This window comes from Diaphorina citri, unplaced genomic scaffold, assembly GCF_000475195.1.
Source record: "Diaphorina citri unplaced genomic scaffold, Diaci psyllid genome assembly version 1.1 scaffold781, whole genome shotgun sequence".
NCBI lineage: Eukaryota > Metazoa > Arthropoda > Insecta > Hemiptera > Psyllidae > Diaphorina > Diaphorina citri.
Window position 1 is genome coordinate 1 of NW_007378214.1, and position 127488 is coordinate 127488.

Sequence of the window (127488 nt, forward strand, 5' to 3'; positions counted from 1 at the left end):
GCCTAGCGCTTACAAGGCAGACGCACTACCAACTAAGCTAACTAGGCTGGCTCAGCAGGTTCAAAAAGTATATTATTGATATAGCAGATTTACTTGCTAATCTTGCTAGAAAGAAAAGATGTAAACACATTATTCACCAAACAGCAAATTCATCAATACCAGTGATAGTATTAAGTAGGGAAAGCAAAGAAAAGAATGCTAAACTTGATAGTTAAGGGATACGTTTTCAGTAGGTGGATAAGAAACATGTAGATATGCAATTATTTACATACCTTAAGAAAGTAGCTCATCCCTAAAGGGAATTTAGCTAATAAGTAGGAAGTAGAAAAAAATTCGTGTCTATGAAGAAAGTTGAAATACGCTAAATGTTTGTAACTTCGAAATCAGAATTGAGTCGTCTTTGACTTTAAACATGAATTGCTTTTGTTTCGATTATTGCCCAACCTGGCTGGTGGCATTTTAAACTCGAAAAGTATTTTGCAGCATGCACAACAAGTACAATGAGACACGGATAAATTATAATGAACTTTTTGCTTTCATGCAAATGTGACAAAGCAGCTCGTGATGACTTCTGCAATACATCATGATGTAATGGTAGCATGCAATGTTGCCATTCTAATATACACGACTGCTTCATTTGATAAGTTGCCAGTTCTTCGCAATATTTAGGAAAAACAATCGTTGGGGAGTTGGGGTACATTAAATTAAGGATCACATATGAGAACTTTTGAAAATTAATCCCTTGGACTTGGACTACAAGCTTTCAAAATTAATCTTCAGATTGGTTACCTCAACTCATTCGCTGAAGTTCATGGAGTTGGACTAAAACTCTTCCAAGAACAATGCTACACCACATGGTCAGATAATGATAATGATAGACCTCGCTGTTATTACTCGTATATTGTTCAGTATCTTCCTGGATCTAAAATACGATGGTGATAGTTATAGGTATCCGTGTACATATATTATTATTTTACTTATCTTCATTCAAATTCCTAAAATTCCTAACGGAATTAAAGAGTTGAAGCGAGCAGAAACCAGTATATACATAGTGGTAATGGTGAATATTGTTTGTGTGTACCTGTGACAAAATTATCTAGGTGCTGAGTAAGGTTTTGGTATGTCAATACAATGACCTTATCATCAACAATATTCTCATTTGCCAATACATACTTCATGAAATTATTCAAATCTCGTGATAGCATTTTGCATTATTGACCGAATGCATTCTTAATCAATGGCTTTCATCGCCAAAAATCCGAGTTTTAGAGATAGATACATAGACAGGGCATTGAGACTGGATTTTCCCCGCTTAATCAATGGCTTTCATCGCCAAAAATCCGAGTTTTAGAGATAGATACATAGACAGGGCATTGAGACTGGATTTTCCCCGTTGTCTATAGATCCTCAACTGCAAGTGAAGATGAAGCTCTCTTGATAGGAACAATAGTAATAAGATCAACTAAAAACGATCAAATAATTCGTTACAATTATATCTACACCTCTCTCACTGTTCAAATAACGGTGTTTGTTCTTTCTGTCCTATGGTTCATACCTACAATGTTAAATCCTTCAAGAGAATTGAAATCCAACACGAAAGACTCTAACTCGTAGCATAAAACCAAGACCAATCTGTCATTCAAAACCTTAAAACCCAACAAGAAGAACATTTTCAACTGGAACGATAATGACGTACTTCAAACATCTTCCTTCCATTTCATAATCGATGCATGAAGAAGAAAAAAAAATATCATTATAATAACTCACAAATCTTGTTCTTGAATTTCTTTCTACACAACCTGATGAGAACACTAGAGTTGAGATTATTTTTAGATGTTGCCAAATTTACTTCCTGACCAAGTACATACCTGTAGGTACATTCAACAAGAAGTACATTTTTAATTGCAATCAAAGCACTACTTAACAAAGAATTACTTGAACCAAACAAAAAACTCAATGTCAGATTTGAAATTCAGAATCTCATTGAGCTGGAGTCTTACTGCAGACAGAGAAATAATCTGTCTCAAAATTATCAGCAGACAAGCATCCTGGGTTAAAGGATTTCTTTCTCAAATCCCAAGTTAGGGTGGATTTATGATTAATCTGGTAAGATAAAAATAAGGAATGAAAGATTGACAAAAAATATGACAGGTGATAGGAAATAGGAGGCAGGTGTTGGGAACATTGTATACCACAGATTTGTAGAAAATTGCTGGGGGCACCAGAGGTACATCTGGTGTTGTTAATTGAGTATTGATTTCGAGGTATTTTCTGAACCCTTACATTTTGGCTGAGGGCTTGTAACAAAAGAGGCGGAAAGTCACGGTGAAATGAGCTACAACTATGCACAAAATGAGTCAGAACTTTCGTAACTTTGATACGTAGATAGGTGGTATCTATCCAAATCTAACAAGAATAAGATAAGATCAAATGAAGCCCTTCATAAAGAGAATTCAAGAGGAAGTAAATCCCGACAAAGTCTTTCTTCTACAAGTTTCAAATGTTCAAGTCCTGTGTGGGTCCTAGAGTTTATTCTTTGTGTATCACATTCATAATCTAAAATTCTAAATGATAAATTAATCCTTCTAATTTAAGTACAAGACTTCTTTCCAAACTCAACCATGCATTATAGTTTGTAATAATCCGATGAAATTAATAGATTATGATCATCTCTCCAACGCAACGCTGTTGTTCTTATCTTCAACACAAGAATACATTATGTACTTTATATTTTTAGAGGTTACATTAGGTACCCTCGACTTCTACCAATTGAAATATTTAATAACTGTCATCAAAACATTATGTGTAATAAAAATAATAATGGAGTGTTATAACTCCTATGAAGTATTGTAAGCATAAGCATAAACACAGTAGATAGGTACATAGTAGGCCTACTTCTACTACTTTAGGAGGGTATTACAATCTTCCCAAAATCAATATATTTGAGCTTAACATGAGGTATTTTGAGAGACAAGAAAATAATATGTCCCCAATAAGAAAATCTATGAAGTAGAAACATTAATGAAGATATTTCTTGAAACATCCTACGCAAATCTCTCAAATGAACTTAATTAAGAGCTTTTATATTATATGAGTCTTCTTCATTCGTATTCATGTCGTATTTACTTTGAAGTTTCTTCCAGGAAAGAGATTATCCTAGGTCCCCTCGGTCGATATACAAGACTTCATACTCCAGAATATATTTCTTCAAAGTTTCACAGGAAAAAATAGCTATTTCCTCAAGATTCTGCTTCTGCTTGTTTTGCAAAGAGAAGTCCAAAATGCTGGTGTCATGAAGTTTCCTCGTTGCATTGCCAGACCAAGTTTGTACTCCAAGAAACTTTTTGAAATGGTGCTTCTACATAATAAATTAATGTAATTAGGTATGTAATACACCAATAAGCAACAACCAGAATGATGTTCCCAACGTAAAGATTTCAATATGATGCTCATCTCGATTTGCCTATCTCTTGCTCCTGGTTGTTTTGACTTGAATTTAGTGAAGCGAGTAGCACAGAGACTGATAGGCTGCAGTTCAGTGTTCCAGCCCATGTGAGCGTATCCTTAGGGTGGAGCAGACTTGCAGTATCCGCGTATTGATTAGTTGAGTATGGAATGGATTAGATGCCTACCTCGTATGTTAGACAAGTAGGATATCACGGGAGATAAATTATTACACATTTGTCAGTTGTCTCTTTGATTAGGATGTTCAGTATAGTATCGATATCAGGATCGGTGTTCCCCGTAGAGTTAGTATAAATTTTATTCTCCGGAGGAGTTGAGAGGAGAAAAGAGGCATACCTACATATTTCTGAAGTAGGAGGCTTCATCAGTTCAATCAATTATTAAACAATGTACCTTCACCACCAGACTGAGTCTGACAATTCTGACAAAACTTTCAAATAACGCAAGGGTCGGAAAAGTTTCCAACATAAAATTGCCCTATAACTTTAACCGAGTTTGATGAAAACGTGCAAAGTGTATGAATAACCATTCTCCCTTTTCTGTTCTTTTTTTTAAGACTGCTCGTTAATCCATGTCTGCCTTCTTTGGAAGGCCATCATTTTCGGCTGAAATATTGCAGGGAAAGTTCCCGCGTTAGCTGGTGACTGTGTGACCATGATGTGTTGACTGGAAACCACCGAAAGATCGGACAACATGTGACGTGACTATAATCCAACTGACCGAACCTGAAGCTGACCACACGACCACAGTCAAGGTTTTTGCTGATAATGCCTAGGTTACCCATAATAGCGATCATGTGGTTGAGCACAAGGATCACTCAGAGACTAAGTACAAAATGAACTTCGATTAAAATATTGTCTTTACATGTGGATGATATGGATTAGTGGATTTCTATGTATTGGTGGGTGCCCAGTAGATATCTAGATAATAATCTAGCTACCTATTTAAAATAACAGACTCAATTCTTGCCCAAGCTTTGCTGAACTTGACAAATCTTTTGAACATTTCTGGAAAATATTCCCATGAAAACAAAGACATTGGTACGTTTTTAAGGTAGGTATGTATGTTGAGTACTTATGTAGGAATCGGTAAAATTATTTTATTATGAACAACTTCATCAAGTAAACCGTTCTCGTCCAATTAGCACATATCTCTGTGAAATAGAAAATGTTAGTTACCTCGAAATATCTCCCTCTCGCTCTATTTCTCCTGGCAAAACTGTCGGTTAATACACCTAATTCCAGTAAATAAAGTAACAACACATGACAAATAAAATTCATTTTAAATACATGTAGCTCGTTACTGACAACTGACTTCTGACTTCTTTTCACGATAGAAGGTGGAATTCTCGACTGACGAAGGTTTTTCTCCTACCGTTCATGACATCAGAGATCGAGAGCTCGTTAAAGGATTCTTCCATCTTCCCAGGATAAAGCACGAACCCTTAATATGTAAACATGCTTATCATCCAGGTGCCAAGGTTAATGAAGAAAAATACTTAATTGAAGATTGGCGTGCAGATATTATGCACAATTATGCACATCCTCTTCGTAATATTCTTCCTCATTATTCAGATTTAAGAATAGAACATGAATTACCTCGTGGTGTTAAGGTCTTGACCTATTTTCCTACGTTATTTCACACAACGTGTAGAAATGACCAATCCATATTAACCATAGGTACTCCTCCAGATGAATCATAGAACAAGATTAAATTGTTACACAATGCCACATACAATGCCTTGTACTGCTTGATTTCTTTGTCCCCGACTAGGAGTTTGCTGAGAAAATTCAATGTCCTTTGCGCCCATGTTGCAGCGTAGAAACTCGAACAGTAATTGGGTTCAAGAGGACTTTATTGCCGAAGGTACATCAAAAGAACAATATTTGCTCTATTAGCTAGGGCAATAATAGCAAGGTACTCCAACACTTAGAAACAAAGAAAAATAATTGACATAGCTTTAGATCTTGCGAATGACCCTGGTACAGAGAATTTTCTCTCTTGTAGTGCAGCTGATCACAAAGTTATTATTAATAGTTGTGGTCGCAGAACATTGTGCATACATTAGAGGTTATTACAGCGAGAGAGACAGACTTAACTGTGCTGACCTATAGCCTAAAACTAAACAAAGTATAACAATAAACTCAGCTGTTGCATATGATATGCACTCGTTACTGGCTGCAGTACTGCAGCTCTACCTATGCACTTTACTTAGCAAACCTTGTGCTAATGTCAGGGACGATTTCATAATGGGTCCACAATGATAGTAATTGTGCCAATAGCAGGAACAAATGTATAACGAGCAAGGAGAAGCATTTTATTCAGATGACTCAAGCAAGAGAGGGCGCTCGCACACGGGTTTCTTCATGGCGTGGTTAGTGCTTTACACAAGTAAGTATAATACCGTAATAATACGCACTGACCAATTAATCACTCGATTACTTCCAAATGACCAGGTCGACCAATCACTGACACCTTCCTAGTAAGTTAGAAAGCGTCTCTACATCTTGTACAACTAATTTTCCATTTCCTTCTCTCGTTTTCTTTCTCCTTTCTGAGCAATGATCATTCTTCTTCATCATTGTCATCTCCGCCTCTCTGGTGGAAAACATTTTCTTTCATTGGTGGCACTTTTTCCTAGTTTCCTTCTTTCGTTTTGTTCAACACATATTAATCCTCTCGTTCCAGATGGCCAACGCTTTTAACAAGATTAATCAATCATTTGTGAGGAACTCCCCTATACCCGTACGCACAGAAGTAGTCTATTTGCAACAATAGAACCGGTAACTCCTAACAATGTTTTAGTAACCAAGCTATTGCAAAAGCCTCGTTTTCCATTGGTCAATTCTTCGGAAAACACTCATCTTTCGATTCCACCTTGATGTATCAACCTTTACAAATCACCATGCCTTCACCGGAAATAAACAATCTATAATGTTAAATATTATATGAGGGCATATTGAAGCGCCTGACTGTGATCCAATGGTCTATGCCCTATGGGATAGTAACGTGGACGTCAAAGAAAGAGAGGAAGGAGTATGGCACGAAAGAGGAACACAGAAGGATGGATTTTTTTTTCGAATAAGGCGTTTTAACTCTGGAATCCCAGGTCGTTCACGCCGGTGGATTTTCTTTTCCCAAAAGGAAATAGGATGATAGTTCTTAACGATGTCCTGCGTAATAATGGATGATCTCGGCGTGGAAATTATCGAGAGTATAACGTATTGTATGAGTTTGAAACCGAAATATCTCCAAAGTGAAAGTTCCGACGGAAAACTAAGAAAACACCAAAATAAACTACCTTAGAGTAATCGCTGCTGCTTCCCACAGAAACAAGATAAGGTAGCTTTGACAAAATCGGGACTTGGGTCGGATGATATTTGAGTATTTTCAGTACATTTTCTATTAAAGTAAATAACAAAGCGGTGTGCTGGCTTATGTACGATATTGTTTAACAGTAAATTGTTTTAGCAATGAAATTACTGATGCATCCTAGATCATTCATTGAATTGTACGCAATGAGTTCTGAGCATTGATTATCTCTGTTCAGACCGTACCGTACTGTATTATTTTGTACGGGCGACTTCCAGTTTGACATTAAAAACCTAGAAGTAAAAGTTTACATCCAGAACTAAAAGTTTACATCCAGAACTTTCTAAGGGCTCGGTCAGAGAGTCAGACCCTCATACCAACAAACAATTACCAAAATTTTACAATATTTGCAGAAATTAAGATTTCTTGAATATCCAGCAGACCAATAACTGCAGGAAATCCAACAAAAGCTATTAACTGGTGGCATACTTCACTGGAGTATTACTCCAGCGCCAACTTGCCTCTCTTTCTTTCTCTCTTTTTCTCTCTCTCTCCCTCTTTGCCTGATTTCCTCAAGAATTGGTTTTACTTCTTAAAAAAAGTATTACCCTTGACGATGATACAGACTGGTAATTGGTTCGAATTTCCCCCGCCTAAAACAGTTAAGGACCACTGCTCGTAAAGAAAACTTTGCTAATGTCTCCATGCAAGAAACAAGTTGAGCACAATATTAGCATATTATTAGAATAAAGTGCACATATAACCGAAGTAAATAAGAAACATGGAGTCCATTAAGGTTACATTGTACTTGATAGGTAGGTACAGGGCCTGATCCAAATGTGGGATTGGCAAGACCTCAGGATAAATCCAACACTTTGACGACTTGCAACATTGAATACCATTGGAACTCGGCTTGTATAGCAACGCTCTATTGGCTGGATCCAGATAAAGATAAGGTTTAGATTATCTGGCGAGGTTGAGTGCTCCAAGTTTGGCCATTTCACCCACCGAAGCCTTAGGCTTGTTACTCCCCCCTAAGACTTGTAGAGTAGATCCTTCCGCCTTCCAAATCTTAGCAATATAATTACTAAAACGGCCAATATTTCGTCCAAACGACTCAAGTTCAACCATCTCAGGTTTTCTCATTTTCCAATGAAGAACCTCCATATTCAGACTAATGTAGATATTGTTAACCGAGAAAGTACTTCTATTGGTAATCATGTTTGTTCTTCATTCAGTTGACATTTAAAACTCCCAAGACGATGTGGAAACGTGACTTGGGAGTCATGGATATTTATGTAATCACCGAGTGCAAGTTCCTCTTGTAATATGTTAATGTGTGAGTGGCCCACAAGGGTTGATTCTGTGACTCACTGTGCTCCTTTGCTTAACCCATTCCTTGTTTGAAGACTATGTCAGGGATTAGGACAGCGAATTATCATGAGATTGGGATTAATCCACCATTTTCTTACACACAATAGTTGGATGAAACTAAGATCGAAGTCAATTTCAGGATGATCCACAGTGGTAAATTCTCATTTTTCTCGACTTTGAGATGATCACACCCAAAGTAAACGGCCCTTTTCAGAAGAAAATTCATGACTATGGCTATGCCAATATTCAATACATAATATGAATTAGAGTTCATCACTGCGCCCGGGTCATTAAACACGAATTGTAAAAAAGCTAACCTATGTAGCTGCATTAATTGTTATACTGACAGTGTTATTCAAATACGTCAAGGTGAGAGTCGAAAAATCCGGTCTGAGTTATGCTAAGTGTTAATATTAGTAAGGCACAATGCTAAATACTCAACATATCAAGCTGTTTTCAACTTGTCATAAGCTAAACTAATAACGAAATGGCTTGAGAGTTCGAAGTAAGACATTATGTACCTATTTAGATTTTAGAGCATTAGTTTGACCCTTTACTAAAGTCATTTAGAATAATTACAATGGACCTCCTCCACAAAGTTATTGAGTCTTCTGTACATTGTATCACACTAATCTTGGGACTTAGTAGTACATATTAAGTAGCTAAGACTAAGGTAAAACTGAAAATCTCTCCGTATTTTGCTGTGATAAAATGAAGCAGCATTGTCAACGTCCTCCGTGAAGGGAAAAGTAACTAAAGGTATATTTCAAAAAGAATAAAAAAATAAATAAAAAAATAAATAAAAAAAAAAAATACATAAGCACAATTTTTTATACTTGTGTGACCCAGATGGAAGAAAACAATTGCTACGAACGTTGTCATTCATAAACTTCTAGTCGCTACTGAAACACGTCAACTCAACCGTTTTACTATCTTCTTGATAGTTTGCCAACTCGTTTGTTAAACTACAAGGCGAGAGGGCTTACGTTACGTTTTACAGAGTTTATAGTTTTAATTTCGCTACTCAAATAGGTCTCTCCAGTTCTGATTTAGAACTGCAGTGACTTCGACGATATTGCAGCAATACAGCATACTCGTCGGTACTGATCCAGATGATCACGTACCATGTACCATGCAAAACGTTTCGGAATCGCCTGTAAATCTTTACTTAAAGCAAATATCGTAACCACTGGAAGATGAATAAAAGGCCAATGCTTCCTGATATATGTACGTACATGAGAAACCTTTGAGTGAATGTAGGTAAAGTCTGAATTTGATTATTCTAAACTCTAAAAAGACGGAAAAATCTCATGAAACTGTGAAACATCAGCAAATATCATGTTGATACACCTTACACTTACACAAATGGTGGAGAGCATACTAAAACGTTCTCAATAAGAACAAAAGGCTTACAACACATAATGAGGTTTCAGAGGAGTATAAAACATAATTGGGGCCTTTGAACCTTCAATAATGTAGCATGAATAGAAGTGTGCTGCGCTTTTTTTCTTTTCCCGATCATTCAACTTTAACGATCAACAGTTGATACAGTTCATTCAGTGGAAAAAGAAAGGAACGTACGTCCTTGAAAATTTCAGCTTTGTACAGGCAAACTTCATTCAACTTTATAACTTTTCTTTTAAAAGGTTTGACAGAGGGAACTGTAACTGCTATGGTCTTATCGTCCCGAAATCGAAGAGAGAAGCAAGACAGGATAGGAGAAAGCCAGCCGTTCCGAGGACGAACATTATATCATCAGGATAAAATCCGCCCCGGGTGAGAATCAAACCCGCGGCCTAGCGCTTACAAGGCAGACGCACTACCAACTAAGCTAACTAGGCTGGCCTTTATAACTTTAGTTTTCTTCTTTTGGGTAATTTTTACTGAGGGGCAATATGAATTTCAGTTACTGTTTTACCTCAACTACTGTATTTGCAGGCACTGTAACATCTGGCATCTGTTATTTAGGACCAAACTTTAACTGTATTGTAGCACGAACTCAAAGAAAGCAACACACCTCAACATTTCGGCCCCACTGTTCTACACAGTGTTATGCTGTATCTAATCATTCTAATCACAATCCATATTCTTTGCATTGTATAGTTCATCCGACCTCCTTAAACCAATGTCCAGTGCTATTACTTATCCTAAGCCATGATTGTTATCACGTAGATCCTCATTATTTTTTGTTTACAATAAAGTTCTATGTGGAATGAAATGCTGTGAGGCTAAAGAGAAGAAGAGAGGAGAAGACCAGGAAACCGGTCTAGGTAGCCGAGCAACACCGAGATCGTATCCCAGGGCTGGTTCAAAGGTCAGCTCAGTGCCTAGCGTACTTACCTTCATACCAAACGTAAACGTGATCAAGTAACCTACATTTGGCGCGGCATGATTTGGATACTGATGCTGGGTCAATTCCTCTTGTGCCTTTGCTTTTCAATACTGGAGAGTGGATTTGATTATTCTGCAATTCTGCATGCATAAAACTCGTCATGTTTGTCTGAATTCAAGTCTACCAACTATAAAAGTGTGTTAATAGATTGTTTGGTTTTATAAAAGTCGCACCTTATGGGCATCACAAGGCAATATCCAGGTATTTATGTAAGTGTTACGTATGTGCAAATTCATAATATTTGCGAAGTAAGCAATAGTAGAAATGTCGTTAGAACGTTAGAGGTGAGGCATAGAACGGTCTGTGTATAAGAGCATGCCAAATTATTGTTTATCTGTTACATTTGTGTTTTATGTAACCTGATACAAGATACACTTTGGCCAATAGTGGGTATTGCATTTCTTGCGTCTTGAAAAGTTGTGAGCTTCGCTAAACATCGCAATAATGTAATTTGTTACCTCTACCTATGGTTTCAAGTTTAGGACGCCAGTATTGCATTCTTAAGAAACAAGGCCTATCTTATCAGAGAAAGTTCATCTAACCCAGCTCATCATTGCATATTATCATGATCATTGGTTACTAGATTACAGATTAAAGCAGAACATCAGCTTTATCCTTATTTGTGTAGTGCGGATTTCAAAACTGATAAGGGTGCACAGAACATTCTAGTCATAACGTAAGCTGGATACATAAATTGCATGGTACACAATTCAGATCGTGTAACACATAAATTAATTAAATATCTGTAAAGGAATAGTTGACAAGTTGAGTCTTTAACCAAATCGTCTCCCACACAAATATGGAACGAAGTCATGTCTTGCGCCCAGTTTGACATAGTTTATGTCCGTCTAATGACTAGTGTTCAACATGATGTATGATATCACTATATCTATACTTTTCCTTAATTTATTCAATTGGATGATTTTTTTTCTAAATGCCAAAATAATTTGTATGAATTTAATGTCAAAATTTGCCGCCCATGTGTCGCCCACTGTTTCGAGAAATTGAATTTGGACCGTTCCATGTCCTTGGCCTCAGAACTAACCAGTTATACCCACCCCTATAATAGATAAAGTTTACTCTGGTTATGCCCCAGGTTATGATAGAGTACGTACAAATACACTCCCTATTTATCAGGTTAGGCACACGTGTATTTGGAAACTGCCAGATCAAGGCATAATCATGAAGAACGACAGAAAAGTGCCTGATCATCTTTCAACTTCATTTCTTTTTGTAAGGTTGTGGGATTCCCTCTTACATTTCCCCCAAACTCCCTCATTTCCTCATCCCTTTATACTTTTCTCGCTTTATAAACAAGACATATTCACTGACCCGAAATAAATTTCTCATCCCAAAAAGTCAATCTGATTAATCTAGTATGTCCTAAGGATATGATTTGTGTCCGAGCCTGACTTGGTGCTCTGTTGTGGTTCGAGTCCTAGTACTCAACGTGTTGTGGAATATACTCATGAAGATTACAATTACCATTACCAGTGTACTCCTCTTACTTCACTCCTTCACTTTACAGAGGGTTTCAAACCTGCGCCATCCAGCAGTCTGCATGTGTCAGAGAAATGGCGCAAAACATGTTGCCAAAAATGCAAAATTTCCAACAGTAACAAAATACTGACACCGAAATTGGTAAAGCCTTTTTAGAGGTATTTGATTTGATGTTGACTGGTAAACTATTCAATGAATATGGGTTCATTAGAAATACCAGATTGAATAGGTGAACACCCTGTACAGTCAGAGTGTGTTGTGCTTTTATTTCATTAACGTACTGTTTTACTGTTATTAACTTTATTTATTTTCAAATGGTTCATCTCACCATCTTCTCCTTGGATTCCTCTCCATATTCTTCTATTTTGTTCTTTATATGATACGTGTACCGAGTTTTATGATCTTCAATCTGCATGCACGTTGCCATTTCATTTGGAATACAGTCAGACTCATCATAATAATTGAATTTGAATTTATTTATTTTAAAGTGCATACAATACAGGTAATTGACAAAGTATAATGGCAACACCCTATTACATTATAGACACTAGAAGAATAACAAAATAAGTAAAAATAATAATAAATATAAATGATATATGATACGTGTACCGAGTTTTATGATCTTCAATCTGCATGCACGTTGCCATTTCATTTGGAATACAGTCAGACTCATCATAATAAAATTATACATATCAGACAGTCCGTGAGTTAGGACTTGTAGGAGTCCTTGGAGGCTAAATTTAGCCCATGTACTCTATTTTTTGTAGAATTTGTACTGATTCTACATAGGATTATCAGGCCGCGGCCGTTTTCAAAGTGCCATAATACGATACTCCGATCATCCCAATTTGGAGGAAACATAAATATATCCGATTTCGTCCAAGACATCACAAAAACGCCTAAATCCAACTAGAGAATATCTACATAGATGAAAATGACGATTGAGTAACTTTGTGATGCAATAGGATAAAAGCACATAGATCTCATGGAAACCGTCATAAATAACAGACTCGTAAGTCCTATAAACAAAATGTACCATAAATAATATCATAGAAAGTATCAAACGAATAATGATGTAATATTTACCCAAAAGTTTGATAAAGGAAGCAAAATTTATGTAGTGACATTGTCATGTGGGACCAGAGTGCCATAATACGGAATGTAAATATATCATAGACTTCATAGAGCTCCGAATAGAGGAGCTCTGTCTCTACGTTCGTCTATCGAAAATGGGATATTGTTTATTTAACCCTGTGTTTCGTTCTAGAGATTGTTGGAGAAAAGTATGTGTGCATTAATATTAAAGAATTTTATGTAGACGAATTTTTCGAACGTTCTCTCATAAGGGTTGGACAGAAAAACAGAATGTATGCTGCAGATTCTAAATATTTCATACAATGTGCAACAGGAAATCTCTTTCTTTGAAAATTGTTGTACTATTTTCATAGTAATAGTGGCAATAGAAAGGTAAGTGTCCAACTTTGGCTTAAATTAGTCATTTCTAGGTCTTTATGGCTATTTTTTCCATAGTCTCTTTACCACTTTTACAAGTTTTACAGCATCCACTATGGTCAGAAACGACATTCAAGGAAGGGTTAACGATTTTTTTTTTCTTCGAAAACTTATTTATTTATTTATTTATTTATTTTAAAACTCGGAATGTGTTTTGTTACAATAAGCAAACAAGATCTTAATGTATTTTCTTAGTGCATTGCGTCGCGCCGTGTAGTGTTAGCATAGGTGGTACCCATACAGGATTAATCCCAAGTCATAAGCTATGAACTTCATAACCAAATAGGCATTGGTACACAGATAGGCTCGTTACTCACTGAATTGTCAGTAGTATCTCTACAGGAGCTATCAAAACTTACTTACTCCATGAACCAGTCTTCTCCAGAGTTCTCGGTTCTGGGCTAATTCGATTCAGTTCTCTGCCGTTCTTCTTGGCTTTCTGATGTTGAACTATTTGTTAATTACATCAATCCATCTTTTTCGGGGTCTTCCAAGTCTTCGGGGTTCATTGTAAGTGAGCTATCACAACTTAGTTTTTAATATTAACCCAGTATTCTACGGTCCGAATTTAAAGAACCCAGAAATACAGCCATTGGGTCTGAAACTGAAATGAACACAAGTTTCCATTATAAGTACCCTGTAAGTTTTCTGAGCCACATATGTACTTCGTGTGTTTGGTTTCGGTGTATCTTTGAAATCAAGAATAACACCCAGGCCCAGGGCACACGTGGCTTCCTCAGACAGGGTTCATGGCTTCAGTTCTTCAGGCTTGATAGGTATTTTCAATATTTACTATACGAGGACCGTCGTGAGCGAGTTATAATGACAGTAAGGTACGAATGCTTTATCTTAATTAAAATACCTAGTTATGCTGTCAATTAATAATACAAGTATTTATTGACAGCATTCTTCTTATATTTTTTCTTCTTCCAAGTCTTATATGGATTTGAACAATTCCTGAGGTCACGTCATCACAATCCGGGCGGAACTTAATCCTTTATTATCCTTTAGTTTATTGTAAAGCTTATATCTACATTGTGTTGATACAATAACACTTGTAAGAACACTCACGTATTATTTCACTCATTTCTCTATAAACATGTTTTGTGGAATTATTACTTTTACATTGTTTACATTTCTCTTTCATCCCATATTTAGAAATCGTTGATATTGTTTATGTTGATTTGTTGATCGATGACTTCTGGGGATAGTATTAGGAAGCAAGTGTTTGTCTAGTATTATTCAATGGTTAGAAGAGGTAGAGAACATTCAGGTACCAAGTAGCAACTCAATGTACCGAGTCCGTGATAATGAGCATTAAAATCAATTTCTATTAACCTCTTCAAGTACTTGAGACGAGAACCATCATGATTCTCCCATCTCCTTGCAGCTATAGTTTGTGATTGATTTATAACATCACTGAAAGGTTCAATTAAATACAACCAAGATTCGTTGTTCTACCTATTTGCCGGAGATGCTGATATGGCTCGAACTTTAAAAGTGATGGTATAATAGAGCTGATGGTATACGAGTAATACAGCACAAATGACGGAATAGCATAAACTTACTCATAACGAAGTTTTTAAACGACGGAAACTAATGCAGAAACTTTAGTATTACCTATTTATTACTTGGCATTACTGTTTCATCTGACTAGTTCCAACACCTCTTACGTACAGAATATTACAAGCAGTATTGTATGTCTAAAGAGAACTGCCACGCCGTAAAAAGTTTCCAAGGTTATCTTTCCTCCAAGGGAAACTCCTCGATTTCTTCGCAAAATTTTACAAAATCGAATTTCTTTAAAGTGATTACCATGAGATTAACTTCTGCTAACTTTGAAACTAATTTCGTTCCACGTGCGTGATGGCAGATTTTCACTCGTTCCTTTTCTGAACTTTTTTTAGAAATCAAAGTAGAAGGTTAGCTTTTTTTAAACTTTCTAAAAGAGTAATGTTTTAGATTTTTTCTAAACTTTATTGAAGGGATAGGTATTCGAGATTTTTTTTTTTTTACTTTCTAGATATACATAAATCATGTGGTTTCAGGTGCCTTCGTTTTCTTTAGTTTCAGAACTATTGAAGTAACCATCTGCTGTTTAACATCCAGTAGTCTAATCGAAGGCAAAAAAGACTGTAAAAAACTGGGCACAAGCTTCCTAATGAAACAATCAACGCCGCAATGAAAGTAAAACCTGTATCATGAGTACCTACTCCCAGCATGGCAAACTGAAAACTAAAAGAGGTGACTCTATTCTCTATGTTGGTGAGTCATGCATGATGGTAACTGAGTAACGAGATCCAATGAAACGAGGCTTCAACACATTGCACGTTTCTATTGAAAAACATGCAATCATGTTTGATAATGTATAAGACAATGTGCTTTTAGAATGAATAGATACACCAGAGTGAAAAGAACTTCAAGCACAAGATGTGCTTTTGGAAGACTAACAATCTACTGGCACAACGTCAGGACTCAGGATCATCAAGGACATTGACAAAGGACTGGAAGGAGAAGTTCTACACCTTATTATCATGAAATCATCTTGGTCTACATATATAATCAAGTAAGCTGCTGCTGATAGAGATAATGAGAGTAAAATTTCAACTCCACTCAGAGCCAAAGAAAATTTGTTGTTATATTGTGTAAAATAGGACAAAAAATTTGGACCGATTGCAATACTTTCATTACTAGTATAGCTCCGCTATACTGTAGTAATAGAAAGTAATAAAATTGTAGGGATAGCACACAAACTTTCAAATGCTGTGGTATTAAGAAGTAAACTTCCGAACTAGGGCACACAATTTTCCGAGTCAATAAAATTTTATTTGGTTCTTTTCTCTCCGTGTTGGATTACGTTAATGCCAAAAATATCGATGAACACAAAGTTCGTTTTATAAATTTATTAAAAAACTTTTATTAGGATGCAATTAATATTCTGACAATAATCAAGGCAATCCTTGTATTTTGATGTGAAAAAATACCGACTTCTAGTAACCTATCAAGAAAAAAGCTCCATAGATCCAATAATCTGGTATCTAACTTTTTTTACCAGAATCTTTAAAATTAATGAAGTCATTGGGAACCGCACGAACAAGAGATCTATGCACTTCATCAAGTCGCTAATCCGATTTCATTCTCAAGTTGTCTCGTCTCCTACTTGAAAATTTGTATGCATCTTTTCCTTCATCTCTCGAGGCTCAAATACCGCGTTAGATTAATATTCCAAACTGTCCGAAGTCAAATGATGGACTCAGCCAGAGATTTGAATCTTGACATCTCTGAGTATGTTTGATATGTTTTACATGAACTGAATAATAGTCTCCATTCTGATTCTGACGGTCATGACGGGTCCCTAGTATGATCACGACCAAGAGATCAGATCAACCAATTCGAAAAGATCAAATTTGATCAAAGTGAAGCCGAGAGTTTTAATTGCCGTAAGCGAGGGTTTTTATTGGTCTCTATCATACTCAAGGAGCCAAGGACTCTCCTAAGGTTCAAACATGTGGATAACATCAAAATACCTGCCATGATGTCAATGTAGTCAAGACAGGAGACTAGAGATTGGACTATACTTTGATAAGTTTATCAAAAAGAATGAGCACATTCGGAAAAAGACATAAAAGAAGCCCGTCTAAAAGGCATCAGTACTTAATTATATTCAATTCAGTCATTTGATTGAACCTTTCAGTTTGATACTGACTTCCTCAGCTTCTAATTACAAACTAATACCCTCATCATGGCCATTTAACTCATCAGCTCAACTTCCGATTTCAGATTCCCCAGATTACCTTCCACTCTAGGAATTCTCGAATCTGTTAACATGTTTACCTCTCACTTTCATTAACGTGATTTCAAGCTCAGCTTATTGTTATTAGATAATTAGAAACCCCAGCTAGTTAAACATTGATAATACACATGTGTATTACAATGATTTATGTTCATATTTACCTGAATGATTTACATCTTAAATATGAGCACTACGCGTAGCATAATTCCTGTACGTACCTGAAACAAGAATAAACCAAGAATCATCATTAGTTTCCAATTATGATTATGTACTTGCGTAGTAAATTAAACAATATTTTTCCAATACAACCTTTAACTTTTCCAGGAGCAATTTTCAGTGTATTAAGCCTTCAGCTTACCAGATCTTTAGTAGCACTCGTGCTAAAGGAAGACCTTGCTCATATATGATTGTATCCAGCTATCCAGTAATAATGCCACCTGATCAGCGATTGTTACTTACTAGCTAGCTGCCAGCTTCAATTAAATAATTTATGATGAAACTTTGGTTGGAAACCTGAGCACCTAAGCTGCGAACGGTACCGAGCCAGGTAAGTACTAAAGTACCAAGGGGGGGGGGGGGGTGTTATGTAGTGAAGAAATTCACTTTATTCACTCAAGGTGAGAGTGTAGTGTTTGAGTTGCCTCGCGCTGTTGACCATGCGGTAACTACGCCGCGTTGCGAACATAATACTGAGAACGGAAACGACGTTATCATTGCAACATTTATTTCAATGTCTTCAGTTTTACTGAAGTCATTATTAATAGTCATAATTAATCTGAAAAGTCATATTTTTATTAATAAGGAATACCTCCAATTTTGCTGGAAAAAAATATCGTCTGACCCAGAGAAAGTTGCTGTTCAAATCTTGGCCCTCCACAGATGGTCAGTAGAAATGGTAGAGCTCCTATTTTGAGTCTATTCTCGAAAGGCATGTTGTTTTAGTTACAAGTTGAAATTGAATAAAATGTGGGGAATTGTACTTCGCGCTACAAGTGAATGGAGGTGGAATCGTAACAAAAACTACCTATATTTATTGAGCTGGTACATGTGGTGCATAACTACAACACAATACCAGCTATATCTTTCAGGAATTGACTCCTGGTTTTGGTGCCCCTCTTTCAAATGGAATCAGTCTGATAGCTTAACCTGATTTGACCCTGGCTAATCGAGAGGAAACACCCGCGTCCCATGTTCCCTGCTAAATTATGTCCAGGGCGACCGGGGGAAACCTCTTTGACAAAACCAAACACCTCTTGGTTAACCTGAGACCTCTGAACATAACCAAAGAGGTCTTTAGTCAGTCAAAAAATTCGTAAACCTCTTTAGTTTGTCAAAAAATTCAAGTCTATTCTATTTAAATTTGGAGGAAACAGGAAAGGTTGACCTTATGGGTCTACCATCTGTTATTTCCTTTACTGATTGAGAGTTCATTGCTAGTACACTTTTCAAAATTCTTTGAACTGTGGAGCAGTGTGAACTGTGATCCCAAAAGTATGATTGAACTTCCAGGCTCTCTTGTCATGATTAAACTTCCAGGCTATCTTAATCTAGGCAAGCATATGACCACTATCAAGACAGGTCATTTCCCTGACAGTCGAGCAAGGGACTCCTAGGATAAGTATAAACAAACAAACAAATGAAAACAAACTGTTGTCAGAGCATGTGACTCTCCGATATATCAGAATATATAATACCCATGTACAATTTATGTATGTACTATGTAAACTACATTAGATTACTGCATCTGATTATGATTAGATTACCGATAGGCAGACCATTTTTTGTCGTTTGGTGGAATGGGTCCCCGGTTTAAACTCTTGTGACACGAAATTGCAAACCCCTAATTTAAAGCATTTACAGTACGTTTGCTGCTCAAAAGCTAAAATAAAGGAGAGTAAAAACGGAGATAAAGAGCTGAAAATGACCCTAAAGAGTAATTATAGAAAGCATAAAAAGTTCAACTTACGATTTCATTAATAGAATCTGACAATTTAATACCCTCTTGCTGGTAGCAAACTTTCTGCTTTTCTCGAAGAACAAGCGAAGGGGAAAATCCCTGACCTAAATTTGTGCAAAAAATAGCATTAAATATAATGAATACTTAGGTGCAGCGTGTAGACTATAGCAATACAGCGTGCAAAATGAGGGCAAAGGCTACAGAGCTGATGCTTGCTTTCCCATGGTATTCACATCTAATTGTTAGCTTTGGTAAATGAAGTCGCCCGCAGGATATGAACCCCCACCATTCTAAATACTCGCATGGTAGATCAGAAGTGGAATAAGGTGGGAGACGGTTATCCTATAGATGGAAATTGGATCATCGGTGTTTAGATGCGGGACATGAAACCTTTATAAGTCTATACGTACAACATCACATATCTACGAGTATGTATGAAGATTTACATGAGACAGATCAAGTTCTGAGAGGGGGCAATTAACCATCAGGCGAATCATCTCACCAGCATCTGTGCACATACGGGGCAACAACTTTTCCCATGAAAGAGCAGCATCGGTGGTTACAAGACCATTAAGATTTATATCAAAACCCGCTGTGAAGGTTGTCTTGAAAAATTTCCTGAAATTCTCATGTTAAAATGACTATATTATGAAATTTTACAAAAAATAACCATGTATATAATATACATAATGGTGTGTCACATGGGATATGACTTATGCCTACCGTAAGTATGTCCCTACACCATAATTAGGTACTTGTAGGAATTTTTCACAGAACTGATAAATTTGCATACAGTTTGGGTAAAATTGGTGAAGTCAAAAATTAGTTTTAAAAGGCGGCAGATTTTTTGGATTTTGGAGCTACAGTACATATAAAAAAAAAGTAATCGGATTTCTCCACAAATCATCATCAGCAGAGTACATTACATACCTTGTTGTTATACACAGCATTCAGCAAGTTTGATACATTGTATACTTTGAACCTAGTAGTGTTAGCGCCTTCCTAGTTATATTTTGAAACCCAAATGATAATGGGAACCCATGTAATCACCACATATGCCCGGAAATAAAACTTCCTTTGTTTTATTTGGACGCGGCTCGACATGAGGACACGCGTGACCTGACAATATGTGATAATAAACGCCAACCCAAAGCATCACAGCTTCAAATCCATATCAATTTACAGATTTTAACTATTTTTACACAATGTACAGTATTCAAATTAATCGTTCAAATGGGTACCTATCTGCCTATAACCTTGAGATGAATTTTATTTCAATTAAAATTCATTGTCCAATATCCAACACATGACCTAGATAGAGCCTATTAGATACTCAGGGTGTAAAAAAGAGATAAATAAATTTAATTGTTTTTGTGCTTTCAATATTGTTAATTTTATTAAATTTGTCTGGTGCCTATTCTGTTTCACTGATATTATTTTCAGTCAATTGAAACACGCGTGTCTGGTTTATTGAATTAAGCTTTCTCAAATATGTTAGGTATTTTGAATAGTTTGCACTAAAAAAGGGATTAAAATACATGCGCACAATTGTACATACCTAGGTGTATTAATATTAACAGCTCTTGTGAGATGTCAAGTCTTGTAGGTAGAGAACATTCAGGTATAGGAATTGAACATTAACTGATGTAGGTAAGTTCCCACTACCGAAAAATATTAGTAGAACGGTAAGTTCAAAGTGAATACATAAATATGGTAATAGTTATGTACCTACGTACACGTACATACCTGATCTTTCAACTTTTCCTACAAGTCATACCTACATGGATTCAAACAAGAGTGTCCAAAATCCAAATGAACAACATAAATTATTAAAACACATCGAAGGATTTTTTAGGGTCTAGAACTCTTATATTTAACAGATGTCAAGATAGTCGTGTAGCCTCATTTGTTATTGAAATTAAAACACATGACAGCATATTATATTTACAAGAGTTGAGTCACCCCAGGACTATCAATCTGACGGTCAAATTGGTGTTATGGTGACCAATAAGAACAAACCGAGGGCCTTGGTTTAATTTCAACAAGAACTCAGTGAACTAAAAATCCGGGGACCACAAGATTGGAAAACAAGCCAGGTGAGAACCGAGGCAAAACAAAGAGTACAAGTTAACTCTACAGGGTGTGAGAAACATCTGGATACATTATCAAGTGAAGTAAAATAAGCTGAAGATAACCAAGTATAATTCAGGCCCTGACAGGATGTGAGAGAAGTCTGGGCGCATCAATTTCATAACTTTGATGTCGATCAAAGGTCGCTAGGGACATAGGGTAGGTAGTTAGGTACGAGTATTCAATATTTGGAGGAGTTTCCAATTTCAAATTAGCACATACCTACGGTCATACCTAGTATATGTAACTACTGAGTGGAGGAGAAAACAATTTAGAGTTGCACCTGATCTTGATTGTTTCTCGTTCTGGTTTACAGAAAATTATTATGAATCACTCATCAAAATATTTTCGTATTTGACCAAAAGGTAAGTTTGTAGGTACGTACATCCCATCCTCGCGTGTTTGATCTAGTGCCTATAGCACCTGCATCTTCTGCCTCGTAAGCTAATAACTGTCTAACCACATTGACTATAGTTGTTATCTGTGCTCTAAAATCACAAGAACAGTGTCCAATATCTATTCTATAGCATCTATTATTACACTCAGACAGACACCTCTACCTACATGAAATGTGTGTATTCTTCGAGATGGAAATATAATTCGGCATGACCTGCGAGCTGCTAGAAATAAATGAAGCTTGGAATGAAATTCTGCAGAACGTAACTAAACGCAGGAGTAATAACATTTCAATCAAGTGTGACAGTTCAATCATATCTTCTTCCCAGGACATTGAACTGCCAGAAGTTACAAGTGTTCCAACACCAACATTGGCCTAGCTCCTTAGCACCATCATATCTGCACTGTTGTCTTGGAACAGCAATTCCATTTACAGATCAGACAATTTCTACTCTGGTTTTGAATAGGTACTATGTATACATGTATAGTAATACGCTAACCTGCACCGCGCTGAGAAAATTTTGTAGTTGAGAATTGGAGACTGGATGTTCAAATTCAAAGCCTCAAAAGAAAGAGTTGAATCAATGGGAGTAATATGCCAGACTAGGCCGGAAATGCTGGAAATGGAATCCCTAACAGATATTCTACCAATAGATACCGACTTCCGATACCGATCTGGGCATAAACATCGAGGGCTTCGACATAGTCCCTATATTTACATTTCGGCGTTTCTACAAGTCATTTGCAATACAAGACTCCTCTGGTTTTCTAATTCTGGCGGTGAGATAAGACCGCAGAATCTAAGTTCTGAGTCGGTGGGTCTACCGGTCTACGTCAGGAGAATTTATTCTCCGATGGGTCTTACTATATTTGGTCTGCACAACGCCCACCTCTCTCCCTGTCTCTCTCTCTCTTCTGGCTCGGGTACATACAACTGTGTGATGTCCAATCAAACACACAATGGTGTCGGAAGAACACGCCACGACAAAGGGCCGGGTTCGACTTTTGAGCTGAACAGTGCCGGTAAGGGTGGGGTAGTATTGGGAAGGTAACTTGCAGGGAGATTAATTTTCTCTAAACAATGCATTATTTATCCAATCTTTGTCCATTTATTGGTGTCTTTGTAGATTAAATTATGTACTTCATTATCATTAGGAACAAAACATGATCAAATGCATGAGGAGTCTCTTCATCCATTAGCTTATTCGGTTATAAATTGATACCATGTTCGCGGTACCTGGTTATTTTTCTTGGCTTTTCACAGAACCGTCCTTCCACGGCTCCGCTACTCTCAAGCTACAAGTTGAAACAAGAAGATTGGATCAGAACTGCACAGAGCACAGGCAGTTAAGCAGCCCCGCACAGTTTCATTATGCAATGGTCAGTGGCCTGAGACTTCACTAAGGTGACTCATCTCTTGCGGAGCCCCGGACAAGTTTTTTGCAATAGAGAAGCCTGTGTGGACTTGTTTGTGGTATAATTCATTACTGATCTTGTTCATACAAAGCCTGTGAATTCTTGTTCATACAAAGCCTGTGGATTGAACAGCCCGCAACTAAAGAAATGCAACGGACGGCATTTATCGTAGGTCAAAGATGAAAAATTTTGCTTGATTCCTAAAACACGTAGAAGGCAGTAATCCACATGGAGTTAAACTGATCTGTAAATAATAATTGTAATAACATTAATAAAATTATTAAATCACACATTATTTTTAAAAAATTCGGACTGCTGCAAATACATATGTACATACCTACAATAACTAGGTAAGATTAAGAATTTAGGACAAATCCGGAAATTGGAGAAGTCTGGTAAATCGCACAACTTAAATCTGAACGGAAATTTAATTTGGTCCATTAAAAGAATTTAACTCGCCATTTGAGATTAACGAGGAAGGAAAAAAAAGTACTCAAGTCGTTACATGAATGAAAAAAAAAGGTAGATTAACTTTTTTTTCGTCAATTAAGGGAGAAAAAAATCATTGGGGTCAATTAGAAGGGTTTCCTCAGTTTAATTTTTAGCATAATGTCGTTAAAAACATTGTGGTCATGTTTGAGATACGAGAGTAGACTAACGAGACATTAGGTATATTGTGAACATTAAACATTCAGTTTTATACCCAACATGTATGAAGTTGGATGAGTTCTCATGATTCCTTTGAAGATGTATAAAGATAGAAGCAGTCGGGTCCCCATCAATAATTCTGCCTCCCATAAGTCCCATATCTCTTTATCTACTTTGAAATCTCCTATACCTTATTTTAAATGTTAATTTTATGTGTTTTCAAATACCGATATACTTTTTCTTGGGTAAATATTTAAATGTTAAACGCGGAGAGGAGAGTTAGGTTCAAAATGGTCTTTATTCGGTATTTTCATATCGGTATTAGATTTCGTTTTGAGATAAGATTTTATTCATTAACGTGAGGTTCTACATCAGGAAGATTTTCATTTAAAGACTATTTCTCTTGAAATTCTAGCAGCAGACGACACGTTTGTTAGTTTAAAAGTACGTGTATATTCTTACCTATTAAGAATCAACAAAGCAAGTGAAGTTGAGTGTATTGTGTATTTGTGTTGGTTTATTGTATTATTTACTAACTTGCTAATGTATTATTAATCAAATTATATCAGTACTTCATTATCATCATTAAGGAGCAGGGGCGTATTTAGCTTGGAATTTTAGAGGGGTCTACCGTTTTAGATCTCCTGGTTACTGCAAGACATAAACCTAGAGAACAGACCCAATTCGCCCAAGGCCGAATACCTACAATAGAAGAAGATGGTGTCTGAAGCTGAGGATCCTTGTGAAGTGTAAAAGCTGTGAAAAAGTAATGTAATTGCAGGCAATTATACGTTATACGTTCAGAAATGTTGACTCTAAAGTAGGTATGAACAAATTTAGACAAACAGAAGGATAAAATGGGACTGTATACAATCAAACCTAATTGTAACTTTTCAACTTGATATGCCGACCAAGCGGACAGTTTGTGTGGCGTTACACTCCTCCCCTTTCCCTCAGAACAGACCTGGACCTGAGGAACAACAGGTTTTGTTATGATCAGTTTCGCTCTCAACAAGACTTGCTTGGTTATGTTCGTATTATCTTCATCACTCGGGTAATTAATTACATTATGTACGGAGAAGTCTCCCATTTTCAAGAGAAGAATGTCTGTTCTGTCCGCAGGGTGGAGTGAGTTCGGAAAATTTTCTCTCTTCTTCATACCGACGCCGAGGCATGACATGATACACCCTGTATTATAAGGAGACTGAGAATTTATGGACACTCGATTTTTCTCCGAACTAGCTCACAATTTCCATAAGCTTCAGACAGATCACCGGCCGACTCCGTTCTTTTTAGAAGAACCTCGATAAAACGGCCCAGTTTGACTGGGCTCTTTTCAAACCCAATAATGAGATTAATTTTACCTCCCTGTAAGGAGAAAATGTAAAGATAGAATGTTTTCATGGCGCGGTTTGAGGGAAGGGGCAATTTTGATAAACCTTTGAAAAAAAAATTATAAAGGTTAATATTTACAAAATCTTTTCTAAATTACCACAAAAAACATACACTGTCAAATGATTCAAACTTTGTCACTTGCGAACTGAAAATAAATTAAGCTCCATAAGCAATTGGTATCACAATACTGATAGTATATTAATAAATAAAAAGTCAAGAGTTTTTTATTTATTAATAGTATGGAAAGTTTTACCAAGTGTTATTTTGGTCTTATTATACTGATAGTGTAGTTACAGCTTCATATGTAGTAATGGCCCCCAAAACAATCTACCAGATATTTTAAAACTCATCTCACTCAACACGAATCTTAGCTCAGGGGCATACGGTTTAATAGCTTTGGTGACAAAAAATAATTACAGTACAAAATAAATAAAACAACATATGAACATACATTTTGTGTTCCTAAAAAACAACAAGCCATTTGTGATATCGTTCGAACGAGAAGTGATAAAAGTGTCCTAAACAGCTAAACACCAGGTGTATTCCCCTCGTAAACTTAGAACAGAATAGGTACCCAACTTCAACTGTAGGGTCTGTAGGGCACACTTGTCCAATATGGGGAATTTAGTAAATTTCATTCCACACTAAGACTTGTCTTCTTAGCTTTGTTTGGAGTTTTAGAGGGGACTACGTCCGGAAGGCATTTGAACTTATCCGAAAAAGTTGACCTTCCTTTTTGCTTCTTTAGAGCAGTTTTTTTATTTCAGTTTTCAAGCAACTGTGTCCTAATTATTCCTTGGAATGATAACAATATAAAATCCTATTATTTTTAAAAGAGGGATAGAAGTCAGTCTCTCGGTCCCATGTTAGGCAGCTTCCCTCTAGCTAGAAACATATTTATTTTAGTCACATGAATGTCTATCTGTTTAAAACTAATAGAGGTTTGTCATGATACGAAACAGTTTCAATATAGTTGAAGCACTAAAACTCACGGCTTCCAAAGTTATCATATTAATAGATAGGTTAAAGTGGTGCTGAAGACCCGAACGATATAAAAGTTCACGCAAGTCGATGATCTTTACCTATCTAGAATCGAAATATACTTAAACTTGGGAGTACTTAAGTAATCTGCTGAATAAACACTATACTTCAAGTTTTCTGATTTCAGCTAGTTAGCCGTTAGACGACTAGAATAGCTTTGCAGGGACGACAATCGACATTCCAATAATAGACAGGATACCCATAAGAAATCAATATACTTGGGTACTGTGTAATGTACACAATGAAACACTTACTATTTAACATGTTTCATTGTGTTATATTCAACTTCGAGGCTCGAGCTTTATGAATCTCTTTGTATGATAGAAAGAAATTTTAGAAAGTGTAGGCGACAACACTACTCAAGGCACTTTATCATAAAGAGCACTGATTAATATGTTCCACAATAATCCACACAATATGACAGAAAACAAAACCCTTGTCCAGAAAGTGTTTGAAATGTTTAGATAATTATTTTCCCAACTAGGTAGTGTCTAATTAAAATTTGAAGTATTCACGTAGGAAGGGACTAAAGATAGTACGGTATTTCCATTACACAACAGAGAGATCAATTTGAGTAGGTATAGGACAATGTCAAGAGCCAAGTATAAAGTCATGCTAGGACGGATTTAATATTCTGCAAAACAACAAATGTACCTACTCCAATTAAGTCTGATCACGATAGTACTTCATCAGAAGTGTCAACTTAGCATTACACTATACCCATACGTATGTACCTTCCTAATATTTTCTCAATAATACATGCAACTATACACATATTTTGCATCCGGTATGGGTATAGCATAGATGTACTTAAGGTGATAAGGTTTCAGTGCATGTTGTTGTGGACTATGTGATCTTTTGACTCCGGGCACCAATGAAGTACTTTTGTTTCCAAGAACTCAGGAAGTCACCATGTATGCGTTTGAAAATTCAAATGGAACGACGAACTTGGAGGTGTCTGTACAGTGCCAGAGGCTATAAACACGTCTGATACAGTTGAAGACGGTCCTTAATAATCTGGAACAAGACTGTAAACTGTCACATTGGATGCCTTTCTAATGTGACAGGCATGTTTTCGTTAAGTCTTAAGTATCACCGTGTTCTCGATCATTTCGCAATACGTAGGTATTTCAGGTTTAATTTTGTACTTTATTGTATTCCAAGTTCTGAAAACACTGCGTTGAGCAAACAACAAGTCCGACTAAATAACTGTACCTATTGGTGTATTGTACCTCAGAGCAGATTGGACATTGCAGACTTTAACAATGCGCATATGTTACGGACAAATGTCACTTAGGCCGGTTAAATGTCTTCTTGGATTGACTGTTAGAATGTACAAGGAAACACAGTTTCTCTTTTTGCTAAGGTTCTGGATTCAGCAATGTGTTAAAGTTGCATTATTAAATAATAATAATAATAACGGAATAAAAAGCTGACAGTTTCTCCTTCAGTTAATAAATCTGTGAAGAACATCAAAGTGGCAATATTTCTAAACGGAATAAAAAGCTGACAGTTTCTCCTTCAGTTAATAAATCTGTGAAGAACATCAAAGTGGCAATATTTCTAAACAACCCTATTTCCAAGACTTTTCGTTGATTTTCTTTGCATTGAAAGAAGCCATGTGTAAGCGTTCGCCAGATAAATGAATCCGGCGCTTATCCGTCACATAGATTGTACGGTCTGGTGGTGTGTTGCTTGAAATTTACACGATATAAATATTTAAAATAATCGTGTAGGTCAAGAGACGATGTATAAAATAGAATTGCCTTGGGCAATCTCTGGGCAGATACCAAGTTGCAAACAATAAATTGCAATTCTATGAACACCTATATGAATACAGGGTAATGCCCTTCCCATCATCACCATCATAGGCAATAACACTACAGCCTATCCTGTAGACTCAGACTCCATTCTGTCGTCTCTTAATGTGTAATCTTTTTATTTTTCATGCTATGTAGTCTACTTTCCCTTCAAAGTTTACCATTTGGAAACAAACATTTCTTCTATGAAGGAGACTTTACATTTTATTTGAACAGTAGCTTTTACTTGAACTAGGACTACTTTGGCAATAATATAATCTATGGATTTGTTCTAGTTTTATCTTGACATAAATGTTTCACGTGCTGAAAACGTGAGTAATGGCGGTAATAACAATCCATCTTGAGATTAAATGTAAAAAATACACAGCTTAGCGTCAGCAAAAGCTTGGTTTTAAAGCACTTTGTTTATGATGCAATTTATTTCAGATCCGGTACCCACAAGGACCAAGTATATTACTCCATAGTTTTTCAATCGTTGCTGACTGTTGCTTACTGAACGTCAAACTTTCGTCAATTGAAGCTGTAGAAAAGAGGTAAAGTTGAAAATCTCAAATTCAAAGTTTCTTGAAAGTTGGGAGGAACAAAGACAACATTACAAAATATTGTGTCCGCAAACCTCACATTTCATATTGTGACCACAAAGGTACCCCAATCGTCTCAGCCTATAGGTACACTTTTGGTCATATCTAGTTTCTAATATTATTATGATAATTTTTTGTAGGCCTCATATCTCGTGCCCATAATTTACTGCATAGTTTACGTGTGTCCATTGTTTGTGGACACTTGGGACATGGTATCACATGGTCCAAACATTCTGTATATTATAAGGCCGGACATGAGTGTCGTCTGATGCAATGCCCATTACTCCTGGCTTATCTACATTCTTCCTAGTCCACACATTTGAGACTACATATTATTTCTCTAAACATTGATAACAAAATGGCTTCAAAGGTCACAATAGTATGGGACACATGGGTTACCCACGACAACATTCGTTCGTTTCCCTTGGGAATAAAATTTCAAGAGTTTCACATTTTGAAAAGAGGGACCAAACTCCTACCAATAATCAAATCTATATGGGTGGTAAACTTTGAAGGTACTAACAAGGGTAGTTTTTTTCATGGTCCTTCCAACGAATGAAAGTTAGCTAAGTTGAACTACGAAGCTACCAGCCGTTTTTTTAACAGCTGACTTTGGCTTGGAATTACATACGTATCCTCAAGTGAGCTCACTTGTCCTCGCAATACAAACCACCCAAAATACGTATCCTGTACACTTACCTGGAATCAGAAGAAATAAATTTATCATTAGCAACATTATCAAATATCTATTTATAAGTAAAAAGGAAATTGAACTCATGCGGAATGCCTAGCATTTGAACACCGGGGGACTGTGACCATTTTATGTCCAGTACTTACATGGAAAATTACTTATGACATAATCTAATTTGAAAATCTTCCTGATGACTAGAGACAAGGGTCAAGAAGTTCCATATTGATTTAGAGTGAGTTATACCTCTTTGCTTTTCAAGCCATTTTGAGGTTAGTTAAGACACACCACAGAACTCTGACTCACTGATCAATATACCTTTGTCAACAAATCAAACAATTTACATGACTATTATTAACATTAAGGAGGGTGCTAGTCAGCTGGTGGTGGTTAACACAAGTATTCCAAACCAAAGTGAAAAACGGTGGAACACAATAAATTGGGTATTTTATTACGAACAGTTCGATAATATTTCACAAGAATATGACGGGAAGAGAGGGGTAACAGACAAGAAAGCTTGGGGTAGCTGTAACCCCAGCAGGAGCACTTTCACAACCAAGGAAAAACTTACAAAATGACATATGATTATGATTATATGCCCTTTGACCCTCACATTACAAGGAACTCTTCTTCCTCCTTTAAAAATAAATAAATAAAATAATAATAGATGAATAAAAAAAGTAGAAGTTTCATAATACCTATAAATTCTAGAATACATATGTAGGTACGTATTTTCACAACGACTAATTCAATAACAGGTTTTCTTTTGGTCCCAAGAAGTGAAAAGCTCGGAAACAAATCTATCACGCAAGAGATTCTCTTTCCGAACAACAAATCGTGCGTATCCCCAAAAAACCCGAAAGTTAACTTAGCACGCACATAAACCATAATAAAAATCAAACACAAACGACATCATGGAAAGCTTAGCAGTCATAGAGGACACAATGTGACTCAAGGCAATTTACAGAAAGCCATCCGATCAGGAGTTCCTAGGAAGTAAAGTTCAGTGTCGTGGTGAAAGAAAGCAAGAGGGAGCCCCGAGGATACCATTTTCCTCCTCATATCCGAGTCAATATGTGTGATTTACAAAATCATTCGGATTCGACTCTCCTAGGAGGATACCATTTTCCTCCTCATATCCGAGTCAATATGTGTGATTTACAAAATCATTCGGATTCGACTCTCCTAGAAGAGTCCTATTCATAGTTTACACAAACTCAAGTACCTATCTACCTAAAATTTCCAACAAATTTTTAAACAATGGAAAAATTTCCACTTGAAGCACAAAAACATATCCCTCCTCTTCCTCTATTCCCAGTCTTTAAGAGATTTAACCCAAACCCACAAAATTTTCAACAACGAAAAAAGTTACACAACAACTTTGACTGAAAAATATGAAAATCTCCAGAGATTTTTGCAGATGGGATTGAGGGGAGAACGACATGGAAGTTAAGACAAAGTACTTCAAGTCACTTGTTGAGGATACACTGGTGGGGGAATATGAATATATTTCTCCCCTCATTAAAACAGATACTATATTGCAAGGGTGAATGTTGAAAAGCGTCAATTTATAAGAATGGCTTTCATATTTTGGCCTGGAAACCCATGCTAGGACCAATTTAACCATATATTCAACATCTTCAATATTCACTAGTCATCACTAGTTTCATATCTCCCCTATTTTCATTTCATTTCTTCACTGTGCAGTGGTATAAAATAGTCGGAATCTAGTTCAAGATAATGTACCATGCTTGAAGTGAATGAACACTGCTTACAAATCCATTCCGTTGGATAAGGGACGTACCTACATTCTCTCCACTCGTTTGGGTCTATGTACGAGAATAAGGTTCTCTTCAAATTCACTCTGTTTTCTTTTCCTCCCTTGATATTACTCGAGTTTTTCTCCACTCGTTTGGGTCTATGTACGAGAATAAGGTTCTCTTCAAATTCACTCTGTTTTCTTTTCCTCCCTTGATATTACTCGAGTTTATACTTTTAGCATGTTCTCTTCAATCTGAGAAGTAGGTCCTACTTGTGGACGTTTTAAAAACTCACGCCTCGTGTTAAAAAGTCAAGATCAAATAGGACCTTAACAACCGATGACCCTACTTATTTATATCAATAAAATCAACCGTGTAGGGGCTAGATTTTTTCACAAAACCCCTTATACCCACCCCTACGTTGGTGCCTGTAATCAAAACTGGACAATCACAATTTGTAGTTACAGTTCTGCAAGAAGAAATACAATCAAAATCAAACATCTGATCATAGATTTTTCTCATTCGTATTGTCCAATTAAACCAACCAGGTGTAACTTTAGAGTCCAACTAAACTGCTCGAGACACCAGGTGTCAATCTTATTGTGACCCACTGAACTCAAATCAGTTGGCGGAATTCTTATCCTTTTGATTTCCTTGGAAGAGCTCTTCACCCCAGAATGATATTTAGAGCCATTTTCAGAATGCAGAACCCAAAGAAACGAGGTTATATTACTATTGTCACAATCACAATACAGTTCTCAGGAGTTTTCTTTCCAGATAGTTCCTTTGCTTTTTTCCAGTTCCAGATAATTCATTTGCATCGTTCGAATTCTAGGCTCTTATTTTCCTTCTGTTTCTGGGAAAGCTGTAGTGTTGTACGTTGTACCTACTCGCTGGGATTTCCAGACAGTTTTTTGCTCAGAAATGAAGGACTTTTTCGCAGAAGCAGTTTTCCCCTAGAAAAATATGAATTATGAAGAATTGAATATAAAGGATTAGCAGTAGACTGAATAAGAGATCAGGGAAGTGCGGAAATGCGGGAGTGCCCTGCGCAAGTGTGGGGGAAATACTTATACGGTGGTGATAATTGCTTAGGTAGGCAGAACCGTCTCGCTCTACAGGGTGAGAAAAAAATCTCGGAACAGCTGAATAATAATTTATTTACGTCAACACAAACTGTGAAGAAGCTCTCTTTTCTTCAGTTTGTGTAAAATTTTAGGCAGTAGAATCCCGAAATCCACAAGGAGTCAATAGTCCCTTCAACATTGAGTGCGGCATTCTCGGGGACAGGCAGGTACCAATAGAACTTTTGTACCTTTCTGTTTATAGGCATTACCAGGGATATAATATGTAGAACTCCCAAAACAAGATGAAGTCAATGAATATTCATTTCACCGCAGAGTTAGACATTCCCGGGAATGATCATTTACTTAACAGAACTTTTCTCCCTCTCTGCACATTAAAGTCGGAAAGGGGAAGGGGTAAATAATGATGTAATGCAGACGTCTGAATTCCCTATCCCCTTCAGAATTAGTGCAAAATGTTGTGACAAGGATAAATTCAGTGTTGAGACTGTGAGGAAGGTTGGTTCTTTCATGAACTCTTTTCCACCCGCATCCCAGGACCACCCAAAGTTTTCGCTAAATTAAAATTGTTATCCAGTTGGTCGCATGCATAAAATTGACATTCAACCAATTTAAGGTGTGAAATACAAGACCTTCCATTATCAAAGATCAATATGGTAAAAAGTAAACGAAGTCTCAGAGTACATAATTTTGTTCCAATAACTTTGTAGACAATAACACTTTTTTTCGACCATTGTGACAAGAATGATCTTTATAAGATTCTAGCTAGTTGGCGACCCTGGACAAAATGTAAACCTCCTGCCAAACATTTATAAGATGGTATTATAACAGTCAAACAAGAAAAGTCATCTCTTCCTCTTCATTGATTATTCCACTTCAGAAAGTAAGGGACCGTTTGAAATGTCGAAGAATAAGAATAGAGATAGGTACAGGAGAGACACAAGATACCTACAGAGAGAGAGGAGGGAATATAGCGAGAGGAAGGAGAGAGGAAGGGAAAAGAAGGGACAGAGAAAGAGAAGGGAGAGAAAAGGAAAGAGAGAAGAAAGGGAAAGAGATGAGAGAGAATGAGTGGGAGGGAGAGAAATTCTCTCTTAAAAGAAGAGCCCTCAAGAGGTTTTTCCAGACATCACAATATCGAAATTCATCAAGTATCAAGCTTAAATCTCTGAGAAAGTTTTCAATTTGTCAAGTAGGTGGGTGGGTACCTACCTACATGTAAAACGTTATGAATGGGAAGATGAATTTGGATAAGATGTTGTCTTCTTCTCACTTCTCAGTTTCTCATCATGATTCATGAACTAGTGATGGGACTCGAGTGAGATTTTTCAACTCGATTATTTTCCAACTCGAGTTGTAACTCGAGTGGAAATTAATCGAGTTGAATATTTATTCCTGGAAATTACACCGTGCCGATTTCTCACTCGAGAGTCGAGTAGGCGAGCGAGTCGCTGATATTCGGGTTTTCGTTCGGAAACTCTCGGCATACGGGTATACCACTATACCCCTCCCCCTCTTCAGTTCTCTTTCTTGCATCATCATCATCTAGTAAGAGGCAAGAGGGGAGAGGGGGGTAGTGAATCATTCAACTCGCTCAAACGAATAGTTTTTCTGACGAATAGATTTGTACTCGAATAGAAACTGCATGCTGCAATAATATGTGGCGAGTGCGCGAGTGAACTCGGGTCAGAAAACCCAATGAATAGTTTTTCCACTCGAGTGGAACAAAATAATAATCGAGTGCACTCGAGTGAAGTCAAACTCGAGTCCACTCGAGTAAAATCATTCACTCGGCCCATCACTATCATGAACCACTCTAAGTACTTCTACTTATTATATTATTTTGTAATAACGTGTTTTAAAATGTTTCATTTAGGTTTTAGGTACTTTCAATAAGTAGGTACTTTAAAACTTAACTCATTTAGGTATTAGGTAGGTGCCTACAATTTAGGTAAGTACCTACTTAGTTAAGTACATAGGTATTTCTATATATAAAAAAAAGATAATATAATAAATACGAACTAGCATGATACCTAGAAGACCAATTCAATACACAACTACATAGGTACTTTTACAAATTTGCATTAAACACACCACCCACGCCCTGAAATGGACAAATTTCATTGGGACTGAACCAAAGCATGATGGCACCAAGTAGGTAATTTGACTTGGTTTGAAAAGAACATTGCAATTAACAAGAAATCACAACCAAATAGACAATGATGATGTTACTATGCATTGGAGGTTGGATTTCATTTGTGATTCTGTAAAGCATTATTTTATTTGTAAATCTAGAACGTCACTAGAGAACAAAAATCAAAGGGCCTACATGTCCTAAGGGCAATCTATAATCAATTTTGGTGTGATTGAAACATTTCTAAAGTCGCCCCCTAATCAACAATCAACAAAAACTCCAGGGGTGGCATTTTGGTTACAATAGAGGAACATTTCGGTTTCAGGTTTCTATAAAGTTAATGTGTACTTCCCAGTCATCAAGTCTGTTCAATCCAGTTTTTAGTTGAGTTTTTTGTACATGAGCTGCTGGCATTGTTTTATTTTGGGTTTTTGTTTCTTCTAGAAACCCTTTTCTTTGTCTTCTAGTGTGTCTTTGTCTTTTGGTTGGGAGTTTTCAAACATACTCATGTATTGTCTCGTTTACTTATCTAACTACCTCTGTTTATCTGGTTTGTCACACCACTAAGAACAAGCTGTTACAATTTTAGAAAGTACAGACATTTTGAAATATTTGATGATGGTCCAGTCTGGGGAACCTATGGTCTCTAGTCTCTAGGGTTGAATGGTAGAGAATGCCCTGAACAGTAACTTTGACCTTTGTTTGTAAGCAGTTCCATTGACCAAGTACCTAGGTACCTATTAGAGAAAGAAACTTTGAAATTTGGTTGTAGCATTTTTTTTTTTTTTTTTTTTTTTTTTTTTGGACTCTCCTAGAAGAGTCCTAGAAAATTATAGCTACCTACGATGACGTCACGACCCCACGAGATTACCCATCTCCTGTAAAAGTTCTGGTACATAATTTGGACTGTCTAGTCCAGAATTGCAATACCTACTTTTCTTCTTGTTGAAAGTACCTACTAGTAAGTAATATACCTACTTCTAGGTCTATACAAATAAGAAAATGGTAAAAGTGACTCGAATAACTAGATCCGTACACTCATATGAATTGATCAGCTGTCATAACATTTATAATAGTTCCCGTTACACAAAGTACTTAATAGCATACTGGACAGACTTGGTCAATGAGACTCAGGAATTGAATTTTTGTTACCAGTTACTTACTTATGCTTGGATAAGTACCTACCTAGTGCTTTATTTAGACTGCCAGCCTAAGTAGTTCGATTGCTTCAACAGCTAGAAATAGTGCACCTTTTTATTGAATTTCATCTATTAAACTACGGTTTTCCTTGCAATTGGATAGGACCATGGTTTGGAGATCAGGATAAAGCCAGAAAATGGAGAACAAATCGGGACCTACTGACCTCCCACGATATATTTCATTATACACTAAGTTTGACTATTTTAATTCACACTGATTTATTACATATTTATTGAACAACACTAATCACAAATGTGTAGACGCAGCTTTCTGGCCAGCCTTACTCAGAGATAAGGTACCTATTACAAGAATTACAACTAACAAAGGTTATAGTCGGTGGCCTAACGTCAAAAAAGCTGCATTTCGTCAGGAAAGCACCAAATTTGGCATGGACCTTTATTTGGACCATATAACGAGGATACCATTTTCCTCCTCATATCCGAGTCAATATGTGTGATTTACAAAATCATTCGGATTCGACTCTCCTAGTATAGTTCATAAAAATAAATTACCGGAAACGAGATATTGTAAGAAAACCTCTTTTTTAGCCGCCATTTTGGAAAAATCACTTAAATTAGGTCCATGCGAGTGTTAATGTGATTGTGTGACACAAGACAAAAGTAGTTTAAGCCAACTTCTAGGGCTCTCCCAAAGTTGCAGAGTTCAGATACCATCATCAGACTTTTAGAGCTCAAAAGCTAGTTGTCCAAAGAATTAGATATTAGATAAATACATGAATATTCATAAATAGCTCTTCATTTAGGTTGAGAATTAATCATTAATTTGATTATTTTTATTTTGATGGTCTGGTACTACTCACTTCTTGGTCGACTTTTGGGGCTCTCCAAGTCTTCAAGTTAGCATGATCTCTTCAACTCTTTAAAGGTATCATACCTGCCAAGCTGCTAAAGAGAAAAGTTGGCATGAACTACTTAATTCTAGTTGGCACATTGCTAGAAGGTATATCAATATGTGACTGTAGAAATTTAGACTGCTAGTTGTGCTAGTGGTTTTTTGAGAAATTGGGAATCATAAGTAAGGTAGCCAAGAAATTAAATAAAAATAAATAGAATACATCCAAGCACCCATGATAAGTGGGTATACATAAGTAATGTCACTTCAGCAAATAAATCTTTCAAAATAAACACCAATGAAACACCACCTTTCCCAAGAAACACCAGCAAAACACCTCTTCTGCATTCCACTCTGAAAACACCATACTTTCCCAGAGGAAATTCAGCAATGAGATGCAGAAAATTGTAATATTGTAAACAAAATACAGTTTTCTTACCATAGAATTCTAATCATGAAACCAGTGCAAGGAAGGTAATGTTATAAAGAGCCTCCTGTGTCCAGCCTTTGAAAAAAACACTCACACACAAACAAGAAAATTGCTACACCAATTTCCAGGCCTAATCATATCAAAAACACATGATTGTATAAACACTTAAAAAATAATTATTTTAAAAACACATTGATAAGTGAATGTAAAACATTATACAGTTCGCGTAACACCACTCTACAGCACGAGGATTATAACCGGACTAAAACTAAAGTAAAGAAAAAGAAATAACAGAATAGGTACAGAGCGACTGCATAAAGATTTAGATAGGAAAAAGTAGGTAGGTACTTTGCACTTTGAAATAAAACATGAACCCAAACATTGGAATAAAAGAGCCGAGCCTATACGATCATTAACGATGTTAGACGATGTTTGTTCCTAATGGGCATTATTCGTAGTCGTGGTGTCCGCACTGTTCCTTTAGGTACCTCACCTACCTACCATGTGTATGTCCTTATTGGTCGACGGCCGTCGGTCGATGGCCATCGACTATGTGTGGACACACTTTTATAACCCCAAAAGCGAAGAGAGAGAAGACAGGATAGGAGAAAGCCAACCGTTCCGAGAACGAACCTTAGCTGATGGGATAAAATCCGCCCGGGACAGGAATCGAACCCGCGACCTAGCGTTTACAAGGCAGACGCGCTTCACTCCAAGCTCACTAGGCTGGCTACCAAGAAATTAAAATGCAATCCAACGTTTTTCTATGGATTTTTAGTGGATTTGTGGGTGGAAACAAAAACCCTGGCCCGTTTGCCGGCCACTCACGCCGAGACCGTCTTTCAGACTGCGGTCTATCAGACCATCTGACAGACCACGGCCTATCAGACCATCGGAATGTGAGTGGCCCATGTAGGATTGTAGGTGCTACTGTCCTTCTTCGTAATTGGATATTGAGAACGACCAGTTTAGTTGTGTTTGCAAATATATCTGATTTCAATTTAGTAATGGAACAACTACTGTCCTTCTTCGTAATTGGATATTGAGAACGACCAGTTTAGTTGTGTTTGCAAATATATCTGATTTCAATTTAGTAATGGAACATTCGTATACCTCTCTTATAAAACATATCTTTAGAAATAGTTGATGTGAGTGTACATAAAAATATTATTTATTTATAGAGGTAGGTATTTCTAGGTGCTTTTAGAGAGGTATGCAACGTTAGGTACTTTAGAATCTTTAGATAAGTGCCAAGTGTAGGTAATCTTAGAAGGTAAGAAGGTAACTTGGTATTTTATGGCAGAAAATTGACAAATACCCTAGGTAGGTGTAGGTCAGAGGACAAAATTAGAGGGTTAAAAATTGCTATAACGTGACTGCTGTATAACTGTTGAAGTTTTTTGGTGGCGCGGGTCTTACCCTCCGTTCGGCGGTAAGCTACCCGTCTCCTCACATTAAAACCTGAGTAGGGCCGGGAAAAGCCAGCAGCACGCTATTACCCAAATGGTCAGCTATCTGGATACTAACCACGCGCAACGTTGCTTAACTTGATTGAACCATTGGAACCTGATGTATTTAACGTCCTTTCGCCGCAGGCTAATCCTACCCTTTCCTCGACTACCGTGATTCGTGATTAAACATCCATAACATATGAACATCTATGTAAATGTTCCGCCCGTTTACTATTAGTTATGCAATGTGCCGTGCATTAAAATTCTATCTGAGGATTCTGAGGTGAGAAAGTTCTGTTCAAATAAAAAGTTTCGCCAGTGAGTCTGTCTGATTCGATGTATTGAGTTTGAGATTAATAAAATGCCTACACTTTGCTTCAAGTTTCTCACAATACACACAGATGGAGGAATCTGGGCGAGATGATGGCACGTGCTTGCTTTTAATTTGTTATGAAGCTTCCTCGTGTCAAGTGCACATTTTCCATGTAAACCGCTTCTTTATTAATCCTGCTGGAACTGAAAATTCTCTTTACCCACTGAAAATTCCCTTTACTCCACAATGGCAGTCTACTCTACACAGATGTTTTGTAAATTTTACATGACAAAACGATTCCCTATGGCACGGGGAATTACAAAATCCACAACTTTGAGTCATGTGGCCTCATTTGGCATTACAAAATCCACATCCCTGGGTCATAACCTCATTTTAGGTTACTCTCGGGAAAGCACCACTGAGCTTTTCCAAAACGCGAAGCGCGACGCCACATAAAAGTTTCCCTTACTCCAAATAACTTCCAACTCCGGCGGAAATTGTTTCAAAGTTTTCCCAGTTTTCTCAACAACTCTATTAAAAAATGTTATTGCTGTGTTGGCAGATCTTTTGTGCTCCTGAGTTTTGAGCAGACATTGAAGAAAATAATGGGGAAAAAATGTAGAAATCATTCCAGCTCACAATTTGTGTTCCTTGAACATTTTTAGTTTCTCCTCTTCCTCTTCTTCTTTGAAAAGACGTAAGGTCTCTCATCTACATAAGCAAGGAAAACTCGGATCATTATTTATTTAGTTAACAAAGGGAAAACCTCCATTACATTATTACTTATGTATTCCGTTTCATAAAAAGCTCAATCAATACTTTTGGCGAAAATATCCCACCCTCCTTGTTCTTGAAAGTCGCAAAAAATAAAACGGTAGGGTACGTATTTTGCTCAAAGTTTGAATCCACTAAATTGACAACAAATAATGTTAATTTCAGCGCAAGATGTCATTGTTGGAAATACTTATACACGACGAAAAACAATAAAAAAGTGACAGATATATCTACCTATGCAAAAAAAGTAGTGTACGCCATGTTATTAGGTATCTACCGCATTTCATTTCATTAGTTCAATGTTAAGAACACATTTACATTTCCCACCAAGAAGTGAAAGTTTGTACCTACATCTAGGTACATAGGTACCCTGTAATAATTTGGAAAAGTTTCTCCCTCCCTAATATCTTGTCGTTATAATATAATTAGATTTCAAAAAGTCAAAGTGTTTCGCAATGCTTGCACACCTACATAGCTGAGAGAGAAGTTCGGGACACACATAAACGCACCGATCATAGTCCGCGACACGGGACACGGACGACTCGACTGTCGGTGACGGTGGTATGTTAAGACGGTCTCTTCTTGATCCCTTGTGTGCCGCGTCCATTTTAGTTTAGTACTATTGCACTACTACCGTGGTAGGAGAACGTTTCCAGCCCGACACCATTTCTAGCCACGGCCGTGCAGAACAGGGAATGGGTAAGTTTTGTGTCCCTCTCCATGTAATGTATGTCCCGAACCCATGTGATGCAGTACTCGTAAGAGCAGGAAATCTACGAAAATAGGTTTAAGTTCAGAGGACTTTTTATTATTAGGCGTGAATACTTATGGGACCTAATTTATATTAGGTCTTCGTCTCTCATGTGGCAATTAGGTCTGTCATTGTCAAGATATGTGAAAAGACCACTATGTGAAACTGCTAGTGTAATGCTCCTTCACTAGCGCGCTTGCATAGTGGCGCTACCTAACGGACGAAACAACTGCGTAAAGTCTGACGTCACACATATTTGAACTTTCATTAGAACGGAAAAGAACTTGGCCTGGCGCACTGCCGTGCGCCTAGATAAGAATTGAATTTTAGACCTTTTACAGTTATTTTTTCGGAGTTTTGACCTCAGATTTGGATTTTTCCCAACTCTACATATATCACATTTATTTATAATTTTTACCCATTTGCAACTGCTCCATTCTACATGCCTACAGAGAAAATATTATTCCCTCTCTACTTATACTCTGTACGTACAAAAGACCTAATACCCAAGGACCATATCACAGAGGGAATTTTTCCCCTCATTTTCTTCCCTTTAACGGATTCTATGAGCTGTTTTTCTCTCCGATTTGTGATACGAACTACTCGTAGACGTCTCTTTTCCCTCCTTTCTCTTTTCAACAACTGAAAAAACAAACATCAAGACGGCCGTCGATCGACGAGGTGAATCTATGTTGTCGAGGCAGTGTGGACGGTTTCAGTCGACATCGATCGACGGCGTCGACTTTGTGTGGACACAGTTTAATACCGAAGGAATATGTCACAGAGGGCATTTTCACCTCATGTTCTCCCCTTTAAAGGATTCTATGAGCTGAGACATTCCTTCCAATTAGTGATACGACCTAGATGTCTCTTTTTAACTGACAAAAAAAAAAACCATCAAGACGGCCGTCGGTCGATGAGGTGAATCTATGTTGTCGAGGTAGTGTGGACGGTCTCAGTCGACATCGATCGACGGCCGTCGACTATGTGTGGACACAGCTTTACACTCATAATCTCATAAAACAAAGAAAAATTTCACATTAAAAATACACAACATGTCTAACCTTCTGTAACACCTGCATGACATCTCTCAAGCTCTCTCCAATGAGGATTTTTAGCGCCAAAAAGTTTCGTTGCACATAACTGTGCAGTTAGGGCAGTGGGGCACAGTTACAAATGGTTGGTCCCGAAATTAAGGTCTTGAAAAATTGGAAACGAATATTTTGTTCACAGGGGTTTACAAAACGGTATCGAAAATTTGGCAATAAAAAAGGAATTATTTTTATTTATGAGAACAAAACAGCGCGCCTACTTTTTTTTCCTGGAAACTCAAAAACTCTTTCGTCCCGAAATGTAAAAAAAAAAAGGAAAAAAATATCTCAATTAAGCCAGGAAAAAAAATAATAATATTAATAAAATAAAAAAATAATAACGAAAATACCTCAGTATCTTTCACTGGCTGAGGAGAGTAAAACAGAAATTATTCATTCAAAATTAAAATGTAAAACTGTAAACAAATGTTCAAAAAAAAAAAAAATAAAACAGGACTAAACTTGGCCTGGCGCACTGCCGTGCGCCTAGATAAGAATTGAATTTTAGACCTTTTACTATATCGTTTACGAAACTGTTAGTTTAAACTTTTTCATTTTGTAGACCTTGTTGAAACACACCTTGTTATGTTAACAAGGCCGCATACAACATAGAGAGTTTAACGAAATGAAAATAAATTTCCCTCCCCACCATCATTAGTTTAATTAAAGGCACTCTTGCCTCGTGTAAGTCTTGCCTTGAAATAGGTAATAAAAGCTACAATAGATCAGTTGCGCTTACTTGGGTGATGTTTCAAAGTCATAGAGCAGGAAAAATGAGGACCAAGGGAATTTTTATTTTTCTTTTACGACTTCTAGATCCCGAGATAAATCGATTTAAAAAAATGCCGGTAAATCGTGAGGTTTGACGTCACGGCATACGCTCCCGTAGGAGACGACGTCACATCAAATGTCCCGAGCAAAGCTCCCTCGCAGGCAACGCATTAATGTGTTTGTGCGCATACGTTTCTGCGCAGTTCTGGTAATGGAACAACTTCCTCTAAGCTGACAGTCTAAATAAAGCACTACTTTTACGTATGATGACAAAGCTTCCCCTACCGAGGACAAGCACTCGCCGCTTTACTATAAACATCTAGCAGGTAATATTTAGATCCCTGAAGTTGATGGTGGCAGTAGGTATAGGCAAATCATGCAAGATGCGTGCTTGGCACAGACGACAGTTTCTGTCTACTGTCCCCTCCAGCGAATCTTAAATGAAATTACCCAAAACTTTAAATAGTCATAATTTAAAAGGGGCTTAAATGAGAGGGGCCTTAGGAGAGGATAGGGCAAGACAGGTTCACAATTTGGAAAGGGGTAGGTAGTGGGGTGGTTGTTGTTCTCACAATAAAAATAATGACATGCTCAAACTGTACTGACTGGGAGGGGAGTTCAAATGTTCCTATAACAAATAACTAGGTAATTACATTTTAATTAAATAAGATTAATAAAATTTGCCCTTAAGTTGTGAAAGAGAAAGAGAGAGGAAGGCAGGGAGAGAGTAAAAGGAGAGGCAGGGAGAAAGAAAAAGAGAAACAAAAGACAAAAGAAATAGATTTAGCTCACAAAGAGGAAGAAAAACAAACACAGAGAGAACTAGATTATAAAGTAATGGAGGAACAAAGAAAAAGAGAACAGACAAAAAGAAAGGAAAAGAGGGAGAGAGAGAGAGAGAAAGAAAGGAAGAGATAGAAAACGAGATAAATGAGAGAGAGAGAGAGAGAGAGAGAGAGAGAGAGAGAGAGAGAGAGAGAGAGAGAGAGAACAAAGGAGAAGGGATAGTGGCGCGTGATTCGTATTGATTGTGGTGTGGGGGAGTGAGAGGAAGGGATAAGGGAACGAGAGGTTAAGAGAGAGAAAGAAAAACTTATCCCTCCTCTTCCCTCCCAGAGTGCACTTGGGTGTTTGTTCTCCCATTTTTGAGGGCAAAATATTTGGGTCACCCTCCCAACCTTCATCCTCTCAACCCAGATCTGTAAGCTCCATTTTCCCCCCAAAAAAATATAAGTTTTTTTTTTTTTAAAAAAAAACCCCTTTTTTTTTTTTTTTTTTTTTTTTTTTTTTTTTTTTTTTTTTTTTGCAAAATTTAATCACGTATATTTTGTAGGTACCTGCACAAGTACTTGTATTTTCTGCTCTGTTTTAAATTCAAGAGAAATAAAACATAAATAAGATGCAAAATGTCACAAATTTAACAGGGTTTCAAGTATTTCTGTTCTGACTTTTTAAGACACTCTTAAGCTTGAGGTTTATTGTAAACTTCATAGCTTAATCTAGGATTGAACTCAATCCGAAGTTAATCCGCGTGTAAGATTTGGTTTTAAATTATTGCTATTTAAGAGTTGGTAAGTGCACATAGACTTGGAGTGAAATTTGCAAGAAAAAAAAAATAATAATGATAATCGAATTTCTATTGCAAATTTGCTTCTAGAATCTGGAATTTTTCTCTCTCGCTCATCTATTAACGGGCAAACTATGAAAAGGACATTCTATCACAGAGACACGAAGCCTCATAACTAGGTAACTGTAGCTAATTTATTGCTACTGATACACCTGTGATTAACAATTTTCATAGCTACAATACAAACACCTGACTGATGTATCATTATGAGAATGCAATGTCCTCATTTAACACACGGGAGAATTTTAACAAAATCAATCAAAGCGATGAAAACTGCAAAAAAAGCTTCATAAGGCATAAGAAGAGCTCATTAGAAGGTTTTCTCATTTCAGTTATTTCCCATGAGATATTATGTTACTTGGATAGATCAAAGGTGACGAAAGCTCTCAGACATACTTGACTTTGTGCAGTGGTGTGTGTAGTTTGCTTCGCTTTGCTGTCCGTGAGACAGACTGACGCAGGCATGATACCTTGTCTCACAGTGTGGGGAGGATTGGGGTTTAAAACACTTTGGACGCCCAGAAATAATATCTGGGCTCCTACCAAATCGAACCAATAAGCCCAAGATTATAAGTTTGCGACTTCAAGAAAGGGGAGGGGGTGTCCCTCTAAAATTATACTACAACTCAATGATCTACTGTTCTAGATTGGAAATACAAATTGCAAGGCAGACTAATTAGGGGTCCGTAGAAGAAGGCCAGCCGTTCTCAGAACGAACCCTATCCGTTCAGGATAAAATTCATCCCGGGAGGGAATCGAATCCGAAACTGCAACCTTTATAGATCGATTGTGACAAAATCTTACCGTTAAGTGTCGCTCCCTCACAGCCTTGGGCCTTCTCAGCAGCTTGTGATATCCACTCAGCGAGGACACCTCCAGAAGGGAATACAAAGACGCTATGTCTTGCTCCGTCATGGAGCGAGCTCGTCCACAACATAGCAACCGTTCCTCCTTCACTGCGACCGGCGTACTATACGAGCCTCCCGAGGACATGCTAAAACACAGAGAAAAAGGAAATGCTATAAGGCAGGGCTGCCCAACTGGTCGATGATCGCGATTTGATTCAAATCGATCGCGACCAGCATATCCAGCAATGTTTGAACCTGGCAATATCATCTTCACATTTGATTACTGCAAACTGGTGGACCAAATTAAGAGTCAAGTCTCTCATTAGGTAAGTTGATCGCAAGACTATAGAAAATTTAAGTCGATCTTCCTCTAGAAAGGTTGGGCACCCCTGATATAAACTATTCCAATAGGACTTTTGAAACATAATAACAGAGAGAAAGGAGATCCTCTGCTATGAGGAAAAGGAGGTTCCTAAAAAATGTCATAACAGAGAGAAGAGAGCCAGACAATTGGTCGGCGTCCCCATTTTTGGTCACTGGAACGCGAAATGGGGACATAGCCCGCCTCCGCCCTGTCTCCCTGCCCCCAAGATAAATGGAGTTTTAGCTCTTTTCTTTCCCCCCTTCCTAACCGACTCTCTGGAATAGCTATTTTATACTTGACTGTAATTTATATCCAGCTTTTTCTTTGTTCCCTTTATGTGAGAGACTCGTGTTTTTAAAGCTTTTTTGTACAACTTTTTTTATGCTTGTTGGTTGATGCTGTTATCCTTATCTAATGCAATATTGACTTGGTGCAGGTGCAGACAATGTTACGAATATGAATTATTATACGGTCTCATTCATCAAGACAGACAACAGACTAACCATATAACAAGTCCCATAACAGGATGAGGATAACTCCGGTTGCATCTATAGTTCCAGCATAAACTCTTTCCGTCCTTTGTCGATAGATGATGGGTACATATCAACATTTTTTTATTTTTTTTTATTCTATTTCCATCACTCGGGAGTTGACACCTTTTCAAATTTCATCAAATCTACACACTGGAAATATTTTCAGCTAAATTGTAAAACAACATTATCAAAAGTAACGAGCGGTTCTCAGGACTTTACCCGAGCTGAGGCTCGTTCAAACTTTCCAGAGAGATTCGATAAATTATGTACCAACATCAAAAGTTTCGCCGGGGGCCGGTTTCAAGAAATATACGGTTTGGCCGCTATCGGATGCCATAATCGTAGATCTCTTAGTAGCGCTGTCAAATTTTGAATTGGCGGGGCACTCCTTGATTTCGGCCCAAGGCGGTCAAAATTTGCGGAGATTCATCGTTTATGTAGATCAAATGTGTCCCTGCGCCGAGTTCTCAGTAGGTACGGTGTTATAATTATTATTATTTTTAAAGCTGAAATCGATGCATCTTTTATATCACAACTCAATCATCTTGATCGAAGAGGAAACACTTTATCGGTGCATGACGTCATATGGTGTGACTATATTCTCTTATCTAGTCTCTTGCCTTTTTTACATAATAGATAACCACATCACCCCATATCTCTTATTAGAAGCACCTGTCTTGTCTAATAGCCTTGAGAGGCGATGACATGATTGATAAGCATCGAAATCAAATAGAAGTAGATGTAAATTCAATCTCAGTCCATTAGGCCGGGGCCACAAAGTAACTTTAAAGTCGGTTTAAGGAATTGGTTGATTTCTTAGAAATTCCAAAAATTTCAGCCTTGCTTAAACCGAGTTTAAACTCACTTTGTGACACCCGGCCTTAGAGATGTGTAAAGACTCAGTGAGTAATGAAAAAGAACAGATTCTAAAACATGTAACTCACTCTTTGACTCCCCATAGGTAAGGCTGACTTACTGAGTAGTTCACTGTAAGGAGCCGTTTTTTTTTTTTTATCACTCACTTACTCACTCTGATCAGTTCTTTTTTATCACTCACTGACCCACTCTGTCTCTGTACACATCTTTAATATCACTCACTTACTCACTCTGATCAGTTCTTTTTTATCACTCACTGACCCACTCTGTCTCTGTACACATCTTTAATAAAGACCTACTTAAGGGCTCAGCTTGTTAAAAATGAATTTCTTAAATGGAGATAAAATTTCATGGCTCGAACGGGATCGAACCCACACTCATCTGTTAACGAGATCAGTGCCTACCGAGGCAAGTAGTATTGAATGAAACAAGCTCCTTTTTGATTTTTTCACTGTCGTGGCTTCTGAACTAGTACCAGAAGACATGTGATGGACAAAAGTCCTGGGTTCAATCCCGGCCGAATTTGATCATTTACCTGTGTGCATGTCTAGTCGTAAGGTCACTTCACACGGGGAACACTAGTTTGACGATTTACACAATCTCTCACTTCTACTCTATTTGTAGGTCTTCTCAATTGTTGAGATACATGCATTACCTTACAGTGGGACGAGTACAGATGAAATCTCTGTAAAAACAGGGGAAACAATAAGATCCTTTGTTTAGAAATATATTTTCGTAACAAAAATAAGTTATAAATAATGGTGGACAATGCATAGTACATACGTAAGTGGTTTAAGGTCTCATGTACCGACTGTTACATAGTGTGCGATTAGAATTACATTCAGGATATAGGGTGAATACAACGCATGGTAAGTACAGACAACCAAAGGAAAAGTGATGATAATCCTACAAATTAATAATCTCAGACTGCGAAATGTATGAAAAAAAAAATCATGTTCTTACGAATCATTCTGTAAGAATTACATTGAATGGTGATTTCTTCTCCTCTTAAAAACAGACCTCATTTTCGTCTTGTTCTCAGGTCAAATACTGATTTATTGGTTTCCCTCCCCTTTAAATTAGCCCAAGATTTAAATAATTTGGGTGTTTTTGACCAAAAAAAAGTTTTCAAGTAGCAGCGGTCACAGGTTTAACCTATATCCGAGCCAAAAAGTCCCGACTTATTTCTAATACAAGGAACTTTTTTTCGTCACTCCGGGATATATCTGGATTTTGGTATCCAACGAAACTAGCGCGGTCTTGTGGTCCAAAGTTCGTCAGTTCGATCCCTGGGGAGGTTTGTTTTTAAGACTCCAATATCTGGTGACGGGGAAGAGAAGTAACTAATATCTGTAATGGTCAGGTTTGTACGGGCCCTCTATAGGGAGACCCAGATATTTGGCCTGATCCTCGGTAAGCTTGGTTAGCTTGACGCCCAGATGTTCCAAATGTAGAGCGGCCACCTCCTCATCCAACTGAAACACATCATGTGACAGACATGGAGTTAATGGTAGCTTTTTACTTTCTATTAGTAGCAGATATTCTATTAGTAGTAGTAGCAGATATGCAGTTAGTGATAGCTTTTTTTAGAGGTTTGATAGGGGGAACTGTAACTGCCAAGGTCTTATCGTCCCAAAAGAGAAGGGACTCTTCAGTTCTATTTGGACAGGATATACAATAAGGTACATTCATTCTATTCTATGCATAATGCCTCTTTCAATCGTTAGTCAAGAAGTAAAAGAACTACCCTGGCAAAAAATAAATAACTAGGTAAATAAATACATAATAATGTATAATACCTGAGTTCTTCGTTTGCAAAGCCCAACAGCAGATGGACATAGGAAAGAAAGGCAGATGATTTTTCTAGGACAATTTAGAATGAAGTTATATTGGCTCAGGAGGAAGAAGAATGATACGAAATAAAGAACTTCGTGGTCCCCTCCTTGTTGGCCGAAACGAAAAAAAGGTCTCTAATAATAATAAAAAACTCGCCTTTGGAGACCAACACTCACCTTCTTGGGTAGCATATAGACTCCGACTGGGTACTGCGAGTGTTTCGTCCATAGTTCAATCTGAGCCAGGACCTGGTTGGTGAATGAGTTGGACATGACGAATGAAGGGTGACCCATGGCACAGCCCAAATTAACTAGTCTGCCTTCAGCCAGGAGGATGATGTGGTTACCATTGGGGAGTGTGTATCTGTCCACCTGAAATTACATATTGTTGAATGAACAGTGAGTTGGAAGTTTTGAATAGAAGATTTTTCATTTAGATTGTCTGGTGATAAGTTGATAACTCTCAAAGGATTACATAGGTAGGTAGGTATACATTTCACTGTGATGGGTTAAAAGGTAATGCGGCCCAGGCTCCTTTTGTGCGGCCCGCGAGCTCATTTTGATTCTCAAGGAAAAAATCAAGAAAAAAGAAACATTTAAAAAATGTGAAGAAAAAAAAATAAAAATGTGTTAGAAGGATTTTCATTATTATTTTTCTGTAAGGTTGTAGATCAAAATTTTCAAAAAATTTGCCTGTGGTGCTCGTCTTGTGATAAGTTGATAATAGGTAGGTATACATTTCACTGTGATGGGTTAAAAGGTAATGCGGCCCAGGCTCCTTTTGTGCGGCCCGCGAGCTCATTTTGATTCTCAAGGAAAAAATCAAGAAAAAACAAACATTTAAAAAATGTGAAGAAAAAAAAATAAAATAAAAATGTGTTAGAAGGATTTTCATTATTATTTTTCTGTAAGGTTGTAGATCAAAATTTTCAAAAAATTTGCCTGTGGCGCTCTACTTTATTTTGCTAATTTTAGTGTTCAGTAGTAATGTACAGGAAAAATGTGTAATAGGATCTAAGAATTGTGTATGTAATCAAAAAATACTTAATGACAAGCTTCAGGTACATACTGTGTTGAAAATTTTTGCATGCGGCACAGTAGATTTGAAATTTTGAAGTTTGCTCAGGCTACGTTTCTGAAAGGTTGAACACAATTTTGAAAATTTGCCTATTACGGCATCGGCACTATACATAATTTATTTTCTGATTTTTGTGTGCTAAAAAACAAAACAAAACAAAACAGACGAGCTTCGGACATATCTACTCTTAAAAAAAAAAAAAAAAAAAAAAAAAATGCCCTGCGGCGCTCTTTAACTACTTTTTATTCTTAACGGGCGGCCAAAAAATTAAGGTCCAAATGTGGCCCGCGGCCACCTTGAGTTTGTGCACCCCTGATATAGAAGGTTAGATAACAGACATCTTAACCCTGTACTTGACTATGTGAGGAGTATCACTCCTCTCATCTGCCTCTGTTTATCTCAAGTGTTACTCATTCTAATAGACATGTTGCAAGTAAAATGTTTAGTGACAATAGATTCAAGTATGATGTACCTATTATATCTTGACAAGTTTTTTCATTCCAAAAATACACCCTTAGGGCCACTTTATTTTGAGAAGAGTTCAAACTATTGCGATCCCATCAAGATAATTACCTATTATATATTGACAAGTTTTTTCATTCCAAAAATACACCCTTAGGGCCACTTTATTTTGAGAAGAGTTCAAACTATTGCGATCCCATCAAGATAATGTCACTTTTGTTACGCCTTTTCTCTGAATTTTCGAGAAACACTTCATTTTAGTGGTATGTACATGTTGTGATCGATATAGAAAATATTCAAATATTCCAAATTGCTTTGAACTGTAGTCCAACCTTGGACTAATAAGAAACCAAGTGGTTTCCCTAAATTTGAATGAACTGATAATATCCATTGGATGTTGAAGCGCCAAAATTCCATCAGGGAACACCAAGGTCTGTTCAATGCACCAAACGTACTCCTCATCTGTCTCTCCCTTCCATGCGTACACTGCAACTCCTCTTGCAGCAATAGCAGCTGCAGCATGGTCCTGAGTACTGAAGATGTTACAACTTGACCATTGAACCTCAGCGCCCAACTCCAGTAGAGTTTCAATGAGAACGGCTGTCTGCACTGTCATATGCAGACATCCTGCTATTCTAGCTCCCTTCAATATCTTCTGAGCTCCATACTTTCTGCGGAGAGCCATGAGACCTGGCATTTCGTTTTCGGCCATGATGATGGTCTTGCGTCCCCATTCTGCTAGCTTGATGTCAGCTGAAACAGAAAGAGTATTTTCAGTTTAACCATCTGTTAGTGACTTTTTCACCAAGTATGTATTAGGAAATACAAAATTCCCATTCATTCTTTCAGATGAATAGATGAACAACTGTAATATTAAAATGCAACTCAAATTTAGAGCTGGCTATAAAACAACTTAAACAAGATATTTTTGATGAGTGACAAGTAAGTATAAATAATTTCATGGTTTAATTCTAGTTATCCCAAGACACAATCAACAAAATTTAACACACTACCTCACCTAATAATGATTCAAAGCAAGTTAAACCAATTACTAAAGTCCCTCAAATGTCCACACTACCAAGACCCAAGAAGATCACCTTATTTTCCACACCTATGTGAATCATGTGCTCGCTTAGCTCGGATACATCTCGAGAGTATTTTGCAAGATTGGATATTTTGTAACAATGATAATGAGTTGTGTGCAGCCTCTCCTCATACACATGAAGTCCCTATGCCAAATCCAAGACAATTTCTCCAGCAAATACAAAATGATTACTATGGGGAGTTTCTAGTTCATACCGTGAGCACAACCGCGGATACCGCAAGCACAACCGCGAGTAAAAGCGCGAATACCGCGAGCAAAACCGCAAATATCGCGAGCTCAACCGCGGATACCGCGAATAACGCGAGCCAATCGCGGATACAGCGAACAAGTTGTACAACTTAAAAGAAGATCATGATGTAACTTCTATCTAAATACGTAACCACAGAGGAATCTTCAAATTTATGGTCAAAATGTAGGAGAAACCTCCCCTTAAACCCCTACATTTCCCCTAAATCCTACTATTACTTTTGGCAGTAGGGGTCAAGGGGAGGTTTCTTCATACCTAGATTTTTAACAGAGCTCATTCTCTCTTCTGATTTCAGACTGGAAGGTTCTCTGTTCCTGATCTTCTCTCTGTGATATTTCCTCAACATGGTTTTTTGGAAAACAAAAGTTCCCATTCGAGTATTTGATGTTACCAAGGAGTCTTTCCTATGTAACTTTTCAGGAGAAATCGATTGGGATACATATCAGGTCTCTAGGAATGACGGTTAACAAATTATGCGCTTGTAACGAGTCAAAGTCAAAAAACTCATCTCTTATCTACTTGAGATTAGAATGTTGTGTTGTTCTTCAATTAACAAGTCCCGACACTGTAAAGTGTAAATTTTCTTATCTCCATGAACAGGTTAGCATTTTAGATTACATTATTGTGTTGTTCTTCAATTAACAAGTCCCGACACTGTAAAGTGTAAATTTTCTTATCTCCATGAACAGGTTAGCATTTTAGATTACATTATCTGTGGATTCTATGACCTCCGATTATCTTTCAGGGTGAGAGGTACACTTTTGTAGTCTTGAAGTTAAGATCAGCCCAAGTTTTCTAATATTACGTTTATGCGTGATCAAATTATTAACAGAAGGTACATGAGGATAAAATTTTCTGATTTAGATTCGATTCAAACCCACGCTAAACAGACGAGGCGGAGCACCCTAATCAATTAGCTAGAGAGGCAGGATGTTTTAGAATTTCGAGAAAGCATTGAGAGATCTAGAGAGAACTAAACTTCGTTCACCAGAACTAGCTTGAGGAAACAATATAAATGCTGGAGGTGTGTTAACGTAGTAGAATGCATTGTCATAGCAGCTAGGGCTATGTAGGGGGTCCCTGATGTGTACTGATAACTTCGATTACCCCACAGGTCCTTTAATGCTTTGCACTATGACTAATAAATGGAACCAACTCCTACTATCTTCTGAACTTTTGCATGTTCTCTTGCATACATTGTTCTGAGAGATTTAATTTTTGGTTTTTAGATCCTCCTGGGATAATACAGGCACATTCAAGTTTCTCCAATTTAAATTATGAGCGTTTAGTTCAGCATCTCTATTACAATAGATTTATTCTTTTTGGAAATTCCAAAGGCACTCATGTACCTATTTGATATTGATCCCAAACTCTGTTCTCTTGCATACATTGTTCTGAGAGATTTAATTTTTGGTTAGATCCTCCAGGGATAATACAGGCACATTCAAGTTTCTCAAATTTAAATTATGAGCGTCTAGTTCAGCATCTCTATTACAATAGATTTATTCTTTTTGGAAATTCCAAAGGCACTCATGTACCTATTTGATATTGATCCCAAACTCTAGTGTAATTTTAGTTGACCACTTATTCATTATCAAATATATTTGTTTTTGTCTAAAAATTAAAAATATCTTTGTTAATTTATTAAAATATTGATTTCCTACATTTTCAAATGATCCACGAACCTGAATAGTTGAAAGAGAAATAGTCGTGTTCAACAAAATATTAGAGGTGGTTTAATATTTGTTGAACAACTAAAAAGTTGAACAGTTTTGTTGAAAGGAAGGTTCACACATCATTTTTCATACCACTTTCAACTTTATGTTGAACAACTCTGAGTTTGCACGAAGCATAGGTTTTCAAAACTTTCCTTAAAGATTAGCATATCAGATTACATAAGCCAATCAGTTTTATCTAAATTTAGCAATCCCAAGTGTGGCTTTGGGTACCTACTAATGGTTTATGTCGGAACACACAACACTTAATATGCTTTACGGAAAATATTTGAACTTACCAACTTTGTAGGGGACCTTGTTTACGGCTTGAGCTGTAATGTTTGGCATTGTGGTGAAGGAAAATTATAGTGCACAAGTACCAGATTAGCATATCAGATTACATAAGCCAATCAGTTTTATCTAAATTTAGCAATCCCAAGTGTGGCTTTGGGTACCTACCTACTAATGGTTTATGTCGGAACACACAACACTTAATATGCTTTAAGGAAAATATTTGAACTTACCAACTTTGTAGGGGACCTTGTTTACGGCTTGAGCTGTAATGTTTGGCATTGTGGTGAAGGAAAATTATAAATCACTAGACAAATGAACTAGAAAAATCACTAGACAAATGAACTAGTAAAGTCGGTGCTTCGTGGATGGTGTTGACTAATGAATATTTGAATAATGAATTGCAAGTTGCAAGCAAAGCCTCGGTGGTCAGGTGTTTCGTACGTGAGGTAGGACTTACCTGGGGCTTTACATTGACTTTCTCCACAGCGTTCTTGTCCAGCCAGCTCACTTGAATTTCACAATCGAAATGTCCAATGTTGCACACAATCGCGTCATCTCTCATCTGCAGGAAATGCTCTCCGCGAATGATATCCTTGCAGCCGGTGGTCGTCACGAAGATACCGCCTTCTTTGGCTGCCTCCTCCATGGTGGTGACCTGAGAGATACAGAGTATGGATTAGGTACATTCAAAGCACCAGAAAAAATTGAGAAAGAAACAATCAATAAAATTTATTGACGGGCTGCTCAAAGTTTAGGTTGCCAAAACAACACAGCATACTTCTCAGACAAAAATATATTGATATTATTTAGGTACCTACAGGTGGTTGATTTTGTGGAAAGCTATAGAGATGGCAATGGATTATAGTGTTTACTAGTTTGCGCATAATCTGATTTTATGATTCGATTCTAAAGCTTAGCACAAAGTTGTTTCTCACCTCATACCCTTCCATTGAAGCTTGCAGTGCATTGATTGGATCAATCTCGGTGACAATGACACGACTACCGAATAATCTCAAGGACTGGGCGCAACCTTTGCCCACGTCTCCATATCCTGCCACCACGGCTACTTTACCGGCTAACATGATGTCTGTAGCACGTAGAAAAATCACTAGACAAATGAGCTAGTAAAGTCGGTGCTTCGTGGATGGTGTTGACTAATGAATATTTGAATAATGAATTGCAAGTTGCAAGCAAAGCCTCGGTGGTCAGTCACTAGTCACTACTCTTACTCTGGAAGCTCAGAAATGAAACTGGGAAGAATGAAAATGAAAGGCCGTCGGAGCGTGGGATAATCCGTCCGTGGAAAGCTGGGAAAGCATGCAGTTCGCAGTTCGCCGCAGAAATAAAAAAAATTAAAAATAAAAATAATGAAAAATAAAAATCAAACGGAGAAGGGAGAAGAGAGGGACCAAAATCAAAATCAAACTCTGCGCACGACACTGCGCATCAAAATGAACATAGCAAAATCTGAAATAGGTTTCAGCAACTTTTAAAAAACGTTTCGTTTTTTTGTTTTTTTTTTGTGCACGATGAGAAGTTAGCAATCGATTCGAAACCTCAGCTTTTAAAAAATAAGTTCATGGTCTGACTGAACCAAAAGTCAAGAGGTAGGTAACTCTAACTTTCAATTTTGGACTTAAATACTTAAAACAGTGAGGAATTAATGAAATCGTAAGTTATTTTATCTCTTGACAGTTCGTTTTATAGTATACTCCTTCCCTGTAACCTGAAATCAGTTTGTCTTCACTTGAGCATTCCAACTTGAGTGTGACAGGCACGAATGTATGGCCTCAGCTTCAAGCTCCAGTGCCAGAAATCTATTTGGTGAATCAAAATCACGCCTAGCAGAGCGGGTTAAAGTGAATATCGAGAATATTGCTTCAGTGGCTCGAGAAATCAACAGAAGCTCCAAATCGAACGAAGTAAGTTCATCAACGTCTTGCAAGGGTATCTTGTAATATTGAACTCTCACCATATGATGATGGCACATGGTTAACATTCATTCAAATTGCTTTGAACTATAGTCCAACCTTGGACTAATAAGAAACCAAGTGGTTTCCCTAAATTTGAATGAACTGATAATATCCATTGGATGTTGAAGCGCCAAAAGTAATATACCTATGTACTGTGTGTCTACCAAAATGAAAACAATCCCTGCCTTTCCCGGTTTTCCAGTATTTCCCCCCCCAAAATTTAATCTACTTTTATTAGAATCGAGAATACCGCGAGCACAACGGTATGAAGAACAAACAACATTCCTATCTCAAGTAGATAAGAGATGAGTTTTTTGACTTTGACTCGTTACAAGCGCATAATTTGTTAACCGTCATTCCTAGAGACCTGATATGAATCTCAAGTAGATAAGAGATGAGTTTTTTGACTTTGACTCGTTACAAGCGCATAATTTGTTAACCGTCATTCCTAGAGACCTGATATGTATCCCAATCGATTTCTCGTGAAAAGTTACATAGGAAAGACTCCTTGGTAACATCAAATACTCGAATGGGAACTTTTGTTTTCCAAAAAACCATGTTGAGGAAATATCACAGAGAGAAGATCAGGAACAGAGAACCTTCCAGTCTGAAATCAGAAGAGAGAATGAGCTCTGTCAAAAATCTAGGTATGAAGAAACCTCCCCTTGACCCCCTACTGCCAAAAGTAATAGTAGGATTTAGGGGAAATGTAGGGGTTTAAGGGGAGGTTTCTCCTACATTTTGAGGTAAGTACAGACAACCAAAGGAAAAGTGATGATAATCCTACAAATTAATAATCTCAGACTGCGAAATGTATGAAAAAAAAAATCATGTTCTTACGAATCATTCTGTAAGAATTACATTGAATGGTGATTTCTTCTCCTCTTAAAAACAGACCTCATTTTCGTCTTGTTCTCAGGTCAAATACTGATTTATTGGTTTCCCTCCCCTTTAAATTAGCCCAAGATTTAAATAATTTGGGTGTTTTTGACCAAAAAAAAGTTTTCAAGTAGCAGCGGTCACAGGTTTAACCTATATCCGAGCCAAAAAGTCCCGACTTATTTCTAATACAAGGAACTTTTTTTCGTCACTCCGGGATATATCTGGATTTTGGTATCCAACGAAACTAGCGCGGTCTTGTGGTCCAAAGTTCGTCAGTTCGATCCCTGGGGAGGTTTGTTTTTAAGACTCCAATATCTGGTGACGGGGAAGAGAAGTAACTAATATCTGTAATGGTCAGGTTTGTACGGGCCCTCTATAGGGAGACCCAGATATTTGGCCTGATCCTCGGTAAGCTTGGTTAGCTTGACGCCCAGATGTTCCAAATGTAGAGCGGCCACCTCCTCATCCAACTGAAACACATCATGTGACAGACATGGAGTTAATGGTAGCTTTTTACTTTCTATTAGTAGCAGATATTCTATTAGTAGTAGTAGCAGATATGCAGTTAGTGATAGCTTTTTTTAGAGGTTTGATAGGGGGAACTGTAACTGCCAAGGTCTTATCGTCCCGAAAGAGAAGGGACTCTTCAGTCCTATTTGGACAGGATATACAATAAGGTACATTCATTCTATTCTATGCATAATGCCTCTTTCAATCGTTAGTCAAGAAGTAAAAGAACTACCCTGGCAAAAAATAAATAACTAGGTAAATAAATACATAATAATGTATAATACCTGAGTTCTTCGTTTGCAAAGCCCAACAGCAGATGGACATAGGAAAGAAAGGCAGATGATTTTTCTAGGACAATTTAGAATGAAGTTATATTGGCTCAGGAGAAGAATGATACGAAGTAAAGAACTTCGTGGTCCCCTCCTTGTTGGACGAAACGAAAAAAAGGTCTCTAATAATAATAATAAAAAAAAAACTCGCCTTTCGAGACCAACACTCACCTTCTTGGGTAGCATATAGACTCCGACTGGGTACTGCGAGTGTTTCGTCCATAGTTCAATCTGAGCCAGGACCACATTATCTGTGGATTCTATGACCTCCGATTATCTTTCAGGGTGAGAGGTACACTTTTGTAGTCTTGAAGTTAAGATCAGCCCAAGTTTTCTAATATTACGTTTATGCGTGATCAAATTATTAACAGAAGGTACATGAGGATAAAATTTTCTGATTTAGATTCGATTCAAACCCACGCTAAACAGACGAGGCGGAGCACCCTAATCAATTAGCTAGAGAGGCAGGATGTTTTAGAATTTCGAGAAAGCATTGAGAGATCTAGAGAGAACTAAACTTCGTTCACCAGAACTAGCTTGAGGAAACAATATAAATGCTGGAGGTGTGTTAACGTAGTAGAATGCATTGTCATAGCAGCTAGGGCTATGTAGGGGGTCCCTGATGTGTACTGATAACTTCGATTACCCCACAGGTCCTTTAATGCTTTGCACTATGACTAATAAATGGAACCAACTGTCACTACGATGCATTAATGACCTGTTTTCCTTTATTGAGTCATTAATATGAGGAAGGCTGTGTACTCTGGTTTGAGTAAATATGTACCAACATAATATTACTTGGAAAAAAAAAAAAAAAACACACACACATCATATCCATATCACGCACTCCACGTCATACTAGTACATACTTTAATCAACTTCACATATCCAGATGTCCACTAAGAAAAAGGGCCCCAGATATCCACTAAGAAAAAGACCCCTAGAGATAACTTTGGACCCAGTAGGGCCCCATAAACATTAGCAAAATACCCTCATGTGTTGAATATATTTCATCAAAATAGGACTAACCATTCGAGAGTTTACAAGAAGAAAAAAGTACCTATATTAAATACACTTTGTTAATATACGAATAGAGAAGAACAGGATACCTAGGAGAAAGCCAGCCGTTCTGAGAACGAACCTTGTCTAAAAGTTCACTCCGGGTAGAAATTGATCACGCTCAACAGGGCTTAACTTCCTTGTTTCGTACGAGAGGTAGGACTTACCTGGGGCTTTACATTGACTTTCTCCACAGCGTTCTTGTCCAGCCAGCTCACTTGAATTTCACAATCGAAATGTCTTTAATGAAAATGAAAGGCCGTCGGAGCGTGGGATAATCCGTCCGTGGAAAGCTGGGAAAGCATGCAGTTCGCAGTTCGCCGCCGCCGCAGAAATAAAAATTTAAAAATAAAAATAATGAAAAATAAAAATCAAACGGAGAAGGGAGAAGAGAGGGACCAAAATCATAAATCAAACTCTGCGGCTGCGCACAACACTGCGCATTAAAATGAACATAGCAAAATCTGAAATAGGTTTCAGCAACTTTTAAAAAACGTTTCGTTTTTTTGTTTTTTCTCTGTGCACGATGAGAAGTTAGCAATCGATTCGAAACCTCAGTGATTTTTTTTTAACAAGCTAAAAAAGCTTTTAAAAAATAAGTTCATGCGTTCATGGACTTCATGGTCTGAACCAAAAGTCAAGAGGTAGGTAACTCTAAAGGTGGCGTTCCGATCCTAGCTGCCGGGCAGCGCGACCCGGCAGCGCTGCCAGCCGGTGGTCGTCACGAAGATACCGCCTTCTTTGGCTGCCTCCTCCATGGTGGTGACCTGAGAGATACAGAGTATGGATTAGGTACATTCAAAGCACCAGAAAAAATTGAGAAAGAAACAATCAATAAAATTTATTGACGGACTGCTCAAAGTTTAGGTTGCCAAAACGACACAGCATACTTCTCAGACAAAAATATATTGATATTATTTAGGTACCTACAGGTGGTTGATTTTATGGAAAGCTATAGAGATGGCAATGGATTATAGTGTTTACTAGTTTGCACATAATCTGATTTTATGATTCGATTCTAAAGCTTAGCACAAAGTTGTTTCTCACCTCATACCCTTCCATGGAAGCTTGCAGTGCATTGATTGGATCAATCTCGGTGACAATGACACGACTACCGAACAATCTCAAGGACTGGGCGCAACCTTTGCCCACGTCTCCATATCCTGCCACCACGGCTACTTTACCGGCTAACATGATGTCTGTAGCACGCTTCAATCCATCAACCAGAGACTCGCGACATCCGTACAAGTTGTCAAACTTGCTCTGTGAATGGAAATATGTAATACGTGTTCATGAATATTACAGTAGGCATGATATAATGAGGGAAAAATCATGCAAATAGGTAGGTAATACATGTTCATGAATATTACAGTAGACATGATATAATGGGGAAAAATCAATAAGAAAGAGAGTAAGTAATACGAGTATAGCAGGAAACATTGATCAATAGCAAAAGTGGACGCTTATTTTCTTTATGAGGCAATTAGCACATTCTTAGTAAGAACATTTTCTTACTCATAATTATTTAAGAGAGAGAATAGTAAGTACTTCATAAAAAAATAGTATCTATAAAATTGATACTTCTGTTTAAGAGGCAAGGAAGAAGAAGATATTTGATCAACTTGGACTACAATATGGCCACAAAAGCAAGAGCTGGTCTTACCTTCTATTACATTGATATTAGATTGAAACTGGGGGTAATTACTGGGGGGTTTTCTAACAGAATGTTCGATGATTGCAACCACAATTATCTTACCTTGGTAACAGAATCATTCACATTGATGGCAGGTACTCCCAGCTTGTTCTCTTTGAACATTTTGTACAGATTGTGCACTCCAGTTGTGGTCTCCTCTGAGATACCGCGGATTTCGGACAGGAACTGAGGATACTTCTCGTGAACCAGATTGGTGAGGTCACCACCATCATCCAGAATCATGTTCAGTGGCTGTGAAATGTAGAATAATACATTGGAGATTGGTATAAAGAAGCAAGGTAACAGAGGAATAGCAAAATATTGACATAAAGAAGCAAGGTCAGAGGTATTTTAAGTTATACACAACTGTCAAGAGGGCTTTTCATCTGGTCAAAATTCGAGCATTTCCTCATTTTAAAGATTGTGGGTTTGAGGCCCTATTGCCCTAATGATATAGACTCTTCAGAGAGAAAAGTTCTTTACTTTAGTTTGGCATGTCTGGAAGAAAATATGAACATGAGCTTTACCTTTCCATCAGGATATAGACTCTTCAGAGAGAAAAGTTCTTTACTTTAGTTTGGCATGTCTGGAAGAAAATATGAACATGAGCTTTACCTTTCCATCAGGCAATACGAGTATAGCAGGAAACATTGATCAATAGCAAAAGTGGACGCTTATTTTCTTTATGAGGCAATTAGTAAAACATTCTTAGTAAGAACATTTTCTTACTCATACTCATAATTATTTACTTAAGAGAGAGAATAGTAAGTACTTCATAAAAAAATAGTATCTATAAAATTGATACTTCTGTTTAAGAGGCAAGGAAGAAGAAGATATTTGATCAACTTGGACTACAATATGGCCACAAAAGCAAGAGCTGGTCTTACCTTCTATTACATTGATATTAGATTGAAACTGGGGGTAATTACTGGGGGGTTTTCTAACAGAATGTTCGATGATTGCAACCACAATTATCTTACCTTGGTAACAGAATCATTCACATTGATGGCAGGTACTCCCAGCTTGTTCTCTTTGAACATTTTGTACAGATTGTGCACTCCAGTTGTGGTCTCCTCTGAGATACCGCGGATTTCGGACAGGAACTGAGGATACTTCTCGTGAACCAGATTGGTGAGGTCACCACCATCATCCAGAATCATGTTCAGTGGCTGTGAAATGTAGAATAATACATTGGAGATTGGCATAAAGAAGCAAGGTAACAGAGGAATAGCAAAATATTGACATAAAGAAGCAAGGTCAGAGGTATTTTAAGTTATACACAACTGTCAAGAGGGCTTTTCATCTGGTCAAAATTCGAGCATTTCCTCATTTTAAAGATTGTGGGTTTGAGGCCCTATTGCCCTAATGATATAGACTCTTCAGAGAGAAAAGTTCTTTACTTTAGTTTGGCATGTCTGGAAGAAAATATGAACATGAGCTTTACCTTTCCATCAGGGAACACCAAGGTCTGTTCAATGCACCAAACGTACTCCTCATCTGTCTCTCCCTTCCATGCGTACACTGCAACTCCTCTTGCAGCAATAGCAGCTGCAGCATGGTCCTGAGTACTGAAGATGTTACAACTTGACCATTGAACCTCAGCGCCCAACTCCAGTAGAGTTTCAATGAGAACGGCTGTCTGCACTGTCATATGCAGACATCCTGCTATTCTAGCTCCCTTCAATATCTTCTGAGCTCCATACTTTCTGCGGAGAGCCATGAGACCTGGCATTTCGTTTTCGGCCATGATGATGGTCTTGCGTCCCCATTCTGCTAGCTTGATGTCAGCTGAAACAGAAAGAGTATTTTCAGTTTAACCATCTGTTAGTGACTTTTTCACCAAGTATGTATTAGGAAATACAAAATTCCCATTCATTCTTTCAGATGAATAGATGAACAACTGTAATATTAAAATGCAACTCAAATTTAGAGCTGGCTATAAAACAACTTAAACAAGATATTTTTGATGAGTGACAAGTAAGTATAAATAATTTCATGGTTTAATTCTAGTTATCCCAAGACACAATCAACAAAATTTGCCAAGTATGTATTAGGAAATACAAAATTCCCATTTATTCTTTCAGATGAATAGATGAACAACTGTAATATTAAAATGCAATTCAAATTTAGAGCTGGCTATAAAACAAGATATTTTTGATGAGTGACAAGTAAGTATAAATAATTTCATGGTTTAATTCTAGTTATCCCAAGACACAATCAACAAAATTTAACACACTACCTCACCTAATAATGATTCAAAGCAAGTTAAACCAATTACTAAAGTCCCTTAAATGTCCACACTACCAAGACCCAAGAAGATCACCTTATTTTCCACACCTATGTGAATCATGTGCTCGCTTAGCTCGGATACATCTCGAGAGTATTTTGCAAGATTGGATATTTTGTAACAATGATAATGAGTTGTGTGCAGCCTCTCCTCATACACATGAAGTCCCTATGCCAAATCCAAGACAATTTCTCCAGCAAATACAAAATGATTACTATGGGGAGTTTCTAGTTCAAGTCAAGAGTGATAAAATCTATATCATTGCAAAGTTTTCAAACTATCAAAATGATTTCATAAATCAAGTGCAGATACAAAACAAAGGTAACAAGACCAAAGGAATTTATTTCTCTCACAACAAATATCCTGATTCTGGTGTTCGAATGGACAATCTGGATATAATCAGAAGGAATTATCTTGGGAATGATGCAATAGTGATTGGAGAAATTTACTTCAAGTTTGACATTAATGAAGTCAATGTACATTTAGATATAGTTAATGATTCTCATATCAGGGTTATACCAAACAAAGAAAACAATGATAGCTTTACTTTCATATATAAAACCTTCTAACAAAAGAATTAGTTTTATTTACAAATTAATTGAACAGATCCAATATCAGTTTCACCTAGAGAGGTAATAAATGCAGGTGTCCCTGTTGCTTCATATGACCTACCTAGACACAATTTCACTATGTTATGTTGAAAGCAGGAAGAATTTTAATATGTAAGTAGTTCACTTGTTCAGTCTACAGTATTTTTTTTTTTTTAGAATTATGTTTTAGAATACCGGGTTGGGGAAGGCAAAGTTGGTAAACTTGCATTGTTTTTCAGTTACCACTCCCATTCCAAACTGTAGAAACAATATCCTGTCTCACCTAGTGCAAGCTCATCTCAACCCAGTACATAACCACAACCTCAGTGTAAACCTGTTTAAGTATTTACTAACTCCTGCTAATTTCATTTCACTGAACTACTGAACGTTTTTTAAAAAGAAAAATGAAGGCTAATAATTAATGGCTAATAATTAATGTAGGTTCTTTTTTTACCATTGCCAAATAAACCACAGCAATGTTTTTTTTTTTTTTTTTTTTTTTCCCCTTTTATTTAGGGTCCACTTAGCCTCACAAGGAAAATCCATCCATCTCAAAAACTCCCATCCTGCTTGATGAGCAAAAGAGACAAACCCATTTTTTTTTTTTTTTTACAAAATCCCTTTTGAGATGGATGATGATACCAGTAACCAGTTGAGTGTTAAGTTGAGGCGGTTCTCACGTTCAACTTTTTAGTTGTTCAACTGTTGTTGTTCAACTTTAAAGTTGAATCTGTTTTTAGTTCTCATGTTTCAACCAAATTGAACAATTTTTCATCCAGTTTTAATGGTAATTTGAAGTGGTAATCTACTATCTTCTGAACTTTTGCATGTTCTCTTGCATACATTGTTCTGGGAGAGATTTAAATTTTGGTTAGATCCTCCAGGATAATACAGGCACATTCAAGGTTTCTCAAATTTAAATATGAGCGTCTAGTTCAGCATCTCTATTACAATAGATTTATTTTTTTGGAAATTCCAAAGGCACTCATGTACCTATTTGATATTGATCCCAAACTCTAGTCGTAATTTTAGTTGACCACTTATTCATTATCAAATATATTTGTTTTTGTCTAAAAATTAAAATATCTTGTTAATTTTATTAAATATTGATTTCCTACATTTTCAAAATGATCTACCCGAACCTGAATAGTTGAAAGAGAAATAGTCCGTGTTCAACAAATATTAGAGGTGGTTTAATATTGTTGAACAATAAAAGTTGAACAGTTTTGTTGAAAGGAGGCACACATCATGTTTTCATACCATTTCAACTTTATGTTGACCACTCTGAGTTTCACAAGCATAGGTTTCAAAACTTTCCTTAAGTTAGCTATCAATTACCATAAGCATCCATTTTTATCACAATTACAATCTCCAAGTGTCGCTTTTGGGTACCTACTAATGGATGTCAACGTCAGCTACAACACTTAATATGCTTTACGGAAAATATTTCTGAACGTACAACCTTGTAGGGAGCAACGCGGTGAGCTGTAATGTTTGGCATTGGTGTGAAGGAAAATTATAAATCACTAGACAAAATGAAGTAGAAACATCACTAGACAAATGAGACTAGTAAGTCGGTGCTTCGTGATGGTGTGACTAATGAGATATCTTGATACATGAATGGCAAAGTTGCAAGCAAGCCTCGGTTGGTCATGTCACTAGTCACTACTCTTACTCCTGGAAGCTCAGAAATCGAACTGGGAAGAATCGAATTTTATGCAAAAGAAAGGGCCGTCGGAGCGTCGGGATACATCCCTCCGTGAAAGCTGGGAAAGCATGAAGTGTCGCAGTTACGCCGCCGACCGAGAATATAAAAATTTAACAAATAAACTAAAGACAAATAAAAATCCACAAACGGAAGAAAGGGAGAAGAGGGAGGACCAAAACATAAAATCAAACTCTGAGGCTGGCGCCACAACACTAGACCGTCACCGCATTAAAAGGAACATAGCCAAAATCTGAAATAGTTTCAGCCAACCTTTTAAAAAACGTTTTCGTTTTTGTTTTTCTCTGATGCGACGAATGAGAATTAGCAATCGCCAGAACTTCAAAAAACCTCACGTTTATTTGCTTATTCTCTTGTTGTACATGACAAGTTAGCAATCGATTCGAAACCGGGAGCTGATTTCTTTTAACAGCTAAAAAAGCTTCTATAAAATAAGTTCATGCTTCATGGACCTTCAAGGTCTCTGAACCGAAAAAGTCAAGAGGTAGGTAAACTCTAAAGGTGGCGTTCCGATCCTAGCTGCCGGGCAGCGCGGACCCGGCAGCGCTGCCGAGCTGCCTGGTCGCGCCATAAAGGTGGACGTTCCGATCCTAGCTGCCGGGTCGCGCGACTTCCATTACAAACTTCCAGTCGAACAAATTATTACAAAAAAGTAGTATTTTAAATTACATGAAAACTCACGGGCAGCGCGACCACACTGCTCTCAGAGCGACTGGGCAGCGCTGCCCAGCAGCGGGCTGCCGGGCAGCGCGACCCGGCAGCTTGGTTCGGAAAAGTACTTCATAAAGAATACATAGGAAGCAGTAGTAGGCAGCGGCCGCACAGCTCGGCAGCGCGTGCCGGGTCGCGCTGCCCGGCAGCTAGGATCGGAACGCCCACCTCTTAACTTTAATTTTGGACTTAAATACTTAAAACAGTGAGGAATTAATGAAATCGTAAGTTATTTTATCTCTTGACAGTTCGTTTTTATAGTATATCCTTCCCTGTAACCCTGAAACAGTTTGTCTTCACTTAGAGCATTCCAACTTGAGTGTGACAGGCACGAATGTATGGCCTCAGCTTCAAGCTCCAGTGCCAGAAATCTATTTTGGTGAATCAAAACTCACGCCTAGCAGAGCGGGTTAAAGTGAATATCGAGAGAATATTGCTTCAGTGGCTCGAGAAATCAACAGAAGCTCCAAATCGAACGAAGTAAGTTTCATCAACGTCTTGCAAGGGTATCTTGTAAATATTGAACTCTCACCATATGATGATGGCACATGGTTAAACATTCATCTTTGTTGTCCCAATCCAATGTTACTGTGTTATGCAGGTACCTATAGATTATGCTAGTAATAGCCTAAATCAGCACCCGTCATAAATCAGCATATGCCTGTGATGGCCAAAATCATTTTTAATTATTAGTCATACAACACCTTTGAAATGGGTTATGTTAGAAAAAGAGAGGAACTTAAGACTAGCCAATTTTTTTTTTCTCCTTTTTTTTTTTTTTTTTTTCAAACGGGTTATTAAAGTACTGAAATATGGCTATACTTACTTGCACTTTATACCTATTTATGCAAACTACCTTTACATTAACACAAGCAATGTTGCACAATAGCAGGCAATATTTTCCCAGCCATATAGGCAGATAAATATTGTTTATTTACAAGAAATTATGATTATTTAAATATTTTTTTATGAAATTTTCTTTTTCTAAGAAATTATTGTGTGCTGGAATGTTTTCATCACAATGATTTGTCATTTATTTATTATCTTTTAATAATAGAATTAATTACAACAATCTGTCATTTATTTGTTTTCATTTCAGATAATCTCACAGTCCATCAAAACTTTTGTTAACCAAGAACATATTATTGATAATACACAAACAGTAAGTTGGTATCATTTCTTTTATTATCTTATTCAGAGGTATTTTTAAATTAATCATGGAGATGAAAGTATTGAAAGACACCAAGATCTTGCCAGACCCTTATTATGAGTACTTGGACGAGCTGAGAGATTCTTCACTTCCTATTGTATTTGATAATGGTGCTTGGTGCTGTCGAGTAGGTTGGGCTTCATGTGAAAAACCCAACCTCATTTTCAAAAACCTCATAGCTAAACCAAGAAAAGAGAGAGGAAAGAAGGATGGGGAGACACAGGTGGGCAATGACATCAGTAACATAGAGGCTGTCAGATTTCAACTCAAGACACAGTTTGATAAAAATGTTGTCACTCACTATGATATTCAAGAGCAGATATTTGACTATGCATTTTCTCACTTGAGCATTAACACTGAGGGTAATGTAAATCATCCTATAGTACTAACAGAACCATTCCTTAATCCAAACTACTCAAGATCCCTCATGTCTGAATTGCTATTTGAATGTTATCAAGTGCCCAGTGTATGTTATGGTATTGATTCATTATTTAGTTATCAGTACAATGGATGGGAAGGACAGAGTGGTGTTATTATTTCATGTGGATATCAAGTGTATGTTATGGTATTGATTCATTATTTAGTTATCAGTATAATGGATGGGAAGGACAGAGTGGTGTTATTATTTCATGTGGATATCAATGTACCCATGTTATCCCAGTTATCAATGGTTGTATTGATGCCTCCAAAGCAAAGAGAATTGATCTAGGTGGATTCAGTGTGATCCATCATTTACACAAACTTCTACAGCTCAAGTATCCATCTCACATCAACTCCATTACACCTTCAAGGTCTGAAGAATTACTGTGGGACTATGGTTTTGTTGCTACAGATTATAGAGAACATTTGAGAAAGTGGCTAGATGCTGAGTTCTATGACAGTAATGTTGTCAAAGTACAGCTGCCTTATGCTGTACCAGTACCTAACCTTACAACAGAACAACAAAAAGACAGAAGAAAAGAACTTGCCAAAAAATTGGTAGAAATGAATGCAAAGAAACGTGAAGAACGATTAGTAGATGATGAGAGGCATTTGAATGAATTACTAGAACTCAGAGAAATAGTAGAACTCACACCTAGTGACCATTCCCATGCTAGGGAAGCATTCAAATCCATGGGCATCAATAATATTCAAGATCTGAACAAAAGTATAAATCAACTACAACAGAAAATTGAGAAAACAAAAGCCAAGATTATTGCTTACAATAATGGAGAAGATCTCACTGAAGAACCAAAAGCGAAACTATCTAAGGAGATAGCTGTACCAGAAAGTGAAGCTGAGTTCAAAGCTTGGCTTATTGAAACTAAAAAGAAAAGAGCTTACATTATTGACAAGAAGAATGCTCGTAAGCAACGGAGACAAGACTTGGCAAAACGCCGCACGGCTGCTGCTCAGGAGAGAATGAGACTTATCAGTGAACTAGCTAGGAAAGAGAAGAGAGACGATGACTTTGGTATGAGAGACGAGGATTGGGATGTGTACAAAGTTATCAACAAAGATGCTGGAGATACAGACAGTGAGGAGGAACAAGAGAGACTGATAGAACTAGAGGAAATCCTCAGACAACATGACCCAGAGTTTACCTCTCTCAATCAAGAACAAGAGCTGAGTCCCAAGGAAGCAAATCAGTTACACATAGGTGTGGAACGAATGTGTGGTCCAGAGTGTTTGTTTCAACCTTCCATGCTGGGATCCATACAAGCAGGCATATCTGAAACTCTCAACTTTGTACTCAATAGCTATCCTCAACATATTGCCCAGTCTCTAGCCAACAACATCTTCGTCACTGGTAGCCTGTGTCAGTTGCCAGGCTTTGTGGAAAGATTAAACAAAGACCTATTAGAGAACCGACCTTTTCAGTCCCATTTTTCTGTCTCCTTAGCTGAGAACCCTGAACTAGATGCATGGTCAGGTGCAAGACAGTTCTCTCTATCAGAGAACTTCCATGACTTTGCTGTCACCCAGAGTGATTATCAAGAGAAAGGTGGAGAGTTCTTCCGTGTACATCCCTGTTCCAATAAGTTTGAACCTTATCCTTTGGTCATATCCCTAGATGAGCCCATAATAACCAATGCAGAAGGGGATGGAGAAGACACTGTCATTTTGATGTAAAGGATTGGTTCCTATTGCTATGCTGTAAATAAAATTTTAAAGATCTCTTCGCTTTCCTGTAGGATTTAAGAATAAGATGTGGTCTTGATGCTAGTGATCGTTCCTTGGAATTATTTGTTTTTCCCTAGACCATTTAATTTTTCCATTTAAATTGAAAAGAATACCTGTGTATGTCATGTTTTTAGTATTACCCACCTAGTTTCATAAGAATTTTGTTGTAAAATTACATAAGTTTACGTAGATTAGGTTTCTTATTGTATGTCATGTTTTTAGTATTACCCACCTAGTTTCATAAGAATTTTGTTGTAAAATTACATAAGTTTACGTAGATTAGGTTTCTTATTTTATTTCTTGTAATTTTATTCTTTGTAATTTATTCACCCCAAATAGGGGTCCCTCATTACAAAAGATTTTTAAGAGGCAGTGAGGATCAACACTTGGCCACAAAAACGATACAGCCATCATATTACCTGACTTGATTCAAACCGAGATTTTTTTTCGGTTTCTTATTTTATTTCTTGTAATTTTATTCTTTGTAATTTATTCACCCCAAATTGGGGTCCCTCATTACAAAAGATGTTTAAGAGGCAGTGAGGATCAACACTTGGCCACAAAAACGATACAGCCATCATATTACCTGACTTGATTCAAACCGAGATTTTTTTTCCTTTTAATTTCAGAACATCAAAAAGTTGGACCTAATCAAAACTCAACTTGGTCGGCAACAAGATTTTATTGTGCAGAACAGTCACCTGCTTGAGGGATTGAAGGAACAAGTTCAAGCAATGCAAAGATAATTGACCAAGTGACTCACTAGTATGTCTTACCAACTGTATAGAAACACGACTCTCGGCAATACTCTACAGGAAAGTCTTGATGAACTCATTCAGTATGGAACCATCACTCCTACACTGGCTATGAAAGTTCTGCTACAGTTTGATAAATCTATCAATGGTGCCCTCCCTAGTAAAGTGAAGTCCAGATTGACATTCAAGTCGGGTAAATTGAATACGTATCGTTTTTGTGACAACGTGTGGACATTTGTGTTAACAGACGTCGAGTTCCGTGAAGTAGCGGAGATAGCGAGGGTGAATAAACTCAAGATTGTGGCCTGTGATGGTAAGAGTTCTGACGATAGAAAATAGTGCTGCTGCTAGTGTAGACATTCATATTTCTTATATCATTTGTAGCTTTTTATTTATTGTAACCAAAATGTCGGATACAAACCAAGAAATCCCAAAAAGTGACGAGGCTAACAAAGAGCTTAGTAAGACCTTTGACGTGCTGGTGCAGAATGCGTATAAGAGCATTGTGAAATGTACCAAAACAGCTCAGAGCTTTCCCTCAACCCATGAGAACTCGTTGCTTATTGCTTCCCCTAATTACATCAGTGGGGTAGCTGGCACGAGTGACAAAGTAATGACACTAGTGGATTCTCTCCTCAAGACACAAAATATTTCCAAATCCATGTCTAAACTTTATCTGGAGGGACAGAAAGATATACTCACTGAAGCGAATGATAAGTTACTTGAGAGTATAAACACAAGGATAGATGTGATGGCAGGAACCAAGACCCCAAGCGTACTCCCCTCCCAACCTAAAATAGTCAAGGAGAGTTGGAATAAAAACGCCAAAGCATCCAATGTGTGGCAAGAAGTTCATGATAACAAGAAGAAGTCAGCAAACTGGTTTATGTTGAACAAAGGAGCTGTCGAGATTGAACGACCTCAGCTGCAGTTCAAGGTCAAAGTAGATAATAGTTATGAGCAGCTGTTTGAACCCAAACTTAAAGAAAAACCAAATGCACTGAAACCCTTGGCCATTCTTCTGGAGAAATATGATGCTATAGAGAGTTTCTGTCATCCATATGAGTATGAACTGGACTTGTATGTTCCCAAGGAAGATTTTCTAAAATGTGAAGAGCCAAAACAAGCATTACCTCTGAGTGATACGCCACTGATGATGATAACAGAACCAGAGCAAGTGACACAACTAGTGTCGGAGCTGAAGCAACAACAGGAGATAGCCATAGATCTGGAATATCATAACTACCGCTCGTACCAGGGTTATACATGCCTCATGCAGATCTCTACCCGAGATAAAGATTATATTGTAGACACATTGAAACTAAGAGAGGACTTGGAAGTTCTCAATGAAGTACTCACAGATAAGAATATTGTGAAAGTATTCCATGGAGCAGATAGTGACATCAAGTGGTTACAGAAAGATTTCGGTCTGTATGTAGTTGGTATGTTTGATACACATCAAGCATGTAAGTTTCTACCAATGCCTCGTCAGTCACTAGCCTACCTCCTCAAACATTACTGCGATGTTGACAGTGATAAAACCTTTCAGTTATTTGACTGGAGACATCGACCATTACCAGAACCTGCCATCCAGTATGCACGTACAGATACACATTATCTCCTGTATGTGTATGATTGTATGAAGCTAGATCTAAGTGCTGCAGCCCATGGTAAACAGAACTTGGTATTGTCAACATTCACCAACAGTAGAAACATCTGCAAACTCAAGTATGAGAAGCCAGTGTTTAATGAAGAAGGATATATGAACATCTTCCGTAGTCATGCCCTTCTTAATAATCAACAGAAATATGCACTGAGAGAACTTTACAAGTGGAGGGATAGGATAGCACGTGACAAAGATGAAAGTACAGGCTATGTGTTACCTAATCATATGTTACTACAAATGGCTCAGTCTATACCGCGGGATATACAGGGGATATTTGCCTGCTGTAATCCTGTGCCTCAAACAGTGAAAGAGCATGTATTAGATATCCATGCTATTATATTGAAGGCAAGATTACAATCTCTGACTAAACCAGTGGAGAAGTTACAGCCTAGCTTGGACGGGATGAAGAAGAAGCAGCAGCAGCAAGTATCTCCCCCTCATGACTCCAATAATCAACAGAAATATGCACTGAGAGAACTTTACAAGTGGAGGGATAGGATAGCACGTGATAAAGATGAAAGTACAGGCTATGTGTTACCTAATCATATGTTACTACAGATGGCTCAGTCTATACCGCGGGATATACAGGGGATATTTGCCTGCTGTAATCCTGTGCCTCAAACAGTGAAGGAGCATGTATTAGATATCCATGCTATTATATTGAAGGCAAGATTACAACCTCTGACTAAACCAGTGGAGAAGTTACAGCCTAGCTTGGACGGGATGAAGAAGAAGAAGCAGCAGCAGCAAGTATCTCCCCCTCATGACTCCATGGACTGTCTCAACTACAAAGGTTTGCCCCCTGTGTTCCCAAACAATATAATTTGTGCTCCTAGCAACACTCACTTGTCTTCCTATGACCCACAGGATAAGAAAATAGCCCAGATCGGATTATTTTTCGAAGATAAAATGAAAATTGGCTCCAACAAGTATCAGAAAATTAAACTGAAAACATCGCGATTCGAAACTCCTTATCAGAGATTTTTGAAATCCAAAGAATATGCCAAAGCAATCCAAGAAAAAGTGGATAAGGAAAATGCTGAGCAGAAGAAGATAGATGCCCTCACCCCGCAAGTGAAAACAGAACCGGAAGAAAATGTCAAGATAACACAAGAGCCAGTTGTTCTCAAACAAATCAAATCCGAGGAGAAAGTAGAAATGGAGAAAGAAAAACGAAAGAAAATATTACGAGAAAGAAACAAGAGCCAGTTGTTCTCAAACAAATCAAATCCGAGGAGAAAGTAGAAATGGAGAAAGAAAAACGAAAGAAAATATTACGAGAAAGAGAAGAAGAAAAGGAAGAGCAACCAGCGACGAAGAAAATCAAAGTAGAGAAACCTGAAGAGTCTAACGAGAAAACCAAGCAACATAAAATAAAAAGTGAACCAAAAGAAAATGACAGCTCCAAAGGTAAGAGTGGTGGGACAATATCTACGGTGGACTTTTCCAAGGTGTGAAGAAAATTAAAGTAGAGAAACCTGAAGAGTCTAACGAGAAAACCAAGCGACATAAAATAAAAAGTGAACCAAAAGAAAATGACAGCTCCAAAGGTAAGAGTGGTGGGACAATATCTACGGTGGACTTTTCCAAGGTGAACTACAATAAATACATGGCGAAACCTGGTAAAAGTAATCAAAAGAAGAAAGGAAAAGGAGGAAAGCAGAATAAAAAGAAGAAAAATAGGTAAAAATTAGGTAAATCCGGATCATATTCAACTTAATAGAGGAATATAATCGTTATCAACACAATACAAAAAAACATGATGTAAATTCATAGTAAACGTAAGCCGTTTCTATTTCTTTGGCTATCCCAAAATATCTTGCAACTTTTTATTTGGGAACTTCCGATTCTTGTGAAGGGAAAATATTTCCAAGTCGTCAACATTGAATCTGCCCACAACCTACCTCAGTTTTGTGGTGGTGGAGGTAAATCCGGATCATATTCAACTTAATAGAGGAATATAATCGTTATCAACACAATACAAAAAACATGATGTAAATTCATAGTAAACGTAAGCAGTTTCTATTTCTTTGGCTATCCCAAAATATCTTGCAACTTTTTAGCTGGGAACTTCCGATTCTTGTGAAGGGAAAATATTTCCAAGTCGTCAACATTGAATCTGCCCACAACCTACCTCAGTTTTGTGGTGGTGAAGACCCTTGTCTAGGCGAAAGAACTTTGATCCAACGAATCTTTCCAAATGCTAAATGTAATGTGTAAATATTGAGGATTAGAAAGTAATCTCATAATACTGATTAGGCAGTAGTACATGTTTGCCATGTTGGTGTATCCGCAGGCTGGAATATAACTTGTTTTCCCAAGTTCGGTCTATTACCATTACCACTCTATTGATTTACTTCACTTTTCAGTGATCAGTCAATGAGTCAAATCCTAACTCTCTATACCGATAAGGAGTTGAAGAGTGAGTTATGTACATGCTTTAGGATCCGACTCATTGACAGTGAAGTTCAGTGAAAGATTAAAATCTACAGCAAATAATTTTTTTTACATGGTTTTACTCATTTTTACTTCCCTTATTTGTTAAAACCTTTAACAAAGATTTCAAGGCGACTTTTTTTTTAAACCAAGTCAAAATATATGTACATATTCCAAGACGAATAGGTAGTATTTATTTAAATAAATAATTATTTCTAAAGCGTACTACTGCTTATTGAACTTGTAAGAGTATGTTTTTTTTTTTTTTTTTTTTTTAGAAAATAGCCCTAGCTTTCGTATAAAGAGCATTTCTCTTTAGAAATAATCCAGTACAGATTACTTAATAAAATTGAAAAATGTTTAGTAATGATTTTTAGACTATAGGCCACAGTCTAGTCTAAGACTCGTGAGTAGACGAGAATTTAATTACCTTTTGCCAAAAATAAATGATGAAAAATATATAGGTACCTAAGTAAATGGAGCTATAGAAACATATTACTTACGTTGCTTATGACTGAAGCCATGGCAATTAAGGACTCAACAGTGTTTAAGATGAAGAAGAGTTCTTTAGTGGTCATCAGATGAGAAAATAGTGATGCTCAAACTCAACATTATGGTTTAGACCTTATGGTTATTTTGTGATAACCATTAATAATTTGTAAGGTGACCAATTGACCACAAAGTAGGCACTTTGAATATTAAGATCTACGATCAATGAGGATTACGGGTCAATAATATCTTGTCTTCACTCAATATCTCAATAATACTCGTATGTACTTGGGAGCGTTTAGTGTGTGAAATATTGTAATAAAATTGTAGTGATGTGTTCACAGATGGTCGAACCTACGAAACAACGATTTTAAACGGTTTCAAAAGAGTTATTCAAAGCCCTTCTCTGGCTCAGGACAAAGCACAAAGATAAATATTTCACTTCAATTCGGAAATCCCATTTAAAAATCACTTTCGGTGCACTTGTGCTCTTTAGATACGGACCAGTGGACTACAGGGCATATGGGTCACACACTATTGAAACAGTCAACCTTCTAATATTTCCCGACACAAAATTCGAAACACTTGTTATCAATGCCATTGTAGGAATAACCCTGATGAGTTTTCGATACTGGAGATAACGAAGAAAATTTAGGAATAATGTCTCAAAAAATGAAAAATAACAAATAAATGTATTATAAAAAGATACATAGACAATGAAAAAATTAATGAAAAATAACAGTCAAACTGCCCCCGAACTACGTAGTTTTCGATACTGGAGATAACGAAGAAAATTTAGGAATAATGTCTCAAAAATTAAAAATAACAAATAAATGTATTATAAAAAGATACATAGACAATGAAAAAATTAATGAAAAATAACAGTCAAACTGCCCCCGAACTACGAGGACAAATGAAATCCATGTTCCGAGTGATTAGAACTCTGAGGCGACTCAGGACTCAAAGTAATAAGTGGCAATGTTTTGACTTGGGACTAGAAAATAGATAGTGTAATCGATAATTAGAAGAAAATATAGGGTCTGCAGTTCACCAGGTATAATTCAAACGGTTTCTTATTCATGAAGTGAAATGTTAGCTAATACCTATACCTCTGATCAGATGGTGCATGTGTCACATCCACTAATAGAAATGTAAATGAAATGTAAGCTGATATACCTCTGATCAGATGGTGCATAGAAATAATATGCGGTTTCAAGGTACAATCTCCACATAAGTGGTTTATAATGCAAGGGAATGAAAGTAAGGGAATGTAGAAAAGATAACCTCAACCTTGAAATGCAACGGAAGGAAAAGACGACACAGACCACACGCGTCTAATGTAGCAGTTGTTTCATTGCTACGAAATAAAAACGGCTGTAAAACACTCGTCTTTTTTTATTTTAGGCGAAAAAAGTTATGTTACAAAATCTTGGTTAAAATTGATACTCGATAGATGAGTATATTGGATTATACTACTTCTTGTACCTACCAGTATATTATTTGCTACCTACTCATACCCATCTATCATCTTTTAAGTCATCTGCTACTTCGTTCAAAATATTAACCCATTTCCTTTTTAATACTTTACAATATTAATTTTCAATGCTGGCGAAAAAAGTTATGTTACAAAATCTTGGTTAAAATTGATACTCGATAGATAAGTATATTGGATTATACTACTTCTTGTACCTACCAGTATATTTGCTACCTACTCATACTCATCTATCATCTTTTAAGTCATCTGCTACTTCGTTCAAAATATTAACCCATTTCCTTTTTAATACTTTACAATATTAATTTTCAATGCATTACACCTGGCAAGCTTATCTATCAATTTGCAATAAAACCAAAAAACAAAATAAATACGTAGATTAGATCTAATAAAATAAATATTTTGTGCAAAACTAGGTACCTACTGCCCAAGAGCACATGGGCAAGTACATTTTAATCAATTGTTCGTTTGGCTTCCATAAATAGTACATAATTGATCTCTCTTGAAAATTTATCTGATTCAGGACTTGGATATTAAAATTTATATTTGTAGGTACCTACTGCCCAAGAGCACATGGGCAAGTACATTTTAATCAATCAACCATATTGTTCGTTTGGCTTCCATAAATAGTACATAATTGATCTCTCTTGAAAATTTATCTGATTCAGGACTTGGATATTAAAATTTATATTTAGCTGATATATCTCTGATCAGATGGTGCATGTGTCACATCCACCAATAGAAATGTAATATTAGACTTACCTATGGAATAACTTCATCCGGACCCTATATGACTAATTATAGGTAGTTGCCCACTCTTTACATTTTCTTCACAATCAGTGCTTGCTTCTTATCTACAAATTTATATTTACAAAAAGCCCTCGGCGAGAAATGTGGATAGAGTTCCAATCACATTTTCCTTATTTACTTAAGGAAGGTAAGTAATGTGAGTATACATATGTAGCTATCATTGAATCCTAATTGAGATTCCGAGAAATACAATTTTACGTAGCAATAACTTTGTACCAGAATACGTATACAGAAGTACGTAATTGTTACCTGGGGCCCATTTCGGAAAGAAATTTTCAACGAGATTTTTTTCTGCAAGCGCTGTGAAAACGGTGAAATTGGATTGAGAATTTGTTTCAGGAATGGGCCCCCCCAGTACATGACACCAAATCCAAATATTTCGACAAGAGCAAGTTAGAAACGAAAGAGACCGAATACCACAGGGGTTCAACCCGTATTCTAAGGACTAGGCAGCTCAATGCGAGGCATTTCCGGGGGCGCCACATTGCCTGCTAATCGACAGGACACGTTTTCGATCCTCGTCTTGGCATGGCGCAGAATGTCCTCGCTCAAATCTTGAACTGTGGTGTAGCGGCAGGATTGAAAACTGAAGATGTCAATCAGGAAATTGATCACTTGATCCTGAAACCACAAACCAGATGGATGATGGTTATTGAAAGTCCTCAGTCGATATTAAACGCGATTTGAATTCAGATTTTTTTTTTTACATGCACTTTAACACAGGATCCTCAATTAATTTTACAGAAGTGTCAAAGAAAAATGAGGATAGAAGACTGCAATAGATTTTTTTTTTTTTACATGCACTTTAACACAGGATCCTCAATTAATTTTACAGAAGTGTCAAAGAAAAATGAGGATAGAAGACTGCAATAGTATGGACATGTTGGAAGAAGAGATGAGATCTACAAGGGGAAAAGAGTCGGGAAAATGAATGTGAGGGGGAGAAAAGGGCGAGGGAGACCGAAGAAAAAGTGGAAAGCTGTGTAAACCAAGACTTGAGTGAGAAGAACTTATTAGGACATGCGGTACACAGTGGACAATAGGGTTGCTTGGAAGGGACTGACAAAATATCCTTATTCTTATCTACGCTACGGTTCAGACTTACTTTAAAGTATTGACAGATTTGCCTAAGCTCCTCATCGGGGCCTAGACACCCCCATGCCATAAGGGGGGATATATGCTCTGATATTGAATAGAAGTGAGCGTTGAACCCATTGCTGTATTTGAGATAACGTCGCTTGGTCTTCAACACTGTCCATACAGCCGTTGTCAGAGCCTGCAATGAAGAAGTAAACTTTAACATACAAGCAGCTCAAAACAAAAAAATGAAACAAACAAAACTTGGACATGGTGAAATCGTAAAGTTAGTACGTAATCTAATAAGGTAAAAAGTCTAATAACGTATACTTTTTCTTCAGATTTAGGTTTACAAAAAAGGCCTTATTAAGACTAGGGGATAATAGCAGAATAGTTCCATGTTGCTACTGGGATTTGACCCACAGTGTTCCTCGTAACAAATGCAATACCTTAGGACGACTCAGGAGCTTAGGACAAGGTATGACCACTGTTAATAATAATAATAATAATACACGTGTATATAGCACGTTATAATATGTTGATGGCACACTCTAATAAATTATTATAAAAAAAATACACTCTTGAATGGAAGGTAACAACTTAGCGAGGTTAACGCCAGAGGCGATCTTTACCACCTAACCCTTTCTACACCAAGAAGAATACCTCAGGACGACTCAGGAGCTTAGGACAAGGTATGACCACTGTTAATAATAATAATACACATGTATATAACACGTTATAATATGTTGATGGCACACTCTAATAAATTATTATAAAAAAATACACTCTTGAATGGAAGGTAACAACTTAGCGAGGTTAACGCCAGAGGCGATCTTTACCACCTAACCCTTTCTACACCAAGCACAAATTTCAAAGCAACTCACGGATTCTTTGAATCGATTCGACAGCCATTTGTTCTGAATGACAGCAGTCACTGTGCTAGGGGGAGACTCGAGCTCATCAAATGCATCCATAAGGATATAGTCTAGTAGGACATCGTAGAAGGTCATGGCTTTGACGTTCTTCTGACTAAGTTCCTGTTCCATGGCCTCCCAGGACTCTACGTCCTGAAGGAATGTCAGCATGTCTTCGTATGCGATGAGGAAATCCTTCGGATCCTGGGGGAAGGATGCAGAGAAATGAATCAATGCTGAAGTGCCAATTAAATTAAAATAAAAAAAGACGAGTGTTTTACAGCCGTTTTTATTTCGTAGCAATGAAACAACTGCTACATTAGACGCGTGTGGTCTGTGTCGTCTGTCGTAGCATGCCCATTCCGTAGTGTGCCTCTCATCAGATGGGCGAGACGAGACATAATACTTCCAATTTAGGTGCTGGGTCAACACTAGAACACCATAAAGTAAACCATTGAAATATTTGCAATCGAAAAACGAGTACAAATTTTGTCGATGGTGGGATTCGAACCCGGGATCTTCTACATGGCAAGCAAACGCATTACCACTGGTTAACCATGTAGTATTAGTGATCAGTTGACTTTTACTTTTTTCTAGCCTTTACCTTATCAGCAAACAGGAGGAGATCAATGAGGACTTGTCGTCCTGAGTCTGCGAACCATCGCCACACAGTGGGATCTTTGAACATCCACTGAAATGCAAGACGAACGCAGTGCAGCTTGCATAGGAACTCTACGTCTGACCTGCAGTGTACCAGCTCTTTACGTAGGCCCCTGCAATACAAATAGGATTCCCTTAAGATCTCCGGGGGGGGGGGGAGGTCCAGGTAATTATTCAGAAGCCACGACAATGAAAAAGAAAGCCCCCTTTTTGTGTTTAACCTAACTCTATAATAACACTGGTCAATGCTCACGTTCAACCTAACCCTACAATAACATTAGCCACTGCTCATGAAAGCTCCTTTTTGCGTTTAACCAAACCCTATAATAATACTAGTCATTGCCCATTTGTGACGGTTCCTTTTTGTGGAAATTTTCCATTGAAGTGATTTCTGAACAAGTACCGTCCATTCCATATTCAGAACTCAGCCATCAATCCCATGTCTTCCACCTTCTTTACGCTCCCCTGACAAATAAATTAATATATCGCTAGTCTTGCTCGGATCCAAGTTGTTTTTACATTTATTTCACAAATTTAAATGGATATTCACAAAGTTACTGAGTCCTCCATCATTATGTTTTTACCTACCTAAAAGGAATGCCTCCTTCATTCTCAAACTGTTTCTGTGCAGCCTGGTAGAGATTCAACCTATCGAGATCTACAATAAGATCCTCTGCAAACTCCTCGAACTCCTTCAGATCTGCAATCTGAAAACAGAACAAGAGAACATTTAATTTTTTTTAGTTTATCCTGAATATTCCTGAACCGATTTACTGATAATGTTCGTCTTCCTTCTCTTTTCGATTTCGGGACGATAAGACATAGCATAGTGTAAAATCTTTTTTTTCCCTAGCTTTCGTATAAAGCATTTCTCTTTAGAAATAATCCAGAACAGATTACTTAATAAAATTGAAAAAATTAGTAATTTTAGTAATGATTTTTAGACTATAGGCCACAGTTTAAGACTCGTGAGTAGACGAGAATTTAATTACCTCTTGCCAAAAATAAATGATGAAAAATGTATGTATATGTAGGTACCTAAGTAAACGGAGCTATAGAAACATATTACTTACGTTGCTTATGACTGAAGCCATGTCAATTTCAAAAGAGTTATTCAAAGCCCTTCTCTGGCTCAGGACAAAGCACAAAGATAAATATTTCACTTCAATTCGGAAATCCCATTTAAAGGTACCTAAGTAAACGGAGCTATAGAAACATATTACTTACGTTGCTTATGACTGAAGCCATGGCAATTAAGGACTCAACAGTGTTTAGGATGAAGAAGAGTTCTTTAGTGGTCATCAGATGAGAAAATAGTGATGCTCAAACTCAACATTATGGTTTAGACCTATGGTTATTTTGTGATAACCATTAATAGTTTGTAAGGTGACCAATTGACCACAAAGTAGGCACTTTCGAAAATGAATGTGGGGGGGGAGAAAAGGGTGAGGGAGACCGAAGAAAAAGTGGAAAGCTGTGTAAACCAAGACTTGAGTGAGAAGAACTTATTAGGACATGCGGTACACAGTGGACAAACACCAATAGAAATGTAAATGAAATGTTAGCTGATATAACTCTGATCAGATGGTGCATGTGTCACATCCACCAATAGAAATGTAAATGAAATGTTAGCTGATATACCTCTGATCAGATGGTGCATGTGTCACATCCACCAATAGAAATGTAAATGAAATGTAAGCTGATATATCTCTGATCAGATGGTGCATGTGTCAATGTGTCACATCCACCAATAGAAATATAAATGAAATGTTAGCTGATATACCTCTGATCAGATGGTGCATGTGTCACATCCACCAATAGAAATATAAATGAAATGTTATCTGATATATCTCTGATCAGATGGTGCATGTGTCACATCCACCAATAGAAATGTAATATTAGACTTACCTATGGAATAACTGATCAGATGTTTTCCAATGTACAGTGATAAAGTGTCTCATGCTTGGATTACCTACAGCAATCATACGACTCTAAATAAACAAGGAAACTTCCAGTCAGCAATAAAAATAACATAAGAGTCAAGACCAAAATCGCTAGTTAGAAAATAAAGGTAAGTAACGACAAAATTGGATGTCAAATTGAGCTCAAAGTAGGTATATACACTTTCTACATATCTACCTACTCCGAAAAGCCGCTAAGAATTTGTCAAATCAGCTGATGTTTGCTTACAAACAAGGGCCAGTTGTAGACGGTTTGAGCGACATACTCGTAATGTTTTAATTCGAATCATGGGATGACCATCTTTACAGGAACTAAAAGTAATAACAATCTACCTATTGTGCTATTGTCAAAAATCATTCTCCATAAATCTGGATATCAATGCTTGAGAAACAGGGCTAGGAACTTTCAAGAATAAAAAAATGCTGTTAAAAACGGAACAGAACCATTTCAAAAGATGGTTTAATATCTACTACCTACCTATAGAGGAGGAGAACTATCGATAGCACTATCGATAACTATCGATAGTTTTGACTATCGAACGCTATCGATAGTTGAGGCTTGACTAACTGCAATAGTATGGACATGTTGGAAGAAGAGATGAGATCTACAAGGGGAAAAGAGTCGGGAAAATGAATGTGAGGGGGAGAAAAGGGCGAGGGAGACCGAAGAAAAAGTGGAAAGCTGTGTAAACCAAGACTTGAGTGAGAAGAACTTATTAGGACATGCGGTACACAGTGGACAATCCGAAAAGCCGCTAAGAATTTCTCAAATCAGCTGATGTTTGTTTACAAACAAGGGCCCGTTTTCGACGGTTTGAGCGACATACTCGTAATGTTTCAATTCGAATCATGGGATGACCATCTTTACAGGAATTAAAAGTAATAACAATCTACCTATTGTCAAAAATCATTCTCCATAAATCTGGATATCAATGCTTGAGAAACAGGGCTTGGAACTTTCAAGAATAAAAAAATGCTGTTAAAAACGGAACAGAACCATTTCAAAAGATGGTGTAATATCTACTACCTACCTATCTATGTGACGAAATATTCGACGAAATATTCCTATTGGGAGCTAATGGAAAAGCCACGTAAAATCCCAATACGTTTCAAATTACTGACACCTCCCCCTCTCTCTAAAACATTTGTGTGATGAAAATATTCACAGGAAAATTTCGAAATTTTCGATTCCTTGAACTTTTAAATGTACAAATATTGGGTTGGGGGAGAAGGAGGAGGAGGAGGTAGTGAATGAAATACGATATATGAGTCATGAGAATATTAAATTTACCAGAAGATTAGATATTAAACCTATAAGGAAATTTCGAAATTTTCGCGTCCTTGAACTTTTAAATGTACAAATATTGGGTTGGGGGAGGAGGAGGAGGAGGTAGTGAATGAAATACGATATATGAGTCATGAGAATATTAAATTTACCAGAAGATTAGATATTAAACCTATAAGACTATAAGTTGTATCTTCTACCTAAGAATATCTACCTAACCTAAAAGATAAAACACTTCTGATAAATACCAGGTATGCGCATGGAAAACTTGAATACCATGAAGCATGCCAACCACATCTCGTTACCAAGTTTCCATGAGTCCAAGCAAGATGGAGATCAGCATCATATAACTTACGTTTAAATTATTCAAATACGAGAGACATGCGAGAGATTCCTATAAAGAAGGTTGATTAATTGATTCCATTAAGTGGAGAAAAATTCTCGTTCAATTTCAAACAGAAGACAGAATTAATTAAAAACAAAGTCAATACCTATAGAGATGCATATAATATTACCTATTTCTCCTGGTAGATTTTAACAATTGGTATGGACACATGGTCTTTGTAAGGTTTTCTTTCTATTTTAAAATTGGGTAAATTTCTTAACATACTTTACGAGTCTAGCAATTCCAGCTAAATTAAATAAAGCCTTTACTTAAAATGATTACCTATTGATCCACTTATAATTATGTACAAGCAGTGACCATCATGCATAGCATACAGTTACTTTAGTTATGTTTTGTGTGTGATTGGTATAAGTGTGAGTTCGGTTATTATATAGATCTTATTCAATTTGTGCCTCACATATCTAATGTTAATGTAAAAAAAAACTGACCATCGAAAATTTGACCTGATTACATTACTTTCCTTCCTATAGGTCTATAGGATAAAGAAAGTAAAAAGTACCTCATCCAAGAAAAGGAGTTCACATTTCTCTTGCAGTTCAAACGCCGCATCATGCAGGTCCTATAGATCTTTATGAGCTACTCGTTAGTGGGTTTTGAGAAAGAGTGCATTTCTACCTTTATAATGACGAATCATAAATTTCAAAATAAAAATAGATCTTTATGAGCTACTCGTTAGTGGGTTTTGAGAAAGAGTGCATTTCTACCTTTATAATGACGAATCATAAATTTCAAAATAAAACTCTTGTGGGCAATATGAGATCAAACTAAACAAGGGATTTAGTTTAGTTGAACCAATAATCATCACACATCTCACTCTTATCTGGGGAATATTAGAAGAGTTTATCTCTACCTTAAAAGCACGAAATATGAACTTGCTAACGTCACCTGTTCAAGTGAACAGTATTGAAAATGAAATTCTTGAAATAAGTATAATTTAATGCATTTTTCCTTACACTCAATTAATTTTATTAGTCCGTTACCAGGTGAGCGTCTTGACCACACCATCAGGATACGTACCTCATCTTGTGCAGATACAAATGACTCTGCGGATGACATGTAGGTTCTGTTTGAATCTCGACGCGATCTGGATGAGGCGCGGAATAACACAGATCTCTGCAAATAGAAACAGAGGAATTACAGGTGAGATTAGAGAAAAAAGAACTAAATTTTTCAGTGGACTACTTAGTCAAATGGGTCAGAGTCTAACTCCCTATTGTTATAGGGAGTTGGAGGGTGAGTTATGTTCAATTGTATTCTATAGGGAGTTAATGTGTGATTAGTGTGAGTTTGTTACATGTTTTAGGGTCTGACTCACTGACCAAGTAGTCCATTGAAAATGGTATTTTTTCTAGGGTCTTCTTCGTTTCGGATGTTGGCTATCATCGTATCATCATAGCAATGCGAACTTTGTTTGCAGCAATCTCAATAGCATTCAATTTGTAAATAGAAACAGAGGAATTACAGGTGAGATTAGAGATTAGAGAAAAAAGAATTAATTTTTTCAGTGGACTACTTAGTCAAATGGGTCAGAGTCTAACTCCCTATTGTTATAAGGAGTTGGAGGGTGAGTATTCTATAGGGAGTTAATGTGTGATCAGTGTGAGTTTGTTACATGTTTTAGGGTCTGACTCACTGACCAAGTAGTCCATTGAAAATGGTATTTTTTCTAGGGTCTTCTTCGTTTCGCGTACAAATATCACCAATGTATAACCTGAATGAGATTTCTAACCACCAAGGAATCCACAAGTGAATCAACCTGATGAAGTATTCAACCAAAATGAAAACGGTTCTATTCAACAACGTCAAGGAAAGATCTTTCTGAGTCACGAGACAAAACTTTAAACCAGACGGCGACAACCAAAGGTGCAGTAAGACTTGTACACGGCACTAAACTTATCTGGAATAAGAAATGATTCCGACGTGCAAAGTAGATACTCAATTCACCGTTTTATTTATTTCAGAAAATAAAACAGCTGAAAACAATAACTACATGACTGTGGAGAAGCATTTGAAAAATGCAACCTGCATGCATAAAATTATTTTAATTAAAAACCCTGTCGACGTCTGGCTTAAAGGTCGGTCTGTAAGTCTACATTTATATGTCTGCGTGTATGTCTCTACATAAACGTGTTACTTTCTTTCAAAGGTCTATTACTTCACTCTTGACTGCACAAACACATTACATGGCGAACAAATAAAAAAAGCAAAAGGTAAAAAAAGGTGGCCCTATATCATTTTGAGTGCATTTTCTTACCTTTTTGTGTGAGCAAGCGAAATGTTAACGGTACATATAAACACAGTCTTCAACTCATGTGAAAAAGAAACAAGTTGATTGAACTCAACGCTAGAGCAGGCATTATGATTGTTATTGCTAATTAATTCAAATATAATGTTCTAGCAGCTCGGAGTATAATTGCAAATGCAACATCTTCTATTCATTTGATCTATTGTGTTCCACAATTCTCCAATTGTTCAATAAAGGGAACCTCAAGTTCAAGTACACAATTAACAATTAGGATGGAACAATGTAAGACACAAGCCTATGTATGTAATGTACATCATAGGTATGCAAGATGAGATTGTTAATTAAAACTCTATACAACAGCAACACTGGATACCATGTAGCATGTAGGTGTTAAACACAACAATACACTATCACTGGCACTGGTAGACATTGGTAACGGAGGCGTGTTAGCATTGTATTCTGCAGACTACATCGTACACATCGGTGTCTGTCTATAAAGATTCGGAGAGGAAGAGGACTTGCCCAGATAAAGGCAATTCCAAGTCCTCTTTTGGCAAAACGTCGCGTCGCGTCAAACCAATAGCACCTACCGAAGAATCGAATCAATTTTCAGCGTACAGGTCACACCACTGTGACCTTACATGGTCATTGAGCTATTGCTGTGATTGTTACCATTCTGACCATCCAAGATTCTAGGTTCTAGCTGATTATTTCTGTTTACAAAGCATTGGTCATGATCCTAGTATAGATATTTGTTTAGAATTCTCGTGTTGGTTTGTTTTGCTATTCGTTTTGATACGTGAGAGTTCACTGAATTCATGACCATGATTAAGAGCTGATTACAATTAATAATCCCGAGCTATCCAACTATGGAGCTGAGATCATGCTGAGTGCTGGCTTTAGCAAAATACGCGTCTTCAATAGAATTGGATTTAGATTATAGACGCGGACAAATACCACTATAATGACGGAGCCAATGTTACAAGCACCATGAAAACGACACAATGGAAAAATGTCTGTCTACCTCATGTCTGGGTGGAACCACGGCTGTCTTTAAATGCTGAAGGGCCTAGTAATATGGAGCACTCTGAGAAGTTCTCCAGTTTGGAATGTTGCTGCGGTCAGTAAAGTCTTCCGTCATGACAATTGCCCGAGTGACTTCTCTCCGTTTCATTAAGTATGAAGATAACTACTCACTTACATGCAACTGGTCTATAATCTGTGTACTTAAACAATTATGACTCGTAATAACCAGGTGCCTCTAACAAGACTACACATTTCAATACGATAACCAATCATTCCTTCTTGAGTATTGAGTTTCTCGGAAATGCAAGAGTCCCAGAGGCCGCAGGGTGCTGTAAAAATCCCATACCAGCTGAGGCTCAACCTAAACATTACAGTTGTACGGCTTTAGTTTTCATTGTTTAATGGATTCACGGAAACATGGCTATAAGCCACGCACTACCTATGCTCCCAGCCCACTGTAATTTAATACATATTATTCTAAATATCCTTCCATACAATTCCAACATTGCACTGTATACTTTGCGTTTCCCTTGTTCCAGTGTGTGATTTTCAAGTTTACACAAAAATGTATCAACACAAGCTATTGCTAATGGCATAAATATGTACAGTATAATGCGAATACAGAGTACTCCGGAACAGGTATGGGGTACTTACTGCTCCTCTACATAAATCTATGTAATATGAGCGCAGAGAAAACCTTGAAATTTTACAGCAGAAAATTTTCCAGCTTGTACGGGGGTTGTCAGAAAGGCACAAGAGAAAATTTCCACAATACCTCAAAGGGGTTTTAGTCCGTCCTTCCTTTATCATTACAATAGTAATAAAAAGGTATAAGGGACGGACTATTGTATTCGCCTCGGTGTCGTCTGTCAGTCTGTCTGTTCCCATAGAAGGACTTATCCAAACCTGGTCGACCTATATATCAAATTAAAGGTCTTTTTACCAGGATCACGAAAATGGTGGTGCAAATTTTGTCCAGAAAACCATAAAGCCAAAAAACCAAAAAAAACTGGTTTTTGCGGGATTTTTTTCACATTTTCTCACACAAATAAGCTCTGATCTTGAAACGGGTTGTAATTTTGCCCTCAACATTGTTTAAAATTTTGACAACTATACATAATAGTAAGGTAGAAACACACTACCATCACGTCACGTGAGCTCACGAGATGTGATAGTAGTGTGGCTGTCCTGAACGAAATTACCTACAATTTTTTGGGAAAACTACATCTTTCTGACTCCATGAGCTCATGTGACGTGACTTGATGGTGGTGTGTTTCTATCTTTAGTAGCCTGCAGCATTGCTGGTGTAAAGGTACTACTTGCTCTCATCAAGTCTCTACGCATAATTCAGAATCACGAAACAAAGTACTCAAAGTAGGTAGTGAAATTTAGCAGCGAAACCTCAAGTGTTTCCAAGGGTCAATTTTCATTTCTCTCATCAGGTAATCACACACAAAACATAACTAAAGTAACTGTATGCTATGCATGATGGTCACTGCTTGTACATAATAATAAGTGGATCAATAGGTAATCATTTTAAGTAAAGGCTTTATTTAATTTACCTGGAATTGCTAGACTCGTAAAGTATGTTAAGAAATTTACCCAATTTTAAAATAGAAAGAAAACCTTACAAAGACCATGTGTCCATACTATCAGCTAACATTTCATTTACATTTCTATTGGTGGATGTGACACATGCACCATCTGATCAGAGGTATATCAGCTTACATTTCATTTACATTTCTATTGGTGGGTGTGACACATGCACCATCTGATCAGAGGTATAGGTATTAGCTAACATTTCACTTCATGAATAAGAAACCGTTTGAATTATACCTGGTGAACTGCAGACCCTATATTTTCTTCTAATTATCGATTACACTATCTATTTTCTAGTCCCAAGTCAAAACATTGCCACTTATTACTTTGAGTCCTGAGTCGCCTCAGAGTTCTAATCACTCGGAACATGGATTTCATTTGTCCTCGTAGTTCGGGGGCAGTTTGACTGTTATTTTTCATTAATTTTTTCATTGTCTATGTATCTTTTTATAATACATTTATTTGTTATTTTTAATTTTTGAGTGCTCTCATCAAGTCTCTACGCATAATTCAGAATTACGAAACAAAGTACTCAAAGTAGGTAGTGAAATTTAGCAGCGAAACCTCAAGTGTTTCCAAGGGTCAATTTTCATTTCTCTCATCAGGTTGTATTTGTGTGTAGCCACGTGACAATACTATTTGTCGGTATTACAAATAACTACATAGTCACTACTAAAGTTGTTGTACAATACCATAACATAGATAATGAGGAGTGAAAGACGAATAAATAGTACAATACTAACAGTCGATTTTGGTGTATTGACAATATTTTTACCTTCCGTGTCATTTGCGTCTTATCAAGGATAGAGAGGTGTTTACTAGGAATTATTTGAGTTCCCACAGTTCAATATATTTAGCCCCAAGCGTCTATTAGGTCATTGTGCAGGGACTCCAAATATTATCGTGTTTTAGGCATTGTCGTCAGTAGTGTTTAGTTGTAGATAAGAAGCAAGCACTGATTGTGAAGAAAATGTAAAGAGTGGGCAACTACCTATAATTAGTCATATAGGGTCCGGATGAAGTTATTCCATAGGCAAGCACTGATTGTGAAGAAAATGTAAAGAGTGGGCAACTACCTATAATTAGTCATATAGGGTCCGGATGAAGTTATTCCATAGGGCAGTTTTTTATGCTAATTGTATTTTTGTAGAGAAATTTCTTTGATTATTGGATTCACTTGAGATTTTCTCTGCAGTTAAAAAAACCCCTTTGAGGTATCGTGGAAATTTTCTCTTGTGCCTTTCTGACAACCCCCGTACAAGCTGGAAAATTTTCTGCTGTAAAATTTCAAGGTTTTCTCTGCGCTCATATTACATAGATTTATGTAGAGGAGCAGTAAGTACCTCATACCTGTTCCGGAGTACTCTAGTTTCGCATTATACTGTACATATTTATGCCATTAGCAATAGCTTGTGTTGATACATTTTTGTGTAAACTTGAAAATCACACACTGGAACACCATACCTGTTCCGGAGTACTCTGTATTCGCATTATACTGTACATATTTATGCCATTAGCAATAGCTTGTGTTGATACATTTTTGTGTAAACTTGAAAATCACACACTGGAACAAGGGAAACGCAAAGTATACAGTGCAATGTTGGAATTGTATGGAAGGATATTTAGAATAATATGTATTAAATTACAGTGGGCTGGGAGCATAGGTAGTGCGTGGCTTATAGCCATGTTTCCGTGAATCCATTAAACAATGAAAACTAAAGCCGTACAACTGTAATGTTTAAGCATAGGTAGTGCGTGGCTTATAGCCATGTTTCCGTGAATCCATTAAACAATGAAAACTAAAGCCGTACAACTGTAATGTTTACATCAATGGTATTACAAAGGTGTACGAGTAAATTTGTTAATGCAAATTAATTCTTCTATTTTTTACCCCTTCATTAAAAAATATTTTTCTTGAACCTAAGTATTCAATTTTGTTATCTAGTGAAGGTTAGAGAGGAAATTTTAGTTTCAGGAGGTAAAATTCAAGGCACCTACACCGGCACCGGTGATAATGAACTAAATTAAATTGGTGAGTTTCCAATTAGTACAGGTATTAGCTACCACATAAATGGTATTGAAGGAACCTCAAATTTTACCAAACCTAAAGTTTTGTAATTAGGTAGGAAAAAAAAAAGACCGAAAAACTGGCGCCAAATTACACCGAACTTCGTGTCGGTGAACACAGATAAACGAAAAGAAATATAAGTACCAATCAAGAATCAATATAAAAATCTAAAAACGATTTTTTTTTTCAATCACATATTCTTCAAAATCAAACAAAAAAGCTCGTCGAAAAAAAAACATATATTTGGAATTATTTATATGGAAAAAAGTTTGAAAAGAATTACGCGAGCTCAAACAATTCTCACGTCATAGAACACCATTTGAACAAACTCAACTGAACTGAAGACTGAAGACTGAATGAATCTCTCCACTCTGCACTGTTCATCGTTACCATGGAATGAAAACTAAAGTGAATAAAGGAAAAGAGGAAGCAAGGACGAAGGATACAGAAGAGAAAGAAAATCCAGTGAGTCAGAAATAGAGGTGTAAATGTAGAGCCCAGGTGTTGGGAATAATGAAGAGGATCCAATGTTAGTAGAGGATATTAGCATGGAGGTATGAATATAAGTGGAGGAAGGGTAACGATCTCAAGCGGAGGTAAACTTCCCCTCCTCGCGTGCTCGATGGCGGCCATCTTTGAAATTGATTTCAACACATTTTTTTAAAATTCAAAACAAACATTCATTTCGAAGTGACTTTTCGAGTGTAAAAGAAGCTAACAAGTTGCGGATTTTGAGTAATATTTTGCCTCAAAGTTTGTTTCCTTTACTTTATTGTACAATAAACACCAAGTTTAAAGAAGAAAAAGGAAATTTGTTGTTTTTTCCCCCCTGAAACCTCTGATAGTCATTCTTAGACTCGTCACTTCAATGGAAAATTTCTACAAAAAGGAACTGTCACAAATGGGCAATGACTAGTATTATTATAGGGTTTGGTTAAACGCAAAAAGGAGCTTTCATGAGCAGTGGCAAGTGTTATTATAGGGTTAGGTTGAACGTGAGCAGTGACCAGTGTTATTATAGAGTTAGGTTAAACACAAAAAGGGGGCTTTCTTTTTCATTGTCGTGGCTTCTGAATAATTACCTGGACCTCCCCCCCCCCTCGGAGATCTTAAGGGAATCCTATTTGTATTGCAGGTGCCTACGTACAGAGCTGGTACACTGCAGGTCAGACGTAGAGTTCCTATGCAAGCTGCACTGCGTTCGTCTTGCATTTCAGTGGATGTTCAAAGATCCCACTGTGTGGCGATGGTTCGCAGACTCAGGACGACAAGTCCTCATTGATCTCCTCCTGTTTGCTGATAAGGTAAAGGCTAGAAAAAAGTAAAAGTCAACTGATCACTAATACTACATGGTTAACCAGTGGTAATGCGTTTGCTTGCCATGTAGAAGATCCCGGGTTCGAATCCCACCATCGACAAAATTTGTACTCGTTTTTCGATTGCAAATATTTCAATGGTTTACTTTATGGTGTTCTAGTGTTGACCCAGCACCTAAATTGGAAGTATTATGTCTCGTCTCGCCCATCTGATGAGAGGCACACTACGGAATGGGCATGCTACGACACAGACCACACGCGTCTAATGTAGCAGTTGTTTCATTGCTACGAAATAAAAACGGCTGTAAAACACTCGTCTTTTTTTTATTTTAATTTAATTGGCACTTCAGCGTTGATTCATTTCTCTGCATCCTTCCCCCAGGATCCGAAGGATTTCCTCATCGCATACGAAGACATGCTGACATTCCTTCAGGACGTAGACATGGATCCGGTGTTAGAAGTGGATGAAGGACAAAGACCCAAATATTTTGGAGTGGACCAATTAAAAAAAAAAAAAAAACAGCTGTTAGAAAAAGGTTAAGGAAAAGGACTCAATGAGGAATGAAACAAGAAAAAGGATCCAGTGTTAGGGGAAATTATAAATCGTGAAATGTAAATCTTGTGGTTAAGGAATAGGAGGGAAATAAGGAAGAAGAAATGGAAGGAATAATGAACATTGGGAACAAACGAACTTTGACTCCAGCACTGTTGCTTTGTGAAGTAAAATAGATTTCCTAATCATCTCTATCCATTTTCTTTTCTAACTTCCTTTTCTTTTTTCCTTCCGTTGCATTTCAAGGTTGAGGTTATCTTTTCTACATTCCCTTACTTTCATTCCCTTGCATTATAAACCACTTATGTGGAAGTGAAGGCAGTAGTGCCATACAAGTTAATTTTCACCAACATGATAATATTATTATTATTTCTTAAAAGATTGTACCTTGAAACCGCTTTCGCATTACTTCAAGGCACATCCTTTTGCATGTCTATCCAAGAATGGAAAAGTTCGGTCAGAAAATTTCCGTCTTGGCCGAGATTCGAACCCAGTATCTCCAGGTTGAGAGTCAGTGCTCTTGACCACTCAGCCAATTCAAGGACTAATATCATATTCTTATATTGTGTGTTCCAGGTATGGAGGCCCTGGAGACGGCAATTCGCTACTGGGAGGATGCTTTGGATGTGTACAGGAGTAGCAGTGATCAAGGAGCCCTCACTAATGAAGAGGAGAGTGAGTTCTGCCATCAACTCATGGACCTGCATGATGCGGCGTTTGAACTGCAAGAGAAATGTGAACTCCTTTTCTTGGATGAGGTACTTTTTACTTTCTTTATCCTATAGGAAGGAAAGTAATGTAATCAGGTCAAATTTTCGATGGTCAGTTTTTTTTTTACATTAACATTAGATATGTGAGGCACAAATTGAACGCTATTGAGATTGCTGCAAACAAAGTTCGCATTGCTATGATGATACGATGATAGCCAACATCCGAAACGAAGAAGACCCTAGAAAAAAGGATATATGATAGTCAAACTAATTGAGCCGTTATTAGCATTCGACATACAGGGTTCTTCAAATTGTATATCTACCAGAGACATTTGAAGAGTCAGAAATTTTCTCACACAAATGAGCTCTGATCTTGAAATTTGTCGCGACGACCTATGAACTCAAAGCGAGAAAGTTTTAGATAACACTTCAGTCGTTAATTTAAGACCGGTTTTAGCGTTACCTATGTTAAGCTACGCCGAGGAAGGCCAATAAATGGATGGGTGACTTTAACATTATATTGGGAATAAAGGGAGAACGGGCTCTAGTTTTAACTGCAGAGAAAATCTCAAGTGAATCCAATAATCAAAGAAATTTCTCTACAAAAATACAATTAGCATAAAAAAACTGGTCGTCAAATTCAATCAGCAATGCTTTCTGTAAACAGGTTTCTTTCCGGGTGTTACCATTATCTGATAAAATATAAAACAATACTTCCGGATCTTTTGCATCAAACTCTTCTCCCCCACATTTCGATCGTTATGGAAGACACGGAAATATCCAATTAAGCTAAGAAAATAGCTCGACCCCACTTCATCTAAAGATTCTAAAGCAAAACATAAATGATGATTCAAACGGAAAGAAGAATAATTTCATGGTGACTCAATAGATCCTTCGAAAAGAAGGTGTCATTTCTAAAGCAAAACATAAATGATGATTCAAACGGAAAGAAGAATAATTTCATGGTGACTCAATAGATCCTTCGAAAAGAAGGTGTCATTTCTAGTAGGTACAAAGGATAACAATGACAACTTATTGGGGAATTCAAAGAATGCTGAGTATGCGAATAAGTCATCAACATCAGATGATATTTCGACAATGATGCAAAGCTGTAAGTCACAGTGACGCAAGTGTACGGATTACTAACCAAGAGGAGCACTATACTAGAGCAGCAGTTCAAAATATCAAGCCACATAAATTCATAATTCAAACATTAGAAGAGACAGCAAGACGAATCTTTGTTCGGATGACTTTGGTTTTAAAACACATGATTTTACTGAAACACAACGTAGAATTGTAACCAATTCATAGTCACAAGCTTACTTTTAGTTACGGACACAAATTACAATTTACACTGAAGCGTCAAAATTCCACAAACAGACAGGTATAAAGAAGATAAGTTATGTGCTGCGGTTATCCCCAGACCAAATACCAAGGCCTAGTGAGTTATAAATCAGAACTATAGCAGTCAGTGTATCCTATCCTATTTAATATCTCTCAACACTAACCAGCTAATCACTCATTGACAAACGCCAATTTATTACAGGTACATATGTAGAGTGTCTTCTTATTTAAGAAAAGCCTCAGTAAAATTCCAAAAGAAAAGCCTCAGTAGGGTTTATTCACGCTTTTGTATCAAAAGGGCAAACCGTAATTTCAATGAACTTACACAGAAATAACCCGCGAAGCACTTACATCTTGAGGAGTATGTATTCAACATAATGAGTATGTACTTCGTAGCCAAGTAGCCAATATATTAATTAACGTGCTACATGCATAAGCATTACTTCATCTTACATACTGATTAGCTCCAATATTTAAGAGAGTATTACAGGTACATATGTAGAGTATCTTCTTATTTATACATCTTTGTCCTGGTAAAATTGTTTTTCATCCATGAAATTGTAATTATTTTAGTAAATCAACACGTGATCGATCGTCTTCAGACTACCACAAATTCTTCAATTCCAAAAGAAAAGCCTCAGTAAGGTTTATTCACGCTTTTGTATCAAGAGGGCAAACCGTAATTTCAATGAACTTACACAGAAATAACCCGCGAAGCACTTACATCTTGAGGAGTATGTATTTAACATAATGAGTATGTACTTCATAGCCAAGTAGCCAATATATTAATTAACGTGCTACATGCATAAGCATTACTTCATCTTACATACTGATTAGCTCCAATATTTAAGAGAACACATTCCGTAACCTCAGAGGATGTATTAGGAGTAAAATGTGCTCTTATTCTAATAGGTAGGTAATGCTATGGTGTATTTCTCATTGAAGATAGTAATAAGATGTATGAGAGACTTTTTGCATCTGCTTATGTAGTAGGTACCGTCAAACCCCAGTCACTATTTTCTGAATTGAAAGAAATTTAAATGCTCCATGATATAAGTGCTACCCATTCGACTGAGAAGTAATTTACCAAATAGGAAACCTTTCTTAAATAAAATGAGCAAATTATTGCCTTTGGTTCAGACTCCTTTTCTCTTTTGATGTTGGCAACCTAGGGTGATCTTGAATTAATATTTAATTGTAATCAATTAGCCACTTGAAGAAATTGTCTCAGGTATAAACTTCAACACTGGGTGTTTCCCAGCTAAGAGTTAGGTCTGCTTCTATCATCCTCCAAAAAGTCCTTACGTAAAGTACGTAAACGTCACCAAGTGTCATAATAATGACGTACAGTTGGGAATTGCATTTCCTATCTCAAGTGCACTTGGCAATGCGAAAGACCTTCACAATGTAAAATAAATGCGCCTGTGCTGGAATATGCAACCCGTATTGATCGTCCTTTTTTCTTCTCGCAGTTTTATTAAATTACTACAGAGATGTTCTATCCGTATCACACTAGATAACAGTGTTTATTTGCTTTTTCTCGCTTTTATATTGGAAAAGTGTTGATACAATCACCAGTATCTGCAATACACTGATTGTTATTTGGTTATTGCTACAATCGTTTGTCAAAGTTATGTGAAAGTATGCGATAGCACGGAAACAAATTGCTGAGAACGAAATTTTAAGCTCCCGAGATGAAAAATGGGTTAAAAAAGAAAGGAAAAGTTATGCATATCCGCTGTCAGCTGTATCAACGTTGACTCAGTAGCCTTGGCTTGAAAATTGCAAAAGAAAACAGACATTGTAACGTTAACGTTCGCAAGATAATTAGTGTAAAATGCTGATCCTTTACTCAAAGACTAGAATTTCAAAGGTGAAATTTTCCGAGAAATATCGTACGTTTTTCACTTAGCCATGTGTATTTGCCGGTAAACCGGTATAGTAAGAAAGGAAAAGTTATGCATATCAGCTGTCAGCTGTATCACCGTTGACTCAGTAGCCTTGGCTTAAAAATTGCAAAAGAAAACAGACATTGTAACGTTAACGTTCGCAAGATAATTAGTGTAAAATGCTGATCCTTTACTCATAGACTAGAATTTCAAAGGTGAAATTTTCCGAGAAATATCGTACGTTTTTCACTTAGCCATGTGTATTTGCCGGTAAACCGGTATAGTAATCCAGCAGCTCGGAGTATAATTGCAAATGCAACATCTTCTATTCATTTGACCTATTGTGTTTCACAATTCTCCATTTGTTCAATAAGGGAAATCTCAAGTTCAAGTACACAATTAACAATTAGGATGAAACAATGTAAGACACAAGCCTATGTATGTAATGTACATCATAGGTATGCAAGATGAGATTGTTAATTAAAACTCTATACAACAGCAACCACATTTGAAATCTCGAGAATTTGATCATTACAGCGTAACAACATTCAAACAAATGTCTAGACATACAACACAAGTTTCTTACATGATACACATTTGAAATCTCGAGAATTTGATCATTACAGCGTAACAACATTCAAACAAATGTCTAGACATACAACACAAGTTTCTTTGAACTTGTGGTTTAAATTCTTTCTTGGCAATCCTTTGGGACAAAAAATCATATACATACAAATGATACTCGGAGATACCTACACAGTCTACACAGAATGATTCTTCTCTTCATATTTACCGCGAATTCTGGATCAGTATATTCAGTATGATGATGCTATGCAAGACTTGGTTTTAGCATTAGCATTATACCAGCCAGTGTCAAGGTCGTGGCACCAGACCAGTTCTTCAAGAGGAGTTCTCGGAGTGTTCTTTGGTTCTTTCCGAGTTGGATATTCCACACAGAATAGAAGATGCACAAGATTATGGTAAGCAGATAAGTATAATGACTCTATAACAACAAACACCTATGGCAGTATCTGTAAATTTATATCTACAATCTTGGTCGGATCATAAAATTGGTATCGTACCAGTTTTGATTATTAACACTTTTAGATAAAGTGTGAAATACCTAGAGTTCTAGAGAAAGGAACGTTTTCAACAAATAACAAAGAAACTAAAAACTTTATATTGAATCATGCCATTTAGGGTGCTTACTTGCTATATTTTTTATGACGAGCACAATAATGTTAATGTAGCTAAATATCGGAAGTCAGTTGTGTATGTGTTGAACACTGTCTGTCAATCACAGTCGTTTTTAAAAACTTTTTTGTTTCTCTTCAATCCTGTCAAACAGGGGTTAAAGGGAAATTAAAATTCTTACAACAGATTGGGACTTATATCTGAGAGATCTTCACAAATAACAAAATTAAATTGTTATGTATAACATAGGCAAGCTATAAATTCCACATAAATACCTACTCCGTAAAAATTACAGCAATAGCAGTAAGATGAATAGATGCTGCGCTGGTTCCCAAGACAATTGAAAGCTTTGACTTTATTATTCCTGGTATACAGTACATCGGTGTCTATAAAGAAACTCGGAGAGGAAGAGGACTTGCCCAGATAAAGGCAATTCCAAGTCCTCTTTTGGCAAAACGTCGCGTCGCGTCAAACCCTCAGCACCGATAGCACCTACCGAAGAATCGAATCAATTTTCAGCGTGCAGGTCACACCACTGTGACCTTACATGGTCATTGAGCTATTGCTGTGATTGTTACCATTCTAACCATCCAAGATTCTAGGTTCTAGCTGATTATTTCTGTTTACAAAGCATTGGTCATGATCCTAGTATAGATATTTGTTTAGAATTCTCGTGTTGGTTTGTTTTGCTATTCGTTTTGATACGTGAGAGTTCACTGAATTCATGACCATGATTAAGAGCTGATTACAATTAATAATCCCGAGCTATCCAACTATGGAGCTGAGATCATGCTGAGTGCTGGCTTTAGCAAAATACGCGTCTTCAATAGAATTGGATTTAGATTATAGACGCGGACAAATACCACTATAATGACGGAGCCAATGTTACAAGCACCATGAAAACGACACAATGGAAAAATGTCTGTCTACCTCATGTCTGGGTGGAACCACGGCTGTCTTTAAATGCTGAAGGGCCTAGTAATATGGAGCACTCTGAGAAGTTCTCCAGTTTGGAATGTTGCTGCGGTCAGTAAAGTCTGCATGGAAGAAAAAATCCAAGTTTACTTTTTGAGAGCTCTGTAGGAAGTTCACGTGGAAACATCAAGGTCTCGAATGATTGCTCTCTAGATGCAAGATTAATTAAATCAAGAACCGACCACTCAGAAAGTGCCTTCTAGAACTAATTGTTTCATAAATCAAAATATCAAAGAATATTAGAAAATGTCAAAAACAAATACTAATAGAACTTAAGTGGAGTTCAGTTTCCAGAGAATCAAATTACTTCAAGCTCCAAGTGTTGTAAAATTACACCACAATATTTCTAATAAAAGTTCAATTTAATTTAGTGATCACATCATATAAATCAAAAAACTCATCTAGTCCTGCTATCTGCTATAGTTTTATTTAATTTTCATCTAGCGGCGTTTAAACAAATACTTAATCGATATTATGACTTCTAATTTTCAATACCTACAACCAGGAGTGTTTGTATCCCCCAGTGCAGTGCTTAGGAAATCTACTGTTTGTAGTCCACAGTGAAGTGATTATGAAATTTATTAATTAATATTTATTATAGTGTGCCAACATAGAATTATTATGTTATATACACTTATGAAATTTAGTTTTTCTATTCCACAATGCTTAGCTTAGGTATAAAATACTTTTGAAATACAAAGCCCATTACTTATGTAAGTATAGGTGGATTGTAACTTGATATAAAGATTACAAAACAAAGTGTTTTATGAACAGGTCTGGCAACAGGAGCCAGGGAAATTCTGAATTTCCCTATCAATATTTCTCACTCCAAGGTCAGCTTGGTCATTATTGACAAGGTATGCTAATTATTTCGCCAAGTCTTTCTTTCCCTCGATCTGATATCGTCAGCATCATCATGAGTTTTACTTTTTTTCTAGTCAACCAACTACCTGGGATCGAAAATATACTTCCCTGTCTACCGTGCTGATATCAACTATTTGAAAGAAGTTCATCAACTCAACCAGAACAAAGACTTTGTTCTAAATTAAATCGTTAAACTGAGTCTTCTTCACGGGTCTAATTATTTTGCCTTGAGCGATTGAGCGAGGATTAGTGTCATTAAAAATATAACAATGAAAATGCGAAGACGATTTGTGAACACCAGTTTGAAACTGATTTTTCGATTTCTTGGGGACCCTAAAACCCAGGATATAAGACTATTGTAGATTCCAGTGCAAACTTTCATTTGGTTTCTTGTTTCATAAAAAAAGGTGTGGGGTTTTCAATTTGAGTCCATGAACCATGGAATGTAAGTACAACCCCTTGATATGGATTTAATTTATTTACGACACATTGCTAAAGAGCAAAACAACCACTTTTGGCTCTGACTATTAAATTAATAAATTACCTGGTGGAGTAGGTTGCAATAATCATAAAATAGATATTTTTATACCTCGACATGAATTAAATTAGTACCAATTCAGGTACATACAAATGATACTCGGAGATACCTACACACTCTACACAGAATGATTCTTCTCTTCGTATTTACCGCGAATTCTGGATCAGTATATTCAGTATGATGATGCTATGCAAGACTTGGTTTTGGCATTAGCATTATAACAGCCAGTGTCAAGGTCGTGGCACCAGACCAGTTCTTCAAGAGGAGTTCTCGGAGTGTTCTTTGGTTCTTTCCGAGTTGGATATTCCATTCAAATTTCAAAGTGAGCTTGGTCAACTTCAGGACTTAAAGCAGACTTGTCGTACGCCTGAAAGGATACTGTATGGTCTTCACCGATCGTTGATCTTCCTGTTGGATTTTTCTTCGCATTTCCATGTTCTCTTTTTTTATGCCTTTGTCTACTTTTGTAGCCGCCATTTGTTGTAGTGTCTTGACTTCATTGCTCTCACAAGTAGGCTAAGGTATAAATTCCACATAAATACCTACTCGGTAAAAATTACAGCAATAGCAGTAAGATGAATAGATGCTGCGCTGGTTCCCAAGACAATTGAAAGCTTTGACTTTATTATTCCTGGTAATATCGATTGAAATACATTAAATTTTAAGATGGATCAGAATCCTTCTCTCCTTCTACATGGAGCAATGAAAGAAGTACCAAACAAAGTCATGTTGAATTTCAACAAATCGAACTTGGTATTAAACTGAAATGGGAATAGAAAGCAACACAAAGACCTGATGAGTGAGGAATCTTATGACTTGATGAGACAAACATATACGCAAGATTCGCAATTTCACACTTATGGTGATGAAACAATAAAATGATCGAAAGACAAGATGACAAAGATAATAAAAAGAGATGACACCGAAAATATGAGATTCAAGATGGATCAGAATCCTTCTCTCCTTCTAGATGGAGCAATGAAAGAAGTACCAAACAAAGTCATGTTCAATTTCAACAAATCGAACTTGGTATTAAACTGAAATGGGAATAGAAAGCAACACAAAGACCTGATGAGTGAGGAATCTGATGACCTGATGAGACAAACATATACGCAAGATTCGCAACTTCACACTTATGGTGATGAAACAATAAAATGATCGAAAGACAAGATGACAAAGATAATAAAAAGAGATGACACCGAAAATATGAGATTGGAACTGTCCGAATAAAACACAGCCAAAAATGGAAAGAATATTTCAGACTAAAACTGAGTTTCCTGTTCTTCTTGAAACTGTCAGAGAAGATCAATTAAAATAATCAAAATATGTTCATCTTATTTTTTCTTTGGGTAAAAAGAAATTGAGAGAACATCGTGAGATCTGCAAAAAATTGCCTGGAAGTGAAATATTTCTTACTGGTACCTAATTTCAACACTTTTACATACCTCACATGCTCAATAATTCCAAGTTTATAAAGTGATCACGATATACGAACAGGGAGGTTCTGAGCACTAAAAACTAATGAGGGACCATTATCATATATTTCAATTTGTACAGTCAAACTCTTCCCGAGGCTTAATTTTCTGCCAATAAGCAAAAAAATGGAAAATAACTGGTACCTAATTTCAACACTTCTTCTACATACCTCACATGCTCAATAATTCCAAGTTTATAAAGTGATCACGATATACGAACAGGGAGGTTCTGAGCACTTAAAACTAATGAGGGACCCTATTATCATATATTTCGATTTGTACAGTCAAACTCTTCCCGAGGCTTATTTTTCTGCCAATAAGCAAAAAATGGAAAATAGCTAAAAACCCATGATTGATTTCCAGGAATTCACAAACGACTTTGGCTGACATGCTATGGAAAATAGCTAAAAACCCATGATTGATTTCCAGGAATTCACAAACGACTTTGGCTGACATGCTAATGGAAAATAGCTAAAAACCCATGATTGATTTCCAGGAATTCACAAACGACTTTGGCTGACATGCTACACGAAGATACCTGTAACGATGTAAAATTCATGGAGAATCTGAACTTTTTCTATTTTTCTACCAGAGAATTAATTATTAGGTCATTATATGTATTCATTTGTAGATAACTATGTAAAATGATACTACACAAATGTTATTTCCCAAAGTTAAACAAATAAACACGTTATTCTTTAACTTGGTCCCCATTTTTCAATAAACAGGACGATACGCGACGCGACAATTCGACAATGCCTTTTCAACAAGTTTCAGTTCAAAATCAAACGCAAACTTCTTCCAACTCAGAACATTTGAATATTTGAGGTGGGGACATGCAAATCGCAAATGTCTTTAGTACGGTATTTGTTGGCTTCCGTACTCAGATTTGGCATAGAAAAATCTGAACATCCTGCGCCAAATGATGAGATGTACCATCTTTATTAGTCCTAATGCTAATGGTCAATTATGTTGATTACTGGGTTCGAAACCCAGGAGGTAGGACTACTGTTTATGTACATCCTCCATTCTAGTAAACAATCAACATGCGAGGTGGATGGAAAACATTTCAAAGCTTGCGTGATATGGAACTTAATGTAAAGGGTGTCCCAATAAGAACGCAAGATTTGATTGTTTAATAAAGCATGGTTCTCCGTGGAATAAGATGGACTTCTTAGATGATTTGAGAAGTAAACATTCTGAAATTTTGTAGGGAACCATGATCAGACCAATAGCATTCTCGACTTTGACGATACATTCATTTCCTTTTGACAAAATTTTCGATGACAAATTCGAGGAAATCTCGTTGATGCAACTTTCAATTTCACATTTCAATGCTTCAAAGCTTGTGAGTTTGTTGGTGTAAACCTGTGACTTTAGATACCCTCACAAAAAAAATAGTCTAGGGGGGTAAACTTACATGATCATGGAGGCCATTTCTCGTCAGAAAAACGGAAAATAACACGATTTCGACTAGGAATAGTCTAGGGGGGTAAACTTACATGATCATGGAGGCCATTTCTCGTCAGAAAAACGGAAAATAACACGATTTCGACTAGGAAATGCTTGCGCGAAAGTGATAATTTGTCGATTTTATTGTGCTAACGCGTTGTTGAACAGTTTTAGACTCCATGATGACTAATTTTGATATAATCTGTCAAAGATTGAGCAAGATAAAACGCATAAAAAAGTTATGACCCTTTTAAATCTTGCATTCTTATTGGGACACCCTTTATGAAACTCAAGATCATGCAAACGTTTTATTCTCTTCCCCCAAAGTTCAACTTTAGGAGTGTTGAAGTTTTTTTCCCTCCTTAATAAATTGAGTCCATCATTTTTGGTCTGTTCCTGCGTTATTGATGATAGGATTGATAGGTACTGGTGACCCTCGCATTAATCAATCTATCTGTCAACATTAGACCCAACTTCCAATCCTTGGCTTACTGAAACGCTTGGCACCCCAATTCGTTGTTTTTATATCAGAAACATTATACGATAGGTATGTGCTTTCCGAGTTTCTGCAATGGCAAACCATTGAAACCATCTTATCGAACTTTCCTTTATAAGGGGGAAATTTAATTTTAAACTTTTATTTAGTTTAGTTGAAAAAACTAGAGAATTCAGTAGACTTGCTTCGGCAAGAGACAAAATGAGAAGATAAATAAAAGACACAAAAACGTTAAATAAATAAATGATACGGTGCGAGGGCTTAAAAAAGCTTAGCTACACCTTACGCAGACATAACTGAACAAGCTCACGGAGCTTTAGATAAAAACAACTCAATAAATCCCCAGCGTAAACCCCCGTGCTAATCTTAGGCAGGGTTGCAAGGGTGATAGAAGCTGGGGGTGAGAAAGACAAGGAAATAATTGGATTTTAATGGAAAAACGACATTTAGCTAATAGGAAACAGAGCTGTTGTGAAAATATGCCATGCTACCTTGTTAAGTCTACGTCCCGAGAAAATTGGAAAAAGTTTCCAATGCAGAATGGATGCAACACGTTAGGCAGGGATAAAGAGAGACAAGAGACAGACAGGTTGGATCAAATCAGATACAGGAGTGATGGAAATGAAAAAGGAAAACTGTCGATAATGTTACAAGAGAATGAGAAAAGACGAACGAAACAAACGAGATAAAGATAACATGAAAAAAGGGGGGAGTGTCGAACTCAAAGAAAAAGTTGATTTGAAAGATGTCATCACTACTTTAAACATCGCATTCCGAGCGTCACTTAACACCTTAAATGAGGAATTACCTAGCATTGTAACAAACATAACAAAGATACACTCATCGCCATAGATATACAAGTCAGTATCCTAACACACATACTATCTTGACTAACACAAATGATGATAGGTATATTTCAGACCAATGTAAATTCTACCACGTTCTCAGAACACGTGTCAAAGTAATAGAAACTGTATTAGGTACAGCTCTACAACTGGTACATGCACGATTCAATATTAATTCTAATTGATATGAATATGATACATTGATACAGTTAATCCAAATGACTGGGCTACCAATCCCAAATTTATAAATCTGGACTGCTATGGAGGTGTGTATTATTAAGATAGCGATGATACATGAAAATTAATTGGAATGTCAAAGAATATCATCGAAACCTGCAACACTGTCCTGCTGGGTAGGAATCCATATTTGTGAACAAGTGCATATCAGGAGATGCGATTCATTGTTTGTTTCCAAGGGTGCTTTGTCCTTACGTTTTGTCAAAGAGCTACGTCAGACACAGTAAGTATGTACTTCATATGTACACAAAGAACCAAGGGCTTTTGTAGTAGCGTTCATTAACGTTGTTTCACGTTGCTTTCATACAAAATTGCATCATGAGTAACGCAAAGTCATGTAATTTTAGCTGGCAAAGAATGGCAAATATCACAACAATGCTATACAAAGAACTATGTTCAGTAAATTTACAACGTATCAATACAATACCTAAGCAAACGTTTTTAATTACACTGACGTTGTACGTTAAGTACTGATACAGATTACCCAATGACCACAAAGTACTGGAACGTTAGGACATTTTAACAATTTATGATAAAATGTTGTGATTCTCAAGCCAAGTTAAAAGCGGGTCGAATTGCTTTTAGATTTAGACCAACCCCACTTGTTGGCTAGATTCCCTTTAGGGCCAAATTCCCTTTAGGGATGAGCTATTCATTTTGACTTGGGCATTTGTTAATAAGCTATTGTTTGTTTCCAGAATTTTGTTACCTAAAACCGTTCAAAAAAAATGCGTTTCCGGAAGTTTACAAACACCCTGTATATTATCTAGGAATTGAACCCAGTCCATATTTTTGTTTTAATAATTTATTATTTTAATTTTACCATCTGACACGCAGCAGTAGTGGAATATAATATATGCTGAAAACACAAGAGAGAAGCAGGAGGGGACGTCAGTAAGCGTGAAAAAGTTGATTCAGGTGTCTTATAGGTGCCTGTGGCTTGTGGGATCACTCGTAGGGTAGGAAGTAGGAATATGCCTAATACCCTACCGAAGGGATATGCGTAACTATGTATACCTACTAGCGCACGAAGAATTGGAAGCAGCGAAATACTAGAAGCTTATGCCAATTTGCCAATTGAGAACGCATAAGTACTTTGAAAGGCAATATTGTAAATTGTAAGCACTTACATCTTGCATTTTAACATGTTTCATCTAATTGAAATGGAACATGAGTCCTTGAATTTAACATCGAATTCCAGAATATTGGCGGCAACGAATGGAGATATGTGATGGAAAAACTGAGGCCATAGATCAGTGAGATTCCAATGATACACACCTAGTATGTTAACCTACCTTGACAATTGATGAGCCAAACTCTAAAACCACTGAACTTGGGAAAATGGAACTATTAAAGAATTGTGTGAAGAATCTTGTCACTCCTGCCACTCTAGAAAGCAAAGAAACACTTACCAAAGATTTGAATTAATTTCTCATCATTTTCATACTTAAAGAAAATACTGCTCCAAACAACTCACCTGAAATCAGAGAGAACAACAAAAATATTATCAAACACTGAAAGTCTTCAAAAGTTAATCAATGCTAGGAATATAAAAAAAGTATAGGGGTAATGAAACAAAAACCATTTTCTAAACATTCATTCATTTCAAACAATTCTGTGTAAAAGTAATTGAGTTTAATCTTGAGGTCTCATTGAACTTAAAACCACAGCCACAATAATACGAGTAACAAAACACTGAAAACTGGTTTACTCTCGGCACAAAGACTATAATATATACGAGTATGTTCTATGTTCATTGACTCTTGATACTTTACTCACTTCTTTACTGTACCGAATAATCTCATTATTTACCATGTTCATGTACTCGTACATATGTAACGTTTCAAGTCCTCAGGATCCAGAATTCAAAATCTAAAGAAGAACTCCTAATAATGTGATTCATTCTGTTAAGTTCGATTTTACTGAGTTATCATCTTGGTTGTTAGCAACCCCATGAATAAAACACAACAGGCAGGGGATATGGGCAGCACCGTGTTCTAGGGAGAAGCAAGCAAATTACTCTGATTAGAAATAATTAGTCATCATTTTATAAATTAGTGTGAACAATCGAGGTTATGACCACATGTTCCACTGTTACCACTCTCAGAGGGTTACCAAAACATGGATGTTCTTTTTTTCTGCTGACTGCGTGCCTTGGTTAGTTCCTATCACCCAAGACGATACGAAGTCACGGTAGAATGCTCCTAGGTACCACGAGTGTGTACAGATTACCCAATGACCACAAAGTACTGGAACGTTAGGACATTTTAACAATTTATGATAAAATGTTGTGATTCTCAAGCCAAGTTAAAAGCGGGTCGAATTGCTTTTAGATTTAGACCAACCCCACTTGTTGGCTAGATTCCCTTTAGGGCCAAATTCCCTTTAGGGATGAGCTATTCATTTTGACTTGGGCATTTGTTAATAAGCTATTGTTTGTTTCCAGAATTTTGTTACCTAAAACCGTTCAAAAAAAATGCGTTTCCGGAAGTTTACAAACACCCTGTATATTATCTAGGAATTGAACCCAGTCCATATTTTTGTTTTAATAATTTATTATTTTAATTTTACCATCTGACACGCAGCAGTAGTGGAATATAATATATGCTGAAAACACAAGAGAGAAGCAGGAGGGGACGTCAGTAAGCGTGAAAAAGTTGATTCAGGTGTCTTATAGGTGCCTGTGGCTTGTGGGATCACTCGTAGGGTAGGAAGTAGGAATATGCCTAATACCCTACCGAAGGGATATGCGTAACTATGTATACCTACTAGCGCACGAAGAATTGGAAGCAGCGAAATACTAGAAGCTTATGCCAATTTGCCAATTGCAGTCTCTTGTGCAAAGTTTTGCAACATATGCAAGGTAACAAAAACTTTGATAACGTCTAGAATGTATGGCAAGGTGTGAAATTATAATGTTCTAAAAATAGACCAATTAAATGACCAATAAGACTAAACGTTTAAAATGTTCATTGATTTTAACTTTTAACAATACATGGAGAGTGCATAGCTTTCGCTTGCTTTGAAAGCTCTTTTCATCTCGAGACGTGAACTTCATGGGCTTCAATTTTCTCTTCAAACTTCAACTACACTCTCATCTGTTACCCAAGCATTCACAAGTTCAGAACAAAAGCAACCAATGAAAGGTACAAAACTGACAAAAGCAAGTACAAAAGCTTCCATTTAAATTACCAACAGGTACAAACTACACACTCTTTTCAGTTGAACACAGTTTGAATAAAAAGGTAACTAATGTTCCTCCAAGTCTATACATATGTCTACAGATGATATAGGAGGTGTTTAGAAAGGCATCACAGATACAGAGTACCTATGTGTGCCACTCTGCCATTAGAATCATATCGTACACACATCATGTTTCAAGTAAGCTTTCTTCTGATTATTCTGATCCACACAATTGATTCTGATTTCGTTCCTCACGACTTGGAAACATGATCCTATTGAACACATAAGTGCATAGAAGATCATAGACCATAATCACAGCGCTTCCATTTAAATTACCAACAGGTACAAACTACGAACTCTTTTCAGTTCGAAACAGTTTGAATAAATGGGTAGCTTATATGTTCCTCCAAGTCTATACATATGTCTACAGAGGATATAGGAGGTGTTTAGAAAGGCATCACAGATACAGAGTACCTATGTGTGCCACTCTGCCATTAGAATCATATCGTACACACATCATGTTTCAAGTAAGCTTTCTTCTGATTATTCTGATTTCTGATCCACACAATTGATTCTGATTTCGTTCCTCACGACTTGGAAACATGATCCTATTGAACACATATGTAAGTGCATAGAAGATCATAGACCATAATCACAGCAATGGAATACACCGCAATTCACAGACACTCCATATAGGATATACGATAGTCAAACTAATTGAGCCCTTATTAGCATTCGACATACAGGGTTCTTCTGGATATCTACCAGAGACATTTGAAGAGTCAGAGGTTCCTGTTGGAATTCTTCTGACCTTTTCAATCAGGTCATCGCGTTTCAATCGCAAACTCCTAGTTCCCGTTACACTTCCACTTGTTAACGCAACACGGAGAATGGAGACGTCACATGGATGGAGAATATACCGTTGCTTCCATCATATTAGAAGTCGATTGAATAGCATGACAATGTTGTGAAGGTGTGTAGCGTCTGGAAACAGATACTCTGGAAGTGTTGGGAGTCTGTATTTCTATGATTCTGCTCTAGTTGTGTTCAATATTTGCTCACATTTATCAGATTCGTTTGACTGATTCAGAGCACGGATCCGAGCTGTGCAATTAGAAAGTATTTCACCGTTGTATTCATTGCCCCTTGATATAAGCTTGTTGAGATTAGGAGTTCCTCCTTTACTTCAACATCACGACCTAGGTACAACGTTCTCAGGGGTTTCCAGCCTTTATTGGCAGACAGTTGCATCTTGTCGTAATGACACATGGTTTGATGAGAATCGCGAAGAACTTACTAGTCATCTACCTTCCTGGATAGATCCTTTTCAGAATAGTCAAAGAGATAAATATGTAGAACCTACCTAATATTAATAAATATTATTAAAATTAATAGTTATCCATTCAGAAATTATTTCTTCCTCGATAAATACAACGACCGAGTAAACAAAGAATCGACTTCTCAGTTTGCTGCCCGATCTAACGAAGAGATAATTGCACCAATCTCATAAAAACTGCGATAAATCTGAAATATTATGCTCTTCTTATTTATTAAATCTGAGATATAATTAAAGCAATTTTATAGTTATCCATTCAGAAATTATTTCTTCCTCGATAAATACAACGACCGAGTAAATAAAGAATCGACTTCTCAGTTTGCTGCCCGATCTAACGAAGAGATCTCATAAATTGCACCAATCTCATAAAAACTGCGATAAATCTGAAATATTATGCTCTTCTTATTTATTAAATCTGAGATATAATTAAAGCAATTTGTACGAAACTGAATTATTTCTAGGAACGGAATAAAAATATTTCACATTTCTTCTGAAGCATTGAAAATTCCTCTGGTATAATGAGCTTTTGCTTTCACGCTAATGGGGTAGTATATTTTTCAATTAATTTATTTTTTAACGATGGATCGTTTTTAGCAATGGATAATAGGCGCAAGATTTGATCTAATTTCAATTTAGATCCAATCTTGCGATTTTTCAACTAGAGTAATAATCACAGGGTAATGACCTGAAGATTTGCTGTTGGGTTTAGATCGCGAGTATCTGAACTCTATGCCATTGTAACCACAAAAATCTACATAGGAAACAAACGATAGTTTTGGAACGACCTTCACTACGCCTGGAGCCAAATACAATCCATGTTTATGCTGATGATGTCATAGGTTATTTCCATGAATCATGTTCATTCATCCAAATCTATGTTATTCATCCATTCATCTCAGGATTCTGAGGTAACAAATATGTGTAAGAATAGAGACAGAGTAGTGTTAACCATGCCTATGTATTTAAGTTACTAAGAAATTTGAAAACTCACTAATTCACTATTTTCATTTATTAAAAAAAGATTTCTCATTTTGTTCTGGTATTGGCACCATATTATTGTCAAAATATTAAGTTTCATTTCCTGATTGACAGTTATTTTCATTATTGATTTGAATCTGGTTTTGCCTGTTTTGTGTTGTCTTGTCAGGTCAAGTTCAGTTCATATTGGCCGACGTTGATTTTTGGTGTGAATAAAAATAATGATTCTATACTGCAATTTTGATGGTGTCTATCTTCCCAGTATTCTATCCTTTTCGGACTTTTATTAAATTTCTGCTAAGACCTACGACTAGGACTATGAATAAAATGTGATTTTAAAATCATTCTCTTCGAAACCTGTGTACTTCACATGTCTAGTTTACAGTCAGTTGTGTTCGCGTTATAATCCCCAGTATTTTCTGAGCCTAATGAATATGTTTCCGACAAAATCGTCATCATTAAGTATCATCTGATAATTCTGAGACATGTGCACCAAATAACACTTAGCGTGTGAAAAACTTATGAGGCTTCAAGTTTTTTATGGTGCCAGCATGAAGTTTCTCATTCATTTTACTTGGATTTTTAAGTGTCAAATGTAGTTATAAAGAGGATTAATTTATATAAATAATGTTATCTTTGATGATCTGACGGAATTAGATAGATAAGAGATTCATTTCATAATATTTGAAAATTCTTCAAAATCAAGGTTTTTTACAACATAGACAGCTTTTATGTTGTTACGTTGAACTATCTTCCCATTGTTGGTGGTACAATGGTCGCTGTGAGTCCCTGACAACAATGGCATCTGGCACGGAATCCCTAATAGTGAACTAGTAGGTAGACAAAAAAAAAAAGACCCAGGTTCTGGGTTCAAGTTCAAATACCCCCCACACGTTTTCAATTAAAGAGGACAATTCCAAGACACACTTACATTGAAATCGAGACTAAAACGATGTAACATATTCAAATGAGCACCGTAACGTAAACAAACCCCTACCCGTATGTCGTAAATGTCGCCCGTTACCTACCTATAGATTTAACTATGTGTCATTATTTATTAATGTTAATTTCGAGAACCATTTTTTCTCCAATTGCTAGATGGTTTCTCAACTTATAGAAGTGTTTTATACAAACCTAGGTAGGTATACTGCCATCATGAGTTTTGAAAACCGTACAAACACAACGAGGTATGATACAAAACTGCACAGCCCACAGGTCAGTTTTCATCAGTTGGACTGAAGCTAGGGCTTTTTAGCAGACCATTGACTCATTCTAGTGCCAATTTAGTACTGTGAATACAAGTAGATCGTCTTTTAGTGGATTGGACCAATAGAATATGTCCTTCAACAACACTTTGACAAATCTAAATATTGTATACTGCCATCATGAGTTTTGAAAACCGTACAAACACAACGAGGTATGATACAAAACTGCACAGCCCACAGGTCAGTTTTTATCAGTTGGACTGAAGCTAGGGCTTTTTAGCAGACCATTGACTCATTCTAGTGCCAATGTAGTACTGTGAATACAAGTAGATCGTCTTTTAGTGGATTGGACCAATAGAATATGTCCTTCAACAACACTTTGACAAATCTAAATATTTTCAGAGTCAATTTTGAGCAGCCTTCATTATGTTCTTCATTTAACCAAACAGCATCAATTATGGGCTGTAGAATAGTGTACACTATTATGCTCTGGTGAGAATTATTTCTATGATACAACAGTGGACCATGTAATGAGACATTGTACGTGTACTGCGTACAGTCTATTGTTATCATTTGTGAGTCATGATACCTGGCTAACAGAAACAGAAGGTTTAAGTTTACAGCTATTCGTAATTATTACGAGCCGTTACTCGTTACTTTCCTCATTTGTCTTTTTCCATACCTGGGTAGTTGGTTTTTTCGATTATTTCTATGATACAACAGTGGACCATGTAATGAGACATTGTACGTGTACTGCATACAGTCTATTGTTATCATTTGTGAGTCATGATACCTGGCTAACAGAAACAGAAGGTTCAAGTTTACAGCTATTCGTAATTATTACGAGCCGTTACTCGTTACTTTCCTCATTTGTCTTTTTCCATACCTGGGTAGTTGGTTTTTTCTCCATTTAACTCAGAATGAAACTTTTGTATATCTTTGGAGCACGTTGTATGTTCATAGTCAACTGGTTATAGTGCTCGACTTCACTGGCAATCCCCACTAGTCGTATTTAGCAAGTTTCATTTCTCAAGTATATCATTAAGATCTTCAAGATAGCATTTCGATCTTCAATCAGATCTGATCATATTTGCCTGATTGCGAACGTATGTAGTTTCCGACGCGACGCCCGTCTTGCCAAAGTTTCCATTCGCAGCTATTTAATATTCAAACCATTATAGCATTTACATTCAACACAGTTTCCGACGCGACGCCCGTCTTGCCAAAGTTTCCATTCGCAGCTATTTAATATTCAAACCATTATAGCATTTACATTCAACACAATATAATTACTGTTATTATCTATCTGATAGGTAATATACATAACACATTCCGCGATCTCACAATGTAACTTCTGGGAAGAAAATCCACCATGGATTGTTTCAACACGGCCTTCTTTTAACTCGGGGAATAATTTCTTACAGCTCTTTGTTCTTGGTGACTGATACCGAGTTGAGAAATACTTCATTGTTTGTTTTATAAACAGGAGTTAATTAAGTTTCTATTCCAGACTGGTGTTCGATAAATGACCGCATTGATTTTAAAAATAACTTTGCCTTCGAACAAGTCTCTAGATTATCTTGAAAATAAGGAAGTGTTTTGGTTTATTAGCCTTTTACGGAATGACGTTTGAAAAGAACAGATATACAGATAATTCAATTCACCACGCGTCCAAGTTTTAGTCCTGTGAATACTGAAGTCAAAAAAGTTGAATGTCTTCTGTTGAAGCTTAATTAATCAAGTGAATACATTTTTCTTATTTTTATTCTCTTGTTCATGTTTCTCGAGAGAAACAAAGTTGTACAAATAATGAAAATTAAATAAATTACTTCAGAAACTGATAGCAATTGAAATGATTATTTAACATAATTTCATATCTATATTAAAATAACGGACATATTTCGGATTAGAAATTGACATGAGGATAAGAATAAGATAGAGGAGAACATACTTTGAACTTTTATTCACCAAGTACGAATTTTTTTCAAGTGAAGATATTTTTTCTTTTTTTTATCCTCTTGTTCATTTTTCTCGAGAGAAACAAAAATATAAATATTCTACAAATAATGAAAATTAAATAAATAACTTCAGAAACTGATAGCAATTGAAATGATTATTTAACATAATTTCATATTTATATTAAAATAACGGATATATTTCGGATTAGAAATTGACATGAGGATAAGAATAAGATAGAGGAGAACATACTTTGAACTTTTATTCACCAAGTACGAATTTTTTCGGGAGAAAATCCACCATGGATTGTTTCAACCTTTCAACACGGCCTTCTTTTAAACTCGGGGAATAATTTCTTATAGCTCTTTGTTCTTGGTGACTGATACCGAGTTGAGAAATACTTCATTGTTTGTTTTATAAACAGGAGTTAATTAAGTTTCTATTTCAGACTGGTGTTCGATAAATGACCGCATTGATTTTAAAAATAACTTTGCCTTCGAACAAATTTCAAGATTATCTTGAGAATAAGGAAGTCGTTTTGGTTTATTAGCCTTTTACGGAATTACATTTGAAAAGAACAGATAATTCAATTCACCACGCGTCCAAGTTTAAGTCCTGCCAGCCTAGTTAGCTTAGTTGGTAGCGCGTCTGCCTTGTAAGCGCTAGGCCGCGGGTTCGATTCCCGCCCGGGGCGGATTTTATCCTGATGGGATAATGTTCGTTCTCGGAACGGCTGGCTTTCTCCTATCCTGTCTTCCTTCTCTCCTCGATTTCGGGACGATAAGACCATAGCAGTTAAAGTTCCCTCTGTCAAACCTTAATTTCTTACAGCTCTTTGTTCTTGGTGACTGATACCGAGTTGAGAAATACTTCATTGTTTGTTTTATAAACAGGAGTTAATTAAGTTTCTATTCCAGACTGGTGTTCGATAAATGACCGCATTGATTTTAAAAATAACTTTGCCTTCGAACAAGTCTCTAGATTATCTTGAAAATAAGGAAGTGTTTTGGTTTATTAGCCTTTTACGGAATGACGTTTGAAAAGAACAGATATACAGATAATTCAATTCACCACGCGTCCAAGTTTTAGTCCTGTGAATACTGAAGTCAAAAAAGTTGAATGTCTTCTGTTGAAGCTTAATTAATCAAGTGAATACATTTTTCTTATTTTTATTCTCTTGTTCATGTTTCTCGAGAGAAACAAAGTTGTACAAATAATGAAAATTAAATAAATTACTTCAGAAACTGATAGCAATTGAAATGATTATTTAACATAATTTCATATTTATATTAAAATAACGGATATATTTCGGATTAGAAATTGACATGAGGATAAGAATAAGATAGAGGAGAACATACTTTGAACTTTTATTCACCAAGTACGAATTTTTTCTACCCATACGAGAATATGTAATTATATTTTGATGCAGATTAAAAAAAAAAATCAGGTTTGAAAAAAGTCCAAGTCAAACTTTAGGAGTGGAAAGTTCATTTTGGTGAGCATCCAAAAATCCGAATTCCAAAACCTACGGTCTTCAACGTGTAGCAATCCTACGCTAAGAATGTGAGAGTACTTAATCCTCTCTCGTATTGGTACTTGATACTAATCATGCCAAAGTGGTACCTTAAATATACCTAAGAGGCAAAATTCTTGTACGAGGATATTCTTAACAAGCACTTACTGCTCATGCGTAGGACCAAAACACATGATTGTATTGAGGCTAATGATCAACATTTAAGCTTATGCCAATTTAGAATTTTAGTGGGTAAAAAATAATGCACAAGAGAATCGAATCTAATGAAAGGTTCTGGTGATTTGGCAAACACGCAACTGAAGTGATCAATGTGGTAGAAAATGCCTCAGGCACTCACCACGCCTAGAAGTTATGTTCAAAATAAGTTCACATGTATACATATCCCTATGACTATTAAGAGATCATTGATGAAAATATTAACTAATCGATAAGTTTGAGTTATCGTAACTACCAACGAAGATCTGAAAGTTAATAGTAGTTTAATTCTAAGTAGATTAATAATGAAAAAAAAATAATAAGCTCCTTATGTTTCTATCAAAGAAATGACGCATCTATTGATGTTATTAATTCTAAAAGTTTCACATAAGCCTTGTTTTCCTTAATTTTTCTCAAGCGGCAGAACTTTCGGTTCCCCCCACTGCCGGTAACTCCACTTGCATTTAAAGTTTAAACGTATCCATCTGTGTCCTACCCCAAACTTTATTCCATCCATCAAAAAGTTCTCAATCCTCCTACTCTTAACTTTACTCCCTACAGCTTCCAAGTGCCAATATTGTCTTATGAAAATGAGAAGGTTTCAATCCCTAAATTTAACGACTGTACAAAGCGTTTAGTACTTTAGGTCTTTCAAAAATTTCGTTCTTCAAAATAAGATTCACAAACCCGTCTACACTCAGAATTTCTAGAAACTCATAGACTTTTCAATACCTGAGTTAACTGATATACCTAATCAAACTTTAGAAAACAATAACAATAATTATCCTAGAAATAAATTAAATAATAAAAGCTCTACATGAAGGTGAAAAATCATGAAGTTTTTAAGACACTGACACGCAACTAAAGACTCCTCCATGTCCTCTCCTCTCCAGTCTGTACCTCCTCTTTCCACGATCTCTATCGCCTCTTATTCCAAAAGTCTCGAAGCTCAAAGTTCTAAAAGTTTTATTGACTGCAGATACAGTCGTGTCTGGAGTAGCAGACATTTGTGAAGCCGGCACGCACATCAGAACAATGGTAAAGCCATTAGGTGAGGTTATTAGAGACTGTGGTACAAACAAAACCGCATTACTCCCAATAGTGTGGGCGTTGGGGAATACAAAATGGTTTTTTAAGGTCAAAGGCAACTTTGCTTGAAAATATTCACACTGTAGATGTGGCACTGGATCAGCTGGATCTGTGGCAAATCCTAATCTGAGAATTCATAAAATGTAATATGAAGGAATATTAATCCTTGCATCCTCAACTCCGAGAGTTTCTTAGATGCAAGGCATTGTTACTTTCATCGCTGAATTGTCAGGGACTCATCTACCCAGGTTTAGACATTTATCAAAATGGTTCCCTGAGAGCCCCATGTCCACCATGGATAAAGAATACAGCGTTGTTAGTAGCAAACTTTTCAAAATGGTAGATGGCACACAATCGCGACATGATCAGGAAGTCCAATGAACATGCTGAAAGTTTTGGTATTCTCATTACTAAATCGTCAAATCAAACTTTCTCTTGTTAACAAAGACATATTTTGCAGGAAAAAAGTTCATTATAAATTAAAATGAAACGTCTCTCATATTTTTTTTTTTGTCTCAGTTGATAATTAGGCTGTCGAGTCACGCAATGAGTTTCTCATAATTTATGTCGCCTTCTTGTTCTAATCAATGGACATTGGGTATAATGGCAATCAATAACAATGGATTCTATTCTTATAAGACTTAACCGTATTATTAAACTAATAGCGTGTTACAAGCACATGGTCAGATCGGTTTTGTTGCTCACATAATTGATAGTTTTAACCGATGATTTAAGTCCAAAGTGGGCTCTAGCCAGTAAATTGGTCCAGCTTAGTTACAACACCTTGTTGTGCTGGGTTTATAATGAGTACCTACCATTCTAGGAGTTACCTATACTGATGTTTCCGTTTTTGTATCTTCATTCTGTAATATTTATTACTGCATTTTATCATTACTACAGTTTACTAGACATGTCCACTGGATATGAGAGTCATTCTTTCATGAACTTCTCTAGAGGTTTCAAGTCTTTGATGAGTCAGGTCAAAATATAGTGTGTAAAACTGTGAATAACTGACTTCCGACTTCTAAATACAAGGAGTTATTCACTTCAAAGAGTTTAGTATTTAATAACTTACTAATACATATCGTACATACTTGTTCTGTCTTATTCAATGGAGTGGCATATCGGGCACCAGTTCTTATAAATCAGACCCTTTTATTATAATATGATAGGTATACTACTTATACCTATAATCCCTGCTTTCTACATGTAAGAGTATGATTCTAACAGTGTCCATCATCTTTAGTGTACTACTAGCTACTGGTTTAACTTCCAGAGGTAGGTGGTCCATATCCAATGACTTGGTCGTTCTTATGGTTTATGGTCTGATGAGTTTTCTTTGTTTTGGTTCTGTTTTGAAACAGAAGATGATGTTTGAGAATGAGAACCATCTCGAGCATGAACATGGACATGCTTACTTAGAACAATTCTTTGTGTATGAATTATATCACATTTTGAATGTACCTTAACATGTAGTACAATATCCTAATACTGTTGTTCCCATACAAGTCATCTTGGATTATCTTCTTTTCAACTTTCGTCTTTTCTGGAGTGGGATCCACCAATGGGGTATTTGTGAGTTTCCTCAAAGATTTCAATTCTCCGAGTTTAAAGAATTTGATTGGAAATATTGCCTCTTTTCGTCCACCTGATCAACGTGATGATGTGCCAGGAAGTCAGCTGTTTTACTGCTACAAAAGAAACAGTATAAAAAGAAAGGGAAAAAATGTAGGTACATTATCTATATTCAACAAATATAGAGCTGTAGGCAAAGAATATACAAAGACGTTCATTGACGAACTGACATCTTCAATAAGTCACCCTTCAAACTTGGAAGGGTGTGAGGAGGAGGGAAGGGGGGACGTAACGGGTGATTAATAACTGACTTTCGACTTCTAAATACAAGGAGTTATTCAAAGAGTTTAGTATTTAATAACTTACTAATACATACTTGTTCTGTCTTATTCAGTGGAGTGGCATATCGGGCACCAGTTCTTATAAATCAGACCCTTTTATTATAATATGGGTAGGTATACTACTTCCACCTATAATCCCTGCTTTCTACATGTAAGAGTATGATTCTAACAGTGTCTATCATCTTTAGTGTACTACTAGCTACTGGTTTAACGTCCAGCGGTAGGTGGTCCATATCCTATGACTTGGTCGTTCTTATGGTTTATGGTCTGATGAGTTTTCTTTGTTTTGGTTGTTTTGAAATAGAAGATGATGTTTGAGAATGAGAACCATCTCGAGCATGAACATGGACATGCTCACTTAGAACAATTCTTTGTATATGAATTATATCACATTTTGAATGTACCTTAACATGTAGTACAATATCCTAAAACTGTTGTTCCCATACAAGTCATCTTGGATTATCTTCTTTTCAACTTTCGTCTTTTCTGGAGTGGGATCCACCAATGGGGTATTTGTGAGTTTCCTCAAAGATTTCAATTCTCCGAGTTTAAAGAATTTGATTGGAAATATTGCCTCTTTTCGTCCACCTGATCAACGTGATGATGTGCCAGGAAGTCAGCTGTTTTACTGCTACAAAAGAAACAGTATAAAAAGAAGGGGAAAAAATGTAGGTACATTATCTATATTCAACAAATATAGAGCTGCAGGCAAAGAATATACAAAGATGTTCATTGACGAACTGACATCTTCAATAAGTCACCCTTCAAACTTGGAAGGGTGTGAGGAGGAGGGAAGGGGGGACGTAACGGGTGATTTCCAAGGAACCAAGTTCAGGTAGACAAAAATTTCAGCAAATTTTACTCAAGTGTCGAAAAAATACTAATATTTATTACTGCATTTTATCATTACTACAGTTTACTAGACATGTCTACTGGATATGAGAGTCATTCTTTCATGAACTTCTCTAGAGGTTTCAAGTCTTTGATGAGTCAGGTCAAAATATAGTGTGTAAAACTGTAACACAACAACCTAGGTCACGAACTTTCAATTCATTTACATTAGGATCTCATTTTATTCAGTTCGTTTACAAGTTCTTATTCTTCTTCTTTATTGCAACTTTTAGACAAGTGGGAGGATTAGGATTAAGACAGGACTACATATTTGAAAGCATAACAGATATATTCATATACGTCAAATATTATGACAAACTCCTTGGGCTGTGGGGAGTGCCCATGTTGGACGTGTCAAAGTTTTGATTGAAAGTCTTACAGACTAGGTGGGAGGGTTCCCCAACAAAACCGTGTTTGAAAACATCCAATGGGGAATCACAACCGATTCCGAGGAGCCAAGTGAATCTGCATTCAAGTAAGTTGGAATCCATATGGCCAAGTTGTGTCGCCTGTGCTGTTAACCGAAAAAAAAGTATTAATCACTGTCTACTTTTCTAAGGGGGGACAATTTGGTATGTAGAAAGTACATACACACATTAGAAAAAAATAAATTAGATTTATCAAAAGTTCTACCTAACTTTTTAAGGGCTTTAATATTATCCGTCCTGCACGACGTTTAATGGAGACGAGGGTCAAAGCAATTAGACGGCAGAAAAAATAAACCTTGACACACCAATCATACTATTTATAATTTTATGAAGGACATATAGGAGGGTGGGGGTATCAGGGAGTTATACAAAGTACAAGTCGGAGGTCAGGCGTTTATGCTTCATGACAACAAAGAGCTCATACCATGTAACATACATTATGCAGTAAATTGTTCGAGGCTCTCATAAAATAGTAAAAGCTGCTGAATTGCAGTTGTTGGGCTCTTAAAATAATAATTGATGTTACCCTCGAAAAAGTAGATACCAAATAAGGAGCCATTTTTAATTCCTCATTTCCGCAAAACATCCAAATTCCGGTATTGATTTATTTCTTATGCCTTTTTGCCATAGAGAATTGATACTTGATAGCATTATTGCTTCAAGCATATCGGAGTACTTTGTTTACTTAGGAGTGAAGAAAGAAAGGATAAGGTAAAGCATGGATGCACAAAAGAAAGTTTTTCAGCTTTTCTCACTATTCAATGTCAAATGTACACAATTTGATGTACTCGTACAAATGATAAGTATCGAACAATAATAATATTATGGCAATATGAAATAAGGGGAAAGCTCTCCTACCTCCCAAGCTTTATTAGGAATTGTAACGGGTGATTGGGTTTTAACTTTTCCAAACTTGAGGTTAGAAAGGTCTACCGAAATTGTGTACGCAAAAGTCTCGGCTTTCGGCTTCCAGGTAAGATGGGGGAAATATGGGGAGCCACGTGTGAGGGGATGGTTGTCATGGAGACGCTACAGGGGGGTTAAAATAACGTTTTTCTAATGGCATTTCCACAGTACAGAAGGAAAACTCGTTTTAAAAAATAAAATATAATTCAATTTAATTCTAGCAGGGTGCCGGAAATGGTAAATTTCTTAGGGCACCCACTATTTGCTACTGACGCTCGTAACTCATAAGGTAATAAGGTTTGGCTGTTTGGTGAGAGAATGACCTGACTGCTGTTCTAGAAGTGGCATACGTTTTTTCCATTAACAATGTTTATATTTCAATTTTATTGCTTGTTATCACGAAAAACTCTTATGAAGTCATCCACGTCTCAACTCTCAAGAGTGAAATATCTCGGTTTAATAGATCTCAATTGAGTGCCAAGGTTTCTGCATGGTGTTAGATGTGGGTCATGAAGTCATGTTTTTGTTTAGACTAGGATGTGTCAAGCAAATAACGCCAAGTAGTTGATTCTCATGGCAAGTCAAGTGTATTCATGACATGTGGAGAGAGATTTTGCTATCACACAATTTGCTTTGAGCACTTTACTGTTTCAAAAATGCTCTTCAGTTAGAACTTCAGTCACAATATACTGTATCACAGAACAAACATTCAACACATTATCTTTTACTGATTTTACTTGAGGAAAATGGATATAATGTAACCCTTTTACACATCGGATTTGTATTAGAAAAGAAAGTTGCAATGTCTGGGATCACATCATGGGAAGTCTGCTAATGAAAGAGGAAATAATAATTTACAAAGACCAAGTCAACATCTGATGAGATATACAGATAAAAGCTTTGAATGATGTACTCGTATAAATGATAAGTATCGAACAATAATAATATTATGGCAATATGAAATAAGGGGAAAGCTCTCCTACCTCCCAAGCTTTATTAGGAATTGTGATGAAGTTTTCATACTTTTCATTATGAGGGGGAAATTTTCCATCTGAAGGGCGGGTGCTGAGGGCAATAAAATACCGATGTCAATCTATGTTGTTATTATGAATTATTCAAAGCCCTTCTTGTTATGTCAGCAAATTGCGAGTTATCTGTGTGATCTTTCAAAGATGAGTAGTTACTGATTAACGCACGATAACGGAAGATTGTGTGTACGAGTATTACCTTTGACTTTCCGATGAGACTTGAGAGTTGCTGATTCTGTGATTTCTATTGTGAAATGATATTCACTCCAGGAAATCGGCTAATACAGAGCCACAGTCTAACAAAAGGGTGATAATAGTACTTCGTACTTCAATCTACTTACTCGAGAAGAGGTACTCGGGATTATTCAAGAATATGCAGCGAAAAAATAGTACTCACGAATCTGGACTTTCTGAATACCTCCCACCTAGTCTGTAAGACTTTCAATCAAAACTTTGACACGTCCAACATGGGCACTCCCCACAGCCCAAGGAGTTTGTCATAATATTTGACGTATATGAATATATCTGTTATGCTTTCAAATATGTAGTCCTGTCTTAATCCTAATCCTCCCACTTGTCTAAAAGTTGCAATAAAGAAGAAGAATAAGAACTTGTAAACGAACTGAATAAAATGAGATCCTAATGTAAATGAATTGAAAGTTCGTGACCTAGGTTGTTGTGTTACAGTTTTACACACTATATCCTAAACGAACTGAATAAAATGAGATCCTAATGTAAATGAATTGAAAGTTCGTGACCTAGGTTGTTGTGTTACAGTTTTACACACTATATGAAAATTGAGAATGATAAACTCGGAAACTAATAATTAAATTATTCACACAGGGAAATAACGGAAATTTCTCAAACAGTTCAAGTATTATTTATTATCAGGTATTTGTCATTTGTCAACGATATTTTGCTCGTCCTGAAAATGATAGACACAATGTTCCGTACCCCGCACCTATAGTTTCATTTCAAATTGATCAATATCGCAAAAGACACGGACCCTCCTTTAATGTACAAAGACCCGAGACAGATGTGGACTATCTCATCTCAATAATCAAGATCCATTGGAAGACATTACAGATAAAAAATTTGAGAATGATAAACTCGGAAACTAATAATTAAATTATTCACACAGGGAAATAACGGAATAACGGAAATTTCTCAAACAGTTCAATTATTATTTATTATCGGGTATTTGTCATTTGTCAACGATGGAATATTTTGCTCGTCTTGAAAATGATGGACACAGTGTACCGTACTTTCATGTCAAATTGATCAATATCGCAAAAGACATGGACCCTCCTTTAATGTACAAAGACCCGAGACAGATGTGGACTATCTCATCTCAATAATCAAGATCCATTGGAAGACATTACAGATAAATAATCAAATGAGAGGTATTGTGTTCTATGGATAGAATCAAGGAGCGTTTTATGAGCGGTTAGAGTAAATGGTTAAGAAGTATGAACGTACGTATGGAGAAAACATGTTGTGGTGTTAGGAGTTTTTACTATCATTTTTATTATTTTCTCGTCCTTGCCAATTTGCCATTACACTCATCTCAACATCAGGGGTGGACCAAAAATTGTTCGATAGTTAGAGTAAATGGTTAAGAAGTATGAACGTACGTATGGAGAAAACATGTTGTGGTGTTAGGAGGTTTTACTATCATTTTTATTATTTTCTCGTCCTTGCCAATTTGCCATTACACTCATCTCAACATCAGGGGTGGACCAAAAATTGTTCGAGGCTCTCATAAAATAGTAAAAGCTGCTGAATTGCAGTTGTTGGGCTCTTAAAATAATAATTGATGTTACCCTCGAAAAAGTAGATACCAAATAAGGAGCCATTTTTAATTCCTCATTTCCGCAAAACATCCAAATTCCGGTATTGATTTATTTCTTATGCCTTTTTGCCATAGAGAATTGATACTTGATAGCATTATTGCTTCAAGCATATCGGAGTACTTTGTTTACTTAGGAGTGAAGAAAGAAAGGATAAGGTAAAGCATGGATGCACAAAAGAAAGTTTTTCAGCTTTTCTCACTATTCAATGTCAAATGCACACAATTTGCTTTGAGCACTTTACTGTTTCAAAAATGCTCTTCAGTTAGAACTTCAGTCACAATATACTGTATCACAGAACAAACATTCAACACATTATCTTTTACTGATTTTACTTGAGGAAAATGGATATAATGTAACCCTTTTACACATCGGATTTGTATTAGAAAAGAAAGTTGCAATGTCTGGGATCACATCATGGGAAGTCTGCTAATGAAAGAGGAAATAATAATTTACAAAGACCAAGTCAACATCTGATGAGATATACAGATAAAAGCTTTGAATGATGTACTCGTATAAATGATAAGTATCGAACAATAATAATATTATGGCAATATGAAATAAGGGGAAAGCTCTCCTACCTCCCAAGCTTTATTAGGAATTGTGATGAAGTTTTCATACTTTTCATTATGAGGGGGAAATTTTCCATCTGAAGGGCGGGTGCTGAGGGCAATAAAATACCGATGTCAATCTATGTTGTTATTATGAATTATTCAAAGCCCTTCTTGTTATGTCAGCAAATTGCGAGTTATCTGTGTGATCTTTCAAAGATGAGTAGTTACTGATTAACGCACGATAACGGAAGATTGTGTGTACGAGTATTACCTTTGACTTTCCGATGAGACTTGAGAGTTGCTGATTCTGTGATTTCTATTGTGAAATGATATTCACTCCAGGAAATCGGCTAATACAGAGCCACAGTCTAACAAAAGGGTGATAATAGTACTTCGTACTTCAATCTAATCACAAAAAATTATGCGCACCCGTACAAAATAGGTACATAAAAAATAGGGGATATACAATAAAAGAATTATCCTACTCTATTACTGACGTATGACGTGCCAAATGTTCTATATGAAGATCATCTCGGAGATTTTCAAGTATCTTTCCAAGGAAGTTAATTCATTTCACGATTTCTCTCGAACAGTTTGTCTATTTTTTTATGAAATTGGGCAAAACGTTTGACAAACCAAAGAAATTTCCTCAGTAGCCAGTATAGTACTATAGTAGTTATCACTTTCCTGTACAGAACAGTTATCTCTACACACACTTCCTCCAATCATGTTTTTGTCATCAGTCTTTTTTTTATATATATGTCATTACTCATTACTACTTTTTAGGTAAGTAAGTAGGTAGAAAAGTTGGTTCTGTTCATTGTAACAACACTTCTTCATGAGAATCATGAGTTGATGAATGCAAGTAATCTTGAACGCACCATTATGGATTTCTCATGTTTCCATTGTTTATCATTCCACCACTAGGTGCGCTAGTGTCTTACTACTCCTTGCGCCATTGTTTACTGCTACATTGATATGTCACTATTTTCTCCTCACCTCACATCGAGGCTTGGTGGTCTAGGGGTATGATTCTCGCTTAGGGTGCGAGAGGTCCCGGGTTCAAATCCCGGCCAAGCCCAATTTTTTGCCAGCAGCTTTAAAAAAATTGTCATTTCAGACTTGCTGGATTTTCTGGCATCTGATTGCACACCTAGACCATAAAAGGAATATTCCTACCAAATTTCAGCTTTCTAGGTGTTGTGGTTCTAGAGATAGAGCGATCAGTGTGGAACTATGAACTGTGAACTGTGAATGGAGTGAATGGATCTCTTTCTTATAATATAAGATATTTCATTATTATTTGTTAGAAGACCTAAAATATCGTTGGATCTAAGGACTTGAACTCGTGTGTTTGAGGAAATTTAAAAGAAAAAAAAAATCATCAAACCTGAATTGATTAAATGTAAATGCGATGTTAGCTGATATACCTCTGATCAGATGGTGCATGTGTCACAATGTCACATCCACCAATGAAAGTTCCAATCATAGAAACATTGCCATTTTTGAACAGCGTATGATATCTGTTCTCTGACTTTCCGGTGTAGGTATTCTCTTATTTTTTCAGTCTACCTGTTTATTTATAATTAGAATTTGCCGTGTCCTCTATGAGTTCAAAATATGAACCGGAAATTAATCATAACTAAAAATGAAACAGATTGATGTTGGTTTACTTCTAATATATGTAGGTAGGTGCTAATACTAATTCTGCCATAAACATGGACAAAACTAGCTCATGGTTACATGTCACTGTTCCACAAACCTGGGAACAAAAACAGTACCTACTTGGAAATTCACAAGTTAATAGTTACTACAGCTTCCACTATAAACATAAAACCATCATTCCTAAACTATATTTACCATCACTCCTAAACCGTATTTATTAAAAACCCCTTATGTACAAATGTACATATAAAGTATAAACTGAAGGAAAACAATTAATTGTATACCCCGCTCCGAATTATCTTTTACGAAACTATTACGTCATGTTGTATCCAGAACAGTTAAAAACTTACCCTGGATGTCAAAGGTCGTTGGGGTTAATAGCCACTATAAACATAAAACCATCATTCCTAAACTATATTTACCATCACTCCTAAACCGTATTTATTAAAAACCCCTTATGTACAATGTACATATAAAGTATAAACTGAAGGAAAACAATTAATTGTATACCCCGCTCTGAATTATCTTTTACGAAACTATTACGTCATGTTGTATCCAGAACAGTTAAAAACTTACCCTGGATGTCAAAGGTCGTTGGGGTTAATACAGAAGTTTATTGCCAATAAAGAAGCCCACAAACAAACACAAATTAGTTTCAATTGTGTAAAGGTAAGGGAGGCACAAAGAAAGAGGATGTGCCCCCACCCTTTTACACGGAAAGTTTGTCATAAAATGATCCCCGACCCTGCCCAGGAAGGGAAGATTTACCTGAAAACTGAATAGGGTGCAAAAGCTGCAGGGATAAAATTTATTACTTTGTAATAAGTTTCCAACTTTTCTTCCATTATCTTCAAATAAATCTAAGATTTTAATAAACTTTAAGAAATGAAATCTTAAAGCTGTCTCTACCCGGTGTTTTGTTGGAAGTTATAGAAGTACTTACCTACCTATATTATTTTTGCTAGGAAATGAACTTTTCAGTCTGATCCGTGGAAGATATAAACAAAATTTATTCTGTGCTTTACATGAACTTCGAAAATATTACATCGACTATTAAATGTATAACACCACATCCTAGTTTTTATGAGTGAGTAGGTATTCATAGAAAAGGGCTTTACTTCTAACCTTTATAGAGGATTTGGCAGATTTATTAAAAGTTCCAAGTGAATATGACGTCTTAAATCCCATCAGGTATACTAGAGTAGGTAATTAGTTTTTACTTTCCTTATCCTATAGGAAGGAAAGTAATGTAATCGGGTCAAATTTTCGATGGTCAGATTTTAGTGCCAAAACACGTTCCTATATTATTTTTGCTAGGAAATGAACTTTTCAGTCTGATCCGTGGAAGATATAAACAAAATTTATTCTGTGCTTTACATGAACTTCGAAAATATTACATCGACTATTAAATGTATAACACCACATCCTAGTTTTTATGAGTGAGTAGGTATTCATAGAAAAGGGCTTTACTTCTAACCTTTATAGAGGATTTGACAGATTTATGAAAAGTTCCAAGTGAATATGACGTCTTAAATCCCAGGTATACTTACTAGAGTAGGTAATTAGTTTTTTTTATGTTGGTTTCATATAAAATGTATTTTCTTCACGCAATGTCGCATCATTCTTAATTATGTCTGTCACAAGTTTACCGGTCTTTACAGCAGAACATGATAATTACAGCTGTTCTAAATGCATCTTTACGCTCCTAATAGTTTCCACATAAATTAACACCAATAGCAAAATCTCTCTCCACATGTCATGAATACACTTGACTTGCCATGAGAATCAACTACTTGGCGTTATTTGCTTGACACATCCTAGTCTAAACAAAAACATGACTTCATGACCCACATCTAACACCATGCAGAAACCTTGGCACTCAATTGAGATCTATTAAACCGAGATATTTCACTCTTGAGAGTTGAGACGTGGATGACTTCATAAGAGATTTTCGTGATAACAAGCAATAAAATTGAAATATAAACATTGTTAATGGAAAAAACGTATACCACTTCTAGAACAGCAGTCAGGTCATTCTCTCACCAAACAGCCAAACCTTATTACCTTATGAGTTATGAGCGTCAGTAGCAAATAGTGGGTGCCCTAAGAAATTTACCATTTCCGGCACCCTGCTAGAATTAAATTGAATTTTATTTTATTTTTTAAAACGAGTTTTCCTTCTGTACTGTGGAAATGCCATTAGAAAAACGTTATTTTAACCCCCCTGTAACGTCTCCATGGCAACCATCCCCTCACACGTGGCTCCCCATATTTCCCCCATCTTACCTGGAAGCCGAAAGCCGAGACTTTTGTGTACACAATTTCGGTAGACCTTTCTAACCTCAAGTTTGGAAAAGTTAAAACCCAATCACCCGTTACGTCCCCCCTTCCCTCCTCCTCACACCCTTCCAAGTTTGAAGGGTGACTTATTGAAGATGTCAGTTCGTCAATGAACGTCTTTGTATATTCTTTGCCTACAGCTCTATATTTGTTGAATATAGATAATGTACCTACATTTTTTCCCTTTCTTTTTATACTGTTTCTTTTGTAGCAGTAAAACAGCTGACTTCCTGGCACATCATCACGTTGATCAGGTGGACGAAAAGAGGCAATATTTCCAATCAAATTCTTTAAACTCGGAGAATTGAAATCTTTGAGGAAACTCACAAATACCCCATTGGTGGATCCCACTCCAGAAAAGACGAAAGTTGAAAAGAAGATAATCCAAGATGACTTGTATGGGAACAACAGTATTAGGATATTGTACTACATGTTAAGGTACATTCAAAATGTGATATAATTCATACACAAAGAATTGTTCTAAGTAAGCATGTCCATGTTCATGCTCGAGATGGTTCTCATTCTCAAACATCATCTTCTGTTTCAAAACAGAACCAAAACAAAGAAAACTCATCAGACCATAAACCATAAGAACGACCAAGTCATTGGATATCACAGCGACCATTGTACCACCAACAATGGGAAGATAGTTCAACGTAACAACATAAAAGCTGTCTATGTTGTAAAAAAACTTGATTTTGAAGAATTTTCAAATATGAAATGAATCTCTTATCTATCTAATTCCGTCAGATCATCAAAGATAACATTTATATAAATTAATCCTCTTTATAACTACATTTGACACTTAAAAATCCAAGTAAAACGAATGAGAAACTTCATGCTGGCACCATAAAAAACTTGAGGCCTCATAAGTTTTTCACACGCTAAGTGTTATTTGGTGCACATTGTTGTGTATGATGGTGGTTTCGAACCAGTGTATTTCGGTTTTCCAATATCCAATATTGGCTAGAGTGAATTGATTCAATCCTCAGTCTTGGTTTTCGCTCTGGTGAGTCTTCACAAAATAAATTTGTTCCAATGTTCTATTTTCAAAGTGATCTTTTCTTACTACATTAGAACTCTAATTCAACATTCGTTTCAACCCTGAGAAATGTATATTCAATGTGTCTAAAGTAAAATTCCTTGGTCATGTGATTGACGAAAACGGATGTGTGGTGGTGATGGTATCGACCTGAGCAGGTGTGTCTATGTTGGGCAATGGGCGGTAGGAACAATTGCAGTTTGTGTGAAGTCATTGACCTCGGTAGAGCCTCTAGTGTTAAAAACTCAAGGACTGTTTGGTAAAAGTAGCTAAAAGTAGGGGTTAGGTGTCTGATAAGAAGCAATTCTTTAGAGAAGTACCCCCTCTAGCTGAGCTTATTAAGACTTATCTTAAGTAACGTTACATTAAGTACCTGGTTTTAGCCAAGTTGGGAAAAGGACAACATCGCCCGGTCCGTTTTAAGTATTAAGCGAAACTGAAAAAGTGAGTAGTTGCATACTTTAAA

General features: G+C 36.7%; 8 protein-coding genes, 3 long non-coding RNA genes and 1 other non-coding gene across 16 annotated transcripts in view; 8 read left to right on the forward strand and 4 right to left on the reverse strand.

Annotated features, from left to right (window-relative positions):
- Positions 1–16287: 16287 nt before the first annotated feature.
- LOC108252734 lies at positions 16288–46955 on the reverse strand. Of its 4 annotated transcripts, none has more exons than XM_026825615.1 (3): positions 46816–46955; positions 44464–44653; positions 16288–17566 (listed from the first exon to the last, which is right to left on the reverse strand). In XM_026825615.1, the coding sequence occupies exons 2-3, from the start codon at positions 44650–44652 to the stop codon at positions 17519–17521; spliced, it is 237 nt and encodes a 78-aa protein (XP_026681416.1). In that variant the 5' UTR covers position 44653; positions 46816–46955; the 3' UTR covers positions 16288–17518. The 4 variants fall into 4 exon arrangements, with proteins under 4 accessions (XP_026681416.1, XP_026681417.1, XP_026681415.1 ...); XM_026825616.1 differs by lacking the exon at positions 16288–17566 and adding an exon at positions 25385–25435; XM_026825614.1 differs by lacking the exon at positions 16288–17566 and adding an exon at positions 31648–32136.
- A 36-nt stretch (positions 46956–46991) lies between these two features.
- Positions 46992–61275, reverse strand: LOC103512015 (adenosylhomocysteinase; the record flags this gene model as incomplete). Its single annotated transcript, XM_017445220.2, has 6 exons — positions 46992–47755; positions 48293–48487; positions 53474–53671; positions 58817–59032; positions 60443–60631; positions 60907–61275. Coding segments are annotated over 6 exons (1299 nt in total), but the record flags the coding sequence as incomplete, so codon positions are not given.
- Positions 49780–51380, forward strand: LOC113468590. Its single transcript, XR_003392285.1, has 2 exons — positions 49780–49918; positions 51303–51380. It is a non-coding gene; the product is annotated as an uncharacterized LOC113468590 (long non-coding RNA).
- Positions 55870–56954, reverse strand: LOC113468589. The gene is made up of 2 exons (XR_003392284.1): positions 56882–56954; positions 55870–56341 (listed from the first exon to the last, which is right to left on the reverse strand). It is a non-coding gene; the product is annotated as an uncharacterized LOC113468589 (long non-coding RNA).
- On the forward strand, positions 58375–69338 carry LOC108252735 (transcription initiation factor IIA subunit 2-like). Of its 2 annotated transcripts, none has more exons than XM_026825617.1 (3): positions 58375–58413; positions 65876–65938; positions 68779–69338. In XM_026825617.1, the coding sequence occupies exon 3, from the start codon at positions 68917–68919 to the stop codon at positions 69241–69243; it is 327 nt and encodes a 108-aa protein (XP_026681418.1). In that variant the 5' UTR covers positions 58375–58413; positions 65876–65938; positions 68779–68916; the 3' UTR covers positions 69244–69338. The 2 variants fall into 2 exon arrangements, with proteins under 2 accessions (XP_026681418.1, XP_017300714.1); XM_017445225.2 differs by lacking the exon at positions 58375–58413 and adding an exon at positions 65084–65256.
- LOC103512013 (actin-related protein 5-like) lies at positions 65945–68175 on the forward strand. Its single transcript, XM_026825618.1, has 2 exons — positions 65945–66513; positions 66594–68175. The coding sequence occupies exons 1-2, from the start codon at positions 65994–65996 to the stop codon at positions 68096–68098; spliced, it is 2025 nt and encodes a 674-aa protein (XP_026681419.1). The 5' UTR covers positions 65945–65993; the 3' UTR covers positions 68099–68175.
- On the forward strand, positions 69243–72468 carry LOC103512012 (exosome component 10-like). The gene is made up of 4 exons (XM_026825613.1): positions 69243–71000; positions 71325–71704; positions 71794–72021; positions 72162–72468. The coding sequence occupies exons 1-4, from the start codon at positions 69311–69313 to the stop codon at positions 72255–72257; spliced, it is 2394 nt and encodes a 797-aa protein (XP_026681414.1). The 5' UTR covers positions 69243–69310; the 3' UTR covers positions 72258–72468.
- A 2921-nt stretch (positions 72469–75389) lies between these two features.
- On the reverse strand, positions 75390–88461 carry LOC103512016 (mitoguardin). Its single transcript, XM_026825610.1, has 9 exons — positions 88435–88461; positions 83118–83213; positions 79037–79155; positions 78393–78561; positions 77759–77992; positions 76903–77073; positions 75860–76418; positions 75544–75682; positions 75390–75407 (listed from the first exon to the last, which is right to left on the reverse strand). The coding sequence occupies exons 1-7, from the start codon at positions 88459–88461 to the stop codon at positions 76236–76238; spliced, it is 999 nt and encodes a 332-aa protein (XP_026681411.1). The 3' UTR covers positions 75390–75407; positions 75544–75682; positions 75860–76235.
- A 340-nt stretch (positions 88462–88801) lies between these two features.
- Positions 88802–91829, forward strand: LOC113468587. Its single transcript, XM_026825611.1, has 3 exons — positions 88802–89503; positions 91484–91665; positions 91757–91829. The coding sequence occupies exons 1-3, from the start codon at positions 89435–89437 to the stop codon at positions 91827–91829; spliced, it is 324 nt and encodes a 107-aa protein (XP_026681412.1). The 5' UTR covers positions 88802–89434.
- On the forward strand, positions 90174–90778 carry LOC113468586. Its single transcript, XR_003392283.1, has 2 exons — positions 90174–90342; positions 90737–90778. It is a non-coding gene; the product is annotated as an uncharacterized LOC113468586 (long non-coding RNA).
- Positions 91830–122984: 31155 nt separating the features above from the next.
- Trnap-agg lies at positions 122985–123056 on the forward strand. Its single transcript has one exon. It is a non-coding gene; the product is annotated as a tRNA-Pro (tRNA).
- A 3414-nt stretch (positions 123057–126470) lies between these two features.
- Positions 126471–127488, forward strand: part of LOC113468588 (charged multivesicular body protein 5) — a gene marked incomplete at its 3' end in the record, with an annotated part of 2482 nt that continues 1464 nt past the window's right edge. Inside the window, exons 1-2 of the mRNA XM_026825612.1 lie at positions 126471–126662; positions 126973–126989. Of these exons, the coding sequence (XP_026681413.1) occupies positions 126471–126662; positions 126973–126989 (209 nt within the window). The remainder of the gene's footprint in view (positions 126663–126972; positions 126990–127488) is intronic.

Excerpts from the sequence above, each read along its gene's own strand:
- LOC108252734 (XM_017445223.2), bottom strand. The coding sequence starts at position 44,652 with ATGTCCTCGGGAGGCTCGTATAGTACGCCGGTCGCAGTGAAGGAGGAA. Across the intron at positions 40,193-44,463 it reads TGAGGGAGCGACACTTAACG|ATTTCCTGCTCTTACGAGTA; the intron begins GTAAGATTTTGT and ends CTATTTTCGTAG.
- LOC103512013 (XM_026825618.1), top strand. The coding sequence starts at position 65,994 with ATGGAGATGAAAGTATTGAAAGACACCAAGATCTTGCCAGACCCTTAT. Across the intron at positions 66,514-66,593 it reads TGGATGGGAAGGACAGAGTG|GACAGAGTGGTGTTATTATT; the intron begins GTGTTATTATTT and ends ATGGATGGGAAG.
- LOC108252735 (XM_026825617.1), top strand. The coding sequence starts at position 68,917 with ATGTCTTACCAACTGTATAGAAACACGACTCTCGGCAATACTCTACAG.
- LOC103512012 (XM_026825613.1), top strand. The coding sequence starts at position 69,311 with ATGTCGGATACAAACCAAGAAATCCCAAAAAGTGACGAGGCTAACAAA. Across the intron at positions 71,001-71,324 it reads GAAGCAGCAGCAGCAAGTAT|CTCCCCCTCATGACTCCATG; the intron begins CTCCCCCTCATG and ends AGCAGCAAGTAT. Across the intron at positions 71,705-71,793 it reads AGCCAGTTGTTCTCAAACAA|ATCAAATCCGAGGAGAAAGT; the intron begins ATCAAATCCGAG and ends GTTCTCAAACAA.
- LOC103512016 (XM_026825610.1), bottom strand. The coding sequence starts at position 88,461 with ATGCGAATACAGAGTACTCCGGAACAG. Across the intron at positions 83,214-88,434 it reads TACAGAGTACTCCGGAACAG|AGATCTGTGTTATTCCGCGC; the intron begins GTATGGTGTTCC and ends TTCTATTTGCAG. Across the intron at positions 79,156-83,117 it reads TTGTATCTGCACAAGATGAG|ATTGCAGATCTGAAGGAGTT; the intron begins GTACGTATCCTG and ends TTCTGTTTTCAG.
- LOC113468587 (XM_026825611.1), top strand. The coding sequence starts at position 89,435 with ATGAAAACTAAAGTGAATAAAGGAAAAGAGGAAGCAAGGACGAAGGAT. Across the intron at positions 89,504-91,483 it reads CAGAAGAGAAAGAAAATCCA|GTATGGAGGCCCTGGAGACG; the intron begins GTGAGTCAGAAA and ends TGTGTGTTCCAG. Across the intron at positions 91,666-91,756 it reads AACTCCTTTTCTTGGATGAG|ATATGTGAGGCACAAATTGA; the intron begins GTACTTTTTACT and ends CATTAACATTAG.